General features: G+C 38.4%; 1 protein-coding gene across 5 annotated transcripts; it reads left to right on the forward strand.

Annotated features, from left to right (window-relative positions):
* Positions 1 to 56,871: 56,871 nt before the first annotated feature.
* On the forward strand, positions 56,872 to 99,237 carry LOC136676912 (gamma-adducin-like). Of its 5 annotated transcripts, none has more exons than XM_066654199.1 (16): positions 56,872 to 57,134; positions 66,720 to 66,943; positions 75,829 to 75,967; positions 77,730 to 77,881; positions 78,328 to 78,408; positions 83,778 to 83,927; positions 84,507 to 84,650; positions 84,869 to 84,967; positions 85,234 to 85,407; positions 85,780 to 86,031; positions 87,996 to 88,112; positions 88,307 to 88,390; positions 88,688 to 88,705; positions 92,745 to 92,862; positions 96,349 to 96,447; positions 98,087 to 99,237. In XM_066654199.1, the coding sequence occupies exons 2-16, from the start codon at positions 66,749 to 66,751 to the stop codon at positions 98,332 to 98,334; spliced, it is 2,070 nt and encodes a 689-aa protein (XP_066510296.1). In that variant the 5' UTR covers positions 56,872 to 57,134; positions 66,720 to 66,748; the 3' UTR covers positions 98,335 to 99,237. The 5 variants fall into 5 exon arrangements, with proteins under 5 accessions (XP_066510296.1, XP_066510300.1, XP_066510299.1 ...); XM_066654200.1 differs by lacking the exon at positions 56,872 to 57,134 and adding an exon at positions 57,258 to 57,355; XM_066654203.1 differs by lacking the exon at positions 96,349 to 96,447.
* Positions 99,238 to 131,575: the final 32,338 nt, after the last annotated feature.

Here is a 131,575-nt window from a genome sequence, read left to right on the forward strand (position 1 = left end):
TTAAATTCAGCCATGTACAAACAACAGATGTTTTTTCCCTCAAACATACTGTTCCACCTTAAAAGACACAGTGCTTTTGAACATAAACAAACCAGTGTTTCCACATAATCACAGACATTCACTTTAATACCTTTTATTGGAATTTGTGTGTGTGTGGAGAGACAGAAAGAGCTGTTCAGCAGTTTAAGAAGTCTTTTGACCATATAATTTGTAGTACTAATAGAGTAATGTGTGTAGTGCCCTTTGGTGCGTGATGACATTTAAGGTGGTCTCACACTATTGCTCCTCTTTTTTTTGGCCAAGTTGGGCTGTGTTTCCCCTGTCAACAGCTACATTGTTCTGTACTGAACTGTGTGTAGTGGGCCATACACTCCCTATGACTAGAAGGCCACCGTGTGTGTGTGTGTGTGTGAGTGTGAGTTGTCACAGTACACTAATCTTAACTTTGTCACTGATACTATTTATTAAAAAGCACAACTGAAAAAAATATGTCATGGCAAAATATGTCCAATATGTAAAAATATGTAAAGGCCAAAAAACAAACCCTGTAAATATCTAATGTTGGAATAAAACCTTGTATCTCCAATTTTTGTGTTTTTATTTTTCTGTCATAATCTGATCGTACCAGTTCATCATGGTGGCACTGTATGTAGTGTTGCTACCCAATTGCTCCAGAGCCTTGGGTTCCTGGGTTTGATCCTTGTCTCAGGTGACTGTCTGAGGAGCTTGGTGTGTTCTTCCAGGTGCTCTGGTTTTCTTCCACTGTTCAAAAGTTGGTAAGCAGGGCTGGTTGCAGCCTGCTCTATACACAGGTAAGCCATAACATTCTGACCTTTTATTTCTCCCCTCACTGTCCATTCCCTCAGCTCCACTGAACATTCAGTAGCACTTTGTAGTTCTACAATAACAGACTGTGGTCCATATGTGGCTCTGAATACTTTAGTAGCCCCAGTTTCCCCCAGTTCTTAAATGGTCAGGACACCCACCGAACAGATACGATTTGGGTGGATCAGGCAGAGCGGTGCAGTGTGCTCTGTGGAGCTAAGAGAATGGATAATGATTAGAAAAAAATAGTTGGTCGTAATGTTATGGCCGATTGCAGCTCATCAATTTTACTGTAGCTTGTATATTTTAAGTTTTTTTTTCCCCCTTCATGACTTTTGAATTACAATCTCAGTCTTGGTCTCCTCATAAGCATTAGCATCAACAGCCTTTATAAAAATCAGGTCAAAGTTAGCAGCGTCCACTACTACTACTGCAGGCACCGTATCAGTCATGTTCATAGTAGTTCTATGATTGGAACCTGGTTGTGCTGTCCCGCACTTCTTTGAGTCTTCTGAGTATCATCCATCAAAAGCAGAAGACCAGAAGACGTGTTTCCAAGAAGGCACTGTCCAATAAACATCAAGATATTCCCAGCCACACTCTGGTTGAAGCCGTGCCCCTGGGCGGGACTTAAAGCCTGTTGTCCAATGAGTGTTAATCTTTTGGGGCAATGTATAAGTTTGGAGGCGGGCTGTAAAACGGCTTACCCAGTCAGATGTTATTAGAAATGGTACTGGTAAATTCTTCATTTTTGGTTTGGTAGGCAAGGCACAAGTTTGAGGGCCCTTTGCACCCAGTGATTCTGGGTAGGTTCCTGAGGCCGGACCCTCTTCCAGTTCTGGAAAGTGAGAGAATGAATGTATTAGCCATTCTTTATAATGTGTGACAGATTAATGATGAATGCACTAATAGAAGGGATCCAGATGTGTTTGGAATACAGTATTATTACATTAACATCCATTATAGAACAAGAAGGCATTTCTGTTCTGTTGAAAAGTTGTGGAGAAATAAAATTATAGTTCGCCCATATGTTTTCATCAGTGGCTGACACCAGCAGGGCTCTGTGTGTGTGTGTGTGTGTGTGGTTGTCAGGGGAGGACTGGACAGTGGAATGTGAACTGCTGGCCCCTGTGGAGAACTGCAGGATTTGATTGAACACGGCTCTAAATTCTCCCGGGTTTAGAGCTTCACTCCTCCCTGGCACTGTCAGCATCTGCCCGCATTTAATTCACCGCTGTCAACCACTACATTACCCACAATTCCATTTGATACATTACTAAAAACCAATGTCAGGAGGATTACTAGTGTTGCAGCCCTTATCTGAAAAAAAAAAGATAATTTATCAAAAAATTAAAAGTAAACTTTGAGTATAAGCCATTATGAACAAGGTCTGAAACCAACTCACCCAGCATTTCTTCATAGATATAAAATATTAATAGCATGTTTGTTCCCCATTTGCTGCAGTAGCATGTTCTACTGATGTTGGAAAACATTACACTACATGTTAGAACCCACTTTCTTAATTAGGGTGCCATCTGGCATTTCAGGGTTGCAGTCCAAAATATTTGATATAAAACTATGTAGCTGATATGAAAATAAAAATGAAAGTTTTTGAAAAATGAAAGAATATTCTGAGAGTAATGTCAGAATATTTAGAGAAAATTAATCAGAATATTCTTTTCTTATGACTTTATTAAAGTTCAAAACACCTTATCTCTCAGCATCTAAAAATCCCATCCCATTTTGTTTCAAGCTTTTCTTACGGAGAAGCTGTAGACCTGAATGCCACTGTTAACGATAGGTGTACCTTAAGGTATTTATAAGACATTTAGAAATGTAAAGTAAAAATTAAAATGTACCAGTTCAAGTGAGGGTTAATTGACTTGCTGCTGCTTTTGTTTGGTGCATGTTCTGTTGCTTTGTAGTATATGCCTTGTACAGTACTGGTGTTCCAATTCTAGCTTTTCTCTGCTTTTTCAAGGTGTGTCCCAATATTAAAGGTTAATAATTGAGCTAGGGCCATAAGGACTGTGCCAAAACACACAATTAAATGTGCAGCATAGTGATATAAATGTGCACACGCCGCCATCCAAAGAAACATTATCAGGTTTAACAAAAAGTGTTTGTCTTGGATGGGCCTTCTCCAGTGTAGCACATAAAATAGAGATGTCTAATGCACTTCTTGGAAGAGAGCCACTTCTTTGTACTGAACATTGTCTTTTGGGTCATGCAAATGTCAGTCTGTGAAACTTATTCATTATTAAAGCTGACCAGTCCAAAGCTGTCAGTATCTCTAAATGTTTGTAGACACATTATTTAATAAGAGATTTCCGCAACTTTAAGGTGAACTGATTGCATACACAGGTGTTCAACTGTGCAAACACAGCTTGTATAAACTTCATAGAGACACATTGAGCTGCCGAACAAAACTGTCTAGAGCAGCTGCACATTCCTACCCTGCTTTAAAAGTTACATAGTGCCATTTCTGCAGTGCTGAGCCATAGAAGAGGTCAGTGAATCTTCACAATGATTTTGAAGCTGTAAATTCTCCCTAGTGTTGCTTCAAATTTGTTGTTTTCAGTTTTTTTGTCCTAGAAAAATAATAAATGCACCGTCAGAAGTCCTTGAACTGTCTACCTTTCAAAAGGAAATGTGTGAATCATAATGAAAAGAACAGAAACACCCTCTCACTAATTAGGGCTTTAAATTTTATGGCTTCATTGTTTATTCAGAAAACACTAGCTGGTGTAGTGGTGCCTTTGATGCAGGCAATGCTAATTGCTGTTGGTCATGCATTGAGATGCTTTGGCGATCTCACTGCAAGAATAATGTGGTCATATACTCTGACTACCTCTGAATGTGGTTTGAGTGATCAAATGCATCATGCACCGTACACAACTGTACTTTGCGCTGGCCACTTAATACTGTAATTCAGGGAACAAAAAGGCAATATTTTTTAAGATAAGTTAAAGGCAATTAATTTTGAAATAAAAATATCATGATTGTGACAGGCCTGTTTTGGCTTATACTGTGGTTATAATCAGGTATAATACAGTAATGAATTCAGGCCATGTGTTGGTATCATTGTTCCTTGACTCTTTCGGTCATTAATCTCCACACTTTCACTCTTTTGCCATGTTCCCCTATGAAATGCTACAATTTATCCATTAATTTGTAGACAACAGATTTCAAAGTAGACCTCATATTCATGAACTCATAACAGTTCATTTCTAGGTGGTTAGGGAGTGTCCAGCAAAATGTAATTTTCTCTTTCTCTGAATTACCTCCTTATCTCTGGTTGTATCTAAGTTCTTTCAGAGCTTAGTTACCATGCACGTTCCAAAATTTGATATCTACCACAATATCCGAGCCTGGATGTAGATATGAATTCCTTTCATGTGGGGAACTGTAAATGTTCAAAAATGATCAAAGCCTTAAGTATCTGTGTTGTATTAAACCCCCTCTCTTTCTGTATTGGGTCGTAATTAACAGAGCCTAATAGAGCCCCAGACCCCAACCCCTGTCCGGTCTGAGAGCTGGGAAGCTGTTTTAGCTCTCTCGAGGTCATCTAGGCTATAACTTCTGGCTCAGAGACCTTGGCTTGTGCACCTGTTTCTGTGACATGGAATGCCAACATTTGGCAAATGAATCTTGCGATTTAGTAACTATCTTTAAAATCCCAATTATATTTATTTAAATTTTTTTGTTTTATATTTTAAACATATAGCGTGAGCTATGGTTCAAGTTTCAACTTCTAAACCTGAAATACTGTATTTCTTTTTTCAAAGCATTTGCTGGAATCATTAGTTAGGTGTACGCTTCAGGCCAAAGTCGTGGCCTTCACTAATGCTAACCTGCGGAAATTCTCATGCTAATGTAACTGACAGCCCAAGGTTTCCCACCAGCTTTTTTGCGAGTGAGTGCTTAACTGAAGCAGGTGCATGGGATTTTCCTGGAAAATGAATGTCATAAATGGCAAAGATAAAGGCAACCCTACTTAACTTCAGCGCCTACACTCTCCTAACAAGAAATGTGCTAATGTTAGACTAGGGGTGTGTGTGTGTAGTTATTTTGAGCAGGTATGTGCTGTGGTTTGGGAAACTCTGTTTATGTGGATGTGTGTTTAATGGATAGGTTGCTGTGTCCAGGAACTGCAGTGCAGAGTAACTGGCCCAAGTTTGAATTCTTCAGATTCTTATCTCTGCCAGCAAATAGCTCTAGGTTCTAGATATGAGTTCCAGAATATGAGCACATGAATGTTTGGAATTTAATGACTGGGTATGATTTAAATCTGCTGCAATAGACAGAATCTAGAAACATGTTGATAGTTCTGCTCACGGTTAACTAGTGGCCTGTGATGATGGGGTTCAGTTCTAGACCTGTTAGAGAGCAAGGATATAGGAGTTCCAACTAGTTTGTTTATGTATAAGAGAGTTAGACCAATTAGAGACAGCCTGTCCCTGTGCTGTGTATATAACAACATCAATTAAGGCATTAACGTGTCCTGGGTCAACCGCTCATAAGTGTTCAGAACAAAGTACAGGGGTACAGTGCAGCCTAAGGATGTATTGTAATCCGATCACTCAAACCACATTTAGAGGTGGTCAGAGATGGATATGACAACATTATTCTTGTAGAGTGAGCAACAGAGTTCCTCAGTGTGTCTCAGACAGCAATAAACACTCTTCTTCTTTCGGCTGCACCCGTCCGGGGTCGCTACAGCGGACCAGCCGCGATCTGGCAGAGTTTTTACACTGGATGCCCTTCTTGACACAACCCTCCCTATTTCATCCGGGCTTTGGGACCTGCACTGCAACTCATTTTAGTGGCTCACACACACACCTATGGACAATCTTCTGAGTCGCCAAGCCACCTACCAACGTGATGTTTTTGGACCGTAGGAAGAAACCGGAGCACCCAGAGGAAACCCACACGGACACGGGGAGGACACACCAAACTCCTCACAGACAGTCACCCGGAGCGGGACTCGAACCCACAACCTCCAGGTCCCTGGAGTTGTGTGACTGCGACACTACCTGCTGTGCCACCGTGCTGCCCTCAGCAATAAACACTGTTTTTCCAACATTTCTCTCTTATCTCTGGGAGCGCCAACTTACCATGCCCCTCCTTCAACGGGAGAAATTTGTTCATGATCAGTCCGAGGAGACGCATTTAAATACCAGGTGTGAACAGCTATGAATTTTGGAGGTCATTTTTGATTAGATCACCCAAGACACATATTAATGCCACATGACAGATCTAATTGGACTTCTTAAAAAATGGACTGGACATTCATTTGTAGAAAAAACAATTGCAATTTAAATAGCAATGGCAGTATACACTCTCAAAAATAAAGGTGCTACAAAGGGTTCTTTGAGCAATGCCATAGAAGAGCTACAGTTGGCTCTGTAAAGAACCATGTTTGGTTAAGGGATGTGTGAAACTTTTAAAGGTGTATAAATCTCTTACTCGAACTTAAGATTTTTACTCATTTCATGGAACCAAAAGTGGTTCTTCTATGGCATTGTTCAAAGAACCTTTTGTAGCACTTTTATTTTTAACAGTGTAGGTCAGAAAAATCACAGCTAGATATTTTTCCCTTAATCTTCCAGGTGTGAACTGAAGCCTGAATAGACAGAAATATAAAAACAGATGTTTGACTCTATTTACTACAAGGTAACTACAACGCCTGAATGATGTCCGTGTTTTAGATCAGACATCTTCAAATCTGCACCTTGGATCCTAATTCCAGGCCAGGATTTTAAAATGGCCGGTCGGTACAATACTTCAAACTGCTATTGTACCTGAGGTACCCAGAGATAAGAAAAATAAAAAAGAGGTCTCTTTAACATCTCAGTAGTTTCTCCTAGACAAAAAATGAGTTCAGATGAAAAGACAACATAGAATTTAGCAGAAGTCTCCTGCTGCTCAAGTGTGTCTCCTGAGATAAAGAACTCAAGAATCTTTCAGGTAGCTCTTCTGGACTTTTAGAGGAGATCTCAGTCACAACTGCTCATAAACTTGAGCAGATTTGACAGATGAATGAAACCCTAATCACTCCTTTATCTCTCCTTTATCTTCATCAAATATCTGCAATGTCTATAGTGTCTCTTTTTTATCTCATACTTATTCTCCTAAGGAATTATATATATATATATATATATATATATATGTGTGTGTGTGTGTTTAGACAAATGTGACTTCTTGAATATTAAAGCTTGTCAGAAATGTGTCAAATGTGTCAAAGCTGGTCAGAAATGGGTCCAGGTCCTACACAAACATTAGCATGTGAGAAGCAGGCTCATCTCAGCCAGGACAGATTTGAGCTTGTGAATTCTTGGAATTTGAAGCCTGGGTATGTTTAAAATCTGCTGGAGTAGACAAATGTAGAGGATTTTCTGCTTCACTCCTCAGCTCTATGCCAGACTGTGGAATCCATGCCAGACAGGGCCTCTCTCTGTCTGAATAATTGATTAGATATTGATTTTTAACGTTGCCCAAGGGACAACACACAGATTTCTATAAGGCCTTCTGGTTGGAGCTTTTGCAGAAAAGCGTCCACGTCCATATTTTTTTCCCCTCCCATAATTATTGTTTGTTTTTTTCTCTCCCTTTCTTCCTGGGTCAGAACTGCTGGCCTCAGCTCAGTCCTGCAACCAGCAATTAAAAAGGCATCAGAGGACAAGGCCACGGCCATGAGGTTTCGCTCTATGATTTATTAAACGTGTTCGTGCACAGTGCAGGGAACTCCTTGGAGCTCAGAGCTCTTTGAGATTTTGCATAATGTCTCATTCCCATATCTTCTATAGGCTAATCTAGAGTTGAAATTTCTGGGGTAGGGTTGTTCTCTTAGGCCTTGAATCCTCAGCAAGTCTTGCACAAAAACTGTGGTGACTTGATACAGGCCCTCTTCATTTGGCAGACGAATCACGTTTATAATGAATTGATATGATCTTTAATGGCCTGTGTTGTATTTGCTTGATCCAACAAACCACTTTGATCACTTGCAGTTGTCTGCCTTGAGTTTTTGGCAAGTGTTTTCAGACATGATTATTGATCACAGCCTTTTTATTGGCCTACATTTAAATGTTGCTGTGTTCCACTAGTTTTCAGATCATTTGAAGCTACAAGTCTTGTCATGCATTAAAGGCAGCATTCATAATTGTAATCAAGATCACTTTTTATAAAATTCAGAAGATGTTTCCTCACCGTATGCTAGCTCTCCAGTCTGGCTGCATGCTTGAAACCAATCTAATGTGTTTACGAATCCCCAGTGTCTGTAAATGAAAGCTGTCTTGGTTCGGTTTGCTAGTCTTTCTCTCTCTCTGCTCATGGCAGAGGCGTCTGAGGTTTTTTTAGACAATGGAGAGAACTCCAAACTTTGAAAGAATTAACTGAGATGAGGATATTCCTCTTTTCCTGCTCCATAGGTGGATAATAATGACTTACTTTTGCTGTTTCAGATCACTTAAGTTGGAAACAACACTCTGGTAATCCAAACTGTGAATAAAAACTTGTTCAAATTCAGCCACGTCCAAACAACAGATGTTTTCCCCCTTAAAACATAATGTTTAAGATTTTTTACCTTAAAAATGTGGAGCTTCTGGATGTAAAAACCAGAGAGATCTGTTTTTTCCCACAATCGTAAATGTTCCCTTTAATAGTGTCAATAGAATTATACACCTGGGTAGTTTTCAAACATTTTTAATACCTGTCAATAACTCTTTTCACAGCAAAATAAACTCCCTGCCTGTTTGTGTTCATTCAGAAGTTTCACATATTTATGTAGAATTTTAGGTAGAATGTGACTTAAGTTTAACTTAATTGTTTATTCACTGTTTGTGAATTTGTAACTTTTATGCGGATAGATGTCTCCCGAATTTGGAATCAGTGCCACCTTAATATGTAACCCCAAAAATAAGTCTATATTACCCATCAACGGTGCAGTAAATAGAGCAATATCCTCATCACTTGTCATGCTTTTACACATCTGAGATGGTAGTGAAAAACTGAGCAGGTACCAAAAATAGCTACCATGCAGTGGGAATGTTCTATAAGATTAGATATTAGAAGACTATAGCTAGAAATTGTTCAGCAGGCACAAGCCAGGTCTCTTTTGCAACACATCGCAATATCAGTGACGAGCTCTATACTGGTCTTATGCAGATTTATTTTAAATGGAACATAATACAAGCTCACAACGTTAGAAAAGAATGGAGAAATTCTTTCTCATTACTGCGGTCAGTCTTGACAGGAGCGTTTGTCTAAAGTGTCCATGACTGTGGGGCATCCGTGGATAGGAAGAAAAGCGGTGTGTTGGGTTGCTGTGGAGCAGAGGAAGGAGAGATTTGGAGAAGCATGTGAGAGGGGTCACTGACATCCATTCAGATGCTAATGCTAGTGTCATTCCTGCTGGGTTGCTTTGTGCCTCCTCGCTTAACAATTTGACCTTCACACAAACAGCCAGGAATATTAAGAAATCATTACAAGACCACAGAGAGCGGTTAGGCCAAATATATATTATGTGTAAAAATAATGGTTTACTTTGCCAAAACTCTGCGCCAAAGACATTTTTGATGCTGCCGAAAATGCTGAATGCATGACACAAGTTAAATTTATTAATTATTAGTTGTTTCTCCCTAGCATTCTTTGTACTACAGACAGATCATTGTATATTAATGCAACACATATTGCATATTCACATAACAGTTGAATGTTACATGTACAGGGGTTAGACAATGAAACTGAAACACCTGTCACTTTAGTGTGGGAGGCTTCATGGCTAAATTGGACCAGCCTGGTGGCCAATCTTCATTAATTGCACATTGCACCAGTAAGACCATGTGCATCCAATGGTTCAAACATTGTATCCTGAAGGTGGTGCCGTGTATCAGGATGACAATGCACCAATACACACAGCAAGACTGGTGAAAGATTGGTTTGATGAACATGAAAGTGAAGTTGAATATCTCCCATGGCCTGCACAGTCACCAAATATTATTGAGCCACTTTGGGGTGTTTTGGAGGAGCGAGTCAGGAAACGTTTTCCTCCACCAGCATCACGTAGTGACCTGGTCACTATCCTGCAAGAAGAATGGCTTAAAATCCCTCTGACCACGAATTGACGCTGTATTGGCCGCAAAAGGAGGCCCTACACCATACTAATAAATTATTGTGGTCTAAAACCAGGTGTTTCAGTTTCATTGTCCAACCCCTGTATATGTTTATATCCATATTTTGAAATCATAGATATATACTGCAAATAGGATTTATATTATTATTAATGCACATTATATGTATTGCAAATTTGCAGTTTTTTTTTCCCTCACACACTGGGCTGGTTTCCCAGAGAGAGATTAATCTAATGCTGCACTCCATATACTTCATAGCTGAGAATGACATCACACCCGAGCTGACCGTGTTCCAAGTAAACCTCCACAAGACCCTAAGATTTCATTTTTAGCTTGTTCCTGGTTAGCATTGTTAGCGATACCTGTTGATAACAGCGTATTTTGCAAAATATTTATGCATCCAAACAACATGGAAACACGTCCGAGTACATTGATAGGACAGTACTGTGTGTACCACCATTTTAATGAGACACAAATAGATAGACGTGCTAATAAACTGTATGATACTACTGCTTTTACACACTGTGGATGTGAGGGCAGCCATTTTGTATTCTTATCTCCCCAATTTTCTGTGTAGGAAAGCTGACTTGTGTGGGCATTCTGTTCTAAATTTCCTTCTTGAAACATCCCATTTCAAATGTAAAGCAGCATTTGTCCTGTGCTATATCCTTCTTTCAGTGGAAAATCAAAAAATTGTACATGCTAAAATGAAATGGTAAGAGATAAAACAATTGTGTGCCATTTGCAGAAGAAATTGTTGTATAAAAATAACTAATTAAAAAAGTAACTCTGGACTTTCTAAGAGCTAAGCTTACTCTGTAGCAGCTCTGGCTCAGAGGCACTTCATGAACTTTCTGGTGCTGGAATGCATGTTTTGAAGTGGTAAGTAGCCCAGCATGTAAAGGAGGAATAGGAATGAGAGAAAAACAGGGGGGTGAGAAGGGAGCAAATAAGAAAGTACGGAGTTCTTTGAAAGGGGGAAATTTATGTGTGGCCCTCATTGGTGTGTAAAGGTTACTCCCGGCCTCAACCTGCTTTGGTTCTGTGCTCTCTCTCTCTCTCTCTCTCTCTCTCTCTCTCTCTCTTTGTCTCCCGCTTGCTTACTCACACACTCTTACGAGGCAGGGGATTTCAACCTGAAGTGGCCTACTTGAACTCTCCATAGGGAGGGGTTTCAGATTATTTGAATGAGCTGATCTGAGTCCAGTTTTTCTACATTAAAGCAACATGCCACTGTTTTTTAACCTAATCTCTTTCTGCTACATCTGTTGAGTGCCCACATTAGGAACTGAGGTTGCTTTTGTCTGTTCTTTAAAAAAATATTTAATATGAAGTGTACAAATAAGTAAAATGTTTTTTTTGTATATTGTATGATTGTATTTAAAACATTCTTCTTTCGTCATTTAACAGTAACTTGTGTGTAGTATAAAAAAATTAAATGTTATTTTTAAAACATAATAAAATTAAGAAGTTTGAAAATAGCAAGCGGGAAGAATTTATATGTCACATATAAACTGTTTGTGGGTAATTTTTTCCCCTTACTTTTCTTTTGTAGATATATTTAATCACAGGAGGCCTTTGTTTTCATTTTGCCTATTTATTTAGAGACAGGCTGGCTTATGTACCAATATTCATCACATTATGTTAGTTCTTGGGTTGTCTATGGGACTGAAGGTCACAGTCTTACATTTGTAGTTTAAAGTTTAGATTTTTCCACCGAAATATTATTTGAAAATATAATTCAGTTTAAAGGATTAAACCCTTTTAATTAGCAATCATTTACTGTGCAATGTTTGAGGAATCATTTGCAGATGCAGTTTTGGTGTGGTGCTTTTCCCTGTACTTAAGAACAGAAAACCTACTCCAGACCTCCTTTAACCTTCAACATACATTCAGAGCCTGGGACTGATCCTGAATCTGTCTGAATTTCCAGTGGGATTTTATTAGGACTGATCCTAAATCAGTGTTTTTTTTTCAGAGAGCTTTCGTTGCTGGAGTAAGCAGCTGTGGCTTTGTTCTGCTCTGGCGCTGCCCATTGTTCAAATCTGGTCTTTTCTGAGGCCAATGAATACCATGTCCAAAGAGAAAGAGAAGGGATGAAAGGAAAGCAGGGGAAAAAAAAAGAAAAGATAAATTGGGAGTGATAGAGGGAGGTGAGCTTTTTAACTTACATGAGAAGTTTTGCTTTTTTCTCCTGTGTCTGTGTGTGTATCAGAGAGAGAGAGAGAGAGAGAGAGAGAGAGAGAGAGAGAAGGAGAGGTTAAGAGAAAGGGGCTTTGAATGTCAACAAAGATGGCAGTGGACGTCAGTGTGCCAGGGGAATTTTAATCTCTCTCTCTCTCTCTCTCTCTCTCTCTCTCTCTCTCTCTCTCTCTCTCTCTCTCTCTCTCTCTCTCACACACACACACACACACACACACACACTCACTCTCTGTCTTTCTTTCAAGTTCAAGTTCAGTGATGCTTTATTGAATAAAATACTAATTAAACAACTAATAATCCGTTCTAATAATTAATTAATTAATTAATTATTTGACAACCCTCTCTTCTCTCTTGAGAAATCTTTCTGTGAGTAATCTTTGCTCTTTGTAGATAAAGAGATAGTTTGAGAGAAAGGGGAATAAACAGAGCAAGTTAGGTGTAGTAGGTTAGAGTGAGGGATGGAAAGAATATATTCTAATATTATATTAGAATAATTGTGTAAGGAGAGCTTGGATTTAAATCAAGTGATTTGAGGTGGGATATTTTTAGCTAGTTTTTTAAACAAGATGTTTGTGAACTTAAACAAGACAAAATACTAATTCATCCAATTAAACAGAAGTATGTTACTGCATAGTAGTCTAATTGCTGAGTAAAATAATACTTGGTAATAGTCCTCATATAATAAAAAAAAAACTTTGCAGAAGAATTATAAAACATTCTTAGCTTACAGTGGCCTTATTTGCATGTACCATGATATGACATGTTTATGTTGTACAGGGTTGTGAACAGTATTTTTATGACTGTCATTACGTGTCTGAGTGTGTAAATAATGAATTAACACACAAGGAGCATCCTGCTGTATATCGCTCCACTGAAAACAGAACCCCACTCGCATTGCCTCAAGGAAAAACTCACTTCCTGTGTGTGTGTGTGTGTGTGTGTGTGTGTGTGTGTGTGTGTGAGTGAGTGAGAGATCATCTTTAAAATGATCTCTGTGTAGGTCAATATCTGTGATGTAAAGCAGTGTGCTTCAATGCTGACATTTGTCTGTGAGTGTATTTGCGGTAGGAATAGGAGGATAATCAGATATTGATAGTTTTTGATCCAAATAATTGCTCATTTTTATTATTTTTTTAAAATTGGCTGATAATCAGAGCCAAACAATGATGCAGAATATGAGACAGATTTGGCTATATTTTGAAAGAAAACATGAATTTGATTCAGACCGAGCCAAAGCAAAGTTTATAAAACTAATTTAAAAAAGCAGTTAAATGCAACGTTTATGACTCTCTTTAATTTTTTTTACATTTTCTTTTAATGTTTTTTAGGGTGGAACAGTATGTTTGAGGGGAAAACTGTTGTTTGTTATGTCGCTGAAGTTGAACTTGTCTAAAAAAATTTTATTCACTCTTTGAAATACCACAGAAACTCATGTATAACACGAGTTGTTAAGGTTTGTAGCACTTTCTGACTGTGTTTACTTTCAGTTTGGCATCTCCCAAAGTTCTTCCTTAATTAATAACTACAGCAAAATAAGATAATATTACCCAAGTATGGAGCAGTAATAGAGCAATATCCTAATCTCAGTTCATGCTTTTTGATGTTTGGAGGTCTATTTGTTGTCTAAAATCCTTCTTTCCAGAGAGAGAGAGAGGACTGAGACACTTTGTTTTTGTTTGTTTGTTTGTTTTTTACCTGTTTTGAGCATGCAAAGAGACCTGAGAGCTAGCAAATGGTGAGGAAACATCCTCAAGATGTATAAAAAGCATTTTTTAAATTAAAATCATGAATGTCACCTTTAAAAACATTTCACATTACTAACCTGATAGCCTGTTACAACACAGAGTATACCCACACTGTAGAGTGAAAGTCCTTTTTGGTGAATTCAGCTTCTTGACCTGCACTCAGTGTGGACAGTGACATTGTTTTGGGCATGAACAAATTGTATAATCTCCATAGAATAGCGCTGACCATTGACAAGATGAGTAATTAAAGATTTTCACACATTTTTAGCACCCTCCACGCCCACCCCAAAAATCATACATGTCTTTTGCTTCCAGAATCCACTGTAATTTATTTTAAACATTGAAATATATAAATAAATTCGTACAAAACTTCAACTTCTTATTGAACAAAACAAAATGTGACAAATCACCATTCATTCGCTTTCTTGTGCTGCCCACTTTGGGAAGCATTGCCATAATTAAAGGAGCGATTGGTAAGATTTGGTGTTTTTGCTCCTGGGCTCCCAGTTGCAAAGTGTAATTCACTTTTGAATGGAAATGAAGGGAGAGGGTTGTTTCCATCCTTTAGTAGCAATAAATGCTTTAGTAGCATTTAGTAGCAAGAACAGAGGCCCTATTCTGCCAATTACAGGTCAGTGGAGCATCACAATTAATAAGATGTAATTTTAAGGTAAAATTATTACCCACTCACGGTGGTGTTCAGTATTCAGTACTTTTAGTTAGAAATGTAATTGTAGATACAGTTGTGACTTTATATGTCCCATGTAATTTCCAGTACTTATGTTCATTCATTCATTCGTTCATTCATTCATTCTCTGTAAGTGCTTATCCAGTTCAGGGTCATGGTGGGTCCAGAGCCTACCTGAAATCATTGGGCGCAAGGCGGGAATACACCCTGGAGGGGTGCCAGTCCTTCACAGGACAACACACACACTCACACATTCACTCACACTCACTTTTGAGTCACCAATCCACCTACCAATGTGAGTTTTTGGACTGGTTTGCCTGGAGTGATATACATTACCTCATCGTTGGGATGTGGAGCAGTGGAACTGCATACTCTGGAGTGATGGAACTAGATAAAGGTTGTAAATATGTATAATAAAAATTGTTCTTGAAATTTAGGACCAGCAACTGTAGTCAGTTATCTTCGATTCGCCCTCCTCAATCCCAGTTGCTGACAGCTTTATTCATGTTTGTGTTTGTTGTCCAGACTGTGTTGTGCTTGTTTGGTGGTGTCTCTCCTCAGGACTGAGCCAGAAATCTCTCTCATATCCTCTCTCCAGTTCTCAGGGATGCTGTCACGAACACACCCTCATATCCCACAACCCCCAGGGCTGCTCAAATATTTACACAGTCGCCTTTACACTGACAGAAAGAAACATGGTCCACACTCCTTCCCCATTTCTTGAATTCCTCTCAGTCTCTCATAAGACCAAGATGATGCGCTTCAGGAAACTCCAGCCCCTCCCTTTTTAATACATAGCAGAAATTCAGTAAGTTTTGGAATTTTCTGTTAACAATAGGACTATAATACACTGTCAGAAATAAACCTACATGGTACTGGTATATTATTGTCACTAAAGCTGTACAATTGTCATTGTACATTTAAAGGTACTACAGTGGTTTAAGTTGTGCCCACTAAAGATACACATACCTTTTAGAATTTTAAGTTGTGGGAAATATCCCTGAAATAGGGAAGAGTCCTGAACAAATTGAAAAGAAATTCAGATATTTCTGGTAAATATATACTGGTCTATATATCTCTTCTAGGTTCTATAGCAAGGGATGAGCAGGTGTGTTTGTGTGTGTGTGTGTGTGCAGCAGAGCAGGTGAAAGTGTGTGTTGTGGTTATTTTTGCTATGTGTATGTGTGAGTGTGTCAGTTGTGGTTGTATTTACTGTGAGAATGAGTTGTTTTCTCTCTGTGTTGGTACGTCTGGCATTGACCACAATTACATCATTCTAGCACACAGCCTACAACTTACACAAACACACACACACACCGACACACACACACTGCAGATAAACGAGAGCATGTGTGTGTGTGTGTGTGATTTGTGTATATGTGTGTGTGCATGAGAGAGAGAGAGAGAGAGAGAGAGAGAGAGAGAGAGAGGGAGGCTTGGCAGCCCTTCGTCCCCTGTGTGTGTGTTTGCACAGATTAATAGTGTTGAGGTCTGTAAGGAATGGCCAATACTGAGTGAGTGTGGTGTTAAATGAAACCAAATGCTGTTGGATGTGTCAGGGGGGCCCCAAAATGGGGCCGTTCTTCACCACTGATTTATACAGGATGCTGCAGATAGTTAGCACACGCATCAATAAAGAAAACAACCAACTTCTGGGACTGAATTTCAACGATGTAAACAAATATAGCTGCAGATTTTTTTTTTTTCGCCTTTCAAAAGATGATAAGGTCAGCGCATGTGTTCAACTACATTAGTGTTACCTCTGTGCTGAGAATGACCCACCACCCAGATTATACCTGACCTGTGGGGGTCCTAACTGTTTTAAACAGGGTGAGACAGGGCTGAAAACTACAGTCTGTAATTGTATAAATACAAAGTGCATATATATGGTAAGAGGAACTGATAAAATTGACAGGGAGTGTGGAAATAAAGAGGTAATTGTCCTGTTTGGCGAATGAGTGTATGATAAGTATAGGCATGTTCATATTAAGAAATGGAACAAGACATAAATCAAACAGTAAATGTATAAAATGATGTTATACTTGATAGAGGCGAAGCCCATCTTGGAATACTCATTGCTCACTAATGCTTAACAAATGCTCCAGAAAAATGTTATTCAATAAGCTGTATAAATACAGTCATATGTCCTTGATATTTAAGCTATACATTGAAAAAATATGTTATCATGAATAACATATTGCCTGTGATTCAGTTGAAGGTGCTGTTTTGCCAGTTCTAATTAAATGTTTTTGGTATGTCCATCAATATACCTTCTCCACAGTTTAAGGTGGAATTGAGGCAACAACATAAAACTGCTGAACAGTTTACAGTCTGAACTACGGTTCTTGCAGCAAAACATACTCAAAACAAGCTCTTCATTTTGTATCTTGTAGCTTGTTCGTGGTTGAAGTTGACCTTGTCTGTAAGTTTTTATTCACTCTTTGAATTGCTACAAAACCTCATTTGTAATTGGAGCTGTTTAGCTTTGTAGCAATTTCAGCTTGCATTTTGTTTCACGCAACGTTAGCGTTGAGCCAGTTCCAAATTCAGTAATGCATCGGAAACAGCACAAATAAGTCAGGGCTACCCACTTTTGGAGCAGGACAAGAGCAACATCCTCATCTGTTTTCATGCTTTTCAAAGTTCAGAGGTCTCTCCACCATCCAAACGCATCCAGAAACTGTTTCTCATTCATTCCTGTGCCAGCGGTGCAGAAAGAGAATGTCTGCACCATTTCAGACCAAAACACTTTTGTTCCCCTTTAACTGAGCCAGGGATAGGTACAAACACCAGACGTTTTTCAAGCCAGTGCGCAAACAGACAAGAGAGCTAGCAAATGGTTAGGTAACCTACTCTGAATTTTAATTCTTCTTTGATAGATGCCCCAGAATGTATCGCATTGTTTCTAAAGGAGTAAAATTGAACTGCTGCCCCATTTAAATGGACATAGTAAACACTGGAGTGACATACGTTCACTATGTCAATTCTGTGTGGCGCACACTGTTTTAAACTTATCACATAATCCAGTGAGGCAAAATATGCACCAGTGTTATACAAGTCACAGTGTCACAATAATATTACAATATACATGATGCTATATACCTCCCAGTTCTGTCGTCATTCTGACCTGGCTCCGTCAGACCCAAATAAAGTTAGTAACATGCTGAAACCATTTGTGTCTTTTGGCAGCACTGTGCTTGTGTATTGGACTCTGAACTGGCTTCCTTGAGGAAGATGGTTTGCGTGTGTGTGTGTGCTTGAACATCTGGTTTTGATTTAAATTTTGGGTCTTTTGGGGGACCCTGCCCTTTGTCCAAACTGACATTTAATCAGCCACACCTCTCCAGACCTCTTCCTTACATAAAGCACTGTCATTTTTAATGCAAAGCTGTCAATCTAAAACATACATTTTGTGTAACATTGCTGTGAGGTTTAGATTGCATCCAGCTACATAAACATTAATGAGGTCAGGAACTGGATAGAGCTCTGACATGAGCGGCAACATTTGACTCGTAACTCAATTGCGAAACCAAAGAAGTAAACGTCGGACACCAAACAATTTTTAACACATCTGCTTTATTTGTCGTAATGTGACAACTATTCAAATTCAAACTATTCTATTAATACTGAATATTACTATGTGGGAAAAGACTCAACAAGGTTTAGAGTGATGGAGGAAAAGGATGGGAGATGGAGAAAGACAGAAAATACTTCTACACATTCTGAAGGAGGATATCGCTGTGTGTTTTTTGGGAGTTGCTGGATAACAGAGGATATTCCATTGCCCTCCCAATAGAGCAGCCCAGCTCAGGAACTCTGACATGACTTCATCTCTCTCTCTCTCTCTCTCTCTCTCTCTCTCTCTCTAAAACACACACATACAAATCTTGTATCTGTGAACTGTGGGGACATTACATAAATTTTCATTCATTTTGTGGAGACTTACCATTAACTATTCTTCTTGTTCCCAGGGGTGTTGTTAGACACACAAATGTTGCTGTGCCACACTAAAATAATGGCAGTAAAATGTAAATACTACCCTGAATTGCTCATTAGAACTACAGGACCCAGCACACATATAGTCATTGTCCAATGTAAATCTTGTATCTGCCAAAAGGAGAAAGGAAAATCTTCTTACATTATATTTCAGGTCAGTGTAAAAATATTTTTTCCAAGTATCTGGATTTCTATTGGTCCATTTTTCACGATTTATTTTTTACAAAATGTGAAGGACAACAGCTGTGTTCAGAAACTAAAATGGAGATTGGACAGCCACGATATTCATGATAGGCACTACATTTCCCATAATGCCCCACCAGTTTTCAAGAGCTACAGCTAATGCTTTCAGTCAGCGCCAACTTACAGTGGTGTTGTTTTTTACACAGTGCAGTATCTGCAGTGCTGAGCCCCAGCATAGCAACGACAGAAGCTTTGTTCCCCGTGGCATACCAACCTTTGAATATGTTTTGCCTTTATGACTGATTGGTAAGCAGAGGGGTGCAGCTGTGGCCCTCTAAATTCTGTGTGCTTCAGTACAGTAGTCTAGAAACACCCCTGCTAATACTACTAGCTCAAACCTAACCCTAAATTTCACACCACCTTAAAACATGTCTACACCTTAAAGTGTAATGATTGATGGTGGTCCCCACAAGGAAGACAAGTCCCCACAATGTGAGTGTGTACAAAGGTTTTGGCCCCTGCATTGTGAAAGATTCCCGGTCCGCACATACACACTCTCCCTCTCTCTAACCCTCTGGTCCTCCCTCTCTCTTACCCTCCGACACTCCATTCTTGTCTTTTTTTTCTGCATTTTCTCTCAGACTATTTCATATTTTCCTCCGCTGTGGAGTTGATTCACATGCCGCATGTGTGGCTTCATAACCTTACATTTCCTGCCCTTTCAGTCTCCCTCCTTCCCTCCCTCCTTGCTGTCAAGTCTGCTCAAATCAGCAGTTCATAATGAAAGCTGTAAGTCACTCACTAATGCGAAAAACACACATATTTCCATTGGACTGAGAACCAGAAGATTGTGTCTATCTGAAAGGCATTTCCAATTCTATCTCCAGTGACGCCTTAATCTCCACGCCTTGAGAGCTGGCATCCGTCTGTTTGGACACTTGGAATCTTGTCCATTGCTTTGTAGCACTGAAAATCCAGACCAATCAGCTGCTGAAGATTAGAGACCAGGCTCTAAAGGCCAGCTGTTGACATTCACAGGGGAGTTAATGTTTATGTGAAAGGCTCTGACACTAGTTGGAATAAAATGCCAAAACAACAAGTGAACCACTGCCCTTTGTTTTTATCATATGCTTCCTTTGACACGTCTGAAGCTTTACCGCACCTTTTCGAACAGTCATCGGAGCACAGCACACTTGGAGGAGAACACTAATTGCTCAGTTCTGAGTTATGAGTTATGAAGAAGAGCATGGGCCATTCTCCCCACCCAGAGAGAAAGAGAGAGAGGTCTCTTGGAGTCACAGCTAAGGCATCCCTGGGGATCAACCAGCATTCCCCTCATGATCCCTGATATCATTGACCAATACACAGTAAATACAAAAAATGTATAATATAAAACAAATAATAGTAGGTGTGAGTGAGTCTGAAGAACAATGTTTTGTTCAGATTCTCTTTGGTTGCATGAATTTGTTAAATCTACAGCACACATTATTTAAAATCACTATTTATTAACCATTAAAACCAGGTATTGGATGAGTGCCACGAGGAGAGATTTGGAAAAAGTTAAACCAACACATTCACACACAGAATGTCACACTGGAATAATGTTTTTTGGTTTTATTCTAATATTGGGTGTTATTTGTTGTTTGTTTTTTTAGCAAAAAAAACACTTACTGCTCAGATAAATGGCTTTTTAAATTTCATGATCTCTAGTGCCTAAAACTTTTTGCACACACACACACACACATACATATATGATGCTGATGATGACTGCTTCTTTTTCTTTCATTCTTTCTCAAGCATGAACATGTCCACTATTTTTCTGTCTCAACTCCGACCCCTTTATATCGCATGCTGATTATGATGATGGTCCGGGGCAGAGTTCTCTTGGGGCAGCTGGATTAACTTGAATCTGGATTATCAAAGATTAAATCTCCATTCCATCTTTTTCGTTCTCCTAGGCACAAAGAAGTGTATTTCCCTTTGCAGGCTTTATATGGTCTATATCTCCAGTAAAGATTTCTGTGAGGATCTTAATGGCATTCATTCATGACAACATAAGTGAGGCCACTCCAGATCATCTCAGAGGTATTGGATGGCACTCTATTACTCAGTATACGCTTTAAAAGTGGGCTTTATACGCATCTAGCCCACATTTGCCATTAGGTAGGGTGACATTAGGCTTGTGTGCTTTCTAAACAAGCTGACCTCACTAAAGGTAAACGATGTCTACATTTTAAGCAGTGACTTGCTGAAATTAACCGTGTGCTTTTACAGCGACAGAAATGGAACAAAAGCCAGTGTTAGTGCTGACGCTGGGGACACTCCCTAGAGCCGTCCTCTTGTTGTCCTGTCTTCGCTGTCTCGGAGCTTTGAGCCTCCAGCCCTCTGTTCCTAATTCTGGGGCTGAGTCTGGTTCTCATTTTCTCGATTCGGGGGTGCGGCTCGAGTCTTTTGAGCCGGGACGGGGGCGAGGGACTGCAGAATGTTTGTAGCGTTACGTCAGAGCACTGACCCAGGCCAGATTCTCTTACTGCACATTTCATTTCATTACAGCTCCCTGGATCTGTTCTCTTCGACTGTGACCCCATCACAGTCTAGGGAACACCCAGCAGGAGGAGAGGGAAGGAAGGGAGGGATGGAGGTGAATGAGAATGGGGAGAGGGGGAGAGAATGGGAAAGACAAAGAGCAGGACAGTGAGTGAATAAGAGTGAGAGAGAAATAGAAAGACATAGACAGACTTTAGGACTGTAATTAGCATTTCTTTATGTAATATAAAGATTTAGATCAGATTAGAATGAAATGATTGAATGAAAACCCCAGCACATTTCAAAGTGTAACATCAAATCTACATCTTCTACATAAGTGGCATACCATCAGCGAACCCACAACTGCTCCCTGGGCGCCGGGGATGTCTGCCTGCTGCTCTGGGTGTGTGTTCACAGCACCTAGTGCAATAGTGTGTGTGTTCACTGCCACAGATGGGTTAAATTCGGAAGACATATTTCGTTGTACAAATAATTGCACATTATTGTTATTATTACATTATTAATAATGCAATTATACCCATTTAAACAGCAATAAACTCTTAAGAAAACTTACTAACATTATTCAGACATGGGAACTGAAATATACATGTTTAATATTCTAAATGAATAACACTTAAATTAAATGAAAAAAAAAAACTGACATAACGTTCCCAGGATAGAAAGACAAAAAAACAGAACAGAGTGAGTAGCTGAAATATTGGTGACGTTTCTTATGTGTACAAACATGCAATGTCCAATACTGATTTCAGGAAAATGTATTTAAGAAATGTTAATATTGCCACTGTAGGCATCTGTTAGTAGATGCCAAGTCTCGCATTGCCAGTCTCTCAAGGCAGAACCTTGTATCTATTGCCACGTAACATAGCCAAAAACGGCTTACTAAAAATATTTGGCTGATACGCAAAAGGACCAATCACAAGTCTGCTATTTAGGAATGATGTATAGAAGGAGGCTGATAGCCAATCAGAATGCCACTGGCAGAATCCTGACATTGAGGCCAACTTAACGCACTGAAAGTATCACACTCTCCATGAACTTTAGGATGGAGCCTCTGTGGCTGAGATTAGTTGATGCCCTGAGTAGTTGGATTATTATTTTTTCTTCATCTTTGTCTATATCTAATCTGGTGCCCTAGGCAGATCTGAGGAGGTGACGTTCTCCTTCAAAAGCTGGTTTGTGGTTCTTAGCCGAAGCAGTTGCTGGCTTTCTTTTAATGTCTCAGAGGAAGCATTTGCTTGCTTACAACCTTCTGGTTTGGTGCCATTTTGCGTAACTGGGGGTGTTCTAGCTACAAGGTAGAGGTGGGCTATTAATCGACAATTAATCGAATGCACATTTGGATCTTGCATATTTCAGTTATATTGATTTTTTTTTTTTTTATTCTGTTACCCACACATGTCCCCCACTATGTGTTTAAGTACTGTCCCCTTAAAATCATACTGCTGCACATGTAGTCACATCTAATCTGCTACATGGAAATAACATGGAGTAGAACCTAAACACAGAGGCCAACCAAGCAACTTACTGTAGTGAAACAACTTTAGTTAATACCACCTGTCTGTTTCAGCACAATCACATCACCAAATATGAACAGTGCATGGCTCATTGACAAGCTCTCAGCAACATTAGAAAAATTATTTTTTTTTTTGGGTTTCAATGATTCTACAGGGTTGTCTTCAAAGGTCAGCCTTAGAAGTTGATTGCATGATCCAGATTAATCCCAAAAATGGGCTGGGCTCTGGTGTGGTCATTCCAATGTTCTGAAAACATATTATTTATCTGTTTCATTTTTCAAGTGAGGCTCATTGACATCTTTTCAGACCCATGGTGAAGAGTTGTTCTTTTCCCATTTTCTAAAGTGCTAGTGCATATCAGATTCAGAATATCTAAAAATGGGTATAGTGAGAGAAAAAAAGCAAGCAAACCAAAGAACTAACAACAGAGAGAGAGAGAGAGAGAGAGAGAGAGAGAGTGAGTCCAGGCCATAAATTGCTAAGTTCCGTTGTTTCTCTTGTTGTTTTGAGTGGTGTCATTTCCTGCGCAGCTGGAAGGAAAAAAGGTTGCAGGATGGAAACATAAACATTTACCCAGCATGTATTTGGGTGTTCCTCTCTGGAGTGTCACCAGAGACACAGGGTACCAGCTGAGGAAGAGAGCAGTGTAGTCTTTTATTCTTTCAGCATTCTTTATATGTGAATTACTCTTGTCCTGAAGCTGAACTCCTGGAAGGGACAAGTTCCAAACTGCTTTAGAGTTAAAGTGCATCATCATCTCCATCTCCACACATGCATTCACCCCCCCCCCCCCCTCTCTCTCTCTGATTGTGGGATTGTATGCTAAGTTGTAAAGTTTTAAAACAACCTTGGTGCTGTATGGTAAGCTAAACCCTGTGCTGTTTTCCTGGCAGGTTAAGACCAAAGAAATGGAAGTCATTAACGTTCCAGCCCAACATGTGCTCTTGTGTTTATTATTCCACACATGGGCTGCAGCCTCCTTTACTGTAAAGAGAGAGAGAGAGAGAGAGAGAGAGAGAGAGAGAGCACAAGAAGAAAAGGAAAGAAATTACGCAGGTCAAGCAAGTCATGGGAGTGATGGAGTTAAAGAGAGCAGTGAAAGTGAGAGAGGACAAGAAAGTAAATGACAGAAAGAGGAAAAAAGAAGCACTGAACATGAGAAAAAAGTGAAAGAGAGGGAGAGAGAAAAAGACTAAAAGAAATAATGGAGAAGAGAAGGAAGAGAGAGAGAGAGATATGCTCTGAAAGTAGGCAGAAAATGGCATGTGGGAGAGAGGCAGATTGAAAGTGAGAGTGAGGTCAAGATAAAGAGAAGCTTACGCAAGCCACGAAAGTCTGAAAGTCAAGGGTTAAAAGAGAAATTATGGTATTGAAGAGAGGGGCCAGCAGTGAAAGTGAGAGAGAGGACAAGAGTAAATCACTAAAAGGGAAAGGCATACACAAAGTACCGAAGAATGAAACAGTGAAAGTGCTACAAGAGAAAGAAAGTACATGAGAGAGAGAATGATAGAATAGAAGTGTGTGTGTGTGTGTGTGAGAGAGAGAGAGAGAGAGAGACATGCATTGAAAGTGGACGGATAAAGGCATGAGAGACACATTGAAAGTGATAGAAGGTGAGAAAGAGAGTTGGTATGAACACCGTGACTGTCTCCATTCCATGGAACAAAAGCTTGGACAAACGAGTGTGTAGATGCAGTGGGGCGGAAGGAGAGAAGTATTAGGCCTGGGTGGATGGATAGAGATAAATGATGGAGGAGAGGGGGGGAGGGATATGAGAGAAATGATTATAAGAATAGACATCCAAGCTCTTCCACAGAAATAAGAAGGAAAGAGAGAGAAGAGCAAGTTAATGTGTCCCATTGTATAAAATGAGGAAAACAAAGTCTGTGCCCAAAGAAAACCATACATAAATTATTACGGTTATTTTATAGTGTGTTTGTAATCCTGTCAGTGTTTACTGTCAATAGGTTGATCTGAGAAAGGAAGCAGTGGGTTTAATTCCCCACTGATCTCTGACTACTTTTCGACATACTTCACCTGACACCAAACATGTTGGGACACTTGGCATTCTCTACAATTTACTGATGTTCAGTTGCACAGTATTCATACAAAAATCCCTCAAATAAAACGAGGTGCTTAGGGCTGGAGCTGAAAATTTGTGGACATTCCTTTGCGCCCTTTGGTCAGAGCAACACAAGGCACATGCTCCTAGACTACTTTTCTCTGCTGTTCTCACAGTTTACAAGCTCAGTCCGATGGCTCAGAACTCTGCATCATTTACACATATGTATCATGTATCACTATGATCTGAACCCAGCCGATGTTAACTGTGGATTAACCATGACTCTGTCTCGGCTCTATCTGTCTATCTATGGCTCCAGCACTGAGTGCACACTCTTAAAAATAAAGGTGCTATAAAGGTTTCTACTTTTGGCTCCATAAAGAAGCATGGTTGTTTAAGAGTGTGAGTGTGAAGAACCTTTAAAAGGTTTAAAAATCCATCAATCGTTAAGGTTCTTTATCCATTTAACCATATTACCCAAAAAAAAGATTCTTTATAGAACCAAATACGGTTCTTCTAAACCTTTTGTAGCATGTTTATTTTTAAGAGTGCAGCCACAGCAACACTGAAACTGAGCAACCCTGCAGCACCCACCACTTATGACGTACCCTTAGTTCCCTTCAAAACTAATGGAAACCCAGGGGCCATTGTGAAGTCGTAATCAATGTTATTCACTTCACCTGTGAATGGTTTTAATTTTGTGACTGATCAGTGTATTTAGCTTCAGCACATAGCTCAGTGTCTAACAAAGTGTCTTCCTCAGTATGAAAAGACAATGTTCTCCAATAGAATGATTTGGCCAGGTTTTTTTTCTCCAGGCTTATGATTAAAGGCATATGTTGAAACTGTTTGGCACAATGGGGGGGTTTAAACTAAACTCTGAAACATGACTGGAAGAGGCTGGGCTTTGGCTTTATTTCTAGTTTCAGTTGTGTGGTCTAAACATATGACAGCAAACTGATAAAGACTGTATGTTAGGTTCTTTATAAACTGACACATAGCACCCTTCCACATCAGTGCTGGACGATCGTACGATCTGAGAGAGGGAGAATTCTTAAAGGAGACTGACAGAGATGGAAAGAGACATTTGCAGAGAGAAAAAAAGAGAGAGAGAGAGAGAGAGAGAGAGAGAGAGAGAGAGAGAGAGAGAGGAAAGAGAGCGAGAGACAGAAACGGAAAAAAAGATGTAGAGAGAGAGAGAGAAAGAGAGAAAGAATAGGGAAATAGGAACAATCACTGCTGTCATGGTTCTCAAAACTCTTTTGGAATGTGAGAGGTGGCTGGTTGGAAGGAAAGAAAGAAGGGAGGAGGGAGAGAGAGAAAGTGAGAGGAGGAAGTCTTGGAATCTGTGCTGTCGTGTCTAGGTCTGTCAGCCCTTATTCCATATTAATAAGGATAATTAGTTTATGAAGCACTTAGCTGATGAAAGAGCCTTGTCTGAACACCGGGCGTCTCTGCAAAGGCTGGTTGTTCATTTATGTATTTATTTAAAGATATGCTGTACCCTGTGCTCTATCCACTTTGTAGATGTAAATTCAGAGAGAGTAGCTCATCTGCTGGTGCAGTTTGCGTTAATCCTTCTCAAGCCCTTTACCAGTGGTCATTGGATACTGCTGTGTTTGAAAACTCCAGCAGCACTGTTGGGTTTGACTAACTTGTGCCATAGTAACAAACACAAGCATGCCACCACCACACCAATATCACTGCAGCACTGAGAATGATCCACCACCGAAATCATACCTGCTCTGTGGTGAGTCTGTGGAATTCATAATCATTGAAGAACAGGCTGAAGGTCGGGGCTAAGAAAGTATGCAGAGCAACAGACAGACCACAGGCTGTAGCTTTACGCAATTTTGTTATCTTGGTTCAGGGATTCTTTAAAAGGAATAATTTAAACGTAAAATGAAGCAAACGTGTCTTTGGCAGCACTGTTTGCACATTCGCAGCTCATTCTGATCTGTGTGATCTGCTGTGCTGACTGACCATGTGCTCCACCTCTGGGAGACAGAGCTGCTGGGAGCAGATGAACCGCTTAGAGAGAGCTGTGCCTCCCGCAGTTGTCTGTGGGAGCTGAGGTTGTGCGTTCAAGTCACACGCCAGGTGACTGTATGTGAGGAGTTTGGTGTGTTCTCCCTGTGTCCGCATGGGTTTCCTCCGGGTGCTCTGGTTTCCTCCCACGGTCCAAAAACAAACGTCACTACATCTAGCAGCAAAATCACTAACTTGGCTATAACGAGCAGCAGTTTGGACATGGACATGATGTTTCACAAGGTCGATACAACACCACTTAACAAGCAGATAGAACTACAAAGTGGAATTGATAAAATAAGCAAAAGATGGCAGAAACGAGGTGGTCACATTGTTAAGCTACTTTGGGTTTGTGAAAAGCACTTCAAAAGTATAATGTATTATTATTGTTATAAGTTTTCATTTTTATTAATAGTGCTATTGATGTTATAGCTGACAAGTGTAGACATTAGGGATGTGCATTCCATGATATTTGAGTTGAGGAGGTGGCAATCTTTTCCAAGATTTCATACCAATTGCTTGGGTTCTCCAATCATCTCAATCCAATCTCAGAGGTGTCAGGGCAGTTGAAACAAAATCTGGGATGGGTTTGTAATTTGCCATCTCTAACATTATTTATTAGGCTGAGTATGTCCAGTGTTATACCTGTGTGTTAATCATTGTCAGTTATACCTGCAAGCTAGGACTCTTCCAGTAACATGATGCTATGAACCTAGAAAGGTGAAGGCTGCAAATACATTCTCCAAGTCATGTGGAGCACCACAGCATTTTTTTAAATGGATGCTAACCTAACTTCAGCTTAACATGCTTGTAGGAGAACACTAACGGCCCATTAATTCCATTAAGACCTTTTCACATGTGTCCTGGACTTGACGCAGACTTTACCCTCCTAGTAATTGACTGCACCTCCTGCACAGGCTGCACAAACTCTGTCCCATTCCTAAAGCATTTCCCGTTTTGAGAACATATTTCTCAAGAGTTTCTTTGGAGTTCATATGTGAAAGAGGCTTTAGTTAACATCCATCTGTTGTGAAATGTACTGAGGGAACATATTGTCTGATTATTATAAGATTTCTTGATAAATTGACAAAACCTTAAAATTACAATATGCATATTGTCACTGTCCAATGAAAAAACATCTCAATTTTTGTCTGTTTTTATTTATTTTTTATTTTTTTAAACTTTGTTTTAGCCCTTCAACTGCTCTTCTTATATACTGTATACATCACTCAGGATAAATGGACCCATAGAAATGGTCCAAAACCACTTTTAATAAATTCTTTTTACATTAACTTCCTTTTAAAATTATGAATACCATAAAGATACTAATTTGGAGTTAGGGTTGATTTTCATGTGTGAAATCACCATGGAGAAACGAACGTGTGTGTGTGTGTGTTTCTGTGTGCCAGAAGTCAGTATCAGCCAACAATGTGAGTACGTTGAGCGAATGTCATGGAATGTGCCCAGCCCTGTAGCGGAGTATCTATTACACAGCTGAGAAACACATCACTTTTTATTCTTCCCATCTCTCTCTCTCTCCCTCTCCCTTTCCTTCTCTCTCTCTCGTTTGATCTTGTAAGTGTGTCGTCTCTGGCAGCTCTGTATTTGTTACAAATAGGCAGCTAATTGAGGAGAAACCCAAACTCCTCTAGGCCCCCTTCTCTACTTCTTTTATCTTTTTCCCTGCCGCTTTCTCTCTCTCTCTCTCTCTCTCTCTCTCTCTCTCTCTCTCTCTCTCTCGCTCACACACTCACTCACTCTCTCTGTTGACATTGATGTTAAAGAGACACCCCTCCCTTACTCGTGGATTGCAGTCCTACTCCTGAAATAGCCTTTGAAGTGGACTGTGTTAATGTAAGTCCAGAGAGATGTCTGATGTCCCCTTAAGTGTGGGATTCAGTTTCTGACACTCTCAACCGTAAATTCTCATGCTATTTATTGCAGTCTTACTGAAATGAAGGGCGTTAATTAAGGTCATTTGTCCCTACTGATTTAGGAAAGCTTTACAGTAGATATTAGAACACTGCTATGAAGTTATGAAAGACATAAAAACAGTCAGGTACTGATGTTGGATGATTAGCTCTGGCACCCCAACTCTGTGTCACTCATAATTCAATTCTTTATACACTTAAAGCTGACATTTAACATTGGATTTAGTGTTTAAAGCAACACTAGGTAGTATTTTTATCTTAAAATTACAGTTTCAAAATCATTGTGATATTAGCCTGTAATAAGGAGAATGGGACCTTTGTTGTTGCTACTCTGGGCTCAGTACTGCAGAAAATGCACTATGAAACTTTTGAAGGAGGGTTGGAAACCACCCACCTCCCAATGATTTCAAGACAGTGCTGTAAAACTGAATTACACTCTACTATATATTACACACTATATATATATATATATATATATATATATATATATATATATACACACAGTGGAACCTCTACTAACGAAGGCGTATACTAACGAACTTTACAAGATACAAACCGAGCATTTGAATATTTTTTTTGAATATTAACCATGACTCTAGAAATGAACGCCAAGCCAGCGGCTGGAAATGGCCACTGAACCCAATAGGCGAGTCTCCCAGCGCGCCCAGACTTGAGTGAGCTTTTAAGATTAGCAAATTGTACCTTTAGCAATTTAGCATTAGTGCAAATAACAGACATCGAAATTCATGCTAAGTTAAGCAGTATCTACGCTTTGTCTCTACACATTCACCCGCCGACTCTCCGTTATTCCACCCACCCCCCACCTCCCATCATACAGCCAGTGCCTGTGTTACTCCTCCAGCCGTCACGTCTTCAAGGTAGCAATATGTAACCACTTAAAACTTTTTTATTTCTTTTTTTATTAATGTTTCCACTGCATTTCTTTTTTCTTTTTAGTAATGCTACATTTATTATTTTTACTAATTTGAGAGTTTTGTAAACATATATCAGTGCAAAAAGGGTGACTTTAGGGGTGGGCTGGAACGCAGTAATTGCATTTCCATTATTTTAAATGGGGAAAATTGACTCGAGAAACAAATTTTCCACTTACGAACCGGGTCACGGAATTAAGGATTAAGGATTATGGATTAAGTTTATAAGTATAGGTCCCACTGTTATATTCATTTTTTTATATTCAATATTTTTCATATTCATTGTATGCTTTTATACTATGTTTGGTGTTGTAAGTTAAACAGCCCTGTGTTTGTTCTGGAGAGTGTTCTGAACATTGTGCTGGATCAAAGCTATGCCACACCCAATCAGAGTGAACCCCTTTAAACTCCTTTTGTCCATTTCTTCTGTGACATCTTAGTTTTGTTCTGTGAAGCCAGCCTTTCTTTACTACAAAGGAAGCATTACAAAGTATTTTACGTCATCTGTGTGTGTATGTGTATTTATGTGTGGTATAAGTATAGAAACAATAGAAGTTGCTTAGTGTTTTCCTGAAAGCCCTGTTATCATTTGTTACTCCCCTGTTCTAGGCAGCCATTCACTACTCACTCTTTCACTACACAGGATATAGGTGGAAACAGCTTGTATGAGTGTGTATGGAGGGTGTGTGTGTCCCATACTGTCATATTTCATCCAAAAAATTCTGAATTTGTTATGGATTAGGAACTTAAACTAATAAGTGTCTTGTCTGGAATTTATAATGGAATCAAGGATATCAGCTGGTAGTTTGCTACTAGATTTTTGTAGGGATTTGATGACATTCAGCTGCATAAACATTAGTGACATTAGTGAGGTCATGTACTGAGGTTGGATGATTAGTTCTGGATCCCAGAGGTATTGGGTGAAGCTCCATCTATAGCTCCTCATGAAAATGTAGAGTAAACAGTTGTCTCTACATTTTCATCAGCTTCCCCCTGGACATACATAAATGTGTTTACGGTTTTTTGGGCGTTATTTTTTGGGTCCTGACTGTTGAAGACCAAGGTGAAATGGGGATAAGAAAGTATGCATTGAAACAGATGGACTACAGTCTGTAATTGTAGAACTACAACATGCTTCTGTATGATCAGTGGAGCTGATAAAATCGACAATTAATGTAGATACAAGGTAGGTGTTCCTAATCCAGTTATTGTTCAGTGTAGAGTTTAACACTTTAATCTTCTTCCATAACACTTGCTATCTTTTAATATGTGTGTGTGTGGTGTGTGTGTGTGTGTGTGTGTGTGTGTGTGTGTGTGTGTGTGTGCGCGTGCGTGCGTCCCCTGGGATAATCCTGGCTCATGGCCTGCATCCCCCTGCAGGGTCCCCCATATCCGCTCAGAAAGATCTGCTGACTTCTCCAGCTTTATCATCTCTCCTTCTCATGCCTCTCAACTGTTTTTTCTTATTCTCTTCTTTTTTATCCATCTATTTACTACTTCTTAACTATGCCTCTTTCTTTCTCTCTTTCTCCTACTCTTCTCTTTTATCTACAATATCTCCCTCACTCTTATTCCTTATACCTATACCTCACTCTACTCTTTCCCCTCGCTCTTTCTCTTTCTTGATCTCACACCCTCTTTCTTTCTGCCTTATTTCTGTCTTTCTCACACTATCTTCCTTTTTCCTCTTTCCTCTTTCTCTCCCACCCTACTTCTTGTTTTATTTCATTTTTCTTTCTTTCTTTACTCTCTCTCTCTCTGTAAAAAATGAGTTCAGTACAGAAAGCTCTGATTGAGAGATTCAGTGTCAGTGTGAAATCTTGATGATTGGACAAATATGGAGCGCCCTGCAGTGAGGAGTCTGACCCTCAGCACTCTGCAGCAGGACACCGGATAAGTCTTTCTGCCCAGAGAGAGACAGAGTGTGAGAAAGGAAGAAAAAAGGCTGTCTGAGACTGTGTGAGAAAGTAAGAGTAAAAGAGAGCCACAGCAGGTCAGTCAGAACTCCAGAGGTCACTTCCTGTGTGTCCAGCTCAGATGCTCTCTGTCCAGACTGCAGCAGTACTCAAGCTGTGGCTTTATTCACTCCAACTCTAATACTGCCAGCACTGTATCTGTTTAACTCTTACACAGTGTGAGATTACAATGGATAAAAATAATTTCCACCACAGACAACCAGGATTCTGTCTCTTCTTATAGAGAAGGTCTACTTTTGTGGGGAAATACGGTTTCCTCTGGTTGTTTAAATTGAGATGCTCTGCATCTTTTAAGGTGGAATGGTGTGTTTGAAGGGGAAAAAAAACAACTGTTTTTTTGAGTGTGATGTTTAATTTGTCTGTACATTTTTGTTCCCTGTTTGAATTACCACAGAAACTCATTAGTAATTCAAATTGTTTGGTTTAATAGCCCTTTCAATAATTAAGTTAACCGTCTCCCAATTTTGGAGATATTTCCACATTAAGTAGTCTGAAACGTCAGACATATGTCAGTATTACCCACATATGGACCAGCGCTAGAGCAAAGTCCTCATCTAGGTTCTTACTTTTCAACATTTGGAGTTTTCTCCAGATACCTCTGCCATGAGCAGAGAGAGAGAAAGACTAGCATACCAGATGGAGATAGTTTCTTATTTTACTCATTTACAGACACTGGGGCTTTGTAAACACATTATACTGGTTTCCAGCATGCAAACAGACTGGCGAGCTAGCAAACAGTGAGGAAACTGGATTAAAAAAGATGTTTTAGATTACAATTGTGAAAATCACCTTTAAGCCTTCCACACAGTACATGTGGGTTCAACCCCCAGCTCAGGCAAGAAAATCAAGCTATTCCCTTGGGCAAAACACTAAAACTGTATTAGCCTCCCTCGCTAAAATGGTTAATACTTGGAATTCCTATGTGTAACTAAGATTGAGCGACTCATCCTAGTGTTTGGTGACATTTGGGGGAAGGGGAGCTCTTTGCTGTTTAAAAAAAAGGAGCAGAGCTTCTACACGTAAACCAACCAGTGAGAACTGCAGTTCCCCACAATCATACATTCCCTTTAACAGTATTATTTGGTTGTAATAATGACTGCAGTAAATGAACAAATGTAAAATCTTAAAACTCTTTAATTACTTGAGTCTTATAGTGGTCAGTAGAACTTTTCAGGACATCCACAACCAACCAGCACAGGTAAGCCATTTTCACATATGAACATTCATGTCAGGAAGTCTTCTGGAGTTGCCCTTTCCCACAGGTAGTTCACAGCTGTAGATTTTTCATGTAAGACAACTTCTTAGTACAGGAAATGTTCTGCATGATTTAGGCATGGGGCAGAGCCTTTGAAGCATGTTCTGGAGTCACAGCATGATTTCACTGTAAATTTTCTGGAACATTACCAGCTCTATTCCAGCTTACTTATACATTACCCAGACTTATTATTAAGGGGATGGTAGGATAAAGTCTAACGGTAATGTCTGGGACACCTGTTACGGATATCTGTGTTCAAACATACAGCTCCTCAGGGTTACTGTGCACCTCTCTGTTCTTCTGTTTTTTTGATCCTTTGGTTTGAAATATAGCTATAACTCCAAAGTGGTGTGAACCAATCAGAAAGCAGCATAGCAACAAAACTGTGAAACATAAAAGAATTGTGCCAAAATTTGGACAGCTAAAATGCCACATTACTTGAGGAGGGGTCTTTTTTACAGTTTAATTCTTCTTACGCTGTATGGACAAAAGATTTGGAACACCGACACCTACACCTACAGGAGCTTTTATTATTTCCCATTCTAAATCCACAGGCATTAATATATATATACATACATACATACATCTTCTTTTCCGCTTTTCCATTTCAGGTGGCAACAGGGCAAGCAAAGAAGCCCAGACGTCTCTTGTCCCTTGCAACATCCACCAATTCCTCCTGGGGGATCCCAAGGCAATCCCAGGCCAGCCGGGAGATATAATCCCTCCAGTGTGTCCTGGGTCTACCCCGAGGCCTCCTTCTAGTTGGACGTACCTGGTATACCTCCAGTGGGAGGCGTCCAGGAGGCATCTTGATCAGATGCCCAAACCACCTCAACTGACTTCTCTCAATGCGAAGGAGCAGCGACTCTATTCCGAGCTCCTCCCTAGTCACTGAGCTCCTCACCCGATCACGGAGAGTACGCCCAGCGACCCGAGAAAGCTCATTTTGGCCGCTTGTATCCGCGATCTTGTTCTTTCGGTCATTATCCAGAGCTCATGACCATAGGTGAGAGTGGGGACGTAGACTGACCGGTAAATTGAGAGCTTTGCTTTATGGCTCAGCTCTCTCTTCACCACAACGGTGCGGTACAGTGACCACATTACTGCAGACACTGCACCTATCCTATGGTCAATCTCACCATCCCTCTTCCCATCACTCGTGAACAAGAACCCGAGATACTTGAACTCCTTCACTTGGGGCAGGTTCTCACCCCTTACCTGAAGGGAGCATGCCGTCTGTTTCCGGGAGATAACCATGGCCTCAGACTTGGAGGTGCTGATAACCGACCGCTTCACACTTGGCTGCAAACTGCTCAAGTGAACGCTGGAGGCCTCTGTGCGAAGAAGCCAGAAGAACAACATCGTCCGCAAAAAGCAGAGGTGCCACCCCCTGAGCTCCTCGACGGAAGCCCTCCTGCCCCAGGCTACGCCGCCCCACCCTGTCCATGAATATCAGGAACAGGAGTGGAGATAAGGCACAGCCCTGACGGAGTCCAATGCCCACACCGTACAAGCTTGACTTACTACCAAGGATGCGAACACAACTCAAACTCTGAGAGTACAAGGACCGTACGGTTCGCCGGAGTGACCCTGGCACCCCATACTCCCGGAGCACCTCCCACAGAATCTCTCGGGGAACACGGTCATATGCCTTCTCCAAATCCACAAAGCATCTGTAGAGTGAAGTAGAAAATTCCCACGCCCCCTCAATCATCTGTGAAAAAGTAAAGAGTTGGTCCATAGTTCCACGGCCAGGACAAAATCTGCATTGTTCCTCCAAAATCCTAGGTTTGTTGAAAATAATTTTTCTTACACTCTCTTCCTCACATGAACTCTAAGATAATTCAGGATGCAACCACCTTGGTGACTTTGTATAATGTAATTACCATGGGGTGCCTTTTGTTCCAACCATTTGGGCCAAGCTGAAGACAGACTGGATGTCCCCAACACAGCAGGGGTTCTCCATTTCTGTTAACCTGATTGCTATGGTAATTGATTAGGTGTGGTTAAGGGTGGGAGGATCACTGTGTTATTCTTAAAAGGGTATTGTACAGAGAGAGTTTCAGACTTGTTTAGGAAGAGACCCATGCGCACCCAATAAACTTCATTTTCGTCTCTACTTTTCGAGTCTCCTCTCCTATTTTCAAGAAACAACTTGCCAGCAGAAAAACAACTTCCAGCGACGAAAGCAGGAACAAAAGAACAAATTTTAAAAGACAACAATTTTGGCGTAGTCGGCAGGATCCTGCTGTCCGACGCTGTGAACTCCTGTTGCTGTCAGATTTGGACCAAGAATCTTGTTCTTCTGACGATCTGCTTGTGGCTGACCCTGGTGCTGTAAAGAAGCTGAACTGTCACCTCATACAACAAGGGTGAGCGAAAGAAATCTCAGAACACAGCACACACTGCCAGTGTAGGAGAGTTGTCTTGTCTTAAATGTGGTCCCATGTATTTGTGGAAAGGACACAGGTATAGTTTTATTCCTGGTCAAAGGCCGTAAAATCCGGTAGGACGGCGTTTCCTACTGAGAATCAGGTGTTCCTGGTTTTGGGGAACAGACGGCGTTTCTGTTCTCAGATTAGATTTGTTTCTAACCTTTATCTTAGGAAGGCACAGAGAGGTTTAGATATACCCTCTGGTCTTTACAAAAGTAACGGCGTTTGCTTTGGATTTAGGTGTTTCCCTATTTCCACCAGATTAGATCTACTCACAACTGTTTGTTTTGTTTTGTTTTTGATTGTTCTTTTTGTCTGTAATTGTGTAGTTTGAAATATTAGCATTTACAATGCAGAAAGTAAGTGGAACTCGTTTTTCCACATCTGTGACTAGTTCCACAACTAACACAACAGCACAGTATACAGACAGGGGTGCATTTGAAGGAGATTTAAAACAGATGCTAGATAGATTTTGTTTAAAAAGAAAAGCTAAACTGTGTAAAAGGTTTAATATCTCAGAAGATTCAGAATGGAGTCAGGAACAGTGTTTCACAGTTCTAGCTAAATGTGTAAAGAAGAAAGATATTGAAGGATGTGTACAGGTTTTCAGGCAGTGGCATTCTTTGTTAATGACAGAACAGCATTCTAAAATTGAACAGTTAAAAGAGGAATGCTCTCATCATAAACGTGCTGCCACCAATGCTCAGAAAACCTGTGAACACAGCCAGCGATCACTTGTTCTTCTTGAAGCAAAAGTTGAATTGCTAGAGAAGGAGAAAGACAGACTGATAAGCAACAACACGAAAGCTACCAACCACCAGCTATATCCATCTTTGGATGCTTTTAAGAGAGAAACAGAACAGTCCAGTGGGCCTTCTTCCAGCAACAGTGAAGAAGAGGATTTTAATATCTCTGTGTTGGAAGCTGCTCCAGTGGTAATTAAACAGGTGAAAACCAAGGGAGGTGAGGAGAAGATAACAGTCAAACACAAGCCACTTTCTCCTGAGCAAATTGATCGTCTCTCTAAATTTAGCCATCCTAAAGTTATGGGGTTGGGTCCTTTTATGACACAAATGTCACGTAAGCTCAAACTATACTCTCTACATCCATTAGATGTTTTAGCTTTGTGTTCACAGATATTGATGCCTGATGAGATAGACAAATTAGAGTCATACTATGAGAAACATGTAGATAAGCTTCGATCTATGAAGGCTGTCAAAGAGTGCAATATGGGCATGTTAGCAGTTTTAAAAGAAGCCATGGGTTCTGCTGTTTGTTGGCAAAAAGTAGTGGAGTGTCATCAGAAACAGGGTGAATCTGTGAACCAGTATACGTCACGTTTTGCTGAAGTTTATATGTTGCATGGTGGACATGAGGACTATACTTCTGTTGAAGAAGTACTTAACTCAAAGTTTCCAGTAGCACAATGGGCTGATGGGTTATCTCAAGACATGAGGAAGATTTTGCCTCTTTTGAAACCAAACTGGCATACAACAGCAGTAGGGGAGCTGTCTGACAGTTTAGTAGCATATGAAAGGGATTCCAGCATGAGATTACATATATCTGCTGTTTTGCATAATGCCTCCCAACAATCCAGGAGGACACATAATAAAATTGATGGCATATGTTGCTACTGTGGTAAAGAGGGACACTGGGAAAGAAAATGTAAACTGAAGCATTTAGATTCCCGGAAAACTGCTAACTCAAACAGGGATCAGGACGGTTCAGGGGATGAAACTTTATCACCTGAGCTGGCAGGGCGGCTCCTCAAGCGTATTCCACAAGCCAGCCAAAAGCCCGCTTCTCATACTCACAATCAGGTGCCTTTAAACTGATTGTGTCCGCTGTGAGAGCTTATTTGCAACCGGTCACACATGAGAAAGACAATAGGTCGTATGTGAAAACTACTGTAAATGATCAAGAATTTGATTCCCCTGTAGTGATGTCACAAACTCTCACAGTGCGTTGTCCACATGCGATTACTTCTTTTTCATCTCCTGCTCATGAAATCATAGTTTCTGCCCAGAGAAGGGGTAACCGGCTTGCTGCTCCCACAGCTCCAAATATTAGCCTCCAAAAGGCACAAATCACAAATCAATCATCCTTAATGATGACTGCATTGTCTGATAATTGTGATGAGAATGATAGTGATGATCATGAGTGTGTACTGTCATCACACACACCGACTTCAGGCATTTATGAGTGTCCCTTAGAAAATCCTGACATGATTAAGTTTTGTGATGGTTCTCCCCAGGTCCTGAATGGAAGCAAACAGGCTGGGTGGACTATATGTTCACCTGATGCAGTGGTAGAAAAGGGCCATCTTCCCGACCATTTCTTAGCTCAAGCTGCTGAATTAGAAGCCCTTACTAAGGCTTGCATCTTGGCACCTGGTGTTACTGCAGGTTCTCCCATTGAGAATGCTCCGTTGGTATCTAAACTCATGACAGCTCCTGAGCTCCGAGCTAAGCCTACAATGGCTAAAGTTAAAGCTCACAGTTCCCCCAACCTTATAGAAACCATAGGTAATATTATGGCTGAAGCTACAGCTAAAGCACCAGCAAAATTTGACACAATTTCCGCTGCTGCAACAACTTGTAATGAAAACGTCCCACAAAATATGGGTTTATCCCTATTGCAAGCAGATGCTCATCCAATTCCTAATACACTGCTGAAATACTGCATGGAGCTCACTGACTCTCTTAGCTCCGTACAACAGCGCGAAAAAAAGGGTGTGGGCTAAGTCACCAGAGGGGGGACACTATTGTACCAGGACAGTTGGTAATGATTATAAATCATACAGCTGCTCCTTTATAGGAAAGATGCAAAGGCTCTGTTTCAAGTTTTGCTAATCACAGAACTTATTTCAACGTCAGAAAACATGGATACGTGCTTCACATTGTAGAATTATGCCACCTCCTAATTAGGGATAATGGGTGAATTAGTTGGAAGAGCTTTGGGAAGATCTGCTGGTATGTAGACCACAGGGGCCAAACCCAAAGTGAAGACTCCCTTTCCCAAATATAACGACTAGCGTTTCCACACTTCCAGCTAATATCTTATGACCCAGTGGTTAGGTAGGGACAGAATGGTGGTATCATATACAATGTTAAAGCAAAATACACAAACACATTTTTTTTCTCTCTATCTCTTTCAAACATACATACAATGGTCAAAAGGATACTGCCGATGGTGTTTTTGTGTTTTACAGCTGCCAGAAGTGGGCAATGGAAGGAGAAATATCTTCGAGACATTTCATCACTGGAACCAAACTGGAGTACTCCCAGTTCTGACAACCATCTAAGTGCTCAACAGAAACACTGTCAATAAACATCACCAATATTTTTAGTGTAGTGTTGGCTCTACTATAGACAACTACATTTGACCACACTCCTGTATGGTCAAGAGGGGGGAATGTTGAAGATAATTTTTCTTACACTCTCTTCCTCACATGAACTCTAAGATAATTCAGGATGCAACCACCTTGGTGACTTTGTATAATGTAATTACCATGGGGTGCCTTTTGTTCCAACCATTTGGGCCAAGCTGAAGACAGACTGGATGTCCCCAACACAGCAGGGGTTCTCCATTTCTGTTAACCTGATTGCTATGGTAATTGATTAGGTGTGGTTAAGGGTGGGAGGATCACTGTGTTATTTTTAAAAGGGTATTGTACAGAGAGAGTTTCAGACTTGTTTAGGAAGAGACCCATGCGCACCCAATAAACTTCATTTTCGTCTCTACTTTTCGAGTCTCCTCTCCTATTTTCAAGAAACAACTTGCCAGCGACGAAAGCAGGAACAAAAGAACAAATTTTAAAAGACAACAGGTTCGACTATCAAACGGATTCTCCTTTCCAGCACCTTGGGATAGACTTTCCCTGGGAGGCTGAGAAGTGCAATTCCACGATAATTGGCACACTTTCTCCGGTCCCCTTTTTTGAATATAGGAACCACCACCCCGGTTTGCCAATCCAAAGGCACCGTTCCCGAGGTCCATGCAATATTGTATAGGCGTGTCATCCAAGACAGCCCCACAGTATCGAGTGCCTTCAGTAACTCTGGGCGAATCTCATCCACTCCTGGAGCTTTGCCACTGTGAAGCTTTTTCACCACCTCAGTGACTTCAGCCAAGGAAATGGAATCTGACCCCCAGACACTTCTGGCCCTACCTCCTGCACAGGAGGCATGTCTCTTGGGTTAAGGAGTTCCTCAAAGTGCTCTTTCCAACGCTCAACAATACACTCAGTCGAATTCGAGTTTCACCATCCTTGCTGAGCACAGCTTGGACAGTGTCCCCACTCCCCCTCCTGAGCTGTCGTAGTGTTTTCCAGAACCTCTTTGAGGCCGCCCAGAAGTCATTCTCCATGGCCTCTCCAAACTCCTCCCATGCTCTGGATTTTGCTTCAGCAACAATAGAGTCAGTGCATGGAATCCCCTCTAGAACTCCACTCACTGCCTCCAAGAAGGCCGAATACTCTGAGCTGCTGTTCGGTGCATACGCACACACAACAGTCAAAGTTTTCCTCTCTGCAAGCCGGAGCCGCATTGAGGCGACCCTCTCGTTTACTGGGACAAACTCCAGCTGTACAGACACCAGCCGGGGACTTGTGAGTATCCCCACGCCCACCCGGAGCCTCTCACCCTGTGCAACTCCTGAGTAGGAGAGACACCAACCCCTATCGAGGAGTTTGGTTCCAGAGCCTACACTTTGTGTAGAGGTGAGCCCAACTATATCTAGCTGGTATCTCTCAACCTCACGCACCAGCTGTGGCTCTTTCCCCCCCAGTGAGGTTATGTTCCACGTACCAAGAACCAGTTTCCGCTGACAAGTTCCACGATGCCAGGGCCCCTTCGCCCCCGCTCTGTGCTCGATGGGCATTGCACCGCACCCCTACTCTGGATCTTGCGGGTGGTGAGCCCACATGATCCTCTCACATTGCCATTTCGGGCTGAGCCCGGCCGGGTTACGTGGGCTGCCCGGCCACCAGGCGCTCGCCGTCGGACACTACCCCCAGGCCTGGCTCCAGGGGTAGGCCCCGGTAACCCTCTCCCGGCCAGGGTACACTGAATTTTAATGGGTGTACTCATAGGGATGCTTTTGGATCATGTTTGTCTGGATCTTCACTCCAGACCTGTTCGCCATGGGAGACCCTACTGGGAGCTAACAGCTCCCGACGACGTAGCCCTGGAGGTCATGAGACCACACAAGCCCTTCCGCCATGACAAGGCCCTGATCAAAGAAGGATATATATATATATATATATATATATATATATATATATGGTTTATCATTTGCCTCTATAACAGGTTTGTAACGCAGTAGTTCAGTAGTTATTGAGTCAGCAGAGAATTGTCCAATTTTAGGTACTGTGTGTTTCAGCATTTAGCAACATTGCTCTGTAACTTAATGTGGTCTGCCACTTGGTTGCTGAGTTGCTGTGGTTCCTAAACAAATTTCAGCTTCAGCAACAGCTTCGAATTTTCAATAACACCACTCAAGGTGGATTATGGAATATCTAGTAGGGAAGATATTTCACAAACGGACTTGCGGTGGTATCCTATTACAGTACCATATTGGCAGAATGTTAGTGCTCTTCTGCAAGTGTGATGTGCTGTTTCAGCATTGTTTGACAAAGAGCAGTTCCTGGCTTCACATCTCAGCAGAAGCTTACCATAGACTTCCCCCTCTCAGATTGGGAGCCCTTGAATGCCTGGGGGGAGTAATTACTAACAATTATTACCAGAAATACTTAAATGGTGGAGGAAAAACAGAGCTAAAATATGCATAATTTATGTTTTTCAATGTTTTGCTCATTTTCAGGCCACAGCTCTGTGCATTCCTGATTTGGAAAAGATAAATACAGATTGTTATTTATTACTAAAGTAGGAATAATCAAATAAAAAAAAAATCATGTTGAGCTGAAGAAAGTAAAATAGAGCTGAATGGAGGAGCTCAGGAAGCATGGTAAAGGTGTTTAATGTCCTCTTGCTGCTCGTTAACAGCTCTTGCTGTAGTCTATGGGGAGAGGGGTCATGGTCATGGGCCTGTTTTAGTAAGTTGTAGAAGGTGATTTGGAAAACATTAACCTCTGACCTCTGTCAGGGCTCAGGTGTCTGATGATAGTGTCTCTATTTGCAGAGTGTAGAGCACTCAGGGAGAGCTTAGTGAATCCTAGAAGAATGTGTTAGAGGGATGGGCGAAGAATAATAAGAGAAGAATATTCTAACATTATATTTCATGATAAAAATCATATTTTTTATTGAATATTTCACAGACTATACTGCACTGAAGCTATTTAAACAGGACTTCATTGTTTCCCAATGACACTTTGGGCAGTGTCCACTGACCACTGATGAAGAACTAGAGGATGAACAACAATCTGTGCAGCAACAGATGAGCTACTCTCTATGATTTCACATCTATAAACTGGACAAACAATGTATGTGTGTCTGACAGAGTGGACAGTGAGTGGAATATATAGTGTAGAACTATTTAGTGCTCCTGAATGGTCGGTGGAGCTGATCAAATGGACAGTGAGGATAGATAAAAGGTGGCCATTTTAATGTTATGGCTGGGACATATATCTACAGTATAGCGCAAAAAGTTTAGGCACCAGAGATTATGAGATTTAAAAAGCTATTTATCTGAGCAGTAAGTGGCTAAAAACAAACAAACAACAAATAACACCAAACATTAGAATAAAACCAAATAACATTATTCCAGTAAGTGTGATATTCTGTGTGTGAATGTGTTGGTTTAACTTTTTCCAAATCTCTCCTCATGGGTATTATTTGAGGTTATCATCCAATACCTAGTTTTACTGGTTCTTATTTGTTTTATATATTTATTATATTTTTTTGTATTTACTGTGATTATATGTAACTTTATACAAGCCCCAGACTTACTGAGAAGGCATTAGTTTAAATATATATATATATAATTATCTTAGGTGCCTAAGAATGAATATATATATATAGTAAAGGGTCAAGGCAGTAAAGGGTAAAGTGCTCTGTGTTGAGTGATGAGGGTGGGGATGTTCAGTGTGGAGCCCATTTTGCTGTTTGTGTAATTATCCATGGCAACTGATGATAACTGTAACGTCAAATCCTGTGTGTGTCCATGTTTGAGGAAGGGTCATACAGGCTGTGTGTATATTTAAGGAAGGTTCATACAGAATGTGTGTGTGTGTGTGTGTGTTTGTACTGTTCTACTTCACCATACTACTTCAATCACACACTTCCTTTGTTTAAACACACACAGAAACACACATTTTCAGCTTTGTGGACCACAGCAACTTAACTGTACTCATCATAAGGACAATATATGGACAGACACTGTGTTAATTTGTCCTTCAGCTTTGTCCCCACTGGAAATGACAATATCCATAAATTCTATTAAATTCATGCATTCTCTCTCTCTCTCTCTCTCTCTCTCTCTCTCTCTATCACTCTTTCTGTCAGATAGTTACTGTGTTGTGTGGGTTGAAGGTCTAAGAGTTGTGTTATGGAGTGTTTTGTCTAAGTGGTGTGTTTCAGTTTATGTAAATAAGAGTATGTCATTGTAACTGAGCTGAGTTTATACTGTGTGGTAAATGACTGTATTGTTCTTGTGTTTACTGTGAGAAAGTGAGCTGTTTACTTCACTCCGGAGTTACGTTCAGAAGAGCTTTTCTGTCTCCAGGCCTTAGAGCTCATGAGGATGAGGATGTTGCCAGGAGTGAGATCTGTCCCAAAACACACACACATTCTTGATGATGAAAGGTTTTGTTTACTAATAAATCTGCTAAGAGAAAGAAGCATGTGAATGTGTGTATGACATGGACTTTTTTATCAGCTGATGCTGAGTGAAACCACTTGATAGTCAAAGCTCAAATCCGGCTTAGATTTTTAGTGTGATTTAATTAAGGAAATGTGTCCGCCAGCATTCTGCAGTTTACTTCTTTTCTTCCTTTTTCAAACGTAGTCAATCAGCCATGACATTTTTTGAATATCTTTGATGTTTGCTGTTAATTTTCACCCAGTCATAGTCATTATAAATGTCATCCATTAGCTGAACTCCCCTATCACACACAATGCTATTAACATTGGGAGAATGAACACAGACACATGCTTCCTTTGAGGTACATGACATCAACAACAGCCTCTGTTTTACACTGCCATTAATGCCATTAATGTCTATGAACATTGTGTTGCAAAAAGAGGGGGGAGTTTCTGTTGGGTGGTCTTATTTTGCATGTATGCCTCTCACTACAGTAGATGTGGGACCAAAATTTGTCATAGTATCATTTTGATATTCTGTCATCACTGCTGGACTGGCTAGCGGGTCGCCTTAAAAGACGCTTCTTTTCTAATTGTTGGACGGACAAAATTTGTTAAAATGCACACGTGAGGACTAGCTCTTGCCATACAGTCGCAGAAAGCCAGGGAGCTGTTTGCAGCCTTAAGCCCAATATATATTTCCGCATTTCCTCGACACACAACCTACACAAGAGCTCTACGCCATTATGAGTGTTTACACTTCTGTGTTGGTGTCTGCATCGACTGCAGCGTGCAGTTACATTGCTACAGTACTAGGGCTGAATCTCAAACATATTCCTCTACACTGTGTTGGTCACAATGTAGTTGTGTAGTAGTATTAGTTTTATAAATCTTTAAGGTGTACTATTGGAGTATGTCGTTGTTTGGGACAGAGCAGAGTTTACATGAGGTACCAGGAAAGAAACAAATACAACACGTTTTTTCCATGTGATTTTCCCAGAGATGTCTATATTTTTTCTTTCTTCAAAATTTTATTCATCCCTGACATCCACACCTTCCCTTGATATGAATTTGCTGCTGTCTGCGTCTCTGTGTGTGGAGGAGAATTCATGTTTCTGTACTTCTTTGGCTCAACTTAAACAATGTCCGTCAGACTACTGACCAATCACAATCCCTGTGCTCTGCATCGATGTGATGCATAGGTACATTTCTGGAGAGGTGCGCGTCATGATATGGCATAGGGTTTGTGTCAACGCATTGCCTACAGTGTAGAGCGGACGCAGAAGTATAAATTGGGCTTTAGGTTTGCTATAGTCATGTAATTTCATGTAGCTTTGTGATATTGCATTTCATTTTCCTGTACTTGTACAGAGCAATGACAAAAAAAGTTGAATCTATCTATTTACACAGCTGTCATTGTGCAAAATCCATGACTCACGATACTCTGAGTGCCCATTCAAAAACCAAAACACCACTCTGAGTATTCAGTCACAGCAGTCAAATGACAGGCACTCAACGCTTCTAGCGCTAAATGTGTTATCTCCCTTAACTGGTATGTATCTCCCTTAATAATTTTTCCCTTCCACATTAAATGTCATTTTATGAGACAGACATTTGCATCTTATTCACAAATTTGTATTCATAATTAATTTCCACCTTAAATGTGTCAGATTACGAGGCTAATATTGCCGTTATTAACCGGCTTCTTATATGAACTTTCTGTTCCACCTTAAATAGGCCATTATGTGAGGCTCAGTTTAGCTTTTGGTGGTCCAGCCAAACTGGGCTTGCCTAGATGCACTTGTTTTGAAACATACATATTTCTTACCAAAACATTGACCTTGACATTGACTCAAGACCTTATTCCTAAATAAAACAGTGGAAGTAGCCCTGATTTAATATTATTGATCCTTTTTGGTGACTGGAATATGACAGAACTGCAAGCAAGGACCACTTCTATCAGGTATCATCTTTGCATCTAAATTCCCCAAATATCTGGAAGAAGAAGTCTCATCCATATCAGTAGTGGTTAGTCATAGTGGTTAGTCCCCAAAGTCCACACACTACACAATCTGCCCTGAATGAAATGCCACACAGTTTCAGATTGTTCAAGACTGACTTAAAGCTCTGGCCCTCAAAACTTTGTTGGAATTTCTCGTAAATTGCTACATGGTGAGAGCAGGTGAAAGTTTCTCACAAACTGTTTCAAATGGCAGTAAAACCATAACCCTAGCTCGGCTTTCGTTGGTTTATGAGCCTTCAGACGTGAGGTTAATGTTGCGTTTCACACCTAGGATTTGGCGTCCACCAGAATTTTGAGACATAAATATTATACGTGTTTCATATTCCTAGTTGTAATTGTGGGTTTCACTGGTGTATATGCAGGAATGTTGTAATTACTGCTAAATATATGTGCAAAATGTACTAACTACAAAACATACATGCAAATGTTAAAGCTTGTTTTTTGCAAATAAAGTCAGCAATTTGCTGTAAAGCCAGTAGAGTACACATTTTAGAGTTACAGGGTTTTTTATGGTTCACTGTAGTGGTAATAATGAAAAAGCATTAAGAAGTTGATGAAGCCTTGCTCTTGACCATTGGTCAGCAGAGTGGCTGCTCAGATGAATGTGCTGTGTTCACTGAAGTGAATGTGTATGGCTGGAAAGGACTGCCGTCGCCTTCACATCTGCCTTTTTGTCCCCAGAGCAGGAAGGATGGCCAGGATTTACAGGAAATTTCACCTTTTCCCTCCCTGACCGGGTCAAATCCGCCATGAAAATATGAACAGAATGATTTTTGCCCATAACTCTCATACTTTAATTACCATCAGTATGAAAGGCACAAGTTGGAATCACATGTCCATGTTATCTGTTATGTTAGTGCTGATTTGTGTCATAAAACTTGATTAACTGAGTTTATGTTCTGTGATGTCACTCAGAACCCACCAATGTCTAAATCTGCAAGCCTGGTTCATTTCAAGTTATATAAACCTGTTGAACACAGACTGCAGTCGAGATGTTGACAAAAATCTGAAGTTAGGTTATTTCAGTCTGACAGGACACATTATAGGGTGCTGCAGTTATTTTCAGGTTTGACTGCAAATTTGAAGAATAATTTATCCTCAGCCTTGTTATAGTTTCAGCTTTTACAGCTTCCTTTGGTTGGCTATCTTGGTAAAACTAAAGATATTTCAAACTACTGCCATGCTGAATGAATCAATGTATTGTTGATGATATTGAGCTTGCATTATCATTGCAACACCCACACATGTGTTAGCTCTCTCCTCAATCACATTATAGCTTAGAGAACACTACCTGGTAAATACTGGACATAGTGCACCTTTACTACACTGTATCATATTCCTCTATATTATATGGTCCATTCTTGAGTTGCCAAAGACATACAATCTGGTGTGTAATGTTTATATTTTTGTTGCTACCTGCATTCTGCTCTTATCTTGTTTGCAGCATGTGACACATAGCATGATATTTCTGCAAAAATAAAATTTTTAAAAAATGTTTACTGTGTCAGTGCGTGTGTGTGTGTGTGTTGTTGGGCGTGACGATACGCTCTTTACCGTTGCGGAATGCTCTGATCACTATCCAACCATGCCATAGTCCAGGAGCCGGCAGTATTAACCCTTGAGTTACAGTCGGGTGCAAACTTTTGCATTCCTTGGCAAATTTCATTTGCAGAGGAATTTCCGTACTGTTTGCTTGCTGATTCATTTACATATTTGAAAGTAAATTAAAATATTAAATCTGCCCAAACAAATCTGGGGCATAGAATATTGTCACTCTCCAATCAAAAACGCGTGTCTCCATTTTTTGTAAATTTTTAGTTTACTGTATCATTAGAACACAGCAGCTGTCCTTCACATCGTGTGAAAACATCATGATGAATGAACCAATAGAAATGCTCCAAAACGTGTTGAAATAAATGAAAATGTTTATATTTAATACTATGCAACAGTTAAAATAAAATGAGAAAGGGGAATAAGTTTTGGGTTTTTAATTAAAATTATATGTTAAACAAAAATATTTAAAACTTATTTGTAAATAAAAATGTATTATTTTTGACTTATATATACAATTAAAGGTGTCTAACTCAATTAATTGAGCTACAATTCAGCCAGACGTCAACACCAATGAATTTAGGATTACTTGGATCTTAAGATGAAATATTTAGAAGAAATGCCATAAATTCTGACAATATTGGCACTATTCCATTTTTTTATATTTATAAAAACAAAATCTACATACACACTGGGGGCTTAGACAGAGTGATTGAGCAACTGTGGACCTTCACTGAAGGACTTTCATAGCAGTCAGCTGGGCCTGGCTGCATCTGTTGGCCTGGTTTGTACTCAGCCTTAACGGCAGCTTTTAAACAACAACAACAACAAAACCACAAGCACCAAACCACACTCACCACATTGTATGTGTTAGTGACCGCAACACTGTTTCTTGGGGCAGGCACAATCCTCTCAGCAACTTCTCATTTTTTATGGACTAGTGAACAGGCTAAATGCTGCTGAAAGAAGAATCACAATGGAAAGAGTAGGATGTGTAGCTCCATGTGCCTTCAAGCAATGGATCCTGGATCATTCCTTAATCCTTAACTCCACTTTCACTTCAGATCTGAAGAAATCCACAGATTTCTATGTGTTTATCCCTCTACTGTGAGAAGACAACACAAAATACAGGCTCAATAATAGTTTTTAGCTGTGCATCATACATTTGTTTAAATTATTTAGGTGCACAATTTTTATTTGTGTGTGTGTTTTAGTGTGTAACATATCATTTTAATTAAACATTAAAAATCCCACTCTTTATTTTTAATGATTAATTGCTAGTGCAAAATATTTATTCATCACTGCATTTGATTTGAGTTCCATAAAGAAAAAAGCTGTGCAAAAGCATGTGCATAAGTTTGTTCTGTTTTTGGGATAATACTGTATCCAAATATTTGTGTGAGTTTTTGTATAGATGATTTAAAAATGGTGATTTAAATGTTAGTGATCACGAATTCAGTGAATATTGATACTAAAACTTTAATTTAATTGATACTAAACTTATTAAATAAAAAGACAATTTCAAAGTAAATAATAGCAGCATATCATCATTAGGCATTGTAATAATAGTTTTGTGTGGGTGTGTTTTTTTTTTTTTTGTTTTTTTTTTGTTAAACGGCAATCGTCATTCAGAGTAATACCTTATTTTACAAGAATAATTTGTTCTTTGACTGAGCTTGTAACTCAATTTGCTCGTATATCAAATTAAATTTCCCCATTACTCCATTCCCAAAAATTAATTTCTTTTTGTTATTTGTTTTTAAATAAGAATAATGTACTTTATAAATAACAAATAATGTATCAAAAAAATAATACATAAAAGAGAGTGTAAATAAATAAAGTGATTCTATTAAGTGTATTTACCTTGAAGATGAGGGTTTTCTTTTCGTTCTCTATCGCTTAATATAACTTACTCAGCAAGATAACGTAGTGAACTGAATGCTCGCTGGGCTACCTAGTGGCGTAAGCTCGCTTGCTCATAACTCAGATCTCGGCTCGCATCATAAAGCAAAAAATCGACTGAGCGACGGCTAGTATCTTGGAAAATGCATAAGTTGATTCACTCGTAAGTCAAGGTTTCACTGTACTGTGCAACAGTAATCATTAAAGGACAAAAGACAAATGTTTGAATTTTGAATGACACAAAAACACTTACAATGCATTCATATAAAGAACTGTGAAGTGAACACAGTTTGAGGTAAATCTATGATGTTTTAAAGAGCGCCATGGTGGCATATAAGGTTTACTGGCACTTAAACAGTTTGCTAATTATATGTTGTGATGTAGGGTTGGAATTACCTCAGCAATTTTTACGTACTACCTCAAATTCTTACTGAAAAATGCACAGAAATGTTGGTTCCATGACAGGAGTCATTTAATCCACCTACAATTTTTTGACTGTGATTTTTTTCCCATTATGTGAAATATGTTATTATAGACTGGAAATGTATCTCTTTAAAGTTGTGTAACAATATAAGAGACAGGCTTCTTCATGTTTGGATGCCCACACCCAGTTCCCTTAGTCAAAAGTGTGTGTGTGTGTGTGTGAGAGAGAGAGAGAGTGTGTATTCAAGTCCTGCTTAAGTACACTGGTTTAATGATCTCATCTCGGATTCAGGTTCATGTTCTCTCATTTCTGTGTGTGTGTGTGTGTTTGTGTGTGTGAAACTGTGTGTATGTTGTATAGTTTGAGAAACTGCAGAGTTAAGTCAGGTTAAACATTAGCTTTTACACTCGATGCGACTGAAGGTTTATACACCATTTCACAACACTGAAATATAAGTAAGGTAAGGGAAGTGGTCGATGTGTTTGTGTGTGTGTGTGTGCATGTGTGCACACACATACCGACTTAGTGCTGACATACAGACATACATTATATGCCCAAATGTTCATTTGCTCATACAACATTTCTTCTGAAATGAAGGGTAATAATAGAGAGTCTATTCCTAGGGTTTGATGTACTGCAATAACAGCTGGAACATAACAGTGAGTATTTTGATGCCATTTGATACAGAAAACAGTACAACTGCTTCACATCCAAGTACTAGGTTGCTTTATAGTCAGCATTTGTCATTGGGACTGGTGACCTGAGGGTCATGTGTGGCTGCTCCAGAGCATTTATTCCATATTCCATATATTTCTCCATTATTCGGAGATTGTATGTGTACAAGCTGTGCAGGTAGTATTGAGTGCTAATGTCCACAGTGGGTGTCCACATATGTATGTAGGACTGTTCATTGTGAAAATTTCACCCAGTGCCTAGGGCTAGTTTACTGACAACATTACTTTAATGTTAATGTTTTTTGTTTTTTTTTATCACTTCAGACAAAGCAAGCCATTCGATTTCAGCTCGGAAACATATCATTACCGGCCCTATTCTTCTACTTCTTTGTTGTTGACATTATCTCGAGCATTGTTGTCAGCTTGTGATTAACTACTTTTAGGGTTTTTGTATAGAAAAGAAGCTGAGCTTGTAAAATGAGCACTGAATTGTGAATTGAACTGAAAGAAAGAGGAGAAAGTGAAAGGAGAAAGATAATGGGATGGCAAATGTGGAAAGCGGGGACGTTAATGACCGAACTGAAGAGGGACTGAGTAAATGAGGGAAAACAGAAAGGCAGGAGGGAGGGATTGGGGGAAAAAAGAAAGACTGTTTACAGAGAAGTAAACAAGATAGTATACGGACACACACAGTGGTGTTTGGTCATGGGTAAAGGCAAAGGCAATGGGGTAGACAAAGAGAGAGAGAGAGTAGACAGTTGACTCAGAGGGTAAACACAAGGCTGTGTAATCACTGTCCAAATGACTGTGCGCTGCTCTATTTTCAGCTGAGTCACTGCAGGAGATGAGGCTTGGCCTGTGTGCCTGAGCTCTGAATGAGTGTCTGTTCTTAGCCTTAACTGCTCCTCTTTCAATAGTCTCAGCTTTAGAATCCCCACCCATACATGCAGGGAGCTTTTGATTCCTGATTTCTTTGTGCACACAGTGGAGCACTCTGGAGCAGCTGCACATAAGCCTGAGATCACCATGACCAATGCCAAGTGTCAGCTAGAAGAGTAATAAGCCCTTATTATAGGATAGGACGATCAGCGGAACTTTTGTGTAGGTGGCCTTGCCCAAGGATATAATTTGTGTAGTATTGTATACTAGCTTGTGCTGGGTGATATGAACGCAAATCAGTATCACCATTAATTGAACATTTTACCTCGACTGCATTCATTCATTCCTTCATTCATTCATTAATTCATTCATTATCTGTAACACCTTATCCAGTTCAGGGTCATAGGGTGTCCGGAGCCTACCTGGAGTCATTGGGCGCAAGGCAGGAATACACTCTGGAGGGGGCACCAGTCCTTCACAGGGCAACACACACACATTCACTCACACACTCACACCTATGTTCACCTCTGAGTCGCCAACCCACCTACCAACATGTGTTTTTAGACCGTGGGAGGAAACCGGAGCACCCGGAGGAAACCCACACAGACACAGGGAGAACACTCAATTGCATTTAATGAAAGATAGTTTAGCTTTTGGTGTTTCTTTCCCACTCATAGTTCATCAACAAGGCTTGTACTGTAAATATGCTCCAGTATTAACGATAGGATATTTTTTTCTAAGGTTGCTTGTCAGTGAACCATGTGCTGTTTATATTTGGTGATGTGATAACTTTGGTCTATGAAATGTTTTTTTTTGTCAGTGTTTACATTTGACTTCTTTATGTTCAGTGTCATCTTCAGTAAAGTCAAAACCTATCCAAAAAGACAAGACACTGGATTATTTTTTCATACAAGCCGCTCAAGTTACTTTGTCAGTCTCGGTGTTTAGGTTCTCCTATATGTTGCTTTCATGGGACAGATTGAATGGGAGAGATACATGACAATATGTGTATGGTTTTAAATGAAACGTCTACGATTGTAAGGAAATGCAATTATAAATTCCACGATTTTTAATGTGGTATGTGTGTTTGAGGGGAAAAAGATGACAGTTATTTGTATGTGGCTGAAGTTTAACTTGTCTATAAGTATTTATTCACTGTTTGATTTACCACAGAAACTCATATGTAACTCGAGATGTTTAATTTTGTAGCACTTTTGGTAATGCAGTTAGCCATCTCCTGTGTTGAGAGATTTCCACATTAAGTGATCTGAAACAGCAAAAATAATTAAATATTACCCCTCTATGAAGCAGGAATAGAGCAATCCGCATTTTGATGCCATTAGCAGAGAGATCATAGCATACTGGACAGTTTGTTTTTCTACTCCTTTACAGACACTGTAAACACATTAGATGCGAGCATGCATACAGACCAAAGAACTAGCAAATGGTGATTGTTTTTTGAGGACAGTTATGAACTATGCCTTTAAGGGAACCGTACATGAACACACAATGGGGGACATATTAACAGATAAACCAAAAAGATTAACTTTAACATTTAAAGGAAAATATATTTAATTGATATATGTAAGATTATATCTATTACAAGTTCTGAATTTCAAATTCTATTCATTTCCAATTAATTGTCCAGCCTTAATACTAGCCCAGGCTGGCAATAATACCCTTCTCTGTTGTGCAGAGAGCAACAATGGTTTTCTCTACGTTAACCAACCACCAACAAGAAATTATGCTTGGCAAATGATGCCGATCAACATTTTGCCACAGGGTAATTTCAGTGTTGTTGTTTGGCCAATAACTTCATAACAAGATAACAGCAACTGAGAATAACAGTGTTTGCGTGTGATAGGAAAACTGATTCAGGATCTGCTGAAAGAGGAAGTTCAGTTGAAAAACTACACAGCTCTATCAGATAAACATAGGGCTGGGTTGTTTGATAGAAGTGTTAACTTTGTGTATCATGTACACACATCTTTATGGCAGACAATGAAGCCTCTGTGTGTGTCTACATTTGTGTGTGAAAAGCCATATAGCTCTGTGTGCGTGTTTGTGTGTGTGTGTGTTAGGGAACATGTAACAGGGACATGTTGAGGATGGGATTGAAATTAAGTGCACATGAACATGAGGAAAAGATTGCAGTGTGAGATTACATATTGACAAACACATGCACTAAACACACACACACACTCATGTCATTCAGTGTACAGCTTTATATCTCAAATGGCAGCAGAGATCACAGTGTTCAGGCTTGATCTGGACAGTGGCTCCGATAGGCTGCTGAGTGTGGGTGAGCGGTAACACCATTACTGGCATCACCTCCATTTCATTACCTGAAAGCAGCTTATCCTCTTATCTAGTGTGTATGATTTTCCATTTCCATTCATTTAATTATCACGCCTCATTGAAAGCATGGGTTCACCAAGCCCTGTTTATGGCTTTCTTTGGGAAAGAAGCACAGTAGTTGTCCACAGACACACAATATGCTTGTTACACCCATGGAAGCAAGTCAAATCGGAATTTATTTGCTTTTATTGAGAGAAGTTTTTTATCAATGTTAACATAAATTTGGAATAAACGCTAAAGATTTGGTATAAAAGTTGTTTTATTTTATGCAAGGTGTTATTTAGAATAGGTGTCAAAATATAGATAGAAATGTCAAAATTTAACACCTTACAAAGAGTACAAAGTAAACAATAAAATAAATAATACTGAAAAACACCAAAGTATACAACATTGAAAACAAAATATTCATTCAAATGAAAAAGGCAGTCTTGAACAGGTGGGGTTTGATTGAAGACTTGAATTATGAGAGTGAGTTTATGTTCCGTATGTCGGGGAGTAAAGTGTTCCAAAGCTGGGGAGCAGAGCGGCTGAAAGCTCTACTTCGCATGGAGGTGAGACAGGCAGGGGGAACAGTCAAGTGAATGGAGGAGGAGAATCTGAGGGTGCGAGATGGAGTTACAACATAGAGGAGACTTGAAAGACATGGTGGAGAAAGATTGTGGATGGCCTTGAATGTTAGCAGAAGGATTTTGCAATCTATGCGGAACTTGACCGGAAGCCAGTGGAGCTGTTGCAGAACAGGAGTGATGTGGTGGATGGAGGGGTTTCTAGTGATGGGCAGCTGAGTTCTGGACCAGTTGAAGTAAGGGAGGGGTGAAGCCGGTTGATGTTACGGAGATGAAAGTAGGCAGACCGGGTAATGTTATTGATATGAGATTGAAATGAAAGAGTACTGTCAAGGATGACACCTAGACTGTTTACATGTGGGGAGGGGTGAACAGAACAATTATCAATGTTAAGAGAAAAACTTCAGTCAGTTCTGGATAATGTTGATTTAGTATCAATGAGCAGAACCTCAGTTTTATCGCTGTTTAGTTTAAGCAAATTTGAGGAAAGCCAATATTTTATTTCTGCTAAGCAGTCAGTAAGGGAGGGGGGAGGGAGGTTGGAAGTGGGTTTACAGGAAGGGCAGAGCTGGGTGTCATCCGTGTAACAATGGAAATTAATGTTGAATTTACGAAAGATATGGCCAAGGGGAAGGAGATAAATGATGAAGAAGAGGGGCCCCAGGATGGAGCCCTGGGGCACAACGGAAGTGACAGAAGAAGGCTGGGAAGTGAAAGTTTTGAGCTGAATGTACTGAATGCGGCTGGAGAGGTATGATTTGAACCAGTTAGGGGAATCTGAGTGATACCAATGGAGGATAGTCTATTGAGGAGGGTGGTGTGACATATGGTGTCAAATGCTGCACTCAGGTCAAGGAGGATGAAGATGGAGAATAAACCAGAATTGTGATATATAATATTAAGCTGTACATATATGATATGATCGTATATATGATTAATATATTATATAAATCTATACTGGGTGAAGTATACATCTCCCAGTTCAGCACAACATACTATTCTGAAAATATTGGCTGCCATTTGTCCAGAAAAAATTGTCTCTCTCAAGACCTTAACTGAGAAATTTAGGAACACATTAGACATCAGATTACTGTCCTTAAAGGGAACGTCTACGATTATGGGGAAACTCTTCTCTGGTTTGTTTACATTCAGAAGCTCCAAGCCTTTTCAGGTGGAATGGTATGTTTGAAGGGAAAAAAAACAACAACTATTGTTTGTACGTAGCTGAGGTTTGGTTTGTCTGTAAGTTTTTATTAACTGTTACCACAGAAACTCATTTTTATTTGAGTTTTTTAGTTATGTAGCACTTTCGGTCTGTGTTTACTATGCAGTTAGCCCTCTCCCAAATTTAGAGTCAGTTCAATCTACAGGAAACTTATGTCTACCCACTTGTAGGGTTGAAATAAAGAAATATCTTCATCTCAGTTTATGCTTTTCAGCGTTTGAAGTGCTATTAGTTGTCTAAAAACTCCAAATTCTGTTTTACTGCAGTGAGCATAGAGAGAAAGCTTAGCATGCTAGACCGAGACCCATTTTTTTAAATCCATTTAAAGGCACCAGGGCTTTGTAAACACATAAGATTAGACTGGAGACAACATTCTATTTTTAAAATATCAGGGAGGTAGATTTTCATTTTGAAAACATCTGCAATTGTTTGTCCAGAAAATATGACCTCTCCTCAAGACCTTAACTGAATAATTTAAGAATATATCAGATTACTGTACTTTATCTATCTAATCAAAATTATAAAATATGAAAAGAAATTGGATGTGCCAAACATAGCTACAGACTACTTGATGGCAGTAATCCTGTTGTGCAAAGTCAAAAAGATGTAAAAAATTTTGGGGTTTTATTCTTTTATTCAAAAACTACAATGATACTTTGAATCTGATCATTTGTTGACCCTACATGCTGTAAAACCTCATTAGCTGTTCTAGCTGTACTAAATTACATTACTGTTAACTGTCATGGTACATGTATCAGTCCTGGGAAAACCAACTTACGTAATTGGGTGAGTGTCCTACTAATTCTTTATGCTACAGAAAAGCACACTTGTTCCTTTGGGCTTTCAAGTTATCAGAATTGTGTCAGTATCATCATGCACACAATAGCTGACTTAATGTGTTAAAGAATAAAAAGTTGACATGAAGCAGCAGTGTAAAGTGTCATAACCCTGGGGACTGCAGCAGAGTTTCTGTAGATGTGTTGTACTGGTGTAGGCTTTTCAAAGATAATGACAAAACCCTGACGGCCACTGAAAGAAGACCTCACATTCTTGTCTAGATCCGTTTTTATACTTGAAAAAAAATTTTTTTTTGAAAGGTACAAAATGTCTCTTGAACTAAACTGTAAAATTCTAAATTTGGCCCTTGAATGAGTTTTATGAGTCTTTATTCCTGCTCTTTTGTCCTTTTGACCACCTGTTTAATATTTCTGCTTAAGCATTTAAGTCAAATGGGATACAATTGGAACACTTTACAAGGCCAGGATGTTCCACAAGGTCTTTGAGTCATACATCCTGCACTAAACTGCTTCATCAGCAGTCAGAGGATGGAGATGGTGGCCTTAATTTCTGTGTGGTAGTGAAAACGTTGAGCTGTGTTTATGTTTATGCCTTTGTACTCAACAGGGCCTTACAAAGTAGAATTTTGTCCTTAGCCAGCTAATTTCAATTATATTTGGTGTTTAACCTTGAGTTTTGGTCTCAAAATTCCTCTTTTCCTCAAGCGGTAGAACTAGAGCTACATGGCTAACATTGCTAAGAATAACAGGAGGTGAAATAGCCTTTGTAAATTCTTACCAAAGAATTGGTATTCATATATTTAATTCTATGTAGTTTGATAAGCAAAGTAAATATGTGTGTAAAAATAATGTTTTAAGTAAAAATGCCCAGCATCACTTGCCTTGCATCACTGTCTGTGAAGAGTTTTTTGTGTACTCCTCGTGTCTGTTTTGGTTTCTTTCCACGGTGAAGTGTGATACCTTGTGATGGACAAATGACCCGTCCAGAATGTGTCACTGCATTGAACCCACCCCTACCCACAGTGACAGTAAGCACACAGGGGGGAATATAGTTGTTGTTATTATTATTCCGGCGTCTTCTTGGGGGATTACGCTAAATATAAATGTACAGTAGAGATTCGGAAACCCTGACCTTGCACGCACGCACTCGTATGGAAAACGGGCGTGGCTCCAGTCAACGCCTCGCTCTGATTGGTGGAAGCTCGAGGGTTGGATTATGAGGTCACGTGTGGGATTCAGCTCGCCTGCAGTGTGCGGACATTCCTGCAGTCGCTCAGGCGGCGCGTGCGCTGCGTAGATAAGTGTGTTTCTTTCGGTGTCTGTCTCTCTTTTTCTCCCCTTTCTTTCAGTCTCTTGTGGATTTTCAGTTATCGCTAGTGTTGATGAGCATGTGTAGCAGGAGTGAGTGCGCCTGAGCTCGGAGTGGCTTCGCTCAGCGGCTCTCGGCAGGAGGAATATGCACGCGCTTTGAACGGAGCTTAGAGTTTATTACGGGCGGATTTGGGATAGATACAGACACACACAGGTGGGTCTTCTCTCTTTTCGTGGTTTAATGCTGTTTGTGGGTCATAAACCCAACTCAAAGCATATCAAGGAAACAATTACGTGCTAAATTAAGGAAAACAGTTCGCCGTTGGAAAAAAAGGTGGTCCTATACATTATTTAAAAGTCCCAGTGCGTTGTTAAGCGCCACATTTGTAAAGAAAAAAATTTGAATTCATTGGGTTGGATGAAGGATTAACACAGGTGGGTGTTCACTCTTTGTGATTTAAGCTCTTTCACGCTGGTGTTTGTTATTGTTTTCATGTTATATAGCTTATAAAACCACGTGCTGAGTTTAGAAAAAGACATTTGTAGTCGTATGTATTGGATTTATTCGCATTTGCAAATTTGTCCCAGTGGTTTAATGTTGTTGTTGTTGTAATATAAATTAGATTTCACATATTACAAAATGATATAAGGGTTATTTTTGCCTTACTTGTAAACAATAGCTGAACCTTTGTGTCTGGTGCTAAAACATGTATTTTTCACACAGTTCCCCATTGAAGAGTTTATTTATCCACAAATTATAATTTATACTGTTAAACATACTGCTATGTCGTTACTTAAGGATCTCTTTTAATGAGCATTTTCAAAACTTAAAAAATCAAATTTAGAGGTGTAGCTTAATTTAATAAATGTTTTTTAGTGAAATCATGACTAAAGTGTAAATTTGTATTCTCAGTTTGCCTGTAAAACTAGAGTGCCATTAGTTTTAACTTTACTGCAGCTATTTAGGCGCGAACGTTCCCTTTAAAAGCAGAAAAGCTTATTTGGTTCATCGGTTGTACTTTTTTGGCGCATTACCTACGGGTATGTTAATTGGTTTGATGTAGGATTACGGTCAATGTATTGTATATCCAGTTGAAAGCAGTCGCAGTAGCTGAAGTTGGTTTCTTGTTCTAATCATCAGTTCCACCTTAAGCGAGGCAATAGTGAGCTTGTGGCTTCTCAGGTTGCCTGCAGCAAAAGTGTATAGGGTACTGGTTAAGGTGGAAAGAATAATTCCAGTACGGAGGCAGCTTCAGTCTGGTGTCTTCTGTTTCCACAAATATAGCGTGACTCGAATTAAAGTATTATCTGAACCTTTATCTAAGCTAGTAATCAAACCGACAGATAATACGTTTTAAAGAGAAAATAGGCGCAACACCGGAGTTCACACAGTTCATTTAGACGTTTCAGTAACAAACAGTTTAAAGTCGCAGAATAAAGTCGGTATGTGTTAAGTCCTGCATTAAGAGCTTAGTGTAAGAGCTCCAAGTTAGACGTGGCTCACTCTCTAAGTCCCAGAGCTCTTTGTTAATGCCCCTGAATCCAAACTTTTGGTTTCATTCGACGAGAAGCTATAACTAAACGGTTTGTTGCTTCAGCGAGTGTAATGCTAATGCTAAATCTGCCGCGCTTTGATTGTAATGTGAAAGGGCCAGTTCACCCAAAAACAACGTCAGAATATTCATTCAATCGTTTTCTGTAAACGTTCTGTTCAGTTGGCGCAGGCATGGTGTGTATATACAACTTAGCAGCTCTTTAAAAATGTCATTTGGTACTGCAGAGCATTTTATTATTATTTGCTAATGATTTGATTTTGAAATCAGTAGAACGTGTATCCACATTTTGTTTTATGTTCAATTTGCTCCATAAATCTGAACACAGTTTCCAAATTTATCGATCCATATAGCAAGAAAAAAACAATGCTAAGTGTTTCCTTGCTAGTTCAGTGCGAATAAAACCATGGAAACATGGTGTCACCACTTCATTCTTTTTTCCTCCTTAGCCTCAATGTTTATTTAGTTGTTTGATCTTAGAGGGCCCTCAAAAGGAGGAGATAGTTCCAAGATACAATATTATTGATAGGTGTTGGAACAAAACCTCCCATCTAAAAATAAATTGGGGGAAAAAACTTTCAGTGTAATTAATGGATCAAGATTATGTTTAAGTCATATGGTCATTTCCATTAATTCCATTCATTTTGTTATAATGGAAATTGCTGCTGGAGTTTCTGAAGAAAATGTCAAAAAGGTAAATTATTAAGTAAGCAAAGTAACCTTAAATCAATGTTGTTTGTAGTATGTCTCAGATTAGCAAAGATTATTTCCCAGTGTTTGGTGTTGTGGGCGTTGTGTCTGAAACCTGATCTCTGGACTGCTTAACTATTATTAGTGGTACTGGTATTAAAAGTGTGAGAGAAGTGGTGCTGATTTGGAGGCATGTGAAGGAAACCTTAAAGGCCTGGAAGATTTGAACAGGGAATGTGAACCAAAAGTTTGTGGATACACGGACCTGGCCATTGGGGGTGGTCTCCTGCAGCTTCACAGCTTGGATTTAAGGATGTTGATTCAGGCGCTTTTATTAGCCAGCTGTTAAAGCAGTACTTCAGCCAAAAGGCAAATTTACATAATGATTTCCCACATCACCAAAATTGTAAACAATCATCCAAGACAAAATTACACCTCAATTTACCTCAAATTTAGTTGAGCGATTCATTTGATTATGTTGATTCTGGTGATGTATTACATATATAAATTTACAGGCATTACTGTTTATAGGACATGCATTTGTGAACTTTTATGTGTAAGTATTAGTTATCCAATGCCAGATTGCCTGAGGCAGTCCTGGTAGGTAATCTACATTTTTGGATTAATGAGAAAAGAAAGATACAGAAATGTAATGTTTTATATTTAAAATGTGCATTGATTTATTACAACAAATACAGAGATCCTGTAGCTTTATTTTCTGATGCAGCTTATTGGATAAAAATTAAGACATCTGTACTATTTAATTTTATCTTTTTGTTTTTTAGTTAATTTATATTTAATCAAATATTTACTGCTGGTCCAGCATGAATGGTTACTAGAGGGGCACTAATTAGTGCACCTGGTTTGTTTTGGTGGGAGCGGCATAAAGTAGTTCCGAGGGAGAGTGAGTGTGAGCGAGTGTTTGTAATCGTTTATCACGTTTTAGTAATAAATTCGAACCCAGACATCGATAGAAGGGTGTTACCTGGGCCAAGGAGAAAAAGGAAGTGGACTGCTGATCAGTGTTCCACAGTCTTGTTTTCAGATGAAAGTAAATTTTGCATTTCATTTGGGAATCAAGGTCCTAGAGTCTGGAGGAAGAGTGGAGAGGTACACAATCCAAGCTGCATGAGGTCCAATGTGAAGTTTTCACAATCAGTGATGATTTGGGGAGCCATGTCATCAGCTGGTGTTGGTCCACTGTGTTATATCATGTCTGAAATCAGCGCAGCTGCCTACTGGGAAATTTTAGAGCACTTCATGTTTCCTTCTGCTGACAAGCTTTATAAAGAAATGGTTTTCATTTTCCAGCAGGACTTTGCACCTTTCAACACTGCCAAAAATACCAATACCTGGTTTAATACCAACAGTATCACTGTGTTTGCTTGGCCAGCAAACTCGTCTGACCTACACCTCAGAGAATCTATAGGGTATTGTCAAGGGGAAGATGGAGACACCAGATCCAACAATGCAGACGCGCTAAGGGGCCACTTTCAAAGTAACCTGGCCTTCCATAAGACCTCACACACAATGCTGTATTGGACACACCAGATTAACTCATATCTAGTAAAGGTAGAAGCAGCCCCATATTGTGCAAAATGCCAAACTCAGCTTACAATAAAACGTTCAATGTTGGACTGTATTGATTTTGGCTACGAGAGGTAACTGATCCTAACTGCAAAATCCATAACAGGATTATTCAACAATACAAAAGCATCAGCGCTCCTAAAATTCCTGTCAGTAACAAAACTTAAGCAACACATATAACAAACACATATGGCATCAACGTCCCTAAAGTAAAACTATTAATAAATTAATAACATCGTACTGTCTTTCTTGATATGTATGTGGCCTTACGTGCAGATATGGCGTTAAATACAAACTAACTAATCTAACCATAATACCTCTGCAGTGCCACAGGCTGATCACCTCCACACCACGCCGCATTGATACAGTAATTCATGCAAAAGGAGCCCTGACCAAGTATTGAGGGCATATGCTGTACATACTTTTCAGTAGGTCAACATTTCTGTATTAAAAATTCTTATTAATTGGTCTTGTATAATATTCTAAATTTTCTGAGATAATGACTTTTGAGTTTGTCATTGGCTATAAGCCATAATCAACATTAAAAGAAATAAACACTCGAATCACAGATCACTCTGTGTAATTAATCTATATAATGAGTTTCACTTTTTTTAATGGAAGTTTACTAAGGTGCACCTGTATATGAAGTGTCTATTGCAATGTACAAGGGAATGTAAAATAGGAAGGGTCTTGCATAATATTATCTGGCAGGTTACTTTTTTTTATTGTTTTAATGAATTTTAGTGGGACTGTTTAGAAAAGGATTTTTGCCTTCTGAGCTGTGAGAAAGTGTTATGTTGTTGAAAACTGCTGCGTTTGGATGTCTGCTCCATTCGGACACCCCAAAACAGACAAAATGAGGAAACACTTTCTGAGAGATTTTCATGACCAGTTTCTGTCTATTAGAACATATTAGAAGCAGAGTGCCCTAATGTTAGAAACTGCAGAATGATTCGGGTTTTAAATTCTACAACATTAGCTGGCAAGTAAGCTTCATGGCTTCACAATGCTGTTTACATGACTTTTTTAGTTGCAGTCTAATTTACTGCATTGTGTATTTATTTATTTTTTCTATTTTTAAACAGTATGATCAACAAGTCATGCATTTACATTTAAATATAGGGAAACAATCCTGTGTAAATCTAATGGAATTGCACATTTTAAGCATGAGGACATGTATGTTGCTTCTACATAAATTACTACCTCCCCTTTACTGAAACGTCATTGTCACTTGTGGCAGATGCTTTGCAGCCAATGCACTATCCAGCACAACCAGGCTCGTCTGGTCTTGTATGTTTTGAGTAATGATGACAGCCCTGTGTCTGTTAGGTCTTGAATACTGAAAACTAAACTGACATTTGGAAGTATTTATAGTAAAATGGCTTGGGTGTGCTGCCTTATTTAGGCTAATAGTCACTTGTCTGAGTCTGTCCCTGGGTGAATCCTGCTACTGGGTTCTCTGGGTGAAAGCATCTATACAATGGGGCATTGATACCATTAACTGAGCTGGACGCTGTGTGTGTGCGTCTCATGACTGTACCACAGTACTGTGGGTGTCCCCCTCAGTGTGTGTGCACGTCCCTGTATTTGTTTCCCACACAGTAAAAGATCATGTCATCCAACCTGAAGCTGTGTCAGTGCAGTGTCTATGTGAGGGGGAAATCGATTGTATCTAGACTCTGTGCAGCTGTTGTTTTAGTCCCTGGAGCACAGACACTACTCTCTTTTTTGCTGTTATGTTTTTTTTTTCTCTCTCTCTTTTTCCCACACTCATTATCATCTTATCTCTTTCTTTCTATTCTTTTCACTTTCTTTATTTCTGTTATTTGCCCCCTCTCCCTTTTTTCCTTTCTCATCATTAATTTCTCTTGCTCTCTCCCACACTTTCTTTCTTACTCACAAATTTTAAGGTCATAATTGTAGTTTTCTGGTAGTCTGTTATTGATGTTTTGTATTCAATAGCTAAAAGAGCTTTAGCGTTCTGTCTGTTCTGTCACTGCCTCCTGTGTCTCTTACTATTAATGCATTTAGGAGTGTGTCACTGGCACTCATCCATGGCACAGTGGCACAACCTATAAACACGTGTGTGTGTGTGTTGTGAGCTGTTGCTATGAAGGGGATATAAACTTGTTTGTTGGCATCTTTTTAAGCCCCACCCTGCTCAGCAGCTCAGAAGGTCAGATCAAAAGATCAGTAACGCACAGTAAATTTAAGTATTTATGAAGTGGTATTACATTTTAAAGTAGATACTAGAACACTGCTTTGAGGATGTGAAGGCATTCGGCCACATAAACATTAATGGGGTCAGATATTGATGTTGGCGATTAAGTTAAGGATCACAACAAACTCCACTCCAGCGCATCCCAGAGGTTTTGAACAGCGCTCCATCTCAAGTTGACTTGGCTCCCTCGGGTCTTACTGAAACGTCTGTGACATGCTTTAATCAAAACACCACAAAGATCAAACACAGGACCCTGTCTGCACTTGTAACTTAAAATGAGTATGAGCCACTGTTCAGTTCAGTGTAGGAGCCCAGGGGTGAGCACAAAGGAGCAGAAGCTCATGTTTTTTACAAATCTTTCCCCATTCTGTTCTGTTTCTTCTTCTTTCTAGTTTTCACCATACGTAATCAGTACACTTATTTCTTTGACATAGGGTTTGCTTCTGTTTAACATTGTCTTTGCTCTCTCACACGTATGCAAGTCCAGCATCTCGATATAAGATCCTCAGATGATGAGTCAGAATAACAACAATGACTTGTCTGTTTTTGTTTTTTTTTTCTTTCCTCCCTTCCAAGTTTTTTCAGACTAAGGCAGGCCAAAATAACTGACTGGGTTGATTTTAATTTCGATTTTGTTATATATCTGGAGTTCCTACCAATCCACAGCATCTCTCACTCTCGCTCTCTCTTTGACTCCAGTGAGAATGTGCAAAAGTGTGAGTAGTAAAAATGACATACTCCTCGATTCCCTCTCTTTCCCTCTCCATCTGTTAAAGCTTGGTGTTCTGTGGTCATCTGTAATGCTCTGTGGATTAACCCTTTGCTCACAGTTTGCTTTGGCAGTTGACGTTTTTAATGAGACACAGAATTGTGAGACTTCTGTACAGTATGGAAGTAAGTAGAGATTTGAGTGCAGCTTATGAATCAGTTTGAGTGCCTGAACCCAAGCACAGCCTACCAGTGCTTCATTTACATATTTTCAGTAAGCACAGATTCATGCATATATTTTTTGATAGCGTGCCAGTTTAAAAATTGAATCTTGATGCTCATGAGCCAATGGTTTTATGAGGTTGAGCAGTGAGTACCCCCTGCTGAACAAACATTTATTTTAAGCTTGCAACAACTGGCAAAAAATAAATGTAGGTTTATTTGAGACTGTAAAAAAAATTGGTATTGTCTTTTGTTTTTTTTTTCCCCAAAATTAATTTATATAAGCAATGTATTTGTGTAGGGTATTCAATGCTTTTTCTGTGTTTTAGTTGTGTTTATGGGTTTTATGGGGGTGTTATTAATATAAAATTAAAAACACAGCGTTCTATATCTTTAAAGAAATACTGGGTAAGATTTGGGTTATTTGTCCTTGGGCACCCTCTAGTATAATTCATGTTTAATTCACTGGACTGAAATCAATAGAGTGGTCTACCTTCCTCCAAAAGTTACTTGGTGCAGTTTCAGCAGGGCTGAGTTCCGAGTAGCAATGGCAGAGGATCTGATACATGTCAGTGGAGCATCACAATGATTTTTTGAAATTTTCATTTTAAAGTAAAAATATTAGGTAGTGGACATAATCTGAACTTTGTGCATTGTGTGTATGTGTGTGTGAAAAATAACTACAACTATGTTTGAACTGGATCACTATTTACACAAATTATTAGTTATATAAGGGGTTTGATTTTTTTAGATATTTATGTTTTTTTCTCCCCGTGTCCGCGTGGGTTTCCTCCGGGTGCTCCGGTTTCCTCCCACAGTCCAAAAACACACGTTGCAGGTGGATTGGCGACTCGAAAGTGTCCATAGGTGTGAGTGTGTGAGTGAATGTGTGTGTGTCTGTGTTGCCCTGTGAAGGACTGGCGTCCCCTCCAGGGTGTATTCCCGCCTTGCGCCCAATGATTCCAGGTAGGCTCTGGACCCCCCGCGACCCTAAATTGGATAAGCGGTTACAGATAATGGATGGATGGATTTATGTTTTTGTTTATTTCGTTGCAAATTTAGTATTTTACATTAAACTATTACACACACAAATATACACACTTGTACTAAATGTAAATGTGGTCATTGTGGGTCACTAAGTAAAACTGATGAATAACCGAACCATCCGTGAAATTTACGTGTGCACACTGGTGTCAAATTAGACCATACATTACTACAGAGAGTGGGGTAGAGAGATGGAGGTCTGGCTGCTATTAGACTTAAATTTCTTTTCTTGATGATCTACCCTTTGCTGTTGTCATGGAAATTCTCTCTTTCCTCTTAAAAAAAAAAAGAAGTCTCTCTCTCTCTCTCAAAAAGATTTTCACCGTAAAATATATGGTCGTTATTCAGCCCTTAAAAGGAGGTATTGGTGTAAGGAGTAAAGAAATGTGAAGTATCTGGGTGCCACACTCAAGCCCTCAAACACAGGCTTATGGTGAACTTTCCTGACCAACACACCTTGTCACACATCAACACTAAACACACACAGAAATACAAAATAACCACTAATGCAACCCAAAATCAAAAACCATCCCTAATGATTTGTGTATTTAACAGTGACAAAATGTATTTTTTTACAAAAAAAACAAAAAAACAAATGAGAGTATTGTCTGTTAATATGTAAAAAAAAAAAAAAAAAGTCATAAGCACTAAAAAAAATTTTTTAACTATGGGATAATGTATTTTTTTCCCCACTAAAGAGATGGGGGGAAATGTTTTGGCTGACATAACTATTTACAATATTTCACTGTTACAGAAACAGTATTCAACCTTTTTAGAGTTTATACTCTTTTATTGTCAAGGTTTGACAGATTTCAGTATAAATTATACACATTTTTACAGTGTACTGTTTGGAAATTGTTTAACAGGGCAGTTTACTGTGTGGCACAGGTTACCACAGCACATTTCACTGCACAAATGTGCTTGGACGACACCCCTAATGCTGAATTTGCCTGTCTGAAACAAGTATGAAATTCTCACTAGCAGTGATAAGACACTCATGTCTAGGTTTGCCTCTTTTGGAGCACCCGTGATGTAGTTTCTGGGTGTTTATAGTGTCCTGCTTCTTACTGTGTCTCTGTGTTGTAACTAATTTTCATAAAGTAGAGACAGTTTCAGCCAAGTTGCTTGAGATATCATCGTTTGTCAGATATCATCAATGTAAATTCTTGGCCTAAAATGGTTGGCTATTACATTTGCTTGTACCATGTAAAAACACAGAAATTAAACACTACTTCTTTATGTTAAAGATGTAATAAATGTTATAAAATATTGATAAGTGGTGTGTTCAGAAGTCATAAAATATAAAGATGCTTCTCATCTTGTAGCCAATGACAATTAAGCTGAAACAACAACCTCAATCCTTTGGAGCTTTCACTCATAACTGAATTCAGGGCACAGTGACATAGTTAATATGCACTTCAGAGTGAACCTCAAGCACAAGGATTATGCTTTTATAAATATATAAAACTTATTTATTTACCAATTATTTGCACATTTCTACTACCATTAAATTTTAGTGGGAGCTGTGTGGTCTCCTCCAAGTGTGCTGAGTGGCTCTTGAGGCTGTAGTAGATGACTGCCCAAGTCTGCTGGTTATTGACAATGTGGATTTTCCTGAAACACGTCATTTACGTGAAGCCAAATGCTCTTTTAATGTCTGAGTGATGCACAAGGTGTCTCTGACAAGTTGCTGTATGTTACAGGAATTATAATGATGTTTTAATGGACATGTAACTAATTTATAATTGATCTCTCTTTCTCTGTCTGTCTGCAGGTAAAGTGTAGGTCAGTAGAGGAGCTGATATGAGTATAGAGGTCAGTTCAGGGGTGGTGATGACCCCTCCTCCTCCCAGTGTGGGGCCGAAGGAAAGGTATTTCGATCGTATCAACGAGAATGACCCGGAGTACCAGCGCAGCCGCAACATGTCCCCTGACCTGCGGCAGGACTTCCATATGATGGAGCAGAAGAAGAGAGTTACACAGATACTGCAGAGTCCTGTAAGTACTCAAGCACACACTTACACTACGTTTTCTCACTCAACACCCAGTAAAAAAGAAAAATTGGAAGAGGAAACGCCTGCTGTCAATTATGTCGTCCAATGAGAAAGCAGTTCAGGTACTACTGGGCAGTCCCCAATTTTGGGCTTAAATTTGGGCTGACTGAGAAATTACACTGCACAGATTACTTAAACAGTTCAAAGTGCTGCTATAAATCTCCAATTCTGGTTTGTAGTCCACATACATCTCCAGTAATGAATTCCAGAGGTTAACATCTGCAGTGCTATCAAATACAGTGGCTTAGCACACCCATCCCTTTCTCTTACACACACACACATGCGCATACACACGGTACAATACTGGTCTCTCCTCAGCAAGCCCCTGAAGTGTGTCTGTGGGCTGCGGTAGAGGGAGATTTACTGCAGCGCTGAGAACACTGCAGTCTCATTGCTGAGGTCTACCAAAGATTGCCTGTGACCGAGAAAAAAAAAAACTCAGCATATTTTTTTTGACATCTTTATAGCTGTTTTTATGATTTTTCAGAAAATATGTCCTATTAGCTATTGTGTGTTTGAGTTGGGATATCTAGTGTCCTGTTTGTGTGTGTGTTTGTCCTCTTCAGGTGGGCAGGACTGTTGGAAAATTTAAGAATTAGTGTGCTCCTCAAAGTATGTTGAGCTCAGTATAAATGAGTAGGCTGATGCAACACTCTTATTTCAAAGCTGTGGAGAATACAGGTTTTTTGTGCCATGATCCTTGAAGTTATGTTCGTCTTGATGTGTAGAAGTATGTGTGTCTTGAGTTTGAAGACTTGAGCAGTTGAAGCAGTAGTGTCTTAATTACATGTTGCCTGAAAGTGTGCAAGTTACAGTTAAGGACAGGATGTGTTTACTTGGTTCGAGACCTGAGTGTGTGATTGAACAAGTATCAAAAAAACACATGGCATTATTTCTGTAATTATTCATTCATTCATTATCTGTAACCGCTTATCCAGTTCAGGGTCGCGATTTCTGTAATTATACTCGGGTAATTAATGGAATTGCTGTGATATCAATGAACAACTAGATAGCAACCGTGTCAGTAAAGCATTAGACCCCCAAAGCAGTTAGTTCAGTTTAATGAAACGTGAGTACATACAACACTTTTTTTTTTACTGTATGGTGTTTTACTCGGCTCTACTCGCTCCCCCCACACCCCGGAATGTAGCCCATGAGTTCACAAAAGACATTGTCTGTAAATGGAACTACAGGCTTTGGAAACCACAATAGCTGCATGTTAAGCATTGCGTTGTGTATTTGAGTGTCCTGTTTTTTGGGACTAAACAAGCTCCCCACACCATTTCCGTGTTTGAACCTATCCAAAATCACAATTTTACGAGCTGCTATTGTGAGTCCAATTTAATAACAAATGTGATCGCTACTGTAGCTTGGAATTTTTACATACGCCTAGTTTGTTCTGGATATCTGCATTTCGTTGTGACTGACAAATCTCTCAGGCCTATCAATGTTCTGCAAGGTTTAAAAATCACATTTAGTTCCTACTCAGCTTGCTTGAAACCAGAAGTGAGTAGAGAATGAAAATGTAACCGGTTCCATGTACCAGGCAACAGAATTTGCCTAATTAAGTCAAGTAGATACCGTGTAGTCAAAGTGCCAATAGCCATGGAGAAAAACCACAATGCTATACTGGTTTATGAGCAAAACTAAATTGGTTACTCCAGTTAAAGCTGGAGTTTTAAGGGCAATATTTTGAGTGTTGAAGTTACTGTTGTTTTTTTTTTTATTTTATTTTTTTTACCCCCCCCCCCCCTCTCTTAGGTAGGTTATAAATAATTAAATTCATACAGTCATCCACCCACCCATCTCTCCTTGAATTTTTCCATCACTGTATTCATGCGTATTTCCTCAAGTCTATCCCTATATCCATCCAGCCATTTTTATTCATCTATTTGTGTATTCATTCCTATATCTTTCCACACATTTGTACATATCCAAGGCATTCCTATAATCTTCTAATCCCTCCCTGCATTAGTTTCATTCAGTCACTATTCCATAAATCATTCAGGTACACAGCCACTAAACAATCATCAATACCTGAAAATTACAAGCAATACAAACTTCAAATAACATGGTGTATTATACCTCAAAGGGTTATGTGCAATTTCTGCATTGTTAACCTGAATATAATGGTTAAATCTTTTTTTTAGTTTAATAAAAAAATTACTGTATCCATGAAAATATATCTGCATATACTGGAGTTGGTACTTTATCGCCTGCAAATCTGTCTGGAGGAAATGGAATCTAAAGGTAACAACAGAATATAGTTCATGTTTAAGTTTTATGATTATAGCCTGTCTTACTGTGTGTTTTAATGAGGTAACTGCTGTTTTTCACCCCTAACAAGTGTGGGCATGTTGCTTTGTTTTTTTCTATATTTATGTTGATGTTTCCCCACAATCTCTTCTTGACTGTAAGAAACATCTTCCCAAACATAGCTGTGTTTATCTGGGTCTGCAGTACCCAACAGGTTTTGTCATAAGGGCCATATCAGGGATGAAATGAGACTAGTGTAGACCTGGCTGTAGAGGACTATGTTAAGTTCAACCCACAGTTGACCTTCATCACAGTAACCTAGTCCCAGTAATTAGCAAGTTACATTCTCACTTTCCATTTTTACTCTTGGTGTCTGTTGTTTTGGGTTTTTTTTTCTTTTTTTTTCTGTCATTGTCATATATCTTTTCTCACTCTCACAAGGCCCCAGGGCAGTTTGATTAGATTTTTGCTGCTGTTTACGTCACATTACATTAGGTAATGCAGTTGGCACCAGCCAGCTCTAAAAAAACACACACAGGCTGGCTGAGGCTGTGAGTGGTTTGCCAGTGCTGCTGTTTTGATGAGTTCATTTTTTTCTATTATTAATAATCACGGTATCTAGCAGTTGCTCAAACACTGCTTACGTTGCTCCTCACTCTCTCAAAGTTCTGCCATAAAACACTTGTCCAAAAATGTCTGGAGACCACTTGTCTGTGAATTTGGCTACTGTGAGCTCAGACATTTTAATTTTTTAATTAAATTCTGGAGTGCCAGAACTACTACTCTGACATGAGTACATGTCTTCACTTGCGTGTTCAAGTTTGCTATTAAACTATTACAGAACTGTTTCTCCTAGTGTGAATCCTTCTCAGGAAAGTAGAGGCTGTTGCCACAACAAAATGGTATGAAAAAGTTTGGGCACCCCCGATAATTATCATGATTTTCCTTTATAAATCATTGGTTGTTTGGATCACTTATTTCAGTTAAAGATATCATATAGCAGATGAACACAGTGATATTTGAGACATGAAATGAAGTTTATAGGTTTTACAGAAAGTGTGCAATAATTATTTAAACAAAATTAGACAGGTGCATAAATTTGGGTACCCCAACAGAAAAATGACATCAATATTAATATCCCCGAAATTACAGCCTCTAAACACTTCCTATAGCTTCCAATGAGAGTCTGGATTCTGATTGAAAGTATTTTGGACCATTCTTCTTTACAAAACATCTTCAGTTCAGTCATGGTTGGATGGTTTCTGAGCATGGACAATCTGCTTTTAATCACACCACAGATTTTCTGTAATATTCAGGTCTGGGGACAGATGGCCATTGCAGACCACTGTACTTGATCCTCTGCATGAGTGCCTTAGTAGATTTTGAGCAGTGTTTAGGGTCGTTGTCTTGAAGTATCCATCCCTGGTGCAACTTCAACTTTGTCACTGATTTCCTGAACATTGTTCTCAAGAATCTGCTGATATTGACTGTAATCCATGTGACTGTCAACTTTAACAAGATTCCCAGTACCTGCACTGACCACACCGCCCCACAGCATGATGGAACCGCCACCACATTTTACTGTGGGTAGCAAGTGTTTGTCTTGGAATGCTGTATTCTTTTTCCGCCATGCATACTGCCACTTATGTCCAAATAACTCAATATTAGTTTCATCAGTCCCCAGCACCTTATTCCAAAATGAAGCTGGCTTGTCCAAATGTTCTTTAGCATACCTCAATCGACTCTGTTTGTGGCATGTGCGCAGAAAAGGCTTCTTCGGCATTACTTTCCCATACAGCCTCTCCTTGTGCAAAGTGCGTTGAATAGCTGAACGATGCACAGTGACACCATCTGCAGCAAGATGATGTTGTAGGTCTTTGGAGCTGGTCTGTGGGTTGACTATGACTGTTCCCACCATCCTTTGCCTCTGCTTATCTGAGATTTTTCTTGGCTTTCCACTTCGGGCCTTAACTAGGACTGTGCCTATGGTCTTCCTTTTCCTCACTATGTTCCTCACAGTGGAAACTGGCAGCTGAAATCTGAGAGAGCATTTTTGTATCCTAAACCATGATGTTGAACAATCTTTGTTTTCAGATAATTTGAGAGTTGTTACCACTCTTCAGAGAAGATGCAAAGAGGAGAAAAACTTGCAATTGGCCACCCTAACTCTTTCTCATAATTGGATACACCTGTGTATGTAGGTCAGGGGCCAATGAGCTTACAAATAATTTTTTGTTCTAATAATTAGTGCTAAAGGTATTCAAATCAATAAAACGACTTGAGTGACCAAATTTATGCACCTGCCTAATTTTGTTTAAAAATTATTGCACACTTTCTGTAAATCCTATAAACTTCATTTCACGCATGAAATATAAATGTCTTCGTCTGCTACATGATATATTTTAACCGAAATTGCTGATGCGAGGGTGGCACGGTGGGGCAGAAGATAGTGTCACAGTCACACCTCCAGGGACCTGGAGGTTGTGGGTTCAAGACCCACTCAGGTTTCCTCCTTCGGTCCAAAAACACATGTTAGGTGGATTGGTGACGTGAGTGTGTGTTGCCCTGTGATGTACTGGTGCCCCCACCCCCCCAAGGGAGATTTTGAGCCTTGCGCCCAATAATTCCAGGTAGACCCTGGACCCCCCGCAACCCTAAATTGGATAAGCGGTTACAGATAATGGATGGATGGATGATAATTATCAGGGGTGCCCAAACTTTTTCATACCACTTGAATGCCCTTGTTGTATGGGCAGGTGCCCACAGATGTCTGGCTGTTTGGTGTGTATATACATAAGTGTTTACTTGCTGAAGGGTGAAGGTTGCAGGGAGTGTAGGAATGGAACAAAGGGTGGTTAGCCTAGTGGCTAGCCTAAAAAGGGCCAAGATGCACTTTAATAATTAGTACACTGCTCTCATATGAGAGTGAAAATGTTTTAGTTGATTATGGCTATGGTTGCCAACTTGATTACCTAACATGAGATGCTGTAAACAACACAGCAGGCAAAAATCAACAAAAAACGACCCTGAGGCTTGTAGGCCTTGAACTGCATCACGCTCTACTGGCAAATATGGTCTAACACAGAAAGAAGATTTATTACTTCATTTTGGCAGGAGTTTAATTTTTGCTGTCTATAGGTTTTCGTTACACATTCCCTGTCAACACACGCAGAGGGGTAGTAGTGTCTACTCTCCTCCATAAGCTACATAGTGCAGCTTCTGCAGTGCTGACCTCAAAGAAGCAATGAGAGCAACCCTATTCTCTCCATTACAGCTCAGTGGAGCATGTTTCTTTAACTATATGCATTGGATCACATACATTTCCTTTGAAGCAAAAGCATGGCTGTCAGTTTCAGTTTTATAGGTGCAAAAGCCTGGTCTTGTATGACTGGAAATAATTGCCTGAAGGTGTTTTTTAGATTGCTGTTGAGAGGATGTAGAACTGAGTGTATTCTCGTTTCCTTATCCTGGGGGACTCAGCTTTTGGAGTTGAATGCTGGTTTTGTTGTAAATGTAGACAGGACTCTATAGTCATTAATAGCAAGTACTTGTCAACTCCAGGGTTTTCCAGAATGGAGGATAGTATCCATTTTACTGAAATTTCCATCTCTGTAGTATGAGCATGCTTAATGTGCATACAGCATATTAGTCAAATGTAGCAAACACTGAAATCTTTCAGACTGCATTAATCGTTCTCTGTGAATGCTTGTGGTGTCCAGAGTGAACTGGTGTCAGTCTGTGATAGCCTAGTGACACAAATTCCTTCCCAAACACTGAACTGTTGCTGTAGAAATGTAGCAGAGGGCCTGAGAAAGACTTGGCCCCAGTAAGATTCAGCCAAACTCAGCAGCAGTTTCCGCAGGCCTTAGAGAGGGTGGATGAATGACCCTGCAGGGTTTTGGTGAAAGCTAATTTATTCTAGAGACCTGAAGAAAAAAAAAATATCACATTACTTTGTGAAAAGCTCTGTCTTTAATCGATCAGTAAGTCTGTCATATGTCCCTATGCACATGATGTTAAGAGTGCTAGCAAAGTGTTTCCTTCAACTGCTGCTAATGTATTTTCATTGGAGCTCAACAAGCTTTAAAGAGATCACTGCCTAATATTTTACGAAAGATCTGCATACATCACAAGCATCACATTTTAGCGCTTTTCCAATGCATGGTACCTACTCGACTCTGCTTGGCTTGGGTCTACAACCTATGTGGGACCTGGTGCAGCTAGACCCTGAAATTTAGCAGATGATATCGCAAAATACAGTCTCTAACTGGAACCACAACCTTTGGAAATTACAGCATTAGCAGCTGTAACGTTAAGTGCTGTTTACGCATCATGTTGTATGTTGTTTTTGTTTTTTGGGCCTGCATCAGTTAGACAGATCAATTTAGTTTTCTTGTTCCTGGTTTCACCATCCAGCTCTAGCTGGACTGAGTTTCATCAGCCACCACTCCAAGAACTTCTTTAAAAGACCACAGCATAATTTTACAAAATATTGGATGACAATTGGAATTACCAAAGCTTGAAACTCGTTATTGGGCTTTGAAAGGAGCCTTCACAGTAGTAAAAAGAAGAGGCAGGAAAAATAATTCCAGATCTGAATATCAGGAATTAAGAAGTGTGCTAGTCAGATCTCCTGAATATCAGACTTGTCACATAGGATCTGTTTCTTGGCGTATTTGTCACAGTTGAATTAGCTCTGGTTGCGGCATGTCAGAGACACTTGTTGCATATTTGAGAAGTATTCATGTGGTGACGTTTCAAGTCAGACTTCAAAAGGCTCAACAGATACAGCACTGTTTACACATACATAATGATAATTAGTAGCTGTCTGAATGTGTCTACTGTAGACACTGGTTGTGATCATTGCTGTGACCTAGACAGTGTGTCACAAAACTTACCTGACACCTATCATTACAGACTCCCATCATCCTGTCTGTAGGCAAGAAGACTGATCTGGGATCAGGTTTCTAGGTTGCTCTAAATATTATGACAGCTTGTTTAATGTGCTTTTGAGGAGGAAGTGTGATTCTCTGGCCAGTGAAGACCCTGGATCCAGACATTACCACTGAGCAGCACCATCTCCTGAAGAAGTGGGCCTGTTCTGCAGTAGTGTCTTTTCGACACAGCGACACCCCACAAGTAGGTTTAGCAATGGTTTCAGGTCTTGACAAGGAGTTTGTGTGGTTTCCTCCAAGTTAATCTATTAAAATAGCCGCGGGATACACAGGAACAGTAACATGAGATCCTTAAAGGCCGGATCAGACTTAATGTCTTGATGCCAGGGACCATGGGGATCTTCAGAGCTCTTTTAGAGTCTGGGACTCCTGTGTGCTGCCAAAACAGCCAAAACTGACTCACCAAGAAGACCAACAGCATAGTAGGTAGGTGATCATAAGGCGTTGGCTCATTGTTGTAGGTGTAACAGAATGCATATGCTGCAACTGATACTGCACATGGCAGACACTCACTCTGTATGCTATCAGAGCACCAGGGAAAAGATGTTTTAGTTTATATCTTGAGTATATTGAACTACAGGTTTTCGTTCTCATAGCTGGGTGTCTGTGTGGCAGTTTTTGGTGGTTGGGTTTGTGCGGGGATAGCCATATATTTAGATATCTTTGTTAGAGTTTTTACGTCACTACTTTCCTCACATGAATCAAAGTTCAGAGCATATAGACAACAATACGTAACAAGCATAAACTGCTCTGTAGAAAACTACTTTAAATGTTGGCTCATTTCATAGTCGTCAGGGCTCCCAATCCTGCTGAAGATTTTTGTGCCATTTCCTCACACATTTATAATGCATATGTAGTTCCTTGAAAGGCTTATGGTGATGCAGGATGTAATAGTAGCTTTTACCCTTAACACATTTTACACACATTTCAGGCTTCAACTAAAACTTAATCAGTTGGGCAAGCGACTTGAAATTCCACCGTCCCAAATCATATTCATATCCGAACAAATCTTTGTGTTTTTATAAGTGTTACAAATATAAAAAGCACACACATTGTCTTTTATTTAGATTTATTCTAAACATAAATATACATTCTTACAATATGTTTTAATTTTTGTCTTCTGTATATAAGCAAGCTTTTGTAAAGCTTTTTTGTTTTCATTTCATTTTAAATTTTTCATTTTAAAATTACTTGACTAACAAACTTTTTGTCATGTTTTTACCATCTTAGTAACAATACAGGCTTTCAATCTCCAGTTCATTTTAAAATTGAAGGTTGTGAAGAGTTGAAATGTCTTTATATTGTGACTAAATTTATTTAACTTTAAAGTGGCTTGACTATTCATCCGTCGTATACGTACATCCAGTGGTACAAATGCGCTAGCAGATTTTTTTTGCTATCGCATGCAATGGGACAGTGATTTGTGGGGACACTCGATGACACACTTTTTAAAAAAAAAAAAATAAAATAGTAGTCCTAAAAAAATTTGTAAATAAAATAAAGAACATCTTTTTTCCTGCCTTCTTAAGAATCATTGCAGACTTTGCAATCAGAACATCTCCAGTGCAGAGATATATTCAAGTTTAATTCTCTATCTCTCCCTCACTCTCTTTCCCAGGCATTTAAAGATGAATTGGAGGGTCTAATCCAGGAGCAGATGAATAAGGGAAATGATCCTGCAGGACTTCTTGCCCTTCGCCAAATTGCAGACTTTTTCATGGCCAGCTCTGTTGCCGGATTCTCAACCTCCCCCCTAAGTGAGTACCTTGGTGATCCCACCGTTTGCTATAAGAACAGACTGCCACATTCTGCTCATTCTCCAGTCTGCTGTATCTACCGCACGACCAGATACACTCTGAATAAATTCATATTCCCCAGTCATGCAAGAAACATTGAGCCAAGTCAGGGAAGACCTTACATTCTTTAAGCCCCCTCTTTACCCTGCCGTTCTATCCAGCACTCCACTCGTGTGTCTGTTCTTCATCAGGCCTCAACAGTGGGTATTGGGCTTAGGGTATGGTTATTTAGAGAAAATCCCTGATCACTGACAGCACAGCAAATTCTATTGCTTGGGTAGTCTCAGCTCAAAGCTCTAGAAATTTTAAACTGTGAGCTCTTGAATATGAGTTGTTGTTTTTTTTTTTTTCATGATCTAGAGTTTTGAGAATGTGTGTGAACTCTGTAAGTCTTAAAATCATGTATTAGGCTTGTCAGAGCATATTTATCCTTAATGTTTATTTTAGATCTGCAATTCCTAAAGTCCAAAATTCCCTCATGAATTCTATGGCATCTATGTGCTCTAAACAGAAAATCAGGTGAAATTAGGCTATAAAAAATCTCAGGTCTAGCTCTTGGGGTACTGAGGTCTTGTTGAGCTTAATTATTCCTGAGGTATGTTTAATTTCTAGATTTGTTTTGGTTTGTTTTGAGCTGTAAAATTTCCCATATTTATTTGCATTTTAATTTAAAAATTCATGGGGATTCTAGTGCTCCAGTAGATCTCAGTATTTCTTGTGAGCTTTAGAATTCCCTCTCAATAAACTGGCTTGAGCTGAGGTATCAGTAAATATAGTATATACCACCAACCCTCCTGTTACTAAACTGTACTCTGGCCACCACAGTAAATAAATAAAGAACAGCATCATGTAATTAAGTTATGGCTGTAATTAAGTTTAATCAGCATAGAACATTATTTATCACGTGGTTTAGCCTACAGCCATTCATTCAGCTCATTATCATTAGTGTGTAACCTCAGGCTATCTATTGAGGGCATGTGTCTTAATTAGATTAGTATTGACACAATTATCCACGGCCCTAGTTATGTTTGTGTCCATCTCAAGCGAGACTCATTAGGATCGCCTAATTATTGTTTATGGAGGTGGGTTTGGACCACAGAAAAATTACATTTACACAATTTCTTTGCCCCAGATTGCACTAAAAGTTGTGCACAATAAAACCTGGGCAAAATGACAGCAATTATGACAACTCGCTGCCTTGACCCAAGACGTGTGCTTGCTGTACTGAACATCTGGGACACTGAGGTGTCACCTAAAAACTCATTAGCTAATGGGGACGCACCCCTTAAAAATCCATTAACATGAGATTTGTGTAAGAACTGCAAACAAATCTTGAGAGGCAGCTGGCAGTGTACTTGTGAAGCTAGTACAAAAGTCAGAAACCAGGAGAGAAAATTGCAAGCAAAGGTTTCGTTATCAAACGAGTAAAAGACCAATAGTTTACCTGATAACAGAGAATTTATTTATCACAACATTTGAGATGACATTTTGACGTTTTATTTATATATATATATGAATGAATGATGCATTTATTTGTTTTAAAGTATTTATTTCTACACATCTGAGTGCATACAATAAGGTTTTCATATTTAAAAAAGTGTCCAGATGTATGCTTCTAACAGACGAGGCAAAATGAAAGAAAGCACTTTGAAAAGTATGGAGAAAAACATTTTTGATCATAGCCCTGGTTTGTTTTCTAAAGTTACCCTTCTGTCCTTTCTAGGTTTAGGCATGGTAACCCCTATCAATGACCTGTATGCAACAGAGCCCAGTACCATGGTGAAAGGAGAGAAGCAGACACGTTGTAAACTGGCCAGTCTTTACAGGCTTGTAGATCTGTTCAGCTGGGCTCACTTCGCCAACTCCTACATCACTGTGAGAACCTCTCTCATCATCTTCACATTTCACTTGTATTGCTACTGCAAATGATAATTCATAGTTACCTTTAATGATTTGATTTCAGTTAATTTTTACCTTTTTTTAATCACAGGGAGATTTGTTTTGTAATTATGGTCATAATGTCATAATAATGAACATATGAGTGATGGTTAGTAAATTAATTGCTCACTGTCACTGTAGCATGGTAGCATTCATATCAAGGAAATATAGCTTCAGAAAATGATTGTCTATCAGAAATAAGACAGTATTTGTTGAAAGTATATTTCATTGCCAGTTCTGTACAGTTCACACAGTTGTTGTTTTTGGGGAAATTGTTTAATGTGATTTTTATAGTCACTCACAACTGTTAATCTGTTGTGTGTATCAATAGAGTAACACAGCTGTTTGTCGTTCTTGAACAGAAATATTTTATTTTTTTTAAGGTTCGGATCAGTAAGGAACAGGACCACATTCTCATCATCCCTAGAGGATTGTCCTTTGCAGAGGCTTCTGCATCCAATCTGGTAAACACAGTTCGCCAGTTGCTCTCCATTTTTCCGCTATGTCCATTTGCCAGGCTAGAGATGTGCATTAGAAGTGAGATCTCTAGACTAATTTTTCATATTAGATTTTCCAGAAAAGTTAATAAACTTATGAGGTGAAAAGGTTTGAAGCATCAGTAGTATTCCTACTTGTGTTGGTGAAAATGTAGAACAACAACCAAAAGTGGGTAGTCTTAATCCACACTTGAGGGAAAGGATATTTACATGAGTAAAATAATGACCACAGTAGAAGTAATAAAAACAGTACAGTAGGACAAAAGTAGCAACTCAAATACCTTAGGTAATTGGTAGAACAGTAATGGGAAATGTTCAGTACTTCTGAGTTTTCACTTTTAACAAATAACCAGGAGAGCTTAATTTCCCAACCTTTGCTAATATACATAAACCAAATTTGAGAAAGGGTGGGGGGGGGGTCTTACTGTGATCTAACACAAGATCCATTTGGAGACGGGACTAATTTCATAAGCTTAGATTTTGTCAGAAGATTCTACGGCGTGTTGTTAGCTAACTTGTATAACACAGACCATTGCTTTAATATATAGCTTACAAAATATGGCTATAAATGATAATGGGTGAGATAACTATATTGACTTCAACAAACAAAGTTGATAGGGGAAAAAAAAACTATGATATAGAGAAGGATGTGATGTTGTGTTGAGCATAATGCCAACCTCCCCAACAGGCTCCTTCTTTACTAAATGAAAAGTGGTGATAGGTCAAAGTGATTAAATTCAATAAAGCTTAGCTATTATAAATTTTAAAGAATCATTTCATTCATATTTTGAAAGGTCCATTTAAAAGCAAATTGGTTGTTTAACATGGTTGCTAATATAGCTAGTTCCACCCCTTAACAGAAGACATTTTTCACGACTGTTTATTTATTTATTTATTTATTTATTTTGCGAATTAAAATGTTTTCAGAATTTATTGGTTAACCCTGGAGCCTATTCTTTTTTAAGTTTCTCTTTACAATTTCAATCTAAATTCAGAGAAAATTCCTCACTTTTCACTAGCTTTGTTCATGTGCTGGGGGAATAAAAGTCAGGTGTTTGTATGCAGCCCTTGCTCTGTAAAGGAAGTGTTTCAGACCAAACAGCAAAAATGAAATGGCATCTGGAGACATCTGAATGGTGGAGAGGCTTCCAAATGTTCTAAGGATTGACAATCTACTGTTCCACTCTAAAAGATACAGCAGGTCCCAAAACCTAAAGCCAGGCAGTGTGCATGCATGGCATTCTATAGAAGCTTCTGAAGGACGGGTGAGTTTGCCTTGCTGTGAGAACAGTCGTTCTCCAGAATCGTATACAGCACCTTTTTTAAAGGCAGGACTGGACAGATCTAGACCATGAACACTACTTCACTTCACCATTAGTGATACATCCACCATCATCTCATACACACCCAGGACACACAATGATTCAGCTGATGATTTCTGTCAGGTGTGTTGGAGCAGAAAAATATTTAAATGCATGTTTGTGGTTTGAAAGCTGTGGCTGCCCGTCCCTGGATTAAGAATGTGGTCTCTGAGGCATTAAAAAAAAAACAAGCATTTCCTTTCATTCTGTACTAAAGTAACGTCGTAAACTGAGCTTTAGATCCTGTTTACTCACAGTCCAGAAACTTTGAGAGGTGTGTGCGCGTGCACTCATGTTTTGGAGGATAAAGTGTTGGCAGACTTTCAGAGCTCCGTTCCATACGTATGCCAATGCTTGTCTGGCAGTTAATCAGCTGTGAGAATAGCAGTATGTCTTTGATTACATGCAGCACAGTATTCTGGTGTGGCGTGTGTATTCTTGTCCACTGGACAACTTTAGGACTTAGCTTTTCTTAGTGTAATTTGTTGGTTGTGGGTTTTTTTTTCTTTCTTCTGTTCTGTGTATGTATGTATATATATATATATATATATATATATATATATATATATATATATATATATATATATATATATAAAATCTCCTTCTCTACTTTTAGTCATTGCCAATTCCACCAGGAAGCTAGGACTTCCAAAATCATGTGCTACCAAACTAAAAGGTCGAAGACAGCACTTACTTCATCTGAGACATAAAAAGGCAGACCCTGCTACTTTTCTTGTGTTTTGAGGTTTTGTTTTTCCTGTTTTAGAAATTTACTGCTGTAAATTGTTTTTGTCCCTGCAGCACAAACTTGAGGAGCATTGAGTTGGATTGACATAAAAGACACATAAATTCTGATCTGGCTTTTTAGTGTTGCATTGCTGCCAATCAGATGTATATCTGTGTGCAGATCTGGTGTCCGATTCATTTTTGTTTTTACATTACATTTGTGCCATATGAAGAAAAAGATCTTATTTTGGCCTCTTTGCTGTATGAATATAGCATAAGACTCCTGGCTTCAGAGAACAGAGGTTTGACAAGGGCTCAAACTCTCAGTATTGGGACCAACACTTGTCTTCAAATTAATTTGATCTGAAATTAAGTAAAAAGGAGGGCTGTCTCAGACCTTTGCACAGTGCTGTGAATTTTGTTTGAGTACCTGTTAAATAAACAGGCAATATACATGGGTATATGTGAATATTTGAATAACTTATTATCCCTGAATTGAAATAGCTGAGACATCTTGCAATGCTGACTGGCATTTTAATCATTTAGACTCAATCTAGGTCACGTACTGTTTGAAAGAATGGCTGAGGGTTCTTCAACATTTTTTGGATTGTGGCAAGATTAGATTAGTTACGTTTTGAAACAAACGTGTTGTCTGTTGTTCCTTATATACTTGACCGTTGGACTCTTGTGGCAGCTGTTTTGGCAGATTCCTGCTAGTCAGATGTCAATGATGGAATAGAGGATGTTTTTAAGAATTTTAGATGCTTCAGGCATCACACTCTACCCTTGACCAGGGTCCTCGTGTCTGTGTCTTTTCATCCACTACTGTTATAAAATTCAGATCATGGTTCATTGTGTTGATAAGACTCTCATTTTTGCTATAGTCAAATTGCTATATATTTTGTATTTAATATATAGCTAAAATTTTGATATAATTTTTTTTTATATATACCTGGGCATGTAGGAAAGTCGTCAAAACTGACTGAAAATTATATATATATATTTTTTTTTTCTGCACTGTAGATAAAGATCAGTGCAGCTATGAATAGCAGGATTCTTCCAGGTGCTTTTACAGCTAATTTTTCTTTTCAGAAAGGCTGCACAGGTTGAGCCGGTTCTACATCTATCACCACAACGGTGTCTGTGACAGGTGTGTATATAATACAGACCTGTGTAAGTTAGGCTGAGCGAACCTTAGAACACCCTCTGGACTTTTCCTGTGATACTGCACTTAGTGGAACTCCTGATGCCTACTTTTCTACTTTTTTTTCTCATTCCTTTTTACACACTTCTCTCTCCCTTTTTATCACTACCTACATATATAATAGATACACACACATAGATAAATTGACTGTTATATGGAAATGAAAAAATAATTAATAGCTAACAGCATGTGGTTGTGTACCGTTTTGCATAATACATGCAATATAACAGTCTGAATCTCATTTTCATAAATGGCCACAGCATCCTTGTGTTGAGGTGTAGGATTCAACAGCAATTTTGGTGGCTGCAGGTAGGAAGAGTGTGTGGTGGGACCTATGTGAAGCTCTAATGGATTGACATAGGATATTTTACATCTTATCTTGTGTATGTTTATAAATACTCGTGTTGAAGTCTCATTACTATCTTAAACAAAATAAATGTCTGAGCTGAATACTCCACTAGAGGGCAGTATAAAGTGTTTAGGAAAGAGCAGAAACCCTGCTAGGGCAGTTAGCATTGATGTGTATTCTGTAAGTTCTTAGTATGGATAGCATCTACTAAAAACATGTTAATTTCCATTTCTCTTGTTACTATTATTGCAATCGTTTGAAAACTAAACCACATGTAGCACAAGTATATTTAAGAGAATAGTAATGCATCCTACAGCCCAGACTTGGCCCCAAGTGGGGTTTTTTAATAACCTGTTCCCAAATTTCAGTAGAAAGTGATATTCTGATAATGGTGATTAAATTATCATTTTTCATTACATTCCATTATATATCTGTTTTCAAGAGACACAAAACCTATTTTCTAGATCTAACAAATATATTGAAATTAAGGTTGATTTACGTCAATTTAAAAAAAAAAATTATTAATATTTCATAATGATACAGAGAACTAATTGAATGCCCCTTGTAGAGCTACATGCTGGGGCATGTTGAGATCAAATCACATCAAAATTTATTTATAAAGCACTTTTTACAACTGACATTGTCACAAAGCAGCTTTACACAATTCTTATCAGAACAGATCATTTGAATCAAAGCCCAATGCCAGCAAGCCAAAAGTGAAGGTGGCAAGGAAAAACTCCCTCGAGGCTGGAGGAAGAAACCTTGGAAGGATCCAAGAGTCACAAAGGGGATCCATCCTCCTCTGATCAAACTACAGAGAACAATCTAAATAATCACCAGTTAAATGTCATTAAACTACAGTGTAGTTCTAATAATCGTGACATCTGGGGCCAAAATAAGTGCATCACTCAGTGTTGCTAATCTGAGTACATTTCTACATCAGGGTAATGCTGAGTGCTCTGAGGCTGGCAACAGTAGATGGAGATGAGCAGCTGGTCTGGTGTGGACCACAGGAGAATCTAACAATCTTCCAAAAATTGGGCTCCTCTGCCCATTCTTGCTTTGCTCCTTTTGCTTCTGAATTTTGTTCTATATTTCTCTCCCCCCACCCCCTTTCTCCTTCTCCCATCCTTCGCAGCAGCTACTGCTTCCTTCTGAACTCCTGCTATGGCAGTGTCACTGAGCAGCTCAACTCGCTTAAAGGAGAATACAGGATGTCCAGATCTGTATTCTGTTGACGGATACCTGTGCTGGCTAGCACTGGGTTTGTGGTGAGGGGAGTGGGTGGCCTATCCCAATGAACCAAATATGGCAGGGTCAATTGTTTTTGGACAACTCTTTAACCTTTTTAGTACAACATACATAATTCATGTAAATGCATGTAGAGACTAAGAGTGATTTGTTTGATTTCTAATGATTTATTATGAAGTTTTCAGTGTTTAGCTTATGCAAAAATCTTGATGACCACTGCTCTACACCATATACTGAGGTTTGTTTAATGACCTGTATCCTAATAATCCCCTTAATATAGCCTCCAGAAAGGAAGCATTCTCTCTAACGTGGCTCAATAATGTCCCAATTAAGTGTCATTTCCTCTGTGTCTGTCTCTTGGGAGCTGATTTTCCTGATAATGTGCTGGTGGTCTGGAGCGCTTCATTAGAACGTAGTAATAACTCTCTCACCCTTATTTTTCTAGGTGAAGGTGAATATTTTGGGGGATGTGGTGGATCAGGGCTCCACTAACCTGCAGGTGGATCCATCTGGGTTTAGCCCCCACGCAGCTATCTACTCCATGAGACCAGATGTACGTTGTATTATCCACATTCACACCCCAGCTGCAGCAGCGGTGAGTACCCCAGAATTTACACCCCACTTATCACTTTCTTGCAAATAATGGAACTGGCTTGTTACTCACACACTCACCTACATGCACACTCACACATGGTTAGGAATAGAAATTTCATCTTAAGTGGCACTGTTTTTCGCCATACGCACATTTATGCTTTGTCCAAAAAAAAACAACAAAACAGATGTGTAAGGGAACAAATGTTTCCCCCTATATATAATTTACGTCTAAGCAAATGCCCAGATTGTTACTAACTGAAAGCAAGCTTTATTTGTTAAAGAATTCTTTAACTACACCATTGCCACTATCCTGTCCCCTATAATGGTGAAGACTACTGGGTTTAAAACCTGGAATCTCTGGAATGAAAATTGTTTCCATGTGAATTACAAATTGAAGGGACTTCTGTGCCGTATAAGGTCGAGAAGGACTTATTTGAGATGATTCTGTTTTCACATGACCGTGTTGTTTCGTATTAACATATGTGTTGCATGAGAAGGTGCGTTAATGTAAAATGGATATATAAGCATCTTGTACACATGCCCTGCCCTCGTTTTAATCTGTGTTCTCTCCATGGTCCAGGTTTCCTCTATGAAGTGTGGTCTGCTGCCCATCTCTCAGGAGGCTCTAATTTTGGGCGACATTGCCTATTACAACTACCAGGGTAGTCTGGATGAGCAGGAGGAGAGAGTGGAACTGCAGAAAGCTCTCGGCCCTTCAGCTAAGGTAACACACCCAAGTTACACGCACCAACAAGCTCTAATTTGCTTATTATTAAACTGAAGTTATGAAGTCTTTTTGTAGCAGGAATATTCTGCAATAGTCAATACTTCAGACCAGGGTTTAGAACCAATGGCTCAGTTATAAAGAGTGTATTGTGTAGTAGTAATAATGATAATTATAATATCCTGTTATGATAACCAACTTGGGTGTGTCTTTTGCAGGTGCTGGTTTTGAGGAACCATGGAGTGGTGGCTTTGGGCGAGACTATTGAAGAGGCCTTTCACTACATTTACAATGCCCAGTTTGCTTGTGAAATCCAGGTTAGGCCCATATTAACACACTGGTTCTCAACAGCTCCCAGGGTCACTTTTTTTTCCAACTTGCATCATACAGGGATAGGGCATAATTTTGGAAAATATGTAGGTCCTCTACTAATAAAATGACTTTACTAGAGCTATTCGTCCAAGCCAAGAGCCATTTAGGTATATTTGTAAGAATGCTGTTTTTGTTTTGTGCCCATGACTTTACTGGCATTTTTTTTTATGTGTGACACTTCTGATATTTCTCTTTCTCTGTATGTCTGTAGGTGAATGCATTCTCTTGTGCAGGAGGAGTGGAGAATCTGATTGTTCTGGATCTGGAGAAGTATAAGAGCCGGACACACGGTGTGGCTGAGGCTGGAGTGAACATGGGCTCTCAGTACAAGTGGAAGATTGGGGAGCTGGAGTTTGAGTCCCTCATGAGGATGCTGGACAACCTGGTGAGTTAGGGTTAGAGTTTCAGCATTGATGAACCAGTTCTGTTTCAGCATCTGAATAAAAATTTGGCCCAAGTGCACACTCCGATGTCAACAATATATAAAGCTATAAGAATCTGCAAGGGTGTGATGTGCCTTTGGCGCCAAACCAAGGTTGTCAGATGATTGTAAACACAGTCTCTTAAAGTGAAGTGGGGATAATCAAGTGGTCGTTCAGTGTATATTAATATCCCCAACACAAGTCGACTATATAGACTTCATGATGACAATACTTGCTAGATCTTATTCCTATTCAATGGCTGTAATTATATTTAGTCTAGACTACAGGAACTGAAGGTCTCTGCTGTTGTGTTCACTGCGTTTTTTTCTCAACAGGGATATCGGTCCGGGTATGCTTATCGACACCCCATCATCCGGGACAAGCCTCGGCACAAGAGTGAGGTGGAGATCCCTGCCACAGTGACAGCGTTCACATTCGACGAGGATGACATTCCAAGACTCCCCTTACGACTCCTACAGCAGCGACAGCAGAGGGAGAAAACCCGTTGGCTTAACTCCCCAAACTGCTACACCAAGGTCAGCGTGTCTGAGGGGAGCAAAGAGGAGTATGCACGCACCAAAACCATGGTACGAAACTTGTCAGGCTTTATCTAGTTAAGCAGAATGTGTCTGCTGTTTTAATGTGCAGAAGCCTTGGAATGATTATACAATATGGAATATAGCAATAGCAATGTTAAAAAGTGCTGATGGTGTATAAATTAATTTTACTATTTTACTTCCTGTATATTACCTGTATCTTCTAATAACCATAAAGGTGCACTGTTTCTTTAAGAGGAATTGATACAGATGCACGTCGCTTCCTGCCAAAAAAGTGTTAACAGTTAAAAGTGCAATTTTTCTTTTGCATTTTGTGCAGTGACACACCTGTTTAAGCCTTTTCTCTTTTCATCAAGACAAAGCAAGTTCAACCGCTGATCTAATTATCCTCCAATGTTTTCACCCATCCAATATGTCAAAGGGCTCTATTTTGCTTAATTCATATATTAATTTATCTTAAGTACCTTGACACCACTTTAAATGAGCAATCAGCCACTTTAATTTGTATACACATCCTGTATAATCTCTATAGAAAAGTATTGACAAAATAAATGGAATGCTCTGCAGTGCCACATGGTTTGACAATAGTCATGCTCAACACCAAGCTGAAATTATGCAGTAAAATAACCCCTAACAGTGTCCTACTGAGTAATAGAGCTCCACCTATTACCTTTGGGATTAGGTGAAGTGCCAGCAGTAAGCACATGGTATCTGAAAACTGCATCTGCCCTATTGTTTAAATTTCATCAGCAAAAAATAGTAACATACAATTGCCAAAATCTTGTGCCATAAACTCTAATTCGAAATTCTATTTTTTTTCTTTCTCATATATTTAGAGAGAAACTTTTGTTGTACTGGTGACATGTAAAACTTGTTAAAAAAAAATCCCATTAGTTTACAGGATTTTAAAAAACACTATTTGTCAGCTTATATAGGTCCCCGGTGACTTGTTGTTGTGGGCTGGTAAGAACTGGGAGATGAGAGAAAATCAGAGACTGCATTTTGTTGATAAACAAAAAAGTTTAAATATTTTGTAAAATAAAGGCAGTGAAAATACTATAGACTGTATTTAGATGTAACTTGATTAGCACTCATTTGTTACTCAGTTATGGCTACTGCGTATTCTGAATATGGTGCATTAATTTTATAAATGATAAGTCCAGAAATTTTATATAAACATATCAATTCGCTTTCAGAGGTCTCTCTGTAGGACTGGTTTAATGGTACCCTCTAGTGGTTAACGTAAGAACTAATGTTGAATGAAACTTTGACATATTTCAGTTTTCTTATATTTGTTTCACATTTACTTAACTGACAGGTGTACAAAGAAAAATTCCAATGTTTTCACTCACCAGATTTTTTTGTTTATTGTAAATATAAACACATTTTCGATTTGATACATGCAGCAGGTTAAAATAATAGTTTATAAAGTTTATGGAAAATATGGGTCATGCTGTTTTTGTTAAGCATCAAACAATAAGCAGATAAATAATAAAAGTAAAATGGGCACATTCACTAAATGAATGGCTCTGACTTTGCAAGCAAAAATAAGCCATAGCCCATCATTTAGTGCTGGACTTCATACTTAATATTATGATATGATTCAGAAATTCTAGAGAAATGCCAGTCCATGTAGTGTTAGACTCGACACAGTGCTGAAGGAACAGGAACTTTGAGACCTCATATGGCACTGCAGTGATTAAAAGATAGACACATTGGCTATTCCACAAAGTCAGATAAGTAGTGACCCTGAATAACAGGGTGAAAATGGGTCAACATTTGTACAGCAGTAGATGGACTGTGGTTTGCAAATGTAGAGCTACAAAGTGCATCTATATGACAAGTGGAGTTAATAAAATGGTTATTGGGTATAGAAACAGTGGCTTTACTGTTTAGGCTGTAAAAATATATGGGTTTATAGGGGTCTTTGTTTTGGTGTTAGTGTTTTTGTATGATCTACAGTGTATTCAGTTAAGCATTCAGTTTTGTTTCAGTGGATGAAGTCTGAAGATGGCAGCACTAGCAGCGGGACACCGATTCGTATTGAAGACCCCAATCAGTTTGTCCCTCTGAACACCAACCCTAGCGAGGTTCTCGAAAAAAGAAATAAAGTAGGCACCTTTCTACTGCGTTCTGTCCTCATCACTTGACTTGTTACTTCCACTATATCTTAGTAATTTAAAGGAGCTATTAGAAATTTTAACACACATTTTTATAAAATTATACACATTATGCAACAATCATGGGATGAAAATATATCTTAGTCCTTTTGCTGGTTTTTAACCATTTTTTTTCACCCCCACAGATCAGAGAGCAGAATCGCTTTGACTTGATGTCTGCTGGACCCCAGTCACAAAAACTGGCTGGAATTGTTACAGAGAGACCACCAGTAAGTACTGCAGTGCTGCCAATAACATTACATTACCCAGAGTTCTCTTCTCCCGCTCGTTTAAAAGTATTTCTGGTTCGAGAGAAAATGTTGAGTCTAGTTCACATGACCTCTGCTAGATGGAGCCAGACTATCACTTTCTGCAATGCTATCAATTGGAGTATTGGCCTACTGTGTTGCTGCACAATATGACCTGCACTCATTTGACCACAGTAATTTGTTCGGTCTCTTCTTTCTGTTAAATTATTCGCATCGTGGATCAGTGTGTGTTAACGTGCCTTTGTTTTTTCATTAAAGGAGCAGTTCTTTGTGAAGGTAAAGTGGCTTCAGAATTGTTTTGGATGCTGCTTGTGTTGTTTTTAAGATTTCTGTAGTCCTTCATAGACAAACTAAAGTGCTTTTAATAGGTTAATAGGTTTTTTTAATAGGTTATTGCCAGAGCACTGGGTGGGCTAGTCAAGAATATTCAACAAGATTTACTGACATTGCTTTACAAACAATATTGGTTAATACAGTCAACCTCAAATCACAAAGGATACAGTAGGCTAATATATATTTAGTTGAATTAAATTAAAGGAGCAATCTGTAGGATATTTACTGTATGTAGTCATAAAATATCCAGGGAGTGTGATCATAGATTAAGGAAACAGTCAAAGCTAAAACACTGCTGTCTATCTTCTCCTTGAGAAGTGGCCAGTCCCGCCCTCCAAGGTCCTGCCTGTCATCCCGTCCTCTGCCCAATCATTTTACAGTAATCCATGTGGCCAGGTCTACAAACAATGTCTTGCAGCCATGAAATGACCAAAAGAACAGAGCAATGTTATCTTACACCAGACCCAAAAAGCCCCACTGCCTTTCTAAAAAATGTCCATGACCAGAGTATGAAGTAAAATGAGAAATATTGGCACTATGTTTGAAAAGTGGAGGCAGTTTAGATGCAGGTAACTGCACATTTTTTTCTGAAAAGGTATTGAAGTACAGACGTTTGAATGAATAGATCAAAATGAGCAAGCATTATAGGTTGTGTGTTTTTATATAAAGAAAGTGAGGCATAGCAAAGTTTGAAAGGTGTCAGGACTGTGTTTTGTGTTTTTTTTAAACAAAGAAGGTGAATAACATGACTGAAAAGTGTAAATACCATTGTTAGTTTTAAAGAAATTTGTTTGTGTGTGTCAAATTAACTAGTAAGATTTGTGTTTGAAAAGCCTTGCATATTCACCAATGAATTTCCACATTTAAGGTGGGACGGAGAAATCAAGCTTGGTAGTACATAGCAAATATATGCTTTTTACTAGTAGGTAGATGTTGTAAGGACATGATGTACACTTGGTTGTGTGTTTTAAATGGGAAATAAGTGTTTCAAATAGTTTTGTTTATAAATCCTAGCGCTAGCTTTAGCTTCGCATTGCTGTTTAAGGTAGAAATGAGTATTCAATAAGATGCTAGAGAAAGCAAATATGACTCTTAAACAGACCCATTTAAGGTGGATCTAAATGTTTGACTATGAAAATTGTGGATAAGATCTGCCTCCTAAACAACATTTATGGTGGAAGGAAAAATCGGTAAGTAACACCAGCCTTGTCTAGTCGAAATATTTCAGGTGGATTTGGACAGTAAAGGCTTGTAAATGCAGGGAAATGGTAGCTGCATGTTCACTTTTTTTGCATTGATATATGTTTTAGTGAAACGATGAACACTTTTCTGTTTAAATATGTTGATTATGGCACATTCTTTTATTATAGTTATTTTAAACGATTGGTGTCAGTATTACAGATTGCTCCTTTAATGATTTGATGCTTTAAAAAGAGAGACCACTGTTCTAATACATATAAGGTATGATACAGAATCCAGGTTTGTGTTTGCTAGCTTTGTTTATAAACCGCCAGCTCTGGAACCCTTAAGAAAAGAGTATTGGTACCATTTGTGAAAAGGATAAAGTTTCTGATCACTTCCCTCATAGGCTGCCTTTGTGGTCCGGCTAAACTAGGCTTGCCTAGTGTTGTTTTAAATCTCATACCAGGAATTGCTGCAACCAAACCCCAGATTCATACAGATTTAATACACAAGAGGGAGTGCTTTAAGGAACCTTGAATGTATTATTGAGTTTATATCACAGTTGAGTTTATTTAACATAAAGAGGACAGGAAATTACAATTTGTTTATCAGCATTGCACAAGTTAATTGTTCCATTCCTTCACATTCCTTTTAGCCCTTTTCAACGAAAATCTGGTCTTGAACAGGTCTGAACTTGAATCTTGATGCTGTCCAGTAGGGTTGCAAAGGGGTGGAATATTTCCAATAAATTTCCAGTAACTTTCCATGGGAACTTTAGCTCCGGAACTTTGGAAATATTCCAAAATGTAAACTTTCCATGAAAATTTTGTGAATTTATGAGAATTTATAGGAATTAATAGGAAATATTGGATCAATTAAAGTAACTATCATACACTATCATTCATGCACCATTTTTTTTTGTTAACAACAGACATAAACAATACAAATAACACATAGTTGCAAGCAGAAAGGTATAAATGCTTCTTTCGTTGAACAATCAAAATAACGCAACTCCTGCGTTACGCAAAAAAGTGCCATTCAAAATGTAAAGCAAAAAAATATATATAAAATTTAACATCAAATATGTATTTTCCCACAAACATCTCCTGTCTGGCCTCTGCATGCTCTGCATTTTTGCTTTATTAGTTTCAGGCTTCTTCCTGAACCTCAGTATCCTCCATGTTCAAATAAATAATAAGTATGAATTCTTGGTTAGAGACAACCATTGAAGCAAAAAATATAGGTAAACTTTTGTGTAAACTATTCTCTTAAATGTAATTACGTTAAGCTTTTCTGATTTACCAGATAAGCAACTGAGATTACACCTTGAATTAATAGTTGCTTAAATGTTTCAATTCTATTACTGTCAATAAAAATATGAAGCTAAATATATGCTTTCAGTAGTGTTGGGGTTTCTAGAAATCACCTGGACATATGCTGTACATGTGATGGAGGAATGAACAGTGCAGGGGGTTTGGTCTCAATAGCCCTTTGGTGTGTAATGTGCCTGGAATTGAGGAGCAGTTTTGGTATCATATCTAATTATTTTAGCCAAGATTATGCTTCAGTATATTTTTTACCCACTATATGTATTTTTCTCACCTTGAGCTATATGTTCCTGTTTTATTCCCTATAATTACCCGTTAATTCCCGTGGTAAATTTTGCAACCCTATTCTCCAGTGAACTGCCCAGCTATTGCAACTGTTTTGACTGTAACCAGGGTGGTGTCACTGCTGTCTATTTTAACCAGAAGAGCATCAGAACTATAATGGTCATGGTTGGGTTCAGATTATAGTGATTATATGATGCATGTATAAATGATGCAGCGTTAAATTTCAAAGTCAATATTTGAGTGTGGCTCCAGAGCCGTCTTGCTGATTGTGATCAACAGGGGTTTAAATATTTAAAAAAATAAGTGCCTTGCCTTGCACTGACTACAGTCCCTGTGATTTTTCTTTTGCTTTCAAATCAGAAAATGGATAACATCCGCTACATCATAACTCTTTAATCTCTGATCTTCCTGGAGCCTTTTTAGCTTGCCACACAGGCGGATGTTCTGTGATATTGCTGAAGTGCTTACTGTTTTTGGTCCCAGCTTGGAACAAACATATGTGGTTCTGGGACCTATTTATGTTGGTGGAAATGCATCAAACCATTTAAAATTGAGTTGTGATCGGAAACCAAGTCAGTTCCACGTTCAGACTTATCACTCAATTGAAAGTGCTGGCATCATTGCTAGGTTATAAGTGGCCAAGTAATACTTAAAGTGCTTCAGGCTGAGTGCCATTATCTTGCAATAATAGACTCATAGAACCTCTCTCAGCCAATAACGTTGCAGGGTCAAAACCTAACTGTGGTAAAATTCACCATATAGGATTGACTGAAATTATTGTTATTATTATTTTTAATCAGTAATATTATAGGTATTTGTGTAATATAGGACTTCAATATAAGACACTAAAATATATTAAAATATAATATTAAACATGGGTTTCAGCGATTTCTTTTTATGTTCGACATATGCACGGTATAAAGATATTTGTGAATCTAGTTGCTACACTTCGGCATTTATAGTTTGTTCACTTTTTTTTTTTTTTTTCCCCTGTTGTGAGTGATGCCCACATTGTGTTTTTTGACACAACCTGCATGATGGACTGATCTGTTGGTTTCATTTGTGTGTGGTTTTGTGTATTTGCCTTTACCTGTATCTAAACAGATGTGACACAAAGCAATGTAATTCCGGTACTACTTCAAGTCCCCCCACTCTCCCTAAAACACCTCATTCATTCTCTGTCACAGCCGTACACAGGTGGGGATGAAGATCAGACCGAGCCTCTGCCACCCAACCCCTTCACTGAACTGGCAGAGAAGGAGAGCGAGGACTACAAAAAACAAGAAGGGCGCCACCACCTTGATGGTAAAAAAAAAAAAAATAAAAAATTTGACAGATTTTGGACAGATTTCAAATGTGAACAATTTAACCCTATTGTGTATATAGAAATGTATAGAAAACATTTCCAATTTTGCTATATTGTATTTTGAAAGTAATTGTAAATCTTATGAAAAATAATAGAACTACTGTTCAGTCCTCCAAATGACAACCAACCTGGTTTAATTACAGGTTATAACAAACTTATTTATAACTAGGAGTCCAATAGAGTGCAATTGGGTTCTCTCTCTTATCTTATATATAAATATAAATATAATATAATATTTACACCACATGAAGCCATTGTTTCTCACACTTAAGCTCTCTTTACAACAATATAGAAATGGCACACATCGATATAAGGGAGGGGGGGGGGTGTTCAGAAGAACAAAGGCAAAGAAATTGATGTAGTGTGTTCCATAGTTTTAGGCCTGTGACACTGAAAGATCAGCCCCCTGCAGAAACCAGTCTAAATTTGGGGATGTAAAGAAGCCCAGCATCAGAGGACCTAAGTATATGGGAAGGGCAGTAAGGGTTCAGCTAATTAAGGTGGTGCCACACCATGCAGTGATTTCTATGTGAGGAAGAGGAGTTTAAACAGAATGCCAGTGTAGCTGATAGAGAATAGGCACATGGTAACAAATATTTAATACCTCCTTAATACCTCCTCTAGTACCTTTTAATTACTAGAGTTTTCCTGATGGACTGAATCGTTTAGTAAAGGAAGTGTGAGCAGTATTATGTCACATTTCGATGTGACATGACATACTCACAGCTACTCCACCTCGCACAGACTAGCTTTTTACATGCAACACCAACACTCACACCTTTCCCTTTCCTCATTCTGAATGAAGCAGAGCTGTTTCAGGATTTCTAAATGAACTCTCGCATGTGACTCCTCCCTGCAATCAGTGCTAATTACAGCTCATGACTTAAACAGCCTTCAGTTGATAAAGAGGTCACCAGCCTAGTCCAGCTATACTCGCTAATGTGTCCTTAGGGGTGTTATGTATGTGAACAGTTTTATTACAAAAAAGTAAAGTGCCTGATTAATCTACACTATATGTCCAAATGTGTATAGATGCTCCTTATGAGCAGTTTCTGCTACTTTGTGTTTTTTTTTTTTTTTTTGGAAATTGCTGACAGCACGCACAAGTTTTTATCACTCATATAAAATCATTGTAAAATAGAATGAGCTCTAGAGCTGCTGTGCATACATTGGGCCAGCTCAGTATAAAGTATTGGACTGTGGAGCAAGCAAACAATTTCTCTGGTGTAATGAAACTTCATCCATTAACTTTCAAATTGAGTTGAAGTGCTGGAACTACACAGCTAACTTCACTTATGTTTACTCTCAGCATACTCTCAGCAATGTTCCAACATCTTGTCAAAGCCTTCCCAGGAGGGCAGAAATCATTGCTGCAGCAAAGATAGAGATTTACCAATTACTTCACGTAATTTCATAAGTAAAGTTGGAGCTGTCCAAAAACATTTGCAGATTGTAGTGCATTTTTCCTCTAATATCTGTCTGTATTTCTGTGTGTAGCATGACTTGTAAATTGCATCCGGAATATAAATTCTCACAGTGAATGACACTGAAATAACCAACAGTTAATATGAATGTTAAACTCATAATAATAAAGGGTGCATCATGTAAGATTTAGGAGGATCTAGTAGCTGAAATGAAATATAAGCTGTGTCTCAATTCAGGGGCTGCATCCTTTGAAGGACGTGGTTTATGGAGGTCTGTCCTTTTGAAGGCTAAACCGAAATGGGACAGGCTCCTTAAAGGCGGATGCTCCTCATCTTTCTCTTCTCTCCAGAGTGCTAGGATTATGGCTATTAATACACAGTATGCATAACAGTAAACTTTAAAATAAACAGTAATCATTTAATTCAGTGATTGTGGAAAATGGAAAGGCTGTATTAGTAACAGCTAATATGAAGTGAACAGATCTCAATAGCACTTCCCTATAAATAATATTTTACAGAAATAGTCGATAATGTGTTCTGCTTCAGTCACTTTGTATTTACCTCAGACCATTGTCATTTAAAACCGTGGGAGATAAACAAGAGACAAAGGCGCTCAGTCAAAGAAAAACACTACATTCCCTTACAGTTTAATAAACTGCTCATTGCTCCTTAAACAAAGGAAAACTTTGAGTATATTTTCAGTCTTAACTTTTGATAGTTGAGTACAGTAGCACTACGTTTACAACCTCCTTCGCTCCTCTGCTGATGTTGCAATATTCTGAATCTTGGTTGGTGAGGGATAGTCCTGTTGCATCCTTTGTTTCTCGGGCAAAGGAGGGCGCATTTATCGGCCGCATATGAATGACCCTCCAGAATGGGACTGCCTAGTCGCGCCTCGGTGACACAAGTTTACAGATACGTCCTTCGAAGGGTGCAACCCCTGAAATGAGATGCAGCTATAGTGGACACAATCATCTGTAACAAGCAATTGCTGTTTAGCTTAGAATGAGTAATGGGTTTAAATGTACACTGCTCATGATTCAGGCTATGCTTAGGTTTCTCATTTTAAACAGATTTCGAGAGAGCAGAGTTAGAGGAGCAGTGCATATTTTCTAGGTGTTTTATTTATTTATGAGATAAATTCACAATTGAAAGAAAATCTGCACTTGAGGCAGGGGAAAAAGTATCTTCCTGGAAATATCCTGCTCACTCAATCAGACAAAACATAAAATAAAAGTTTTCACCTTTACTTCTCTAATGTTGCCCCTGTTCTACCTCAGTGAAAACAAGTAACACTAATAATGCATATCTTACATGGAAGCCATTTACCTATTTTTTTAGTAACTACAATAAATAAATAAATACATATTTTAATATAGATCAAAAATAATCTCATGAGATGGCTTAATATGGCTACTCAATGCAGTAATAGATGATGTCATTCTGGAAGTAGCTTTGCATTTGACCACCACTGTAGGGTCTGATATCCTTGGAAAGGGGTGGGGGAGTGAGGGGTTTTCATTTGGTTGCAACCTGCAGCCTCACTATTTGATGCCACTTAATCTTACACACTGAACCTTTGTGTCTTTTAGTTTCATTTTGGCAATTTTCTCATGCAACAAATCTTATTTCACAGCCTTGTGTCCACAATTTGCTAAACGTACCATATAAACCAGCTTATTAGAGGTAACTTAACAATTCCGTAAGTGCTGCACCTCTGAGTTATCTTCCCTTTTTAACTACAGTAGTATAGTATTTCAAAAAGCTTAAATCTAAAAAAGCAAACATCAGACACCAAACATATCTTGGTTGATCAACTATGTTTGGGACAATTGTGTAAATTAGATTTACCACTGAAACTTGCAGAAAATTTGCTAGAAACCCACAACTGCTGACACTTTGCATGCTTCCTCTAACATGCTTCCCACTCTGTTTGTAAACCTCTGTATTTGTTTGTCTTTGTGTTCACTAATGCACTCCTCCCCTACACTGACTCTGCAGCAGAGGAAGAGCAGGATCAGCTCACATCCGATGATGCTTCCACACTCTCCCAGTCTGTGTCTCTAACTCAGTCACCACAAAACACACCTGCTAAAGAAGGTAGAGCACTTTCTCACTGCTCAAAACATCTGTCTGCTGAACTACTGTGTTTTTAAGGCAGTGCCTTAAAAAAAGCAACTTAATAAATTTATCTGAATTAAAGGGACACTATTTTTACCTTAAAATGCCTCCAAATTATGGTCACTGTGCTGTAATAAGGACAATAGAGCCTCTGTCATTTCTACTACAGACTCAGCACTGCACAACTGGACTATGGACATTTTTAGATTTGAACTCTGGAAAAAGTCCAGCAAATTAGGTCATTACTTTTTCCTGAGCTGTTTTTTCACACATGTAGTGCACAGCAGGGCACTTTGTGTCAGATGCGTTCTCACAACTGGAAATATCCTTGATGCTTTAGGCATGGACAGTGCCTCTGCAACATGTGCATGAGAGACAGTATGATTCTATGAAATATTATTCACTCTATTTACACATACACTCATTCTGACATTACGTTGTTCTAGGCTGTTACTGGAATAAAGCCCGGGTAATGTCTGGTACAAATTGTCAGACATTAGCGTTCACATACAGCTCCTCCAGGTAAAGTCCAGAAAATTTCTAGGTTGCTTTACCTGTGTGAAAGAGGCTTATGTAACTTTTGGAGAAGTTGAGAACGCTTCAATGATGATTTCATGACCTCAAAAAAAATTAAAAATAATAATAATTAGTTTAAATAATTCCATTAAATTCGTTTGCAGTGTTTCAGGAGGCCAGAATGTCCAAATATAAAACAAACATGTTGGGTGCCATAAGATTCAGACTTGCCTGTATGATCACATTACATGCCAAGTAAAACAGAGATGGTGGGGAGTAAAGGACCAGCTCTGTCTCCTCCCTTAACATTTATTGCTGAGGTGTCTTGGAGAGCTAGGCATCTAACTCCCAACTGCTTCCCATTTCCGTGTGTTGCCTCTTGGGCAACTGTGTGTTTTAAGTTCACTGCCACTTATGAGTTCAGTGCAGAGGTATAATTTTGTTGCACTTCTCTGATTATTAAAAGCACATTTATATTTTTTTTCAATAAAATAATCCCTAAATTTAGGAAGTAAAGGAGAAGTGTGGAAAGTCCTCCAACATCTATACATCTAGTAACAAAATAGGTCTGCTGTTGTAGACTCAACAGGAAGCTGATGCTCCATAACATCAAACTCCAAACTGGCTCTCCTATGGATTTCTTTTGGTCAAGACAATAGTCTCTGAATAAACAAGACACCAGAAGCAAAGGAAAAATGTTCAAATAGGTTTTAAAGCATTATTTGCATGTGTAACACATTAATAGCGTTAACGAGTTATGAGTTCCATCAAGGAAAAAGCACTAGCATATGCATACATTTGTTCTGTTCTTGGGGATATATTTCTACTCCATGACTGTGGGATAAGAGTATGCTAAGATTTGCATTGGTTGGTAAAATGCTCCTTGTACAATTACAATATTCAAACTGATCTGAGCCATTGTTGTCACCCAGACAGCTTACACTTGACCAAGACCCAGAAAAAAACCTTAGTGATCTTGTACATGCATTGAAATGGCATGTTGATGTGGGTGGGTGGTAGTGCTTAATGACTTAACTGTTATTTGTCCAGGCTGTACAAACTGTATTAGTTTGTTGGTTAATCATTGTCTCACCCCGTCCAGAAAACCACAAGAATGTGCTGCTGAATGGGAAAGATAACCATGGTGAGGAGGAAGAGCTAAGCAAGCGTATGAGTGAGCTGACCACCAGCGTTGAGAGCGTGGAGATCACAGTGCAACCTGGAGAGAAGATCGAGGAATCCCTGTCCCCAGAGAGCTCACCCTCCAAGTCCCCCAGCAAGAAGAAGAAAAAGTTCCGCACGCCATCGTTCCTCAAGAAGAATAAGAAAAAGGACAAGGTGGAGGCCTGAGGAGGGTCAGAGCACCCACAATCCATCTCTATCTGTCTGTCCAACTGTCTGTTTCCCCCTTCCTTTATCTTTTTTTTTATTATTTTTTTTTTTTTTTTTAATTTACGTTTAAAATTTGTTTTAATTTTGTAAAAAAAAAAAAAGACTATGGCACATTTTTACTTGGGAAGGGAAGTGTAGCGTTAAAAGAAATTATACTGGGGACATCTTTCATATTTTTATTTAGTAGAAGCTGGAAGAAACATGAACGTAAAACAGGGAGAATTAGTCCTGGGAAACTGGCTCTTCCTCCAGTCCATCTCAGCTTTGGTAGAATAAACACACACACACACACACACACGGATACATATACATACATCCATAAATATATGCGAAGCAGCAAACATCTGTTAAACACCAGCCCTGGGCAGGTACTGCAGCGGTCATATTAATATTTTGTTTTTTCTCCCCACTTGTCATAGTCACCACAAATCTCCAAAATGCTTACGAATGAAAAACTTGTAATTGAAGTCAATGGAACCAGATTTTTGTTTCCAAAGCCATTTTGGACCATTTCTAGTGGTTCATTCATTAGAAACTTTTACCACAGTGTGAAGTGTAACTGGAGCTTTAATAAACTACAAAAATTTAGACTTTTGGAACAGCAACAAAATAAAATCTTAGTTTTAGGTTTAATTCTAACTCCACTCCACACAATTTTAAGCACATGACAGAGACGAGAGGCACTGGACACTTGTTTTGGGATTTTCCTACAGGTTTTTAGTTAATTGAGTTTAATGCCAATAAAGCAGTCACGTTTTAGTGAAGTGTAAGTTGATTCTCATTTAGTCTTGTCTTCCTTTAGACTTCTGCTCATCTCTTGAAATCAGTTTTGTTTTTTTATTAAACAAAAATTTTGGTATTTGTCAGCTTAGTTTTTTTTTTTTTTTTTTTTTTTTTTTTTTTTTTTTTTTTTTTTGTAATCATTTCTACAATTTTACAGTAAAATACACCCATATTAACTGTTTGTTTTTTGTTTTTGTTTCAATGCTGAGTTTCTATTACTGATAATATAGTCATGCTTGATTACTTAAAAAAAAAAAAAAAAACACTTATATCGAAAACAACTGGATGAGTGATGACATGATTTATTTTTGTGCTGCACTTTTATCATAGTGTATGTATGTACATATATATATAAATATATATAAATGCATAAAGGTGATTTCAGCATTTGACAGTCTTGAATTGGAGAGCACAGTTTTAGGTAGGTGGAATTTTTTTAAAGAGAATGTGGAGGTAGAGATTGATCTGAGGATGGGAGATCCAGTGGGATTATGGTTCATATGTGTTATATTAAAACTATAAGCTATATATTTGAAGCTTTTATTACTATTGGAAAGAGTCCTATGTCCTGGACTGAAGAGTGAAACACAGGCTAGCATGGCTTCTTTGGCTATTGTTTTGTTGTTTAGAGCATTTGAAAGCCACATATTTCCCAATGTATAGCAAGACAAAGGCTGCTAAATTTGGGTATTTGTAATCCAGAATTATTATTATTTTTTTTTTTTTTGCAGATAAGCCACATAATTTAAACCCAGAAATCAAAGCTGACCAATAGGAAAAGAGCTGAGGGTCGGGTCTTGCTGATTCACAAACTTTAATAAAGTTTGACTGCTTATTTTGCATATGATTATATCTTGTAGCATATATAAAACCATGACCATCAGGGCATGTTTACAGGGTAAATAAATAAATAAAATAAAAATAAACTTAAGTGCAAATCAGATCTGTCAAGTGAAAAAATAGCTTTGGGGACTTACCTACTGGACCTTTTTCCACCCTTCGGCGGCATTTTTGCTAAAAGACCCTTTTGTCTCTGGTTACCCAAAAGCAATCATATATTCCTTGGGTATCTAGTCTTCAAAGACTAGTTTGATAACTGAATTTCCGCAGTTTAACTAAGCACCTGCTTGCCCAGAGGGTATTCTGTGTTTAACACTGGTTAAATTATATATTTCATATCACCTTGCCATTCCTAAATCAGGATTTAGCTAGATGACTTCAAAGACAAATGTAAATCTGTGTATTGGGGAAAGAATTTAACAGCTTAGACACCAAATCTTGTCAAATCTGGGCTTAATTTATGTGGCTGCAAAAGTTTACTTGCATGGTTAACTTAACCCTGTCAGTATGCCAAGTCATGTCACCCTACCGTCCTACAGCAGGGCTCCCATATTTAAATTTATTTTTTTAAACAACTCTCTCTTCTCTCTCCTTCCCCCCTCCCACCTTTCATGTATGGTAGTCTGATAATAGCAGGTCATGGCTTTTATTCATGTCTGAAATTTTACTCATTCTTCCAGTGAAGACAGGTGTGAGAAAAATGGAGATTTTGGAATATTGTCATCCACATGTTTAAGCTTAACACCAAATGACTGTAAAGTCGCAAAACGCCATTCAGAAAGCCCCAGAGCCTCAATGCAGCTTTTTTTTTTTTTTTTAATTATAATAATGAGAATCTGCCAATGAGTTTACACTCCTTTGACTAAAGTCTCAGATCATGTGAGGATTGCATTCTTTAACTGAAACAGTAATCTGGCTCACCACAGGTTACATCTTGAGGCCTTGAAACGATCAATCCCGGCCAGCAATGTGAAGCAGAGATTTTTGTTTTTGTTTTTTTTGTTTGTTTTGTTTTTGTTTTGTTTTGGGGTGTGTGGTGTATTCTTTTGGTTTTGTTTGTTAGTTTATTTGTTTCTCAAGCCCTGCCTCTTGCGCTAGGACTGGCTAGTAGTTCAAACTCATAAATGAACGAATGTTCCAGAATACTTTAAGGAGGACAAGCCTGATCTCTTGTGCTAGTAGTTTTGAAAATCTCTCTAAGCTTGGCTAGACTAAACACACAAAGCAGTAAACATCCTAAACTGTTTGTTGTTATATAATACTTCAGTAAGTAAGGGTCAAGCCCCTGAAGTAGAATCTTTTACTCCAGAAGTGTCCTATTATAGAATACTTGGTTAAATAAGCTGGGTGTGATGAAAAATCTGTGGTTGTAGTATTTTAGACAAGCCCCACTTCCTCTTTTAGGGTTTGTTAGTAGACCGCTTATAGAAAATCCCTGCCTACCTCCAACAGGTAGTTTACACTCTCAAGCAGTTGTAGATGTCTAAGTTCTGACATAAATGAGAATCAACAACTAGCCAGTGGCAGCAGAGGTGATGGGGATTGGCAGAATTTCTCCTGAAAACAAGGAAGGAAATGTCTCAAGTGCATAAAAAGCATGTAGATTTGAATGGGATAGATTTAAAGGAACAGGTCAGCCCAGAAAAGCTGCTATAGCCAAAATTATATGGACACCCAGACCTTGCTGTAGTCATTGGTGCCATGCTTGCTGCGTTAGCTCTTTTTCTCAAACTGGACCTTTAAAGTCTGACCATACATGGAGATAGTTGTAAGAAATGAGGAGATTGAAAAAAGAAGAAAAAATTTAAACTGCAGGGTGAGGGTTTAAAAAAAAATGCTCTTTTATCACTTTTTTTCCCCCTCTCATCCTGTCTGTTTGTAAAGGTATTTCTTTCCTCCTTCATTCATGATGTATCAAAGTAATTTTATTTTATTTTTTAGTTTTACAGAGATTTACACTTTTTTTTATTAATCATGTTATGAGCAACAACAGCTCCCAACTAAACGAATGTGCATTGTTATTTCATTTTGCTTTCTCTGACAGTTTGCACATTTTTTAACCTAATGCCTTTCTCCATGTAGTCCTCAACTCCAGAGGAATTTTTTTTGTTTTGTTTTGTTTTTTTTCTGGGCATGCGAGTGTGAGCCAAGCCTCAATGTTGACCTGTGAAAAACGTATATAAATTGTTATCTAATGGACTTGCTTTAGATTGTATTGCTAATCAATGTAAATTCACAAATAAAAAGTTATTTTAAGAAATCAGAAACCACTTAAATTCTTCGTTCTAAAAGAGAGGAGAAAAGGAATTTGTTCACATCTTTGTGATCATTACATGTAATCTTCAGCTGTCTGCTCCATTCCATCATAAATTTTACTTAACCAGAATATTTGGATATGTTTAACATATCCAACATCTGCTGAGTGCAATGGAGTTTGATGCACTACAATAGTTGAGTAGAAGTAAAATTTTCTCAGGAAACTGTAAACCCTATCAATGTTTGGCTTGAGTATATGCATTAGTAACTTGTAATACATGTTCAGTATAGACATGTTCCTGTTAATACTCCAAATATTTGAATGCCATTAGGAGTCTGTGGGATAATCACAGTAGGTCTTTTTTTACCCTCTTGAACTAATTTGAATATGTATTTGACTAAGGCCCTTGGCCTGCCGCACAGATGCCAGACTGTTATACAGATGCTGGACTGAAGCCATGACACAGGGATGCTTTGTGCCGTCGTGCCTTCTTTGCATTTCTGCCTCTGCAACACCTTTAGAAATTTGCCGTGAATGAGGGCCATGATGAAGTGTGTGGGACTTACCACTGATAAAGGTTTAGCATCTTTCCTTCCACCGTGATTAAATTGATGCAGGCACCTGAGACTATGACCTATGTAATCATTCCAAAACCTTGGGGATATATGCATATTTTGCATGGTTTTCTGCATCATGGCTGTTAATGTTTCCATTGCACAATAATAGCATTTGGTAATTCTGCTGAAATCCTGCTTTCAGTTTCAGCCTATTGCCAAAACATTGCCCATGACCATGCCAAATAAGTTGTTTACAAAGCTAGTTCGCTAAGATCCCACTGCTGTGTAATCCAGATATCCAAAAATATGGCTTTTCTTCTTATTTGAGTCTAATTAAACATTGCTGGGAATTTTACTACATTCGTAGAACGGTTTCAATGTGGTTCTTGGGACATCTTTACAGTGACACATCCCTTCCGATAATGCAGCTTGAAGGTGGAGGTTAACAATAGTTATGTTTTGGAGCAATACATGCTGAATATTGTAGTGAGACTGAAAGCAAAACAAATGTTGTGAATATGACAAGTCAAAAAATATTAAATGACATAAGTATTACTCCATTTTCAAGGAAGTTGGTTAGATGTTAAAAATGTAAATAGCAAAATGCAATGATATGCAAATCATTGAAACCCTATATTTAATTGACAACATTACAAAGACATCTTTTTAATTGTTGGTATTGAGAAATTTTAGTTTTTGAAAAATATATTTGATAATCGATGCCAGTTGCATTAGATACATTACTTACTTACCAGTTCCTACATACAACAGGAGCGGAATTCATATCTAAACCGAATTTTAAGCTCTGTTTTTGAAGACTTCCTGTCTATGGCATCGCTCCAGATGTTTGCAGGTACCTTTTTAAGAGTTTGAAGGTCAGCCTGGCAAATTGCTGGTGGCCAGTTTTAGACCCAAGTTTGTTTATATCTGTCGCTGTCCCCAAAATTTGTTGACACCTTTATATGTACCACCTCAAGTGTGAAATTACCTCATGTTTATAATACAGTTCCTCTAGGTTGTATCAACAATATACTTTCATTTTTGTTTTAGTGTGATTCACTACAGGATCACCTAGTATATTATCAGCCTAGAGCCATCACTGTCCATCAATGATGTTAAAGCTTCTGTATAGGTCCAAGGTTACGGTTTATAAGAATGATTAATAGCTGGTCATGTCCAGGCCCTTTGTTTTCGACAACTGAATGTAACACGAATGGCTGTTGCTCCAATCATTGACATTTTTTAAACATTAAAGGAGTTGCTAACATCAGTGAATCTGTGTTGTTCTTATATTTCTAGCCTGAAGTTTGTGGTTGCCAAATAATAGTAATAGTAAACCTTGAAGGAAACAACAAGCATCTAGTTTATTAAAGTTAAACAAATCTGGTCTGAATTTCTTTTCTTCAAACATATTGCTAGGCCTTACACTAGCTAACTCTGCAAACAGTCTAACCTTTGTGTTGTAAGTGAATGGCTACAATTCTTCCTCCTCTTTTACTGCATATTACCTAGTGCAAGAGGTTCAGTATTTTGTGGTCAATAACCTTTTGAGGAATAGTAAAAATATATTTAAATGTGAAGCACCTCATGTTCATAATGCTGCATTCACACTAAAGCAAAGTGAAATGTTTCTTCCCTGTCTGTTGGCTGATTTGAGACATGCCACTAAAAGTAAGCAGGTTTGTCTGCCACAAACCAGTGTGTGTAGAATAATTATCCCTATGGCATTCAATTAATATTTTTATCTCACACTGAATGTTTGTATGTAATTTCAGTAAATCATTTTTTCCACTTGTGTTTGAAGTTCCCAGTTAATTAATATTTTATTATTGAATAAATTAAAATAGTAAACCATTGTAAGCACTTCCCACTAGTTCTGAGAGTTTTAGGGGTGATATAGCTGTATTAAAATAGGTTTCCAATAATTTTACTGCATTGTCATGGATTGGCATCAAAGGCAGCTGCAAAATTACAAGAGTATTTAAAATTATATTTATAGTTACCATAAATAATATAATAAAACTTTTAACCATTCTGTTGTTGATCATTTTGTTATTTACATGAAAAACAATCTATTATGTTAATACATTTTAAAGAAACAGGTCCTTAATCATGCTTATTCTAAATAAACTTCTTATAAATTTAATTTAAATGTCTTTTCATTTTTATGTATATTTTTTTCATCATTTTTCAATATATCTTCAATCATATAGAGATTTATCTCACAGCACATGGAAGTCTGAAATAGTTGTTATCAGCACCTCTGTCTTTGTTTTATATGGAGTTTAGTTTGCGGCTTGTGTCATATTGCCTTGTCCATGTGGTGCTGATTGGACACCAGCAACAAAAGCTTGCTTCCAATTTTCATAAAGTTGGTAAAATCTCATTTATTTGATGCTCACTTCTCCTCATTTGCACTGGTATTACTTCCAGAATTATCTGCACAGAACTGTTACAAGTCATCACCTAAAAAAAATAGGGGGGCGCAGCACAACAAATGCAGTGTAAATTTCTCTGCAGTGTGAATTTCCCATTTAGCACTCAGCATACTTGCTGCGAAATGAAGTTTGTGAATGTTACATAAGCTTACAAACATTCATGCTTTCTGTGGCTTTTAATCATTTAATCACATACACCTCCACTATGGGGTTCTATTCAGTGCTTCACTATATAGTGTACTATTATAAGAAACTGAATTCCATAGGTTAGTGAACCATTACGTTCTCTCAACGTGAAATTGTCCAGTTTTTTAACGTTCTCAGAACGTTTTTCTTAAGTTACAAAAACATTCCGAGAATGTTTCCTAACACTTATTTACACCAATAATTTAAAAATTTAGGAACTTTGTCTTGGAACGTTCTTAGAACATTGCAAAATTATGTTCTTAGAATGTTCCCATAACTTTCTACAACTTTCTGAACGTTGCACTGGAATGTTCCCTCAACTTGAATTTGTCCATTTTTTTTTACAAATACATTCTGTGAAAGTTTCCTCAAACTTATTTACACCAATAATTTAATATTCTAGGAACTTTGTCTTGGAATATTCTCAGAATGTTGTAAAATTATGTTCTAAGAACATTCCCATAATGTTCTATTTTGGTTGTAGGGAACGTTGCTCCCTCCACAATAGTTTTCTTAATATTGAAGTTATGATAACATTCCCAGATTATGACCTCAACCTAATTTGCACCGACAATTTACTATTCTGTGCACATTGTCTTTGAATGGTTTGAGTATGTGCAATGTAAAACAAATTCTCTTAACATTCTATTAAGTTTCTGAAAATGTTGCAATTTTTTTTTTAATGCTTCCAGAACATCTTTCCCCTGAATGTTACCTTAACATTATTTACACTGAAAATGTAATTTTCTCTGAAGGTTTATAGATCCAGTTCTTTTTTTATTCACTCATTGCAAGTTAGCAGAATGTATACACTATAATATCTTTTGTGCAATGCATTGGAGCATTTTTGTTGTTGTTTTTATTTTTGTTTTTTTTCCACCTTGTGTCAGATATGACGAACAGTCAACATTGCAGTGTCAAAAGTTGAGATGTTTGCAAATGATGCCCCTTAAGAGGGCTCAAACTTTCCCATTGGTTAAAAAAAATAAAAATCCTTACTTTAAATCACTCTGATTTGCTACGGTGGTCTAATTCAATAATGATAAAACTCAACTGCTATGATAATGACATACTGAGGCAAAATCAGTGCAAGTTTAATGAATTTAAAATTAAGTGATGCCAGGTAGGCTTCGGACCCACTGTGACCCTGAAATGCATAAGCGGTTACTGATAATGAATGAATGTTTATTTTTATTATCATCATCATCTTCACATTTAAATGAAGTGAAATACTTTTTAGGGGGTCTCTGTATGCTCCCCTTTCAAAGTAAACAAACAATTGTATTAAGTATTTCTTTGTATTTATCAGTTCATATAAAGCATTCTTCCAGTCTTCCCAAGCCATTCGCGCAGCTAAAACACAAAGCTTTCTTGAAATTATATTACAGATTTTGAGGTACAAGTCAGTTTGCAAGGGATGCATGTGGCTTCTTATTTTTTATTCATGACTAAATTAATCACTTGTGATAAGTTTAAAGAATAATGCCAATGACATTACTGAAGAAATTAGCAAGAACACAGTCTGGTAGCACTTTGTGTTCTTTTGATAGTTTATGCATTTTGGAAGAACTTGTTCTTTCAGCTTTAATTCCTTAGTCATACATTTTAGAGTACAATGGTTTATATCCTCATAATCCTGAGAGTATTCCAGTTCGACCGATGTATCATATGTACACATTGACTCAAATGTGGCTCAATGAAAAATCAGAATTTCTGTACTGTCACTAATATATTTTTCATAACAACTTTCCTGGCAGGGTATATTTAGACCAAAAATACTTATTTACTGAGTGGAAATATATATATATAATGGCAAAATCAATGAAAGGCGGAGATTTTAATTTGGTGACTGTTGATATTGGACATGTAATAGTTGAGATATACGTATAATATAAATAACGAATGTTTTTTGCCTGACGGTGTGCACAGGTGTGTTACTTATTCAATAACATTAACAAGATAATCTAATATATAGATAGCTTATACAATCAGTTTAACCTTATGCCTTTATGCAGAGTTAGCTAGCAAGATGTCTTCTAGCTAAATTAGCTAATGTTAGCTACCGTTAAATAGCTGTTAACTAATGCTTGCTCTGTTAAAATGAAATCAGTTAGCTAACTAAAAGGTACTAAATCCATGGGTATCCATATAATAATAAATCCATATAATGAGCTACAAACATCACATGTACCTTATAAAACAGGTAATAATATCAAAAACATTATTTTTTCCTCACTTCTTACCTTGTCAGTACAGCGCCCCTTTCTAGAATAAACTGGACAAAACTGGCCCCATCCAGATTAAACTGGTTCCTCTAACTGGTTCCTCTAACCACTAAATATCTGAAACCTTGGCAACAGTATGCAAAATGGGCTGCACTATTTGCATCAATAATTTAAAATTTTAGGAACTTTGTCTTGGAACATTCTTAGAACATTGCAAAATTATGTTCTTAGAATGTTCCCATAACTTTCTATTCTGGTTGTTGGGAACATTGCACTGGAATGTTCCCTCAACGTGAATTTGTCCAGTTTTTTAAGCTACAAATATATTCTGTGAAAGTTACCTCAAACTTATTTACACCAATAAAGTATGCAAAATGGGCTGCATTATTGAAAATTGTTAACAGAAGTTTTTTATGCCTTTGAAATTATGAAATTTCAGCTGGAAAAAGGAAAAAGCTTTTTAGGAAAAAGGTAAAGATAAAGTAAGTAAAAAATAGAAAGTAATAGATTATCTTAACTATATTGTTGAATTAAATAAAATGTTCTTGTAGTTGAACACAATGGATCCACATCTTTCTGTGGTGTACCTTATCACAATTAAGATATAATGACGTAAAACAGGTGACCCTTCCATATGTGTTCCCTGTTAGCTGAGTATCTGCTAGTGTGCATGTGTTGTACAGTACTTTTGCATTGTATTCTGGGATTGTTTGAGTGAACTGACAAAACAAAACTACAAAATTGCAGAAACACAAAATAGTGTCCTTGTCTTAACTATCTCAAACACACCATATTAATAGTGAGTGAGTTTGTGTTAGCCCCACAAACTGCCTGGTTTGCAAAAGTTTTGATGATAATTATAATGTGTTTTCCTGTCCAGTTTATGCAGCACCGCATGAATATTACTTCAGTTTGCCACAGGGTGTCCCCATGTCTGAAGGAACCAAAATTACCACCATGTGTTTTACACTTACTTCTCTACTAAACACCCTCAAGCCAGCAGTGCGTATGCTGGTTCTCCCAGCCACACTCCATGCGATGAGCTGATGACCACAGGAGCTGTGGGAAGCCAGTCAGTCGGGTGAAATGCCAGCCACCACACAATGAGGCGATTGACCAGCAGGGCCACGCTCAGAAAGAGAAGAGCTTGCCTTTTGACAGCATCATTTGAAGAGACTGTTGTGGCCATTAAGATGGAGAAGTGAAAAAAGAGAGATCCAAGCACTAAAGGGAGAAAAAGACCTTTCTCTAGACTCACTGAATCGGGTGGTAATAGGAGAGGGGTGGGGATGGGATGGTACAAATTTAGGGGGGGGGGGGGGGGTTGGGGGGCTGTGGGTCTGTAGATGGACCCGTGCTGTGTGTGTCTAAACAATGAAGCAGCTCAAGGACAGATGGATGCACTGCCTGGGGGTAGAGAATGATATAAGCAAACTGAAGAGGGCCCCCTCTATAGGCTAATGGGAGTACTGCAGGACTTAAAAAGCCTATTTCAGCTGCTGAAAGAGGGCAGCTTTATGTATTAATACAGATAGTAGTATGATAAATCAGTGGGGGGATGTGACAGGGAGAGAATGCTTTCAAATAGGGCTGTTGATAAATTAAAGAAAAAAAAAAAGAAAATTCATTAATTACACATTTTATTGTGATTAATCATTTTGTCCCTTCCTAAGACTGAAGCTTATTATATAGAACTTTATATAAATTTAAAATGTAATCACAACAATACAGTTAAAATGTAACCAATTCCTTGTAATTTTTTGGCAGCAGTGGCAGTTCATTCCAAATCTCTAGATTCATAAAGCTTTCTCTTTATCTACATACTGTACAGTATTGCGGAGAGCTTTATCCAGGAGTTCATAATAAAAGTCTTCTTTACTAAAATTACTTTGCCTCTACAGCAAATCAACAATCAACGGTGGTCATAAAAAATTATTGCCATTGAGTCACCCTCACAGGTATTTTGAAGAAAGACCAGCTTTATCACTACTCATAAAATTCTATACATTTTTCATTCTTCAGCCTTTAATATCATAATTTAATTTTAGTTACAGGAGTTCCAGAATAAAGAGTTTTGCAAAGGTTACGGAAGTCCTACTGACTAGATCACTAGCTGCTCTCTCTACACAGCTCTGGCTGTTCAGGGTATCCGTACAGGTTTGTGTCCAAAATTAATCATGCCCTAGTCACACTATACTTCACTACCTAGTGAGCAATGTCAGGATTAGTGTAGGGGGCCATTTGGAACACGCCTCACCTTGTATACGGGCAAGCCCTGCCCGAACCCACTGAGAATGTACTGAAGGCTCTGCAGCTCGAAAAGAAGAGCCTTAACATGAGAGTTTATGAGAGGAGTCTGGGGGCAAATTTCCACTATCTTGAAATTGCCCAAAGAGAGGAGGGACAGTATGGAACAAAACCTAACGCTGATTGGACTGTGATACTTAGAGTTGGGACAAACTGTCTGGCAGAGCCATGGGTTTTTACTGTAGTAGAATAAAAGTTAAAAATTCCTACCTTTCCCTTTTGCTGGTGCACTGCCCCATCGCCCTAAGGAACAAACTGTTCCTGCTGTGCAGTGTATGCATGACAAACTGGAACCATACAGCTGTAATAGTCTCAGAGTTTGAGTTGTGTTCGCATCCTTGGCAGTAAGTCAAGTTTGTTCAATTTGGGCACTGGACTCTGTCAGGGCTTTGCCTGTTCCTAGGGGTAGACCCAGGACATGGTGAAGGGATTATATCTCCCCGCATGAAGTGCGGGTGGAGATTGCAGGGGACAGAGATGCATGGGCTTCTTTGCTCGCCCTGTTGACGTTGCGACCCTGAAATGGATTAAGCAAAAAAGATGATGATGATGATGATGATTTCATTTATTTATTTTTTTATGCTAAATTGTTAACTAAGCATTGAGTTTTTTGGAGTAGGGAAATTACCAAATGGTGTTTCCTGACCTGAATCTTCCTGGAGGCCTCTGACCTCAAGGCAGCTGACAAAGGAATGGATAATTTTGTTAAAGTTGAGCATATTGGGAAAACTTAGGAAACTTTAACTAAAATAGGGAGCTATTATTCTAGCTTCCTTTTCTTCTGAAATCAGGAAGGGTATCCTTTTCCCGACCGGAGGAGACTAACTGGTCTTCAAGCAGAACTTTGAGAATACTGGTCATAAATAATGTTGACCCACTGTTCAGTAATCAATGGTGCAGGAACGGACTAGCTGGATTAATACAATCCCAACAACGGAGGAAAAGAAAGACAAAAAATACTGTGTGTCCACCCATCCCTTTTAGTTATTCAGAGGGTGTAGCTTGATATTGCTGTGGGGAAAAGACAATAGAAACACCTTTTTTTTCTAATATTCACTTGCTTTATTTCTTTTCTTTTCAAGAGGAATCACCCCATTTATAACAGGATTTTGTTTGGGGGTCCGTTCCATCACTATCTCCTTTGTGATGAAAATTCATGTAATTGTGATAAAATGTTAATAGACATCATTTTAAAAAGGGAAATGAATGGTTGGAGGACATGTGGAAGCTTAGCTACAATGGTGTAAGATCGGTTTAAGGGAACAGTAAGAAGGTTGAACAGAGGTTTAATACTAATAATAATATTAGTATTAAACCTCTGTAACTACATTATGGGTACACTTCTAGTAAAACAGTCACTGTGGTGGTACCCTTTATAGGTACATATTCAGTACCTTTAGTTAGGGAACATAATTGTACTAAATTGTATATTAATTACAATTTTTCTAAAGTAGTGTTGATTTCATACGACACATTCATCCCCAGGACTTTAATTATTTTAATATTGCAGAGTTCTATAATGAAATATTACCAATGTTCATCTCTCCTTCTGAAGAAGACAATGTAATGTAATTTTAAGGAATACAACTGGACTTTATATCCCCTGTTGTATGTTTGAAGGTACATTTATACCGTATGCACCTTTAGTGACAATAATGTACCTGTACAGCACCTTTTTTCTGACAGTGTATTTGGAGACCTTAGTTTAAAACTCCTAAAACCTCAATTGTCTTCAGCATTCTACTTTTCAATAAATGCTAAGAATATGCCCTGCTTACCCAAATCTACTTAATGTTTTCTTCCTTTGGTTGTTTTGCTTTTGTTAAGAATGAGCTTAAGGAGTTATCTCTTCAACAGAAAGTCTAGCTGGTGCCCAAACAAGGAGAACGAAGGAGTGTTAATCAAAAATGTGCATGAGCTTGATCCAGTTTAGACATGAATTTCATAAAAGTCTGACTGACCTCAGGAACTCAAGCCTTATCTTGTATTTGAAACATTCTACCCCCTTTTGCTAAGTGTACTGCTTTGTTCAAAGATAATACTGTCTTTATGATATTGCCTTATAGGGTCTGAAACCAACTAAATCTCATGAAGAAATACAGGCTGTTCCACAAACAGCTGTTTGAGCGCATACAGAGATTAAACCATGTGTGAACATAATGCTAATGTTGTTAAGAATAAATAAATGCTATGAAGGTGTATCTGAAAAATGCTAATGGTGGCTAACATTTCTAGGAGCCATGTAGGAGCCACACATTTGAACGTTTCGATATTTTTTGTAGTATTTTCTCATTTTTCATTTCAAGGCTCTCGTTTGGTCCACGATTGACTGAAGGAATAAAAAAAATAATAATCTGTTATAAAACTGAATAAATAAGCTTGGTATTCAAAGATTAGCACTATCACTGTTTTTGACTGATACACTAGAATATATCAGTTGCCAAATCATGCGTATTTGAGCTACTTATTTAAGTTACATTGGGCATCCTACCCCATCTGTCCCATCTGTCTGCGGATTGTAAACCAATATGATTTACTGTCCATTCAGACTAAACACACCACAAAAAAAGCTTAAACTGATCCAAGGACAGCACTCTGCTCTAACAGAGCAGTTGCCCAAATGCATGATATTTGGCTGCTTATGCAAACATGGTCACACTAATGGGTCTATTGTTGATTTAATTTCTGGTTTGGATGAAGAATCTGGCCATTTTAGAGACAAATACAATTTACAAACACAGTTAAATTGGGCCTAACGCAGCCACTGTTGTAGATCTTGCACATGGATGATTTACTGACTACACAGGATAAATCACAAAAGCATAAACAAGATCCAGGGTCAGCATTTGCTGTTAGAGCCTGTATAATTATTTTTAAAAAGAATCCTTCAAAAAATTCCAGCCTTTTTAATTAGAATATTTGGGTTTTCCAAGAGACAAAACTGTAATTTTAGAGTAGGTCGTTATATTACATGGCCTGATACAAACACCTCTGTGTAGATCTAGAATCAGTATTATTTTTTCTCCATTAAATCATACTGGTTACATTACAAGACGCTATAATCCAGATTCAAACCTGTCCTGATAGACCAGATTGTGAATGATAGATTGAGGACATTTTTATTTAAATAACAAAATATGGAAGCTGTATCATTTTTATATTGGGTCCATGTAATCATGGGGCAGCCTTGACCTGGAATTTAGAGAAACTTTGCTTGTTACATTAGCACGTGTTTTGATGGTGTACTTGGGATTTCTAAGTGGTATCAGAAACTGGTAATAGCTTGGAAGGTTTGTTTTTCCTGCTGCTAATGCAGATGGTGAGCTGAAAGCAGTGTGTACCAGGAGACTGGCGGCACGTACATATCAATGTGAACCTATAGATAACAATACAACTCCACACAATAATGAAGGAGACAATACACCCACCCTTGAACTAAGAGAAGAGCTTTCAGTGGGACTGGGGACCTTCTGAGGGGTGGGGTGTTTCGAAGGGGTTAGGGGGCTTTCTAAAGGGGGGTGGGGCATTCAGAGGTGTAGGGGGGATTACGGAGGTGTAGGGGTGGGTGGAGTATTGGGGATGTCATAGACGAGACACAGTCACTGTCCTAGCTCTTGAACGAGGTCAGGAGGTCAAAGGGAAAATGGGAATGGAGGAGGAACAGGGTTGGGCACAATACCTTTAATGGAGTCGGGGGAACTGAAGATATACCAGCAGTCACACGCTCTGATTCACACACACACATATAACGGGTCTTATTGCAACACAAGTTTCCTGAAGTACAGCTTTGTGCTATATGTAATAAATAGATATTCTTCTGGCTATTTAGGCCAGGAGGTCATTCTAAAGCTCCATTATTTTCAATTATATTACCCCTGAAAGGACACTTAAGCAACAAATGCCCTCATAACAATCCTAGCAACAACATCACAAATATAGTCATGCTAAATGATCCACATTGGTAACCAGAATATTACGCTTAAATAGTTTTTGGACTTTCTAAGGCCTTGTTTACACCAGTTATTTTCATTAATTTTGTCTGATAATAAGTGCATTGAAAGACATATTTGGACACTTGCCATGTATATTCTGAAACAGAGGATATTAAAGACCCCTATCTAGAGTTTTCACCTGTTAAGATTTTAAGGAACACTAGGTCAAATTTGGTATTTTTGCTCCTGGGCTCACCTTATATTAGTAGAGGGTAGTTCATTTTTACAGCATTGTCCTGAAATCAAGGGGGAGGAAGTGGGTTAGCTTTTTATGGTCCTCCAAATGTTACATAGTACAATTTCTGCAGTGCTAAGCCCAGAGTAGCAACGTTAGAGGCTGTATTCTCCCTATTAAAGATAATAGAAGCATCCCAATGATTTTAAGGTACAAATACTACCTAGTGTTACTAACTACTAAGGCTCATGTGCAGCTGCTCCAGAGGGTCACATTCTATTGGACAATGCTGCGATTTTTGGAGATTATACAAACCATTTGCAGGGGACAGGGGAGATATGAATATTTACTGTATTAGGCAGTTCTGTATATAGGTACACACTTGTTTTGCTATACTATACAAAAGAAATAATAATTACTGTAGATCTTTCACACCTAACCTTAACCCAAACCTTAACCTCAGTAACCAAAAGTAAATAATTTTACACTCTTATTTTTTTACATTAGAAAATGTCCTCACAATACAACAAACTGTGACATAGTCCATCTAGTGAGGACATATTGATCTTATAAACATATAAAACATGTACACAGTCACAGGCATGTAATTCTGAGTGGTGTCTTATATTGTATAGCGTTAGGTTACTGATTAATTCACTGGGGTTTTTTTTCAATCACTGTAACAACATAGCTCAGAGTGACCTCATGACCTACATATACACAAACACACATACTGTGTGATGTGTGTGTGTGTGTTGGTCTGTGATGGCAAATATATCCTGATAGTTTTCAGGAAAGGAGTAACTCTTGAAGAATAAGAAAGATGTTTTTCTGGCGCTATACCCCCCGACTCTCCCACCAGCACGGGAGGGGTGCAGCAGGAAATTACTTACTGTTGTTTTCAGCTCTTTAATCCCTTTTTAATATCAGGTTTACGAGTGAGGGATTGAGGGATGGAAAGAGAAAGAGGGAGGGTTTGAGCCAGAAAACAAGTAAGTTTGAGGCAAGACTTTGTGTCTTATTCTCTCTCTCTCTCTCTCTCTCTCTCACTCTCTCTCTCTCCTTTTTCACCTGTCACTTTCTGTTTACCTCTATTTTCTCAGTCACACACCCTTTCCTGTTTTTCTTTCTTTATCCCTCTCTTTCTGTTTTCTACTCACTTTGCTTCACTTCTGCTAACTTTTACTTTCTCTTTGACCTTCAGTTTTCTCCCCTATTTTTCCTTTTCTTTCTCTCACTTTCCCATTCTCTTTCATTTATTACACTCATTCCTTCTTCTTCTACAACTACACTCGCAGAGGTCAGCAGATTTCTTCTCTCTCTCTCTCTCTCTCTCTCTCTCTCTCTCTCTCTCTCTATCTCTCTCTCTCTCTCTCTCTATTCCTCACGCTTGCTGCTCACTAAAGGCCATCTGCGTTCTTTGTCTGGCAGAGAAGCCCTCCCCAAATAACCCACCTCCACACACACACACTCACAGTGTCTAGTCACCATGGTTTCTGGGGACATTACATAGACTTTCATTCCTTTTGTGGAGATTATGTGGACACTTACCATAACCCTTACTGTAGCTGCTAATCTTAACATTTAATAAATTATATTATTAATAGGTCATGATTTTTTTGTCCCCATGAAAAAGTCCCCACAATTTGCTATACTCACAAAAATAAATTTAAAGTCTTCTTGGGCTGCATGGAGCGTAAAGAATATAAAACTCTCTTGGGACCCTTTACACATATACGCACACACACCCCCCCCCCCCCCCCACCTCCCCATCCGTCCGGAACAGCCCCTGCAGATGTACGTATGTGTGTGTGTGTTTGCGTGTGTAATATTTGGGCTTAGAACTGATCATCTCAATAGTGCTGTCCTGTTGTTTTGGGAGCTGTTATGAATTATGGATGACTTTTTTACTGCAGTTAATATTACAACTGTTTTTCTACTCTGTTGTATTCACTTTGTGTTTCTGAGCTGATAGCAATTTATATTAAAATCCAAATGGAAAAAGAACAACAACAATAAGGATCTGACTGAATTCAGATATTTAAGGTACACTATTTGTGGACACAGGCATCCAAGATTTTATAATCCCCACAGAAAGCATGATAGAATGGGTTTCACTGGAGCAACTACACTAAGGTCACATGCTTAATGTCAACTTAAGTGTCAACTAGAGGCGTACAGAATTCGACTGTCGAGAAGTAGAGCTGTGACCTCTGGACAAATAGTGCACCGTCCAAAATTCTTTATTAATCATTCATCAGGATCTGCCCCCAGCCTACCCAGAATCTATCGTACACTGTATGAAGAAAAAAAAAGTATTGGGACACGTATGCATTACAATTACTGGAGCGCTTATTATATCCTTTCCTAAATCCACAGACATGTGGAGTTCACCCTTTGCCACTATAATAGCAGTTTTCAAACTCTGCCTTTATTGAGTCAGCAGAGCGTTGTTGACTTTTGCTAACTGTTGCCCTCTGCACCTGCTGACACCACTCTATGTGGTCTGCCATTTTCTGTCTGAGTTGCTGTGGTTCCAAAACACCACTCACAATTGATCATGGAATATCTAGTAGGGACGAAATTTCAAAAACTGACTTGTGACTGTGGCATCCAACTGTTGAGGTCTTTGGAATCACCCATTCTTCCAAAAGATCTTTGTTAAGCCAGACTGCATGAATTAATGCTTGGTTTTGAATATCTGTTGCAATGGAACTGAATGAAGATTAGGTGGTTTGTCACAATTAATTTGTTCATAGAGTGTATAATTCAATAAACCATACATATAAAATAACTAAACTGATTTACATAAAAAGAGCATATATGTAATGCATGTTGCATGTTTGTTTGCCAGACCTAATGTTACATGGCACGTATGCAACAAAAAAAAAAATAATAATATTTATCTGTAATTACCAGAGGATTTTTTTTTGGCCTGTCACCATCTAGAAAAGTCTGACAAAGTGAGAAAGCAGATTGTTAAGCTTTACAAAACTGGAAGATAAACATTAGGAACATTAAGGAGCTGCATAGTTGCTATAGTCATTAGGAAGTATCGAAAGAGGCACAGTACTATTAACCAGGTTAACCAACTATTAAGTAATGGCCATCATCAAAAGATGACAAAATACACTGTGTACCATTTATGGCACTCTTTTTTCTGAAACAGATGGCCCAGTGCTTCCAGGTTAGCACAATACTTACCATTAGATATTAGCATCTCAGTGAGTGGCCAGGCAGTGGCATGAAATCAAACTTTATAAACGATGCCATACAAAAAACATCACTGTTATATGCACAAAATTGCAAGAGTTTTGCCAAAGAACTTGAAAAGAAGCCTGATGAATATTTTCAATGCATACACAGGTCAGATTAAACAAAAATAAACTTCTTTGTACTGGATCGTGTTTAGCATGTTATGTACAGACCTGGAGGAAGTCTATTAATACAGGAGTTCAGCAGATGTAGAATAATCATCACCTGAGTTAAATACCTTAGCGCAATTTTAAAGCAGAAAGCAGTGGCATGTGATTTCTCAAACAACAACAAAGGAATCATCTGTTAAAAATAGCAGAATATTTCTCCACAGATCTGTGCTATACTTTTGGCCTCCATGCTAAACAGGCTTCAATCAACTTTCAGCAGCAAAGGTGGAGACAGAAAATATGTAATACTGGCAATATTTGCCATTTTAAAAAATTCATACACCATTTTGTTTGGTTCAATCTTAACCAGTTTAACATATATGTGTGTGTGTGATTTTGGATAATATCTATTGGTCCATTCATCATGACATTTTCACACACACACACATATATATATATATATATATATATATATATATATATATATATATATATATATATATATATATATATATATATATATATATATAAAATCACAACTCCACTGAACATCTTACCCAGTTGGGAGGAGGACACTAACAGTCAAGTTCTGTTATGCAAACTAACAGACGGCTTCAATGGCTAGCTTTGTGCTTATGATTAGTGGACAGCGAGGGCATTTGTGCTTTCTTGGACTCCTGGCCTCAGATGGGTGAAGAGTTATGGGGTATGTAACAAATGATCACTCAATGGTAGGATCACAACTTTTACAACATTTTCATCACTCAGAAGCCCATTCAATATGTAGATTTGTCATGTGATCTTTTTGTTTTATTCAAGATGTTTGCCACACTCTGAGGTACTGGTATTTTATCAGATGCCGCTAATCCCCCACATCAACATGCCCCTTGATCCACTGAGGCTGAATGGGGGTAGATGTGGGTGAAGGTGGGGGGATACAGGATCCTGTCTAGTGGGTTGTTGGGGGACTATTGTCTAAGAATGGCTTGGAGGAGCTGGGGAAGCCCTTAGGAGGACACTGATTTGGGATTCAAAACTGATGGTATTTAACTGTGAGTGTGTGTGTGTGTGTGTGTGAGAGAGAGAGAGAGAGAGAGAGAGAAAGGGAGGGTTTTGAAAAAATTATCCAGTTTTTATCGACATGTGCTGACCTCTGTGAGGTCATCAAGGAAAAGTGCCTACTGAAGAATATGATTATGTGGTGGATGTGTGTGCACACATGAGGCAAGCATGCATGCTAAATGGAGTGGTTAAAATGTCACTGTTAAACTGGAGTGGACTACAGACCAATGATAATGATGTCACTGATGCAAAGGGTCTGACACACACAATTACACAAAAATGCACACTTGTGCTTCTACTGATGGTGATTAATAGCCTTTTAGAAGCTCTGAAGGAAACATACATTTGTCTCCCTTTGAAAATCTCCAGAGAATGAGATTTCACTGCTCCACAGGCCAATGGATATAGACTTTAGCTCATGTGCAGGTGATTCACAGCATCTTCTTATTTAATAAACCTGACAAAGATACCATTTTCCTTGGCAATATTTTGCCTTACAAACCCCTACATCTACACTCCACCATGAATTAATTTAGTGAATTAAAAGTCGATAAAAATAATACTAAGCATTATATAACAAAAGAGACATACATAGTGGTTGGTCTCTTGCACTCTGTACGTGAGTGTACGTGTTACCCAGATGTGGTTAACACCAACTGCACCGCCCCCCTCCCCCAGGACCCCATTAAAACCCAGGCCAAGAAAACAATGCAAACATGCAGCATTACATCATCCTCAACACGGAGATGTGATGAGCAAAAACAAGCAGAACAAAGGAGAGGAAAACTTTAGGGGTGGGGGGAGGGCAAAGAGAACGAAAAAAGAAAGAAAGAAAAGAAAAGAAAAATGACAGAAATGACATGGAATGATTAAAAGAGATACATATGGGTGAACAAAGATTAAATGTAGATAAAAACGTAAGACTGATTATACGTATAGCAAGAAAGTGAAATGGAGACAGAATGTCTAAATGATAAGAAAAGAGATAAGTAGAAAGTGAAAATGAAAGAATTAATATCACAAAAAAAAAGATAAAGGGAATGAGAATAAGTGATGTTGACGTTAGAGATATAGTAATGGAAAGGGAAAAACATAGAAGAATGAATGTAAAAAAGATGAAGTGTGTTCTAGTTAATAACATTAGGAGCAGAGAAAAAATGCATAAAACAGAGACAGATGGGTGAAAAAGGATGAACGGAAGAAGACAGAAGGAGGAGGAAAATAATCATAAAAATGTAATTCAAAATGTAAAAATAATTAAAGAACAGGAAAAGAAGTGAGTGAGCTTATACTTAAGAGCACAGCATTCTGGAATTTGAGAGTCCAAACACTGAAAAAGGACCATCTTGGGATTTCAGAAAAATACTACACACAAAAGTTAATATATCAAACAGTTGTAAAGTAATTTAAATTTAAACACATGTCCTTACAGAGTCATGAGTCAAGTTTTGAGTAACTAAGTAAGTCGAGGCCCCATCGTGAAACTGGGATACTGTTGAAAATACATGAATATCATACAGAACAATTGCCATAGCATTTATGGCACACCACCTCTTTACATCATTCACTTATGTGCAATACATGGGTGTGTAGGCTACAATTCAGCAAACTCACCCATTAGAATCAGGAAAGTAATATTTAAATGAGCTTATGAAGCATAAAGAGTGTGAAAACAGTGGAGAACTCATTAACCACAAGAACCAGTTCAAGAGAGATAGCCTTGTATTTCTACTAATGTGTCAGTCATCACCACAAATGGAGTTGAAGTACACAGTGTATGTGTGTGTGTGTGTGTGTGTGTGTGTGTCAGCTTAGCTTGAGGGGAAGGAAGTGTGAAGAAAGTTGGGTTGCCACCTTAACCAGCTTTTTCCCAATTAGGTCATGAGCCTAGGTCATCTCTCTCTCTCTTTATAGTTATTAATTAAATAATTTTCTAATACAATTTTTATATTAAAATTAACCATATTGTTTCATTTGTTTCATTTAAAAATCCAACCTGACATACTACAAAAAATAAAAACAGACTAAATTCATGCCTCAAGATGGCCATTATAGCTGGTCACCGAAATAAACAACATTATAGTCATCCTCTGAAACACAATACAAATTGGCAACTTAGCAGGAAGAAAAAAAACAAATTCTGATGTCTGAGACTATTCTGGTTCGATATCCCATTGAAGAGCAAAGTGAAATGGGGATAATGTATGCAGAGAACTACTAAGTTCTCCTGTATGTTCAGTGGAGCTGATAAAAATAACAATGAATTTAAGTACAAGGTAGATGTTCCTAATCAAGTGATTATTAAGTGTGCAGTTAACGTTTTCCTCCAAGCATGTTGAGATGTCCATTGGATTTGTGTGAGCTAAAGTTCAAAAGCAATCTGTCTCAGAGGAATAATGCGTTCATCCTCCCTGGCAGGTGGCAATTTGTGTGACCAGGTGCTGTTTGGCATTGGCAGAGAGGATTTGGCAAAATTTTCATGGGTGCAACCCACATACTCAGCTCTACTGCTCATCCCACAAATGTATATTCCTTACAAATGTGAGACTATTTAAAAGGGAAATTAACAGGCTTTTCAACGGTATAAGATGTATTGCCCAGAAGCATTGTTACGACAAAGAAATAATCTACAAACTCAAATTTCCTTACTTTTTGTGCTATGTTTATATAAAGGCAAATATGTGAATATTTGCATATGAAGTTTGTTTGTTAGCAACAATAGTCAGCTATATAACTGTATGACCTAATTACTTAAGTCACATTAGCCTTATAGCTCCAGTGCAAAAGCAGCTAAATTACAGTTTAAGAAGACAAATATACTAGTTTGTTTGTTTTAAGCAATCATAAATCTGGTTCTCTCTAATTATTTCTCTTCCCCCTGTCTAATTGTCTTCAAGGGCCCCATGCTTGCAGCAGCCTCAGGGCTAATTTGGTGACCCACCCCAATAAAAAGCAGATAGCAGCTAATTTACTCAGAAAACAGTGTGTTTGGAACCTGCAAATAATGGGTTAGTAGCAGTTTTCTTGAAGCCTGACAGTCTCCCCACTCCTCTGCATCTACAGTTTACAAACTCAATTGCCCCCCCCCCCCTCTCTCACACACACACACACTTGCACACCCGCCAGATGTCCATCGCTGGGAATATTGGACAACAATAGCTCATGGAACCAAAAGGCAACCCCTGGGAGGAGGACGTCTCACACATGTCCAACAGGTTCCTCTTCCTCACGCTGGTGTGTTTGATATTTTGTGTGTGTGTGTGTGTGTGTAAAAGAAAGAGAGAGAGAGAGAGAGAGAGAGAGAGCATGTTCGCCATAATTGTCTCAACTCATATACGTGGCTTAGAGAAGAAAGGATTTAAGTTTACATAAACTATAAGTAGTTTGGGCCTCAACTTCAAAACTCAATTCATAAATTAAAGAAAGCAAACATGCAAACATGCTAACTTATGGGAATGTCTAGACTCTCTAGAATGTTAGCTACAAACTAACATCTCTAGATCTAACATACTATTTTTCTAAATAACAAATGAAATATAATATTGGCAATAATCTGTTCGACATTTCAAGAATTAACCCCTTTTCTTCTAATTAAAACTAACAATATAATTGTCACTACTACAATATTTGAAGATATATATTAGTATTTGTTTTGTCTGAACTAACCTTGAATTCATGTTTTCCATTCATTATCAATGCTGCAACCACAATGAGCCTTTATTTCAGAGAAATATACATATTTTACAATGAAAGTGTGTGTGTGTGTGTGTGTACATTTGTTCATTCCAAATTTCTTCTGAAATGAAGAGTACTTGTTGAGCATTTGTTCCGTCTTTTACTGCTATATTTCTGTGAGGATCTGACTGCATTAAGCCACATGAACAATTCTGAGCTCAAATACTGATTTTGGATAATTAGTTCTGGATCACAAATACCACTTCATCTCACTTATTGGATGGTGATCCATCACTCTACAGAACACAGTTCCACTGCTCCACAGCCCAGTGCTGGAGATATTTATACCCATCTAGCTGATACTTAACACTGGACATTGATATTGATTCAATGACATTTTCACACTTTCTCTATGTGGAACTTTGAATTATTTTCTTTTTTATTTTTTGCACTTTTCCATGAACTGCTTCTAATACTATTATATTTATTGTGTCCTCATAGTTACAAAAACATGTCAATCAGCATGTCATTTGACCAAATGGCTCCCAAATTTTTGCATACATCTGTAAGCATTTGTGAGTGTGTGTGTGTGTGTGTGTGTGTGTGTGTGTTTTCCTATGAAAGAAAATAAGGCTGCTTTATGTAGTTCCAGTATACCTACAGCAGTCCTCTGGGTTAGGGAGGACGCTGAGGTGTTGATGCTGTATCTTGAAGAAGGGGTGAGAATAGCTTGAAGCGATAACGTCCAGAACGTCCTTCCCTGAGACCTAGAGACCTCTGGCCAAACAAAAAAAAACCCAGAGCCATCAGATAACTGTGAGAGAGAGAGCACCTCGATGAACTAGTAAATTATTCCCAACCCCCTACTTTCATCCTTCCTTTTAAGGCCACTCCCCTAAAACAAACAAAAGGCAAATGAGTACATGTATAGTGTATGTGCATGTAGGGAGGGTGATGTAGGTAGGTAGGCAGGCAGGTATACAATCCAATCATTTTGTTCAGTCAGAATGGGATGGTTGGACAAAGGTATTTATAGATGTGACCTATATAGAAAATTATTCTTTTTATAAAATTATAATTTTTTGTCATCAGAGCATTTGGTTTACTGACTGCTATTTGTATGTAAAGAGTATGTCAAGAAATATAACAAAACTGTGTTTAAGACAACATCATCTACTCTGCCTTTAACTATGTCTCCTCCAGTCACAAGAGGCTACTAAGTAGAGATTGTAAAGGTTCCTCATGAAAATCCAACAATTCTTTTCTAACTGCTGAATATGAGACTGACAATGAAAAAGGAGCTTAACATGCTCAGAGGAGAACACTAACTGCCTAGTTATGATATGTTACCTAACAGATGTTCATGCTGGCTTGCATTACGGTGAATGTTGGCAGGAGGGAGGGTCATCCTACTCATTTAGACAGGGTGAAGACCGCAAGGCCCCCTTTGACTACCAAATCTTAAACTACCTTTAACTTAATGGGAATCTGAGGCACAAAACTAAACCCCACCCAAGACAAAAACAAAACAAAACAAAACTAAAAAAAAAATTGAGAGTGGACTCGATATTCAGTTATGGTCACAGTCTTTTGCTGTGTACATATATTTTGACCTTTAGATAGTTCTATCTCTAGTTGGCTATTTTCCTATTATGAGGTTTGACTATTACAGTAGTTTTTGGCACCCAGTTACATATTCTGTTTTTTTATTAATGGTGATAATATTAAATAAGCAATTGCAACAAGGAATACAATGATAAGTGCTACAATAGCATGCTGTGGCCTGGGGTGGGCAACATCCAGTTTTAAGCTGGACAATCTGGTTTTCAGCTCCCAGTTCAGACAATTTTTAGTTCTCCTTTTTTTGATTTGTATTGATTTTATTTTTTATTATTTGCTCACATACATCTCAGAAGAAATTCCTTGTATCTAATAGGTTCAACAGCGTTGATGAAGTGTCTGATGTAGCAGATACAGAATTTTAATAGTACATGCTAAATGTAAATATTTGTCCATTCCTGTTTGCTACAGTTTGTAAAGGATATTTACTATAGTTATCTACAGCTTGTTTGATCAAGCAACAGTAGGTATGAAAGAACACACGGTCTATCCCTAGTTGACACTAGTAAACCAATTTCCAAAAGACATCCATGTGGTTAACAGCTGAGCTGAACACATTTAGGACAGAGAGCAGGTTAGTCAAACAAGACCTAGGCCAGTTGTGAAAGTCAACTGGACTGTTTTGTTGGAGTAATGTATGTAGGCGTCACTGTGCTGTTAAAACTTCAGAAAGTACACACACACAAACAGAAGAACAATAGTGATGACTGAGGCCATGCTACAAGCTACTCACAAACATAAACAGAGTCAGAGAAGAACAAACAGGGCCAAAGCCAGAGCTATTTGCGTGTACACACCCACACACACACACACACACACACAGCCAACTCAAGCAGGGAGGTCCCTGTTTTACGATTCCCATTTACTGAAATGTCTTATGAGGCATAAACAATGGAGAATGGAAGCTATTTGCGAGCCACCCACTGTACTTTATGATTTCAGAAAGCGTGGAAATAAAAATCTAATATCCTGTGTCCCAGTCATCTCAATATATATAACTCAGCACTGTTATGCCTTAAGCAATATGCAACACAAAATGCAAGAATGTTCTTCATAAAAGAAGAATATCTGTAAATCAATTACAGACAATACTCACTTCACATAATTTTGTTTTGGTTACATGCCAATTGAGCAGTAGACATTCCTATTGGGATTATTTTCAGGATAAATTACACTATAACCCTTCTGACTGTATTTATACTGATCAAAGTATGATATATAAGATATTGCTATAATATTTGACACATATATTTGAACAACAGAAATGTTCAAAAAGCCAAGGCCTACAAAAATTTTTTAAAGTGCATTTAATTTGCATCATAGTTGTTATTATTTTTATTATTGTTGTAACTAGCTTATTCATAAATAATAAGCAATCAGCTGATCATTTGTATGAATTGTAGAATGAAGAAGGGAGAATTGTTAATGCGGGACATGTTTTCATCATTTTTCACACTTCTGTCTCTTTCTTCCTCAGTCAGAGCTTCCAGCTAATCATGCAGTCCTCCATCTGGGGAGCTGTGCAGAATTGCAGCATTTATCCTACACTAAACTGCCTTAGTGTGAGTGTGTGTGTGTGTGTGTGTGTGTGTGTGTGTGTGTGTGTGTGTGTGTGTGTAGACACTTAGTGTGTAGGTAGATCCAGTAATGACAATGACATAAAAATGTACAACATGACTTCCTGTCCTCCACCCAGCCTGTTCATTTACACAAATTTTGGAAGCTGAAAAAGTCATTTGAGAGAATATTCATATGTTCGATTTCCTTAAAGACCTCTTCACACAATATTAGCTAATATGAGACAAACATTCAAGGGGGAAAAATGTAACTTACAGAATTGTACACTCAGCCCAGATGTAGCCCATCAACCAAGAGATGTTTGGTGTCTTAAATTTTCTTAAAGGAGCAATCTGTAATATTGACACCAAGTGTTTAAAATCTGACCTATAATACAGTGGAGAGAGCTGTCTGCCTCCTCCCCCTCCTCCCCAACTGTCAATCTCAACCAGATTGCCAATTTGAGGAAAAATGAATGAACAAGCAAGAGACGAGTTTAAGAACTTTAGAATGTAATAGCTAAGAAGAATGGGCCATAATCAACATATTTACACAGAAAAGTGTTCATCATTTCTCTAAACATCTACCTATGCAAGGCCAAAAAATGAACGAGCAGCCAATTTCCCTGCATTAACAAGCCTTTACTGCCCAAACCCACCCTAAATATTTTCACAGGACAAGGCTGGTGTTACTTTTCAGTTTTCCTTTCCACCACAAACATTTCGTTCCACCTTACGTGTCCATTTGTTCTCTTGAATTCTCTGTTCCACCTTAAGTGCTGAAGCTGGCGCTATAGCTTCTAAAACATTTTGAAGCAACTGTTATTACACTTTATCTGTTTAAATCACACAAACCAATTGTATGTGATTTTATGTGTCACTAAACATTTACCTACTTAAGTGAAAGGCAAAAATGAAAAAAGCCGCCACTGTTTGCCCTGCATTTACAAGAATGTACCGTCTAAACCACATTAAAATTTTAGACAAGGATGTCTAGACAAGGATGGTGTTATTTTCCTTTCAGCCATAAATGTAGGAGGCAGATTCTTGCTTCTTATTCACAATCTTCATGTTCAAGCATTTAAATCAACCTTAAATGGGTCTGATTAAGAGTCTTATTTGCATTATTCTCCAATGTCTTATTCAATACATTTCCACCTTAAACAGCTATGCGAAGCTAGAGCTAGCGTTATAGGTTTTATAAACAAAACTCGTTTTGAAACATTTTTTATTTCCCATTTTTTCCATTTAAATTACACGACCAAGTGTACATCATGTCACTACAACATCTACCTACTAGAGAAACTCTTATATTTGCTGTGTACTACCAAGCTTGATTTCTCCATTCCACCTTAAATAGGTGATTATGCAAGGCTTTTTAAACACAATTCTTACACACATACCACTGAGGAATACACATGAATCTACCTCAATTTCTTTCAAACAAACAAACAATGGTATTTACACATTGCAATCATGTTGTTATTCACCTTTTTCTTATAAAACAGACAACACACAGTCCTGACACCTTTCAAATGTCGCTGTGCCTCACTTTCTTTATATAAAACACACAACCTATGGCATTTCCTACTTTTAATTTATACATAGGTGTCTGTACTTCTATATTTCTTTCAGAAATAATTTGCCTGTTCAAGAGAAAATTAGCCAGCTCTGGTTGTGTTTCTGCATCTAAACTGGCTCCGCTTTTAAAACACAAAGCCGATATATCCTCTCAGTTTACCCTGTGTCTGGTCATGGAGATGTTTAGAAGGTTAATTGGGCTTTTGTTCCAGTAAAATATAACTCTGATGACTTGGTCATTTCATGGCTGTTTATACACCAAGCAACATGATGGGTTTGGACTGTAAGGTGATTGGACAAAGGGCGAGATCACAAGCAGAACCTCAGAGGGCTGGATCACAGGAGCTCTGCTCCGGACTGGGCAATTTTCAAAGAGAATATACTGCTTCAGCAATGCTATGAGAGGCAGCAGTATTTTAGCTTTTATTGTTTCTTTAATCTACAATCACACACCCTGGACATTGTATGACTAAATACAGTAAATATATTACAGATTTCTCCTTTAAGCTTTATATTTCAGCTATGAGGCTAATGTAGCTAACAAGTAATAGAACCTGATATATATATATAAACTTTAGAGACATTGCTTTGTGCTAATTGTTTCCATTACTGTTTAGCTATATTAGCCTTGTAGCACCAGTGGTAAAATAAAGGAGTCACCCTCTAACCCACTCACCTCTTAATTCTATCTAGCATACGTTTGATATTAGGCAAGCTGAACTTTAACCTCACATGTAGCTCTTCCAGAGTATTATATTTCATGCTTTTCTATGCAGATTATACATGCTGTGTGCACAGGTAGGTGTCTGTATCCATAATGGGTGCACCTTAAAGTAATCTATTAATAATAAATGCTGTCTACAATTGGTTGGACATTAAAGTATATGACATAAGGTGAAACTGTGTATATTTAAGATGTCTCATAACTTTAAAATATCTGTTCATAAATTATCACCTCCACTCCTGGTTATGCTCTATTTTTTCCAGGCCCTGCAGGGATAGTGGTAAGTATCTGCTTTGAGCACTGTCAGGGGTTCATGCTCACAGTGAATCACCATATGTTAAATATTTGAGCAGGTCCAACAGGTCAGGAGCCATCACCATGGTGAACCTGGAAGAATGAGTCTTTACTCTTCAGGCACCAAGACTCCACAGAGTCTGAGGGGCCGGCCAGTCGTTCAACGTTTAATGCGACGCCTGTGCACTCCTGGACATGAGAACTCCCCTTTAATTAAAGGCCTAAAGCCGGGTTTAACGAGGAGATGTCCTGGCGGGAACAGGATGACTCGGCTGTGAAGTGTCATTAGAGACATGACACACCTGCAAAACAAAGCACAGAGGATCAATCACATACACTCACATGCACCTAGACTACAGACAGGACATGACATTTCTATAATCAGTCATATGCAAACATCTGTACACCCTAGGTATTTTCTGTGAAAATAGGTCAAGAATAAACAGCTATACAAGAAGCTAACTAGACTTTATAAATGCAACAACATGACTATAGCATTTTCAGAATGTGTTTCTACATTTAACTACATTTCTATGTAGTTAAAAAGACCATGTGTTCATTGGTGTGGTGTGTTTAAAGGTGTATTAATGAACAATGTTATTTTACCATTGATAATACATTTGCTTCAGAAACAAATATAAAGACAACGTTAACAGTGTTATTTAAAAAAAAAACATTAAAAAAAAACACTTTTTATAAAATTCTGAAAATGTTTCCTCACAATATGATAGCTCTACAGCCTATTTGCATGTTTGAAACCAGTCTGATGTGTTTAGGAAGTCCCAGTGAAGTGTCTGTAAATGGCATACTATATTTCTCTCTCATTGCTCATGGCACATAACCAGCATCTGGGGTTTTTAGACAATGGAGAAAACCCCAAATGCTGAAAACCATGAACAGAGATATTCCTGCTCCATAAGAGGGTAATAATAACTTATTTTTTGCTGTTTCAGATTACTTAAGGGACAAATTTGGGAGAGCTCTCATCACATGAAAGTAAAACCAGAAAGTACAGTCATAGCCGAAAATGTTGGCACCCCTGAAATTTAAATAGCATCAAGCTGTAGATCTGTGTGAACCTTGCAGAACAATGTGCAGATATGTACCTCAGATTCCCGGCCAATGGAAATCTTTTGGAGGCAGCGAGGAAACTTCCTCACTATCTTAAATATAGCATCAAGTTTTGGTTAGGAAACCAATAAAGTTTTACAAATTTCTCAAACTCGTAAACTCTTATACTATTATTTAACTCTTATGTTATGATATTCATTTGTTTGTGTTGTAGTATGACTCTCTGTTTAAGGTATGACATCCTCCTTTTAGGGTAATGAAAGTGTCCACTCTGGGTATCACAGGATCGAACTCATGATTCTCCAATTGACCAACTTCCTTCAATTTGCTTTGGTATTAATAGTGTTATTAATTTTCTAATCTTAGACAGTTAAAAAATGCATATACTCTGCTACTATCAGTGAAACGTAATCAGAAAGGTTCATGGTATATGGAATGACAGTAAAGGTTTCAGCCTCAGTTTGCACATCTGATACCAGTCACTCTAAGCTCAAGGACACACAATAACTCCCTTGATCCTTAGAGCTGAAAGGGTGAACCACTTTGTAGTCCAGCCCTGCAAATGGACACTCAGTACGCTCATATATACGCACTGCTGAAGGCCAGGGAGTTGATTTCCTCGTCTCTGTGCAGAGCTCTAACTCACCGTCCTCTTTCATGCTCCCTGTGAACTGCACTTCAAACAGCCATGAGCCTGTGTGGATACTTTGAAGTGTTGAAGAAGGGCACTCCTCTGCCCAGCCCACATAGCTAACGAAGCTAACACGTGAAAGCAGAGAGACCACAGGGGACAGGAGTAGAGCTCAGTTCACCCCGCGACTCAGAACCGCTCTCCTGTGAAGATGTTCCAACATAAAGACTGTACAGTCTGTGGCTTTAAAGTGGCTCTTAAACACACTAAATTAGAATAATCCTTAAATTATAGCAACAGTTTGGCCAAAAGTCAAATATAATGTTTGATTTTTAAGTCAACCAATATTGTCATTTTGCTAAAATATGTTTGGATCTACAATGCTAATAGCAAGTAAGTACCAGAAGATTTAACACTGTTTTTAATTTCTTTTATATGTTATGTGTGTAGTACCAAAATTTGTCAAGTAGGCTGTGCACAGTAACAAATTGTATTGAGTGATCAGATTTGAATTGTACACTAAGCAATTGCTTAACTTTTATGTGTCAACTGAAAATGTATAACACACCTAAATAAGCGATCTACTTGGGCAAACGAACATTAGCTAGTTATAAGAAGCAGCTATTTTAAACTAAACCCCAAATGTAACAAACACAGCTGCTGGATTAAAATTGAGGTAAATTCTATTCCAGTTATCCCTTTACTATTCCATTGAGTATCACAATGTATTCTGTTAAAAATACTGTTTCACAGGTTTGTGAGCGAAAGGGACTGGGGACTACTGCAGTACACTTTGAGGCTTGAATCTAAGCTAAGAGTGGTGTAATAAAAATATAACAGCACAGGATCCTAAGTGTGCAATAATCAGTACAAAATGTTCACTGTGTAGCAAAATCTATACAGTAAGAATGGAAACTGGTATAACAAGATATTATTTCCTGGTTCCGATTAGTAGATTTTGATAGTTCTTTTTGTCATCTTTAAAGGCTAAAATCACCCAAGAAAAAGCCAGAGCTAAAAAACTGCCATTTACTACAGATCGTACATTAAGCACACAAACATGGCATTGAAATCTAAAGAATTTAAATGACACTTCAGCTCAGGCTCTTTTGCCCACATTTGTTTAGGCAATATGGCCCAAAAAAATAAGCCTGCATATTTTATATTCTTTTAATTAGTATTTATTTACATGATGATTTAAAAAAATAATTTAATAAAATTGCTAATCTCATTGACATTGAAATCACTAAGATAACTTGGTTTTAATTATATATGTTTCTGTCATCTAGAGTTAGCAACCTTTTTTCATAAAACTGTAACTTTGAAAACACTTTTATATGGGACAGGTGCAAGACAGGGCCCACAGTTGGAAGTTTGTATACAGTTCGATTCAATTTACTGAACCGATTCTTCCTTACTGTCCGTTTCAATGAATCATCTTTTTCAACAATTCATTGATTCACTTCTCATTTTCCAACCCTTTCATAAAATCTTATAATAAAATTTTGTTTTTAATGTGATTTACTTTTTTTTTCAATATTATATCGTAAATAAATCTAGGTCAACGAATGATGGCCTGTAACAATATTCTCACAATAATTAATGCTAAATATTTTAGTATGCTTTGAATACTAACAAGATTATCATACGTCAGTTGACATTATTATTGACATTATTAGATACATACTTTATTCAACAGCCATCCAACTACTCAATCCCAGAACCCCATAGTTGGTATTTATTATTTTAAAACTTTCTCTTTACAAGAACAAGGAAAATATGATAACGTTTAATAAGTTAAAAAGGCCACAATATATTCCCTGGTCATTTTGGAGCATAAAGCATCTGGCAAAAAAATTG

Source organism: Hoplias malabaricus, chromosome X2 (genome assembly GCF_029633855.1).
Source record: "Hoplias malabaricus isolate fHopMal1 chromosome X2, fHopMal1.hap1, whole genome shotgun sequence".
NCBI classification, from domain to species: Eukaryota; Metazoa; Chordata; class Actinopteri; order Characiformes; family Erythrinidae; genus Hoplias; species Hoplias malabaricus.

Bases quoted from the DNA above. Each gene is read 5' to 3' on its own strand.
- LOC136676912 (XM_066654199.1), top strand. From the start codon at position 66,749: ATGAGTATAGAGGTCAGTTCAGGGGTGGTGATGACCCCTCCTCCTCCC. The intron at 66,944-75,828 runs GTAAGTACTCAA...TCTCTTTCCCAG, and splicing joins CACAGATACTGCAGAGTCCT to GCATTTAAAGATGAATTGGA. The intron at 78,409-83,777 runs GTAAACACAGTT...TTATTTTTCTAG, and splicing joins AGGCTTCTGCATCCAATCTG to GTGAAGGTGAATATTTTGGG.